The sequence below is a fragment of the Camellia sinensis genome, chromosome 6 (assembly GCF_055761805.1).
Source record: "Camellia sinensis isolate YWXY chromosome 6, ASM5576180v1, whole genome shotgun sequence".
In the NCBI taxonomy this organism is placed as follows: Eukaryota; Viridiplantae; Streptophyta; class Magnoliopsida; order Ericales; family Theaceae; genus Camellia; species Camellia sinensis.
Window position 1 is genome coordinate 18,980,886 of NC_138966.1, and position 130,401 is coordinate 19,111,286.

At 36.0% G+C, this 130,401-nt stretch overlaps 2 protein-coding genes, 3 long non-coding RNA genes and 1 other non-coding gene across 6 annotated transcripts; 2 read left to right on the top strand and 4 right to left on the bottom strand.

Moving 5' to 3' along the window:
• Positions 1-4,071: 4,071 nt before the first annotated feature.
• Positions 4,072-8,253, top strand: LOC114267868 (lysine histidine transporter-like 8). The gene is made up of 5 exons (XM_028208936.2): positions 4,072-4,656; positions 5,356-5,489; positions 6,253-6,692; positions 6,930-7,061; positions 7,551-8,253. The coding sequence occupies exons 1-5, from the start codon at positions 4,280-4,282 to the stop codon at positions 8,031-8,033; spliced, it is 1,566 nt and encodes a 521-aa protein (XP_028064737.2). The 5' UTR covers positions 4,072-4,279; the 3' UTR covers positions 8,034-8,253.
• Positions 8,254-49,378: 41,125 nt separating this feature from the next.
• LOC145792241 (uncharacterized) lies at positions 49,379-50,751 on the top strand. Its single transcript, XR_014331626.1, has 2 exons — positions 49,379-49,617; positions 50,419-50,751. It is a non-coding gene; the product is annotated as an uncharacterized LOC145792241 (long non-coding RNA).
• A 14,399-nt stretch (positions 50,752-65,150) lies between these two features.
• On the bottom strand, positions 65,151-75,958 carry LOC114267869 (uncharacterized). Its single transcript, XR_014331998.1, has 3 exons — positions 75,592-75,958; positions 71,433-71,480; positions 65,151-65,345 (listed from the first exon to the last, which is right to left on the bottom strand). It is a non-coding gene; the product is annotated as an uncharacterized LOC114267869 (transcript).
• A 4,229-nt stretch (positions 75,959-80,187) lies between these two features.
• On the bottom strand, positions 80,188-82,683 carry LOC114267878 (uncharacterized). The gene is made up of 5 exons (XM_082875953.1): positions 82,664-82,683; positions 81,477-81,955; positions 80,918-81,381; positions 80,432-80,836; positions 80,188-80,376 (listed from the first exon to the last, which is right to left on the bottom strand). The coding sequence occupies exons 1-5, from the start codon at positions 82,681-82,683 to the stop codon at positions 80,188-80,190; spliced, it is 1,557 nt and encodes a 518-aa protein (XP_082732079.1).
• Positions 82,684-97,534: 14,851 nt separating this feature from the next.
• LOC145792243 (uncharacterized) lies at positions 97,535-98,949 on the bottom strand. Its single transcript, XR_014331628.1, has 3 exons — positions 98,796-98,949; positions 98,653-98,709; positions 97,535-97,886 (listed from the first exon to the last, which is right to left on the bottom strand). It is a non-coding gene; the product is annotated as an uncharacterized LOC145792243 (long non-coding RNA).
• Positions 98,950-100,168: 1,219 nt separating this feature from the next.
• LOC145792242 (uncharacterized) lies at positions 100,169-101,380 on the bottom strand. Its single transcript, XR_014331627.1, has 3 exons — positions 100,802-101,380; positions 100,577-100,732; positions 100,169-100,302 (listed from the first exon to the last, which is right to left on the bottom strand). It is a non-coding gene; the product is annotated as an uncharacterized LOC145792242 (long non-coding RNA).
• Between the last annotated feature and the right edge of the window lie 29,021 nt (positions 101,381-130,401).

Here is a 130,401-nt window from a genome sequence, read left to right on the forward strand (position 1 = left end):
AGCGAAGGAATCAATAACACAAATCTCGCTCGAGCGCAAGAAAGCTTGCTCGAGTGAAGAATACCAACATTCAGGTCTTACATAGACGCAGACGCATGCTCGAGAGCAAGAGACACACCACACAAAACTTTCTCGAGCGCAAGAAGCCTCGCTCGAGCGAAGAAGCAAATGCCCAAGGCTCGTTCGAGCGCAAAAAGTCTCGCTCGAGCGAAGAAACCAAATCCTGGGAAGCAACCTTTTGTTCCAACTCACAACCAACCTGTTCCAAACTTACCCAACACATCCACAACTCAAATACAAAGAATTAAAGGATGGAAACAAGATATAGACGACAACATACAACCAAGAAACCCGAGTCCGGAATACAATAAATGACGGGGAAAAACCCAGATCGCTATACAAATCACAAGGACTGTTAGTGTAATTCGCCATATATTTTTAAATCAAACCAATCTATGATGCTTTATCTCAATATACATTCAATCATTAGATAATATATATTTTTTAAATCAAACCAAACTAAGACACTTTTTATGAATAAATTAGAGGTGGGAAATGTGCGGGTATGGACAGATTTAGGCAGGTCAAAACTATTGGGATTATGGTTTTTATATGCTTATTTTGAGCCAATTTTAAGCCCAAATTTGAGTGGGGCCTACACATCTTTTGGGGTGGGTCCAAAGAAGTGATGTGTTCCTTGCCGCATGACAAGTCACACAGTGAAAACGGTTCGTCAAAAACCATTTGAGTAAATGGGAAGTTGATATCATTTTCGTATTCGTGGAATGGACAATTAAAGAAGTAAAATGTGGATTTCCTTGAAATGGATTGTCTCACATTGAAACTTGAAAGAGATTTTGTGAGTATATAAGCTCTAGGTGGACAAACTTAGGTTGGGCCCTAAGGGGCATCCCAAGTTTATAGAAGGGAGGAGTTATGGATAAAGTGAGCACTGGCTCAAATCACCACACATACGCGTGCTACTGTCGTCCGTCTGTCCGACCGAGCCATGTCGAGACAGGTCAGGTCAGTCATACTATTAATTTTTTCCAAAAATTCTTAATTTGAATTCAAATTTTTTGCTCTTAACCAATATTTCTTTTCCAAACCAATCCAAGCAAATTCAAACAGGTTTTTCAACTTATTTTGCACCGAACAGATTCAATTCTTCCCAGACAGATTTAAAACTGCCCAGCAATTTCCAACATATTCAAAATTGGTTTCAAACAAATTTGCACCTGTTCAATTTGAATTATATATGTTCAGTAAAGGCACCAATTAGCCTATAAAAGCAGACCCTTTCCAGCAATTGATTGATTTTGAAAATTCGCTGGTTGCTTTCTAATTTTGCTCTCTTGCATTGTTACTCTTTATATTAGTTTTAGGAAAAATTCTGAGAGTATAGAACACAGGTTCTAGTTTGCCGTACAGATTGTTTGGACTACTACTACAATCTGTGAACATCATTGTATCCTAGGAGATAGATACCATTTATCCGTAAGCACCGATGCGAGGCGAATATGTCTTAATGATAAAGTGTTACACACTCGACTTGATCAATTTTGTACTTATTCGTTTCGGTAAATAAATTATCGGGTAAATAAAATTTTATTTAGACAAAAAATATTCTTATCACTAAAAACGATTTTCCTCTAGATCTAATACCTTACACCCTCTTTAAATTGGACTTTTCTCCAATTAACCCAATTCAAAATAAATTTCAGTAATGTCATATATTATTGGGTGCTCGAGCAAAAAGTCCAAAATCCAAACTACCCACGTATATATATATATATATATATATTTGTTTTGCTAAACCAAACCCTAAACACTCTCCTCCATTCTCTCTTCATCGTTTTCTCTCTCTAAAAGTTGATGAATGAGTAGTCTCTCTTTGTGGCTCATTTCGATCTGTCCTCAACTATTCACTGAGCTTTACCGCCCTTTTATCCCCTCCACCAGTAACCCTACCCTATCTCCACCGTTGCAAACCCTAACAATCATCGTCGCCAACCTCACAGCGCCACTCCACTACGGCGTCAATGAGTCCTATACCCTTACCATCTTCGCCACCGTTGTCCTCTATCGTCAGCAAGACCTTCTCCTGGTTTAGATCTAAGTAAGCCACCGTCATCAACCTCCTCCTAGTTAAACCCTAAAAGATGAAGAAGATGGCAGGTCGATCCTTCGACATTGCTGTGTCAGTCCTTCATCAGCAGCTTTTTCACAGATAAAGCGCCATTTTTGGCAGCTCTTCTTCAACTAATTTATTAAAGAGAGAGAGAGAGAGAGAGAGAGAGAAAGAGAGAGAGCGCAAAATCACTCATCTTCTCATATCTGTGATAGATTTGACACATTGAATGCGGAGAATGAGGAAAAAATGAGCTTCGATCTGGTCCGTTCGAGCACTCATGGAAACCTCAACAAGCATATTTCTTAGCTTATACAGTGCAAACCTCTCCCCGAGCAAGAGGCTATTATTATTATTATTATTATTATTATTATTATTATTATTATTATTATTATTATTATTATTATTATTTATTTTTCACTTCTTTTGTCACTTCTCGCTAGCTTTTCTTGTTGAATCTTTGAAATTATACGTTGTTGTATGATTCTTTTTTCTTGTTTGATATATGTTAATATGGATCAGAATTAATTTGTGAAGGTTGAAGTGAACAAGTTTATGAAATTTTGTTGATTTTGGCTCTCTTATCTGAACATTTAGATAATTTTTTACTAGATTTGACTCATAACACATAGGACTCTCCATTTTTTACTAGAACTATTAATAAATCGAGCTCTCTTTCGCTCTCTCTCTCTCTCTCTCTCTCTCTGTATTTGTATATATATATATATATATATGTATGTATAGCGAAGAGTTAGGATTGATGTTCAATGTTTACCTTGTTTAGCAAGTGGTTGATCTGTTTGCATTTGCGTTTGAGTTTGCATTTGTGTTTGTGCTTGTGTTTGCATTTGCGTTTACGTTTGCATTTCAGATAACGAGAGTGTGAAGGCAATCCAAACATAACTCTGTCCCTAAATAACTATTTTGAAACTGATGTGCCTTTTTTTTTTTTTTAGTTGTTGATTGTTGTTATTGATTTGGTGTTGTTGTTGTTATTGTTGATTATGATGATCAAAATCAAACAGATAATTTTTTGTTTTTGCATTGAACAGATAAGGATAAGAGAGAGATATATATTAAAGAGAAAAGAAAGATTTGAATAGATAATAAAATATGTTTAAAATTTGAACAGATAAAAAAATTAAATAGATAAAAAAAATTAAACAAATAGAAAATTGAACAGATAGTTTTAAACAGATAATTGAAAAAATTGAACAAAAATAAAATTTGGACAAATATTTGAACAAATAAGGGAAAAAATTTGAACAGATAGTCAATAAAAGTCAATAGATAAAAAAAGTTAACAGATAAATTAAGGGGTAAAATTGAAAACAAATTGTCCTCTAAAACTAACAAAAGGACTTCTCATAAAACTATTTCACAAAGAGTAGACATTTCACTAATAAAAAATATCAACTAGATCTAATATCTTTTAACCTTCATACTTTAAATTTTTTTAACAATTTTCTCTGTATTTTTTAGAAGAATGATATAAGTCACTAATTTTTTATTACAATAATACTTGAGACTACTAATTAGAGGTACCATTATTGATATCACAGTGAATCCCACCCAATATTACAGTAGTTTTTTTTTTTTTTTTTTTTTTTCGACTCGCTCATAGTAGATTTAGCAACAATGATTCATCCCACTAAAAATATCACCACTAATAGCACTAATACATTAAAAAAGTAAAAAAAAAAAAAAAACACAACTCCAAGACCAAAACATCACATCATTAATGACGGGACCCACTACCACCTAATTAGTGGAAGCACTAATTAGTGCTCTCAAGCATTTTTCGTAGATTTAGAGCTCATTGTTACTGTTTTTATTACTACCGTATGCCACTTTTTACATAGAAACTAGAGATAATTATTATTAAAAAAATTAATGAAATCCAATTACTATAATATATCTACTTTTTTGGTCCTAATTCTATGCATCTACAACTTTTTAACTTTCCCTATTGAGAAAACATCTATATATATCTACTCCTCCATTCGAACCCAAAACCACCTGCAATCAACGAAGGCTTTTTCCAGGTACACAAAATTACAATCAAACACAGTCACAAACCTTGAATCAAAATAAAAAACACGGTCACAAACCTACTCTCTTCTATCAGAGAATTAGGTTTTCACAGTCATGGGTGTGGTGGTAGAAGTGAACTCAATCCCACTGCCGGAGACTAAAACTCCGGTAATCTCAGCGCCGCCGTTCCAGCTGCATTCGCCATCGCTGACTCGATCCCCTCTCCTCGATTCCATCATTCCAAAGACTCCGAAAAGTCCACTGGTTCGGATGATGACTCCGATGGCAAGTCCCATGAAGAAGGCCTTTTCGACGATGCAAGGGTACTTGGAAGAAGTGGGAAATCTGACGAAGCTCAATCCACAGGAGTCATGGCTTCCGATCACAGAGTCGAGGAATGGAAATGCATACTATGCTGCTTTCCACAGCCTCAACTCTGGGATCGGAGTTCAAGCTCTTTTGCTTCCCTTGGCTTTCACTGCACTTGGCTGGTAAGCTTATACATATTATATACATCGACAATGCTTACTACGATTGAGCAGAAAATGAAATGTGTGAATCAAATTCATTTGGAGTATGATTCAAACTATATTAAATTTTCATTTTCATTTGTTGTCAAACTTTTTCTTGTCAATAATGCTACACTGACTATCTTTATATACCAGATATACAACCTGTTAAAAAAAATCATAAAAATTTTGCACCCAAAAAAAAATTGATGTGTAACCAAGAATAAACTTGGACGTCACATTTTTTTTTTCTTCCCTTTTTTGCCTTTTTTTTTGTGTGTGTGTGCGCGCGCGCACGCGCTCGCACGTCATGATTGAGTGAAAATAACATTAAGATTGTGTTTGAAATTAGAATCATAGATTTTGGTAGATTTAGAAAGGGAAAGGAAAAAAATAAGTGAAAAATGAAATATTATTATTATATTTACATTTCACCAACTTCTTACTCTTTTTATTTCAAATTTTTATTTAAATTAATAATTTAAACATGGTCTAAAATTCGTTTGATAAATGGTAGATCTCTTAATCAAAATTTTCAAATAAGTTGTGGCTAATTAACTTTTCTCAAATATGAGTGAACTTGTCCATTTTAATCAATGAATATATGACTGGACTAAAGTAGCTTCAAAGAACACTCCAATTTGAGTTTTGCTTGTTTTAATAGCCAAAATTGAATTGCAGGACTTGGGGGATCATATGCCTATCAGTGGCTTTTGTGTGGCAACTCTATACCCTGTGGTTACTCATCCAACTTCACGAGTCTGTCCCTGGGACTCGCTACAGCAGATACCTCCAGCTTTCTATGGCTGCTTTTGGTAATTATAACACTAATCTCAATCTCATGTGGGTTTAATACATCATCATCATTCTAATGTGCATGAACACATATAGCATTTTTAACTCCTAATTACAAAATGATCAATAATGTGTAGTATCACCAAATTATATTTGATGATATGGAAGTGTTCATGAATCAAGCATGATAATAAATCTGATCCTCACATTTCTTTTCGAGATACTTATATTTAAATATGTAATACTGTTCTAAATTTGGTCCACAAAATTGCATTGAACACTAAACACTAGTACTTTTTATAATCTGTTTAGCATTTGTCGTACAAATATATGTGAAAAAGTAAGCAAAAATACATCCAGCAACATAATTTTGTTATTTTCAATTTTTGTAGGGTTGTATTTAGATATTAATTTATTAAGATATAATGGATAGAAAAAAATATAAAGAGAAAAGAGAAGAAATTTTATTTTTTTTAAAAATCTTGCATCTCTTGTGAAAAAACCACTACTATGTTATTCTAATGTGTAATTTTGTAATTATTATTATTTTTTTTAATAAAAAGAATACAAGCATTTTTGAATATTTCTTAAAAAAAAGCATTTTGTAAGCTTTTTATTTATTTATTTTTATTTTTTTTATTTTATTTTTTTATCAGCAAAAAATTTTTTTATTAACAATATAAAATTAAAGGTATAAAAAGATGACACGTATCGAGAGAGATTCGGATTTTGTAAGCCTTTTATATTGACCAAAAAGTAATTGACATTGGAACTCTTGTGAAGGTGAGAAGATAGGGAAGTTGGTGGTGCTATTTCCGACCATGTATCTATCAGGAGGAACTTGCGTTGCTCTAATCATGATTGGCGGCGGAACCATGAAGATTTTATTCCAGATCGTGTGTGGGTCCACCGGATCATCATGCAACGCTAATTCGCTGACAACTGTCGAGTGGTACATAGTATTCACTACCTCGGCGGTCATTTTAGCACAGCTTCCCAACCTCAATTCCATCGCTGGAGTTTCTCTCATCGGTGCAATTACAGCCGTTGCTTACTGTACACTCATATGGACCCTCTCCGTAGTCAAAGGTAGGCCCATTGGCTTCTCATACGGCCCATCACAGGTGGCAGAATCTGATGGGGCTAAGCTCTACACTACTCTCGATGCACTTGGAATGATTGCCTTCGCTTTCAGAGGCCACAATCTTGTTCTTGAAATTCAGGTTAGTGCCTTGGTGGGTCTCAAGCATTCTAAAAAATTAATAATAATAATAATAATTTAAATTATTTAAAGTTATTATTTTTATTATAAGAAACGCTAATCACAGTGAAGTGGTGGTCATTATCATCTATACTACATTATTATAGTTATTATGTGTTTATCTTCTTAAGTTTGAAATGTTTTGTAAATCTTATTTTGATATTTTTTTTTTTTTTTTTTTGTGAATGTTATATTGTAGGGCACAATGCCATCGAGTCTAAAGCATCCATCACGCCTGCCAATGTGGAAAGGAGTAAAATTCTCATATCTAATAATCGCATTGTGTTTGTTTCCAGTTGCAATTGGAGGATATTGGGCTTATGGAAATTTGGTAATCACCATAATGATTTTTGTGTTCTCTAATCTTCACACTTTGCACAACAACAAAGACAATAAAAATTAGAAAATAATACAAGTTCATAACCATTATCTGTAATGCTGTGTTTGGTTGAGGGATTTGGAAATGAATTTGGAGAGGGAAATAGAAAAGGTAGGTGAAATGTGAATAAAATATGTATATATTTCATATAGTTTCACACACCTTTTCCCTTTCCCTTTCCAAATCCCTCCCCAAATCCCCCAATCAAACACACCATAAAAGTTCAGAATTATTGTGCTAACAACACTATACTGATGGATTTTAAATGGGAATCACGCTTTATCAAAATGAATGCAGTATTACCGCACTATATTCTGAACATTTTAATTGATGTAAATTAATTGATCAGACCTTGATCATAAATTTAATAATTATAATTATTCAGATGAAGATGGGGTAGTTGTTGATCAAGCTAACACGATTGTGGTTTTGTGATGCCAGATATCAAATGGAGGGATGTTAAAGGCATTGTACAAATACCATGGGCACGACACATCGAAGATTATTCTTGGGTTCGCAAGCGTACTAGTTGTGGTTAACAGCCTGACCTCATTCCAGATATATGCAATGCCGGTTTTCGACAACTTAGAGTTTAGATATACTAGCAACATGAATAGACCATGTCCATGGTGGTTGCGAAGAGGGTTTAGAGTCTTCTTTGGATGCCTAGCATTCTTCATAGCTGTGGCACTCCCATTCTTGCCAAGCTTGGCAGGGTTGATAGGAGGGATTGCGTTACCAGTCACCGCCGCCTACCCTTGTTTCATGTGGATAATAATCAAGAAACCCCAAAAATATGGGACTATGTGGTGTCTCAACTGCGCACTAGGTTGTTTGGGGGTGATACTCAGCATTTTGTTGGTTTTTGGAGCAATATGGACTATAGTGGCCTTAGGGATTGAAGTGCACTTCTTCAAACCCTAGTGATTGTAGATGCAAAATGGAGCAAAACACTCTTTGAGCTCTAATCTTAATTGAAATGGGTGAGATTGTACAAAAGCAAGGGTGTGAAGATTCCAACCCATCAACTATCTCAGCACTGGCTTAATCTTAAAGAGATTTCACCCATCATGTATTTGATATCACTATATCTTTGTTCTTATAAAATAGCAAATCATAAAATAATTGTAGCATTGCTAGTAAATTTCTGGTTTGGGGAAGATCAACAAGTGCCAATCAACAGATAACCAAAAACTTACACAAACTACATAAAAGATCAGACAATGTGGTTAAGCCCTATACCTTAATAAAATTCGATGACTTCTTTAGAGGTGATTGATAGAAGCAACAAACACAAATTAAACTGGAATTGAGAATTAAAATTGAACTTTGTCACAGAATTACATAAATCATAAACAAGAATAAGATTACAAACTATTGAATCACAAGATGAACTACTCTTTTTTTCTTTTTCTTTTTCTTTTTTTATCAACAAAAATAAAACTTTATTGATGAAAAAAGCAAGATACATGCAAGACTTACATTAACAAAGTAAGAAAGTGCACTGAGCATCATAACTAACATCAACAATCCCAACAAGGTTGACACCGCAAAAGAAGCGCAATCATGTCTTAGCACTTGATCCAATCCAAGATTGGTGAGAGACCAATCAAGAGCAACCAAGGAAAGAAAAAAAACAACAACAATACATCAGCAAGGCAACATTACAGCAGCAGGTAAAAAGAACAAACAGAATCACACCCAAAGCCAAGACATAACTCTGCATCTGAAACCAACTCCCCTGTGTCACTCCTTGATTTTTGCATAGCCTTTTTTCGACTATGCTTAGCCCCAGTCCTCAGATCAGCTCCTTTCTTTTTGCTTCTGTTCATCTCTGTTTTAGTAATCTTCCCCTTTCTTGATGGGTTGCCCTTTACTAGCACTCTTTCTTGGACTGGATGTAGATCAAGTGGCCTTAACTGAGTTTGGGCTACACAGCCACTTAGGTTTGAAGGCTCATCGATGGGCCCATTTGCCAAGGCCCCAGCCTGAGGTCCATTCAAAACCATCTCTAAATTAAAAAAAAAAAAATTATACATAATTTTCATACATAATTCTATGGCTTATTGAAACCATTCACTTCAAAATAAAATATCATTATTAACTACTACAAATACTGTTAATTTCACAAGTATTGTGAATGAGTTTGATGATGTTGTTTACATTAGCCATGAAAGATATTTATAAAGAAGAATTATATTCATACATAAAATTTATATAAAAATATCATAAGAATAATGTGGTAATATTATTATTATTATAAATAAATGCATCTTTAATGATGTTATATTTTGAATTGAATGGTTTATAATGAGCCACATAATTATGTATGAATTATTTATTTATTTATTCAACATTACTCATTTATAAATTGTGTAGGAAATAGCCACCATTAAACACCTACAACTTCCAAAAACCTTCATCTTCATTTTTGGACTGCCATTTGTCTTGTGATACATCCCTCAAGTTGCACAACTTCCATACCTTCTACTTAAATAAAAGAGTGGCACATGTCCTATAATAAAAATAAAATAAAAATAACTAGTAAATGTGACCATAATTACTCTTTACAGATGATTCATTTCATGATATGAATCGACAAATCCACAATTAATAATATATCATGTAAACAAGTATTCTCTCATTATGACCTTTTAATGACGACTAGAATTGATGTCCCAATTTTTCTAATTCTATTTTTATTTTTGAAAATAAAAAAGTTCAATTCTCAAAAATTTTATATACTGTAGTGCAACTAAAATTGAACATTTAAACTATTTATTTTAAAAATAGGAAATAGAAAAGAATAGAAAAGTTAATTCGTAAAATAACATCCACAAAGGAAACCAATATGCGAAAATGGATTCTCTTTAATACTACTTCACACATATATTTACATATATGAAAAGGAGCCCTCTTTTTCATGGAAGAAGATTGCCTCGTTTGATTTATTTTTGAGAGAGTTGAATTTGAAAAAAAAAAAATTCAAAATTTTATTTGATTTATGATTTTTCTCAAAAAAAATTTAAAATTACTTCCTCTCTCTTACACATCAATCAATCATTTTTTCTCTCTTTTACACATCAATCAATTACTTTTTCTCTCACACACATCTACTCAATTATAACAAAATATCAAATCATCTCAAACTCTCAAACTCTAAAATTATTTTCAAAATATACAACCAAACAAACTAAAAAAAAAAATTAAACTCTTCCCCTCAAATTTTTTTTTGAAAATTACTCCCTCAAAAAAGCAAACCAAACACACTTGTATTTGTCGTTTTTGCGTTTTTTTTTTTTTTTTTTTTGTGGACCATCTATTCTCTCCCTCGAGTGGTCAGTTTCATTGTATGGTAACATATCGCATCCATGCAGGCAACACTTTTTTGAAATATATGTAAGCACAAAACAACAAAGTTGGTGGCCCTTATCACTAATGTTAGCAATAATGCTAACAACATATAACGTAAAAGACAGAATATGAACTAATTTTTGTACATGGATAGGATGTATATTATGTGATATTTTTTATTATTATAATTAATTTTAATAGTAAAGTCTATTATATTTATGTTAGATGTTTAAAGAATAATGTAAAATATATATATTTGTGATTAGTGAAAGGTAGTGGTTCGTAATATTCTATTGACATATAAAAATTTCTCGAGAATATAAGACACAGAAATACATTATTAATAGGTAAAATTTTGCAATTTTGGTGAAGCCCTCTTCTCAACAATTATATTCATCTATAAATTTTTTATGTTTAATTTTGTGTTTAATTTTACTGTTTTTAAGATTATTATAATTATGTTAGGCACCTCAAAAAATATTTTGAAAATAAAATGTATGGACTAATTTTATTTTTTGTGTAACTCACGTCAAATTAAATTTAAGTTTACACCATATGTTGATGGCGGATTTGCCTCGTATTGATTGAGAGCAAGATGAATTTGTGGTTTTCTTGAGATCTACAAAAATAAGAGACCGTTAAAGACTTCCCAACTGTGGTATCGGTGTGGAGAATGCTCTGACATCCATGTTGGGGGAAAAAAAATTTTATGATAATTTTAAAGTAAAATTAAAATGGGTCTTCTTAGGTTTTTGTAATTAGTAATTTCGTTTGATATAACTTTTTTCAGTTATAATTTTATTCGATCTTTTATTTTAATGAGACTATGAGTATTTAGATGTGAATCCAATCTGAATTATGCCTATATAGAGGAGTTTGTGATCTTTATCCTTTCATGTTTGCCACTTCGCAGACTATGTTTGCAAAAAACAAAATTGCAGTCGAAGTTGTTTGACCGCTCAAGCGGTCGATTGTGCACTTGAGCACGGCTTTGTTTAGTTTGATTTTGGGAGATAAGTTTTCAAAACATATTTTGGAGAGAGAGTTTAGAAATTTTTGTAGTTTATTTGGTGGTGTATTTTGAAAATAGTTTTGGAGTTTAGGAGTTTGGGATGATTTGATATTTTGTTGTAATTGAGTAGATGTATGTGAGAGAAAAAGTGATTGAAAAGGAGACAGGAGAGAGAAAAAGTGATTAATTGATGTGTAAGAGAGAGAAAGTGATTTTGAAAATTTTTTGAGAAAAATTACAAACCAAACAAAATTTCCAAAAATTTTCTCCAAAATCTTTTTCCCAAAGCCAAATCAAACAAGGCCGTAATCGTTTAAGAAGTTTCACTCGCCTACAAAAGTATTAGGAGTTGTATTTTTATGCTCGAGCGGCCTTTCCTGTACTCAAGCGTAAATCCTTGTTTTGAAGCACGCGTTTTAGTCAGACCGCTCGAGCGTTCATTCCTGCGCTCAAGCAGAGATCGCAATTTTGTTTTCTATAAATCTGCGATTAATTCAGTTTCTAGGATACGGCTTCCAAATCTTCTTTTTGGGTATTAGGGTTTTCATCTAGAGCTTCATTGCTTATTTCCTTTGATATCTGTGAGAGTTTATATCATGAATTGTGTAGATTATATGATGCCCTGAATCTACACTATTGGTTGCAGTCAAGGGAAAGTCACTAATAAGTCCTATGGTCAATAACCAAGTAAGATCCCAGATCGCCGGAGGAGTCAAATTAGCCTCCCTTCTAAGTCTAGCTTTCTTAGGCACCCTTTTGACAGATCTTAAAAGGTATTGACACAAGGTCTCATAAGCAACGATATGATTTATATATATGTATATATTAGAATATAAGCACATAACAACCACGAATATTCTTAATTTCAAAAGCTTGTTCCATTACATTACATCCCAGAAGAAAAATTAAATCTTCATACGAGCCTTACAAAATATCAAAAGGGAAATTTCTAACTTTTCTAAGATAGCCAAAAGTCTTCGAAGGTTTCGGGCTTGTCGTCTCCAGCTATAAGCTCCTCTTCGGCACCTGGCATGATACGTCGTGAGCTTTGAATGCCCAGTAAATGCACGCACACCCCGTCTCTTTTTCCCAGTCCAATACACAATCACAAATATGACAGCAAGTAATAAAGCATGATACTCAACTAAATAAATAAAGGGTTACAAGGTTAGATGTTAGTAAACTAGAAATCCCCCAAAGAGATTTCGTTCTCCCAATCACAAGAATCGGACACGGATTATTCGGTATGCCCCCTCTTTTGCTACTTTGTTGCAGAACTAACTTCGGATGCCTACCAACGGTTATATATCACGTAGCGCCAACCGCAAGGCCTCAAAAGAGACGGTAATAATGGGCTTTGCCCAAATCTCTCCTCACACCAAATACCTAGGGTCCGAATACAACCGCTCCGTTCAAGGGTTCTGAAAATCACTTGCGCAAGATTTTAACTTCCAAATAGGGAACGCAACCCAACAATCCTTACATCACATATTATTATCTTTTCATTACTCAAGTGATCGAAAACCCAATATCATCCCAATTAAGTTTTCCGTGGAGTTAAATGTTTTAAATCAATGTTAGACCAACTTAACAAAATAATAATATCCACATAAGCATGAATCATTAAAATGAAGAAGATAAGGAATATAGCCATAACACATGCAATATCATGCCAAGACATGATCATAAGCTAATAAGCATATTCATGAACACAAGAGCATAAAACACCTATGCACAACAGAATTTTCAAATTCAATATCATTTAAAGATTAAAATAAAAAGGGCTATTTTAGATTTTTACCAGACTCGGCCTCCCTATGGTTCGTAGAGAATTTAATCTAGTTTCCAGAACATATTTCAGAAATGGGATAGCTTTTCTAGATTTTTAGTTATTTAAGAAACACTCCAGCGCTGTCCAGATTCGTCGCCCGTTACAAAAATTTGATTTTCTTACAAACCGCTCACTGTTTTTCAATGTAACCAATTTTAGTTGAAAGCTAACTCCTTAAGGAAGATTTTGACATAAAATGGAGGTCCAGAATAATTTTCTAAATTTTTCTAAAAATTTTGAAAGTTGGCTGCGAAAACAGATTCTTAAGGCACAATACCCAAAACAAGAAGATTTGTGAGGAAATAGATCCACTGAGGGAAAATTTTCATTTCTTTTGTGATAAAAACATGCTAAATAACATATATTAAACTCAGAAAATTTTCTTGAAGGTGTGCCTTTGGAAAGTTTGAGAGATTGGTATGAAAAAGATAGTTTGTACCGAAATGAGGAAAACTACAAGAGAGGTAGAATCATGGCTCAACTCTTATCATTTTTAACATGGGAATACTATCAAAACAAATTTCAAATGAATGTTTAAAACTTCTAAAAGCATGTATTTGAAAAAGGAAAATAAAAGAGAGAGTTGTGTTGTGGCTTACTTTCTAGGCTTGAACAAGATTGTTCTCTTCTTCCTTCCTCTGCCTCTCAAGACTTCTCTCTTGCTCTCCTTTCTCTCCTCTAGGCCGAATGTATGTGAGTGTGTGTTGTTTGTGCATGCCATGCTAGGGGGTGGTTGTATTTATAGGCAATTTTGGTGTAAAAAGACATAAAAGGCCCACTAGTTGGAATTGGATTGAAAAGTTTGGGTTTACTTGGAGTCTAATGGAATAGGAAGTGATTAGGGAACTTAATCATGTGATTAGAAAATATCTAGTTGGCCTTTAGTTGGAACGAAACTAGTGTTGGGAACACAACCCTAGATTTAGGGGTACTAGGTGCTAGGGTTTCTAAAATATCATAATTACAATTCTTGAAAATAGGTCCCTCGCATTCTCCTAGGTTGGCCAGCCATGGGGAAGGGAAATGGGAAATTTTTTTATTCAATTTAGGTACTATGGACACATTTCCCAATGTGTATATATATATATATATAGATCTCAACTTGATTTGATGGTACCTATAGTATAAAAGTACATGTACTAGTTTTGGGGCAATTCTTAAAATTAATAAAAGAAGTGAGGGCTTGGAATTAAACTTATGTATTAGAACCTTACTTATGTAGAATTAAATTAAATTAGGCTAAGGAACCTAATTCGGCTAGGATATTCCTATTTCGATTAAAAAAAAAAAAAGGCTAACCGACAAGATTCGAAATAATTCAAGAAACTGAGGGGCTTTAAGAAAATAATTCAAACATAAGGGTTTTTAAAGAGAATACATTTTTCAGGAGCTTCACAGATTATATTAAAGGGTTTGTTTATTTTGTTTTATTCACAAAAGAGAGAGTTGTTCTTCGGTGGATTCCATAGAATTTGCTAGAGTAGCTCATTGTCGTGGATTCAACATCGGCGTTATGGATTCAACATTAGACAAGACAATTCCAAAGTGAAGACAGTGGTAGAAGAGGCACATTGGGGTCGGTTCAATTTGGGCGTGGATTCACTAGGTAATTGAGAGTACACTTGTGTAATTCTTTTTTGTGTTCTTAGTGGATTGTTTTGTGGCTTTGGCCCATGTTTTTTTTATCACAATTGAAGGTGCTCCAATTGCGATTTTTCCACGTTAAAATTGTTGTGTCGATTTGTCTTTGATTGTTTGATTGGGATTGCTATTTACTGCTTAAAATTGATACACAATCACAAATCAATATCTCGGGGACTTTAGACCTTTCAAGTTCCAATCACTGGTTAAGGTGAGATCAAATAGGTTTAGATTCATTGTAACAAGATCTCTACACCACAAAAAGAATGATAAAAAATTATTGAGAATTGAATGAGAAATTGTCTCATAAAGTTGGCCTCACGTATGAGGTATTGAAAATAGTGTATAACCACTGATCCCACATTGATTGTAGAGGAAAATATTGATGCATATTTAAATCCCAAGTTTTTGATAAAGGCATGGGCCTTTTGGGGCATCCAAATTTTTCGAAGGAAGGAAGTTATCGATGCTTCAAGGATAGGTTTAAGCCAAAACTATGGTTCAAATTGGTTATGCAAAAATTATCATGCGTGCCGCCCGCTCTAACCAAGCTGAGTCTGTGGGCTTGGCTTGGGCTTGAGGAATGGGTTGCACCGGATTGGTAATCCATTAACCTAACTTGTTTTTTGGACTAGGTCTATTAGGTGGATGTAGATATACACACATGTGTATATAGAGTGTATAATTTACACACTTATTTCCCATCAGTTTTGTTGCATTAGTTGGGCATTTTTGCATAATTGAATTCTATATTTGTTGCTGGAAGGCTCCTTGTCTCTCCCCTTTTGTGTATAAAAAGAGACCCCCCTCTTTGTTTGTCACACATAAAATCTTTGTTCTCAAGTGATAGTCAGTCTGCCATAATATATTCTTCCTGTGTAAGAGAATGCTGCTATTGTCAATTTGTTGGAGCTAACCAGAAGATGCTTCTGACTTAGTGGGTTTTAAATCGTCATATTTTGGGAAACAGACACCGACATTACCTCAAGCACCTACTATAAGGTGGCGAATCTGTTTTAGGGTGAATATGTTATCACACAGGTTTTTGTTTGCTTCCTTTTCTTTTTCTAATGTTTTGTTTTGTTATATATATTTTTGTTCATCAAATTTTTATTTCCAGTATGATATGGTCCTATGATTTTTGTTGTGTAATTTCAATATAGTAACTATGAATCTATTTATTTTTATTTAAATACACAATTTGTACAACAATCTGGAAGCAGATTCGATATTTCTTTTCAAATTAGACTTACAGAGTCATATGCTATTAGTAATAGATTTAGGGTAAATTACACTGACACCCCCTGAGCCTTATGTTTACTACAGTTCCCCCCTCACCTTTTGAAAATTACATCTCCTTTCCTGAGATTTAAAGATTCATTACAGATTCCCCCCTCAGCAATTTAATTTTTTTAAATACCAATTTTGCCCTCACTAGGTAAATTACATTGACACCCCTCACATTTTAAAAATTGCAATCCCCTCCCTAAGGTTTGAAGTAGCATTACAAATTGCCTCATCGATTAGTATTAGTTAAAAAAAAAATTCATTGAAAAAAAAATTTGTTAGTAAAATTTTTAAATTTCTATTTAAAAACTAACGTAAACTCATTTTTTGAATTAACATTTTTTTCTCAAATTTACAAACTGAGACAATAATTTATAAACCAAAAAAAATATTAAACAAGTTTTTATGACAGTTTTTTAAATTTTTATAAATATAAATTGAAAACTAAAAACGAAATGGTTACCAAACATATTTCAAATAGTAAAAATATCGTAAAATTAACAAATAATTAAATGAGTTACCAACGTAAGAAATGACTTATCAAAAGATTCTTAGGCTATGTATGGTTTGATTTTTAAATTTTTTTTTTAAAATTAAAAATTAATTTGGTTAAGAAATAAAAAATAAAAAATAATTATCATGTTTATATAATTTTTATCTTTTGAGTGGTTAGAAATAATTTTTTACAAATTAAATTGAAACAACCATACATATTGTATATAACCTGCCCAAAAGTTAAAATGATAGTTATTTTTTACCCTTAAATGATAATTATTTTTTATTTTTTATTTTTTATTTCTTAACCAAATTAATTTTTCCTTTTTTAAAAAAAATTCTAAACATCAAACCATACATAGTCTAAGAATCTTTTGATAAGTCATGTCTTACGTTGGTAACTTATTTAATTATTTGTTAATTTTACGACATTTTTACAATTTGAGAGCTGTTTGGTAACCATTTCTTTTTCAGTTTATGTTTACAAAAATTTTAAAAACTGTCATAAAAACTTGTTTGATAATTTTTTTGGTTTATAAATTGTTGTCTCGGTTTGTAAATTTGAGGAAAAAACGTAAATTCAAAAAATGAGTTTACGTTGGTTTTTAAACAGAAATTTAAAAATTTTACTAATAAAAAAAAAATTCAATTAATTTTTTTTTCAACCAATTAATTTTTTTTTCAATTAATTTTTTTTTTCAATTAATTTTTTTTCCAACTAATACCAATGTGAGGAGTGTCAATATAATTTACCCAGTGTAGGCAAAATTGGTATTTAAAAAAATTAAATTACTGAGGAGGGAATCTGTAATGAAACTTTAAACCCCAGAAAAAAAGATATAATTTTTAAAAGGTGAGTGAAGAATTATAATACATATAAATTTCAAAGAGTGTGAGTGTAATTTACCCATAAATTTAATAGATTTGTTTCACTATGTCGTTGCTTCTGTTAGAAATCAAAACAAAACTGGAACTTTTTTTTTTTTTATTTGGTGGACCACAGGACTGTTTCAATATTACACTGTGTAGTTCTTTGTTTGTGTTAATAAAATAATTATAAAAAAAAAAAGGGTACTTTTTTTCCTCCGAAAACCAAGATCTTCCCAGAATTTCAACGGACTTTTTGTGCAATTCCTTAGAAGTAATAGTTCCATCTACTTGCTATGCATAATTAGGAATCACATATATTTAAATATATTTGTCATGCTTTTTTTGGTTTTAGTATAATTTTATGAGTATAATTTCTACTACGCTACTGTGTGGGTGATTTTCCGACCACACTGTCCGCTTAGTAACTAGTTAGAGAGCACTGGCAGAATAGATGGCACCTGACTGACTTGCAACTGAAATATCAGAATCCCGCGGTGGTTTCGACCACCCGGGGGCACTCCGACGATCAAGTCAGTATATCTCTCAAAGATAAATCAAGTACTAAACTCACAAGCTTGAGTATCAAAAGCATACCTTAGACCCATGGGATGCTTCTCTTTTATAGCCAACACAATCCTAGTCCCAATAGGAGCCTGGCCCTAATGGACTTAGGATTACTGCTAATCTGAGACTCCCAGTGGGATTAGGATAAATTCTCTAAAAGTCTTATCTTTACCCAAACTGAAGTCTTCTCCCAATCTAGGACTCTTGTCCATATCCAGGTTGAGTTCCCTCTTCATTCTAGGACTCTTGTCCCTTATCCGCTTATCTCGGATTCTGATATCTTCGGAGGCAACCTCGGCCTAGCCGAGATGACCTCGGTACAACGACCAAGACACGTGGCACTTCGGTTGACACATCGGCGTCACCTTGCCACGTGTTGGTACTCAGAAAATATATCCCCACAACTGCCCCCTAAGTTCTATTACCTCGGCATTCTGAGGTGATGGAACCTACATTGTTCGTTCACCTGTGCCCCTCTATCCGAGATCAAACTCGCCGACCTTATAGTTCCCTGGATTTTTCTGTCCACTGGTGTCAATAATCAAGTTTCATGCTTTCCAAGCTATTTGAAATCGCTCCTCCTAGCCGAGGTTCTAGTTCTATTAATTCGTAAACTCCAAGAGCTTTGCAACTGCTCCACTCACACTCTCTGGTGAGTTCCCGATTTCTAGTTATCTATTTGACTCCGGCGATTTTCATATCGGCGTTCATTTCACTTGGTAGATTCATAAACTCTTTACTTGCTATTAAGCTCAATCTTTCATAACTCTTCTGAATCTGTTTACTTGCCATCTGTGCCTTCTATTTTCGTCTGTCTTCAAGTTTTGAATTGTTTGAATGCCTGGAACTGTTCTTTGTCATATCCGCTTTCTGTTGCTAGCATCATGTCTGGTTCATTACTTTCTTATTCTTCACATACTTACTTAGTGCTTGTGTACTTGGCTTTATTCTTTGAACTTTGTCATCTTCTTGACTTCTGTTTTTTCTCTTCTTGTTTTTCTTGTTGAATTTCCAGATTCTTGCCTTTGTTTCTGTTTTTCGCATAGTCTTAGAACCACGTCCCTTCTTGAAATTGTTGTCGAGATAGTAGTAGAGAAGCTTTTCCAGCTAATTGCCAATGCTGAACCACCGTCAACCTTTTGAAGTAGATTAGTCCGATGTTCTTGCCTTACTCCCTAGTTCTTAGGGTCTTCATCTTTGTACTTTTGTTTTCTTTGCATATGTCACCTTTTTTGCTTCTGAAAAATGTCTGTTGTTGGCCGATGTTAACATCTCTTGCTCCTTGATTATCATTCCTTTTTTCACTGTATTTGATAGCCATGTCGAGTAATTGACTCCTCGGATTTCCCTGAGCTCCAGAAGTCTGTCTACTTCTTCCTCTACTGCTTCGGCCTGCATCAACGTTGGCCCTCTTACTCATTGGATTACAGGTTTGGCCGACCTGTCGACGTTCAATTTGTGGCATGTGACCTCGGGGTCAATGCCAGGCATTTCATAAGATGTCCAAGCAAATACCTCAATGTTTGCTCTCAAACAAGCTTCCAATTCTCTTTCTTTTTTTTCGGCTAAGCTTGAGAAGAAAGAAGCGTTCTTCATCCTCTTATTGGACGAGGATTTTATTCAGTGCCTCTTCACTCTTCTCAGCTGGCTCCTTGCCGACATCATCTAGGACCTCTATGTCCTCGTTTTCAATCTCTGCCTTCTCTAGTTCTCGAATGCTGCAGGTGGATTTCATTGCTGCCATGGAGCAATTCTTCGCCTGCAGTTGATCCCCTCTGACTTCTTCAATCCCATGTTCTGTTAGGAACCGCAGTAGTTGATGCAATGTTGAGGGAACTGCCCCCATTGTATGCAACCATGGCCTTCCCAAGATGATATTGTATAGCGAGGGCGTGTCAATCACCATGAATTCTGTCTTGATCTTCTTCTAACTGCTCTTGCATGATTCTATACTTAGAATATTTTGCATGTCTTTCATACTTTGCCTCATTTGTGCGATCTTCTCGGGGTTACATACCTCGGGTATAATAGCTACAAAACTTTTACTTCGGCAAGATACTGACCTGCAAACTTTTCATAAATTCTAACAAGTGTGAAACATATACTACTCAATGTTAACTTTGCAAACTTTTTCTCAAGTTTCAACAAGTGTTTAAACGGTGATCTCGGTCTAGTCTACTTGTAAATTGCTACAAATTTCAACAAGGATTAACATATACTGTAACAGGGATCAACAAGGATTAACATAACAAGTGTTTAAACAACATACTTAGCTTTTTCCTCAACCTGTAAATTGCTGCAAATTTCAACAAATGATCATATGTCGGCTTAACGTTATCTTGTAAATTGCTACAAATTTCAACAAGTGTTAAGCATCTTCTTTGGTTTAACCAACCTGTAGACTGCTACAAGTGTTTAGCAATAACCTCGGCTTTGCTTCAACTCGTAAATTGCTACGAATTTAAACAAGCGAAGAGAAACAGTAATCTTGGCTTAACTTCAACTTGTAAATTGCTCCAAATTTCAACAAGTGAAGATAAGGAACCATCTCAGCTTAATTTCAACTTGTAAATAGCTACAAATTTCAACAAGTGAAGATAAGGAACCATCTCAGCTTAACTTCAACTTGTAAATTGCTACAAATTTCAACAAGTGAAGATAAGGAACCATCTCAGCTTAACTTCAACTTATAAATTGCTACAAATTTCAACAAGTGAAGATAAGGAACCATCTCGGCTTAATTTCAGTTAAGCATCATCTCAGCTTAACTTCGGTTAAGCATCGTCTCGGTTTAACTTCGGTTAAACATCATCTGGGCTTAACTTCGATTAAGCATTATTTCGGCTTAACTTCGGTTAAGTATCATCTTGGCTTAACTTCGGTTAAGCATCATATTGGTTTAACCAACTTGTAAATTGCTACAAATTTCAACAAGTGGTAAACGCATTCTTCTTCTCTCTGCCCTCCCAGTGTGAACTTAAAATCCCCTTGGGTTCTCATCATACATGTAGCTTCGACCTTGTCGCCGAGGTTTAAATCAAGCCGAGGTTGTCGGCCTTGGTTTCTCTATTGATCTTACTTGGCTCCAACCTGAGTTTGATTTTCAGCCTCGTATCGGCGAGCCATTTCTTTTTTCTTGTTCCGACGCCTTTGTTCCCGGCATGTCCTCCTCGGCCTTAGTATACTTCTCATTTCTGGCCAACTTTAGTCTGATGTTGTGTGTTTCCTTTTTATCTTCTGGGATCTGAGATTTGCTCACTGAGCTCTTCTTTTTTCGGACTTAAGTGCCGAGATCTTGTCTGCTAGAATCTTGGATCTGCTCACTCAGGTTGAGTTCTTCTATACTTGAATGTTATCTCCTTGGGAGCGCTCATGCCCCTTGTCTTTGCATCCCTTCTGGAAGGGTCTTCGTTCCTCCGCAGGTATCTATCCTTCCATACCTGGAGGTCATCTTCGTTGTAGTATCCGCTTCGATCTATTGTCTTTGGTGCGTCACCTTCCTAGCCGGCGTCTTTCACTCCGTGACTCTGGTCACGAGTTTCTGTGTTGCGGTCGTCCCCTTCAACGTCGAGATCGATAGGTCTCCCACTCCCAGCAGGAGCGTTGTCTCTAATCTGATCCTTTTGTCCGTCATTGGCCATCTATTCTTCTTTCTTTCCCACAGACGGCGCCAAATTGTGTGGGTGATTTTCCGACCACACTGCCCGCTTAGTAACCAGTTGGAGAGCACTGGCAGAATAGATGGCACCTGACTGACCTGCAACAGAAATATAAGAATCCCGCGGTGGTTTCGACCACCCGGGGGCACTCCGACGATCAAGTCAGTATATCTCTCAAAGATAAATCAAGTACTAAACTCACAAGTTTGAGTATCAAAAGCATACCTTAGACCCATGGGGTGCCTCTCTTTTATAGCCAACACAATCCTAATCCCAATAGGAGCCTGGCCCTAATGGACATAGGATTACTGCTAATCTGGGACTCCCAATGGGATTAGGATAAACTCTCTAAGAGTCTTATCTTTACCCAAACTGAAGTCTTCTCCCAATCTAGGACTCTTGTCCATATCCAGGTTGAGTTCCCTCTTCATTCTAAGACTCTTGTCCCTTATCCGCTTATCTCAGATTCTGATATCTTCGGAGGCAACCTCGGCCTAGCTGAGATGACCTCGGTACAACGACCAAGACACGTGGCACTTCGGCTGACACATCGGCGTCACCTTGCCACGTGTTGGTACTCAGAAAATATATCCCCACAGCTACCATGATTTTCATGTCTTTTTATTTTATAATTTTATAATATAATTTATATGTTTATGAGTGTCTCAATTTTTTAGTTAAAATTGACATGCTAATTATTTTCTAGTCTTCTAGTATAATGAACATGTTTAATATTTTCTACATTCTAATTTAATTCACATATTTATTATTTATTAAATTTTTAGGATAATTTATATGTTTTTTATTTTCTAAATTTTAGTTTATGTTACATGCTTATTAGTTTCTAGAATTGTTTGCATGCTAATTGCTTTCTAATTCCTAGAATTATTTGCATGATTTTATTTCTAGAATTATTTACATATTAATTGATTTAGAATTATTTGCATGCTAATTGTTTTCTAATTTTTAGTTACATGTTATTGTTTCTAGTTTCCTAGATATATTGACATATTTTTATTGTGTAGTAATTTCTTATAACTCTTACTTATTAAATTTTAACTAAATTTTTTGGAGTTATAAGTTTTATTTTTGTAATTTGTCTAGCATTTTATTCTTTAGTTAATTTTGCTATTAAATAGATTGCTAGGAGGTTTACAATAGTTGATTGAATTTACAGTTTCTTTAGATTATTTGTTTTGTATTTTGTTGTATTTTTCTGCTAACTTTCTTTATAGAAATACGTATGCAAAAGATAATAGAAAAATAAGTGCAAAACCAAATGAATAGAATTTGGGCCAAAAAATAAATAAATAATAATAAAAATTAGACTACTAAACTTTTGTTGAACAGAAATACCTAAACATGGAAATGAATTTTTGGACCAAAAGAATCCTAATTTGGATTGGTTGATTTTCTTATATTTGAAGCAATTTTTTGCTTGTGTTCTTGTAGTGGTTCATTACCTAATTTCGATTGAAGCAAGAATGTGTGCTTGTAATTTGGAAGCATTTTTATTTGTTTGTATATTGTTGTAGCAATTTTGATTGCTTGTAATTTGGGTAGTAATTTTTAAATTGCTTGTAAGTTTATTTGAAACTTCGTTTGTTTAAGCTAGTTTTGGAAAACTTAAATCTAAATTTGTTTCCCATGGACAACAACACAACATGCTCTAGAAAGTTTTGTCTAAGGTTAATTTGGTTTTAAGTGGGACCAGTGTGACCCCTCCAGTCTTTCTGGAAACTTTCCTAGCCATGTTCGATTTTAAAGTTTGCGGTGAGATCAGTTTTGAATTAAATTTTAGACTTTGAAATTTTCTAATGTTAAGTTTAGTTTCTGAAAACACAAAATAGTGAAATTATGTTGTATTTTTCAAAAATGGCAATTGTGACTAGTGATGATACTGTTATTGCTGCTACTAATATTGGTGGGGATCAGAACTCCAGGTCAATTGGCTTGCCAACCCTTATTATGACCGCTGTCGTCAATCATGTTGTTGTGACCTTTGTGGTCAATCTTGTTGCTACTTCTGTTGTTCCGAGGGGACCACTCAACCATCATGAGTGCCCGAAGAAGTTCACTGGAGTAAATTTCAAGAGGTGACATCAAAAGATGTTGTTTTACCTGACTACTCTTAGCCTTGCGAGGTTTTCGAGTGAGGATCCACTAGCCATGGAAGAAAATGAACAAGACAAGCAGAAGCTCATGGCTCTAGATATTTGGAAGTAGTCGGACTTTCTTTGCCCGAACTATATTCTGAACCACTTGACAAATACACTGTTCAATGTGTTTTATGCCAATAAGGCCGCAAAAGAGTTGTGGGATGCTTTAGACAATAAGTACAAAACTGAGGATGCTGGGGCAAAAAATTTGTCGTTGGCTGATTTTTGGATTTCAAAATGGTGGACTCTAAAATCGTCATTAGCCAAGTCCAAGATTTCCAAGTAATTCTATACGAGATTTATGCAGAAGAAATGTTGTTGAGTGAATCATTCTAGGCAGCTAATTTGATTGAGAAGTTGCCTAACGGCTGGAAAGACTTCAGAATTATTTGAAGCACAAGTGAAAGGAGGTGACAATCAAAGAGCTCATTGTTAGGCTCCGCATTGAGGAAGACAACAGGAAGAAAGGGGGAAGTACCTCCACTGTGAAAGCAAATATGGTTGAGCATGGCCAATCCTCAGAGGTTAAAAAGAAGCCACCAACCAATAAAAGCTCGAAGTTGGGGGCTAGAGGTGGTATCTCCAAAAGGCCGGTCTGCAAGCCACAAGAACCTACTTATAGGTTCAATGAAAAGTGCTTCAACTATGGAAGCGATGGGCATAGAGTAATTGATTACCACAAGAAAAGGAAGCCTTCCAAGAAGAACCCCCACAGAATAAAAGTAAGGTTCACATAGCTACAATAAAGGATCTGTCACAAGATGTTAATGACATACACTTTTCAGTTATCGTCACTGAAATGAACGTGATAGGGTTCAACCTAAAGGAATAGTGGTGGACACTAGGGCCACTCGCCACATCTGTACTAAAAAGAAAATGTTTACAACTTTCGAACTGGTTTCAAATAGTGAGAAGTTGTTCATAGAAAATTCTGCGACCTCAACTATTGAGGGAAAGGCAAGGTGGTCCTAAAGATGACTTTAGGAAAAGGAGCTGACTCTAAACGATGTCCTATATATGCCAGACATCCGTAAGAACCTTGTCTTGGGGTCTTCCTTAAGCAAGCATGGCTTCTGCATGATGTTTGAGTGTGATAAGGTTGTGCTAACCAAAATGGGAGTCTATGTGGATACGGGGTATATGTCAAGCGGTATGTTTAAGCTCAATGTAATGACTATTATCCCAAAAATGAATGAGAGAACTTCTTCTTCCGCTTATATGCTTGAGTCCACTAAATTGTGGCATGGTAGACTAGGTCATGTGAATTTTGACTATTTACGTAGATTAATCAAGTTAGATCACATACCATTTTTCAAAATTAATCCAAATCATAAGTGTAAAACTTGTGTAGAAACAAAATTGACTAGGACTTCATTTCATTCTGTTGAAAGAAGTATCATGCCTTGAGATTCAGTGCACAGTGATGTGTGTTACTTGAAAGTCGCACAATCACGTGGTGGTAACAAGTACTTAATCACTTTTGTTGATGATTGCACTAAATTTTGTCATGTGTATTTGCTTAAAAGCAAAGATGAAGCGATTGATAAATTTATTCTATTTAAGAATAAAATTAAGAATCAACTAAGCCGAAAGATCAAGACTTTAAGAAGTGATCATGGTGGAGAATATGAATCGCCGTTTATTGAGATTTGTGCTCAATTAGGAATCATCCACCAAACTACAGTGTCTTATTCTTCTTAGTCAAATGGTATTGTTAAGAGAAAAAATAGGATGTTGAAGGAAATGATGAATGCAATCTTAATAAGTTTTAGGTTGCCACAGAACTTGTAGGGGGAAGCAATTCTCTCAGCAAATTACATTATAACTAGAATACCTCGAAAAAAAGTGGACAAGACTCCCTATGAAATATGGAAAGGCCGCAAGTCTTCCTATAATTTCCTACAAATGTGGGGGTATCTAGCGAAAATGGTGGTACCTACACCCAAGCGGGTTAGGATAGGTTCGAAAATCGTGGATTGTATATTCATTTGTTATGCACAAAATAGTAGTGCATATAGGTTTTTTGTGCACAAGTTTGATATTTCAAATATACACAAAAATACCATAATAGAGTCAAGGAATGCGTCCTTCTTTGTTAGCGTGTTTCATTGCCGAACCTGAGGAGAATATTAGAGTTTTGAGAATGAACTTGAAGAAGATCCTAGCGATAATGATCAAGATGAGGAGGTAGACGAGTCAAGAAGGAGTAAAAGGGTAAGGATTTCCAAGTCCTTTGATCCGAACTTCTTGACTTATATGTTAAAGAAAGAACCTCAAACTTTCCATAAAGCTGTGACTTTACCTGAAAGCTTTTTGTGGAAAGAAACAATTAAGGGTGAGATTGACTCCATCTTACAGAACCACACCTGGGAGTTAGTTGATCTACCCCTAAGCAGTAAGGCCTTGGAGAGTAAGTTGATCTCTAGAAGAAAGATAAAAGCTGATAGGTCAATTGATAAGTATAAAGCTCTACTTATCAAAGGATACAAAAAACGAGAAGTCCTTGATTATTTTGATACATATTCACATGTGACAAGGATAACGTCCATTCGTATAGTGATTGCGATAGAAGCTTTATGTGGTCTGGAGATATATCAAATGGATGTAAAGACAACTTTCTTAAATGGAGATTTAAATGAAAAAATTTATATGGAGCAACCTGAGGGGTTTTCTATTCCAGGGCAAAATAAGAAAGTCTATAAGCTTGTCAAATTATTATATGATTTGAAGCAGGCTCCTAAGTAATGGCATGAGAAGTTTGACAACGTTATGTTGTCAAATGGGTTTAGAATCAATAAATATGACAAATGCGTATATGTCAAAGAAACTGACAGATGTTATGTCATTTTGTGTCTATACATTGATGACATACTCATTGTTAATAGTAATAATAAGATAATTAGAACTACTTAAAGATTGTTAAACTCTAAGTTTGACATGAAAGATAGGGGCCTTGCACATGTGATGCTAAGTATTAAGATTACTAGAACATCTGGTGGTATTGTACTTTCTCAATCTCATTATGTTGAGAAGATACTTGAGAAATTTGGTAAACCAAATACAAGTGTGTCAAAGACGCCGGTAGACTTGAGTCTACATTTGACCAAGAATAATGGTGAGAGTGTGTCTCAGCTAGAATATTCTTGGGTTATTAAGAGTTTGATATATTTGATGAGTTGTACAAGGTCAGATATAGCCTACTCTATTAGCAGGCTTAGTAGATACACGAGTAATCTTAATGTTACTCATTGAAAGGGCATTAAGTGGGTGTTGGGTTATCTATGCTACACCCGGGATTATGGGCTACATTATACCAGATACCCAGCAATATTAGAAGGGTGTAGTGACGCTAATTGGATATCTGATATAAAAGACTTCAAATCCACTAGTGGTTATATGTATACCCTCGAAGGGGTAGTCATGTCTTGAAAATCTTCCAAGCAAACGTGTACATCAAGATCAACAAAGGAATCTGAGTTTACTGCTTTGGATAAAGTAACTGAAGAAGCTGAATGGCTTTACCAATTCGTTGAAGATATTCCACGTTGACCGAAACCTATGTCTACTATCTATATTCATTGTGATAGTCAATTGGCGAGTGGACGGGCACAAAGTAATATGTATAATGGAAAGTCTAGACATATCTATCGTAGACATAATTTCATATGACAACTACTCTCTAATAGAGTTGTCTCTCTAGACTATGTAAAGTCTAAGGACAACACTGTGGATCCGCTAACCAAAGAATTAACTCGAGAGTTAGTAGAAACGTCATCAAGAGGAATGGGGTTAAGGCCTTTAGTAAATGTTACCAGAACGGAAAATCGAACCTAACTGACTGGAGATCCTAAGATCTATGTTCAAAGGGACAACCTAATTGCGTGTAACAGGTGAGTCACTGAAGAGGTAAATCATCTTGCCCATTCATTTATACAGTGATACTCTGTGGGGGTGGAACGTTAAACTAATACTTTTAATGACCTAATGTAGACACCCCATTTTGACCAGCCCTAAGACTTGGGTGCTTTCTTTTAAACACCCAATGATGAAAATTATAATGTGCTATTTTATGAATTTCTCAGCAAAAAAATTAGATTTAAGCATCAATCCCTATTTTACACCCGTTTTGGCCAAATTAGTTTAGACCTATTCAAAAATATTTATTTTTATTTTTATTTTATTATTATTATTATTATTATCATTATTATTTTATTTTTTTATTTTATTTATTTATTATTATTATTTTTCTTCTCTCTTGTCCAGGAAATTTAGCAGTTTGAAACAATAGGCCTTTCAAAAAATTAAATGGATTTTGACTATTCACAATTCGTCTTTCAAAAAAAACTAAATGGCTTTTGACAATTCACAATTGGCCTTTCAAAAATCTAAGTGGATTTTGACTATTCACAATTGGCCTTTCAAAAAAACTAAATGGATTTTGACTATTCATAATTGGCCTTTCAAACAAATGGATGGGTTTTGACTATTCACAATTGGCCTTTCAAAACATAAATTGGTTTTGGCTCTTCAGAACATGAAAAGGTCTTGGTTTTTGGCTTATATATAGAAGACCATTAGAACTATGAAAGGTGGTGAAAATTTTTGATGAGAGAGAGGTCTAAACTTTGATCAAAGAAAGAGTTTATTTTATTCCAATTGAGTGAAAATATTTTAGGGAGATGTCTAAACTTTGATCAAATAAAGAGTTTATTTTGTTACCACCCAAAACTTCACCAAAGCTAAAACTTGAACTTTCTTGCTAAGATTTCAACAACATACTCCACAACTTGAGGGTGACCAAGAGGAAGTTTGGAAATCAAGAAGTTCAATCTTTCTTTGGAATGTGAATTTCTAGTCTTTCATTTTCTTATATTTTCTATCTCATAGTTATTTTCTTGCGTCTTATTTCATAGTGTTTTGTTATAATCCAAGTGGTTTGTTTATCTCATATTTATTTTCTTACTTTATATTTCATAGTGTGCTGTTGTAATCTAAGTGGTTTGTTTAGCTCATAATTGTTTATTTATTTATTTGTATTTATTCACTTGCTTTAAGTTCATATTCGTTTTATTGTAATCTTGCATATTCTACCTCATATTTACTTTCTTGTTTTAAGTTCATGTTGTAATCTTGCATGTTCTATCTTATATTTGCTTTCTTGATTTAGTTTCATAGTAATTATGTAGTAATCTTGCATTTCCTAGCTTATATTCTTCTTGTATTAAGTCTCTTGTTAGTTTTGTTGTAATCTTGCATGTTTTCTTAGGTTCATGTTAGTTTTGTTGTAATCTTGGATGTTTTATCTTATATTTGTTTTCTTGTTTTAGTTTCATAGTAATTATGTTGTAATTTTATATTTCCTAGCTTATATTTTTCTTGTATTGGTCTAATATTAGTTTTGTTGTAATCTTACATGTTCTATCTTATATTTGTTTTCTTGTTTTAGTTTCATAGTAATTATGTTGTAGTCTTGCATGTTCTAGCTCATATTTGTTTTCTTCTTTTAAGTTTATGTTAGTTTTGTTGTAAGTTTGCATTTTTTTTTTATATTTGTTTTTTTATTTTTAATCTAACTGGTAGTGGTTAGTTGAGCCACCTACATATTTCTTATTTGTTCATTTTCTTAGTTTCGCAATAAGACAGGTTTTGCTAGGCCTAGTTGGCCGGCTGACCTATTTGGCTGGCCGGTTAGCTTCTTTTGGACAAGACGGCATTGTCTTCCAATATTAACCAACTTCCGGTGATTTACAAGGAACATGAAACCTTTATTTTATTTTATTTTATTTTATTTTATTTTGAGTGTATTGTGAGATTTTTATTTTGTTGTAATATTCTCATCCTCCCCTCTAATTTGGTTTGTAATAATTTATTCAAAATGTTGTAATAATTTCCTACCCCACTTCTTTCTATCCCATTCTTTTACTTGCTTTCCTTATTTGTAAATATGTATCATGTTTTTTTTTTTTTTTTTGTCATTATATCCATGCTTTGCATCTATGTTTCGTGTATCTTGATTCGGCTAAGTTTGCATTTGTGGATATAATCAATTCCTATGTGATTATGTGTGATGTTCTTGAGATGATTCACATGTCATATCTTAGAAACCGAATCTTTAGTTGCATCTCATGAGTGAATCGCATTAGGATTTTGTATATAAGATCATGTATGTTTTACTAACTTTGTTTTGTAGCTGTTCGAGGGACGTCGGTAAATATGTAAGTTTTTATGCTTTAGCATCCCGTTTGTGTGCGTTTTTCTTATTATATTTAAGCATCCTATCATGTGGCTACTTCCTTACTTGATATAACTGTATTAATGTCAGTGGATGGAGGTTGTGTCGCTTAATTTGGAATAGTGTTGATTTTCATATTTGTAAACTCAATTTATTTGGGTTGTATATCTCCAAAACTCTTTCAAAACTATATGAAATCAAATTATTTCAAAATAAATGACATAGTCTATACTTATATGCTTCACATAGTAATTTTTAGGATTTATTAAATAATCGAAATATGAACATATAAAATAAATAAAATTCATATCATGGTTTAGTAAAGACCGATCTTTTGATCGGGTGAGTGGAGGTGCTCAATTAATGACCTTCCCCTCTCATACCTAAGGTCCCGAACCAAGACAACTTTGGTTATGACGAACAGTGGCCTTGGCATGAGTCATGGGTTTCCTGATTTCTCAAAAATATTAGGTGGCGACTCTAAGATCTGATGACGCAATCCATTTTTGACAAAATTGCAATAAAATGGATTTTCAATAAAAGTTTCCAAATTTGAACTCTTATCTATGTTTCACATTGCACTCGTGAGGCTAGATGCAAGACATCTCGGGAGTCTGAACTGTTTAACGCGCGCGGGTACCCCCAAGCATGTTACAGTTTCTGGCGACTCCGCTGGGGATTTTATGAAACATTGACTCGAACTCCACGATATGACTTCTATTTTCAATTATATGTTCATTGCTTTGCATTCATTGGTGCACTTCAAGTCCCTGTGTTGTCCAGATACTGGTGGGAGCACAGGCAAGCTTTTTGTGACATTACACCTATCTTTACGATACTTTAGAGGCCTTGTGTTGTAACCTTTTTAGATTTGTCAAAAAGGTAGCTTTGCTATGTAGCTCTACTATCTAGCTTTTCTATCTAAGGTTCTCAGACTCCGAAGAGAGGCTATTTGACTCTTGTAATTTCCTGGGATCTTTGTTGGTTATGACCCAAATGACTCTTTGGTAACGTCACCTTGACTTCAACCCCTAGAGTACAGCTAACCTTATGCATATAGTGAACTCTAGTACCTTCCAACAATAGGACAGGATGCTCTCCCATTTCTAGGATGTATGATGCCGCTTGTTTGAATAGTGAAACCCTAGATCATTTCAAAGTTAAGACAGGGTAACCCTAGCCCCCATAGGGGTGTTTGTTCTCTTTCCTGCTATGTGTTATGCGCAATGTATGGGAATTCTCAGATTCAGATGAGTGGTTTAGTCATTTCAGTTTGTGGGTTGAGTTCAATTTTTCAACATGAGTTAGCAGTAATCAGTTGAGCTGGGATGCTAATGAAATTCTGATTGGGGGTCCCATTTTGTTTCAGTAAGGTAGTCAAGCACTAAAGCTTCCAAAAGGTCTGATATCCCCCTAGTTCTGTGGACTCGCGTTGGTAGACTTTGCAAAAGTGTAGATTTGGTTCAGGGTCAGCCAGTGTTAGTTTCTTTGCCACCGGTTACACGAAGAAAAGCAAAAGCTTCATCAACTGTCCAGAATACCTCTTCTTCACCAGCTAGATCATCCCCACTCAACTCACCAAAATCAATGATGGCTCACATTCCAGAAAATATAGCAAACATACTATTGGCCCTTCAACAGAGCATGGATACCGTTGCCACTACGGTTGCTGCCCAAGGCACTACTTTTGCCGCTCAAGGCAATACTCTTGCTGAACTGTAACGCTCATCTGGGGCATCCATTACTCAACCACCTCCGGTGACTCATCCAGTTCCATATCCACCTCCACCAGCTGACAAGTTTCCCGAACTTAACTCACCAGAAGATTTAAGGTTCCTGCACAAACTTCAGGAGGATCATTTCCTCTTCCACAACCAATGAGAGGGCTCCATCCCTCTGAAGCACCTGAGTCAAACTCAACTATGTTGAAGCTGGCCATGCTGGAAAAACTTTTCAAAAAGGCACAAGGAGTCAATTCAATCCCGGACATTGAAGACGGGTACACTGAGACAGCTGTGAAGTTGCCAGAACGATTCAAAATGCCACACATTGATAGGTTTGATGGCTCCGATGACCCAATGGTGCACATTTGCCTATTCTCTGATGTCTTAAAGCCTATGGGTTTGACTCGTTCGCAAAAGCTCTCTTTATTCGGACGAACTTTGTCAAGAGTGGCTGTCATCTAGTATGTGAAGTTAGAGGACTCGGTAAAACAAAGTTGGGAAGAGTTGGCCGGGGCTTTTATCACCCAGTATGCTTATAACACCCAGATTAAAATGACTACAGGAGGAAGTAGAGGCCACTCGTCAAGAGCCTAATGAAAGTTTCATGGCCTTTATCACCAGATGGAGGGAAAAAATAGCAATGATGACCAACAGGCCACTTGAAAAAGACCAAATCCGTATGATAGTCAGAAATCTGCATGGAAAGATGTTGCAAAAAATGATAGTCCTCCCGCTCTTCACTTTTAATGACTTAAATGAGATAGGGGTCCAGATAGATGATGCCATCAAACAAGGAATCATTGTGGAGGATAAGGAACCTGTTCGGAAGCCTTTTGGTCGCAGTTCCAATGCTACCACCAGTGGTAGCACAGTTGTGAAGCCCTCTGAAATCAACTTGGTTGCCACCACCACTAAAATAGCCGATCCCTTTGCTCATGCTGGCCAGCAAAACACAACCCGAGCCCCAAGCAAAACATTCACCCTCTCTATATATCACTCTCTAAAGCAATGAACATCTTGACAAAAAGAGGGTATTTGAACCCTTTGGACCCCCGACCTCTTCCCGAGCCTCTCCCAGCCAAACATGACCCTACCAAACACTATGCTTTCCACCAACAACCTGGACATGACACAGACCGTTGCTTTCATCTCCGTTATGAGATCCAAGATCTCATAGACAATAAAGTCATAGCTCCTCCACAACCACCAAAACCCAATGTCACTACTAACCCGTTGCCACCCCATGACAGAGTTCCACCACCTCCTCATCTTAACCTCATCCATACACTTTCATCTACCTTTAACCCCAGTATCTATATCACACCTACCATTTACTAAAACTTAAGGTATATATTCCTGAATGCACTGAGTTATGCATGATGGATGCACCTCTAACCTAGCCAAAACCCAAAAACCCTATGGTGGTAGTACCTATGCTTGAGGCTGGCAAACTATCAGAGAAAAAGTATGATCCTAGCCAGTATATTGTTCCTAGTGGTCAACTAAAGCTTGAGATTGATTTGCCTGACTCATTTTCTATCAATGTTGTTAGAGATAATGTACTTGAACAGAGGTTGGATGATTTGGCTGACCTAGAGGTGGACTTGGCTAATCTCCATTTCTTCGAAGAATTAGATCTTGGGAATGTGCAGATGGAATGGTGGGAACCGAAGAATTACAATCACGGTTGGTTAAGTGGTGACGAAGCTTCTGATGAGAAAATTGAAAGAAAAGGGGATGAACTAAGACTTGATTTCAGAAAACCTGTTGAATGTGGTAAAGGAAAGAGTTCCAGAGGAAAAGAAGAAGAACCAGAAAGCCATTTAGAGCATACTGTTGGAATGATTCAAGCAGCGCTAGCTAATTGCCTTTCAGTCAACGAAGGCGAACAGTGGGATGATAATGACCTATAGCTCACCCACACTGATGATGAATGGGTAAACCATGTGCCGGATGAGACTTGGTATGCAAATGAAATTGATCATTTGACCAAGAGTGGGCGCTACTTCAAGCCTCCACATCTAGACCAAGGAGAGCCCTCTGGCAAAGATAAAAAGGTAAAGAAAGAAAAAAAGAAAGAAAAAGAGAAAGAGGTAGAAGAAGACCTGGTTCTAAAACAACTGATAAAAATCCAAGCAAACATTTCCATTCGGGATCTTCTCATGGCTTCCCGAGAACATCGACAGGCAATGTTGACAATGTTGAGCAACACTAAACTGTCAATTGACACCACTCCCGAGCAATTAGTGTCATTAATCACCCTGAGAGAAACCATCCCAGTAATAACTTTTGCTGACAAAGAGCTGCCACAAGAAGGATCAGGACATAATAAGCCTCTGCACGTATCATTGGAATGTAGAAAGAAATGGATCTCGATTGTTCTGATTGACACCGGATCAGCCATCAATGTTTGCCCTAGACGCACTACTTATGCAATTGGGCTAAAGCCGGCAAATTTCACGCCCACTACTCAATTGATCCGGGCCTATGATAATGCTAGTCGGGAAGTGATAGGGACAATCAAAGTACAAATAACAGTGGGTCCATTTGAGCACGAAACTGAATTTCATGTCATGGATGTTCCCGCAACATTCAACTTGCTATTGGGAAGGCCCTGGCTTAATCAGATGAAAGCTGTATCATCCACATTACATCAATTGGTAAAGTATCCATACGGTGAAGGAATTGCCACTGTCTTCGGAAATTCATCCATTTATCCTCCTCCAGAAGTTACAACACCACTACTAGAAATACAGCATAGGGGAGAGGATGTGTTCCTATCAGGTTTTACATTGGCAGAAGCCCAGCTAGTTCAAACGCTCATGGCAGAAGATGAAGGTGTATACGTCAGTGCCCAATCAATCTATTTCATGAGTAAACTAGGTCACATTCCAGGGATGGGATTGGGGCAAAGTGGCAGGAAAGGTATTACTACAGCCAGTGAAGTACCTCATAACCCACATGCAATCGGACTAGGGTATGCACCCACGGCTGATGACTGGTGTAACAAGTCCGCGGGGGACCTCGCTACAGCTCGGACTCGATTTGTAGTCACAGTTCTAAGTCTGAACCAAAGAGTCCAAATCCGGCAAATCGTTTTGAGAAAAACAGATTTTTTTGAAAGAAGTGCCAAACATGGACTGCTTTGCCAGATACAGAGTCGCCACCTAAATGTTTTTTAATGGGAAATTTAGGAAACCCTGACTCGGTGCCAAAGGCCACGTGTCCGTCATCACCAAAGTTGCCTCGGCTCGGGAACTTGGGTACGATTGGGGAAGGTCACTTCGTGAGCACCCCCGCTCGCCCGATCAAAGATCGGCCTCTACTAACCATGATATCTATTTTTGAAAACATTGTGTGTTCTTATTCCGGTTATTAGCCTAGGTTACTATGTGATGCGCACAGCATACAAGTATAGACTGGGTCGCCTGAATTGGAACAAAACATTTCATGTTTGTTTTTTTGAAAGATGGTTTGCTACTCGCAAGTAGGCTTAAAATGCAGATTTTGCCACCCTCGGGTGGGCTTAGAAAAGATGGTTTTGCCACTATCTAGTGGGCTTAAAACAAATAGTTGATGATTTATTCCAATTCAAGTAACCCAACCTTCACCCACAGGCATTCAGGCAGTTATATCATATAAGCACATAGTCTCATGGTAAGCATGCTATTCATGGCAGCACTCACACGCATGCAAGGATGCTAAAGCATAAAGCTTACCGAGTACTCCAATCCAAAATAGAAACTCATTAGAAATCATGCATGAATCCTAAGTATACAGAAATGTCTAATGCAACACATGCAAAATGCAACTATAGCAGGCTCGGCTATTCTAAGATGGTATATGAAATGCTACAACTATCATGTATTCAATTTAGAATTGAAAAATACAATGCAGTTAGTATGATGCGCCGAGCCCGGTGCATGCAAAACTGATGAATGAATGCAAACATGCTGTCATACTGTATGCTAATTGAAATATGCCCTAATCTAACCATCATAAGCGGATAAATAAAAGGGAAGAAAGACGTGGGGTTGGAAGACATACATCACACTCACGCACACTTATTACAGTTGTGCCCTCGCGCAGAGGGTCCGAATAAATAATACAGTCCAAATATTACAATCCCGAATGAAAGAATATTACAGTCCAAAATATTACAAAATCCTAATTAATTAACAAATTAACTAAGAAAATAAATAAAACTGGTATGCAAGCCAGGGACTGCCTTGCTTCTGATGGATGATGCATGTCCGGGTTGTCTTGCGCGGAAATCCACCGGAATGCCCCAATTAGCCTCTGTTTACACTTGTACTTGAAAAGCGTGCCAAGCCCCAAAAAGTTGTTGATTCTTCGTTTTGTTGCAACAGAGAGCAGAAAAGGGGCATAGCAATGTATTTGCACAGATATATGCATGTCTCGATCCTCGTGCCACCAATCACGCATACCGAGGCATGATGGCCGAGGAGTCGAATTGCACAATTTAATGTAGGATGAATGCACGTATAAACACAACAAAACCTAACTCCATCATGGGTAATCCAGAGTGTCGATGACTGGGAATTGGGACACGTTCCGTCACTCGGAGTACGAAACGCACCTCGTTTCCCGTGCCCGGGCTGACTCCTGTCCCGAACACGATGCAATATGCATGATATGCATGAATGCAACTAAGATACAGCCTAGTATGCGCAATGCTATGAAAATGAGATGCCTCGAAATGCGTGCACATGGGCACACAAACCGAGAAAATGACAGAATGCAATCTAAGATACAACCTAGTATGCACTATGCTGTGAAAATGAGATGCCTCGAAATGCGTGCACACGGGCACGCAAACCGAGAAAATGGTATATGCAATGCAAGTGACTAAAATGGCATGGAAAATGTAACATGGACTTATACTAACATGAGAGAGCCTCAGCCACACTCACATAAGAAGCCGGTAGATGAAAATGAGGCGCCTCGAAATGCGTGCACACGGGCACGCAAACCGAGACAATGGCATACGCAATGCAAATGACAAAAATGGCATATAGAATGCGACATGGACTTATACTAACATGAGAGAGCCTCAGCCACACTCACATAAGAGGCCAGTGGATGAAAATGAAGTGCCTCGAAATGCGTGCACACGGGCACGCAAACCGAGGCAATGGCATATGCAATGCAAATGACATAGAAATGGAAAGCAATCATTCTAATGGAATTTCAGCACTAAAATATGGGGGAAAACAGTCCCGAAATGAGGCGAAATGACACAAAATGCATGGAATAGTCCCGAAATGCGAATTTAGGCACCCGAAATGGCCTATAGCTATGCCAAACATGCACGATATGGACATGCAATGCAAAGACAGAAGCTAGGCAGTCCCAAAAAGGACACTTTCACAGTTATAAACATGGCCAAACAGCAAGCATAGGTAGGGAAAAAATGGCATGCAAGAATAGGGGCCAAATAAGGGATAATGAAGCAAGTGATATAAGCAAAATCCAAACTGAAAAATTTCCTTCTACAACATTGAAGAGGGACCAAAAATATGAATGTTTACAGTATATGGAAAACCTCAAATCAATATACAAACATGCTAAAAAAAAGGCATAAGATTGAGGCTCAAAAGGTGCTATAACATGAAGTATATAAAATAATCACCAAATGGTCAAAGACCCTTAATAAAACATGAAGAATGGGCCAAAATAAGACTATTTTCAGAACTGTAAAATGGCCAAAAACAAAAGCATGATAGGCTAACAAAACATGCAGGAATGGGGACCAAAAGAGAGATACAACATGAAGTGGCATATGGAGGTCCCAAACCATGAAAGGACCTAAATGAAACATGAATAATGGACCAAAATAAGACTATTTTCAGAACTGTAAAATGGCCAAAAACCAAAGCATGGTAGGCTGCCAATTTATGCAAAAATGGGGGCCAAACAAGGGATATAACTACAAGTGGCACATGGAGGCATCAAATGGTGAGGGGCCCTTCAACAATGTTTAAGAAGGGCCCAAAATAAGCACATTCACAGATTATATCATGCTCAAAAACAGATTACTCATGGGCCAAAAATAGCATGCAAGATTATGACATATAGGAGGATCAATGAAGCAAGTGCATCATGGAGGACTCAAACAGGGTTGAGTCCTTAATGAAAAGTGAAAATGAGCTCAAAAGAGGGCCACTTTCAGTTAGGGCCGGAGCTTGAAACAAAAAGAATATAGGGCTTATAAATGGATCAAGAAAAAGGGTCAAAAGAGGAGAAATGTCACTCACCCTTGAAGACTAAAGCTTTTGTTACTTCTTGGACCAATTTGCAGCTCCTTTAGCCTTTGAGAAGCCCTCCTTGTTTCTGGAAATGAAGTGGTGATGGTAGAGCTTGGTGGTGATGAAGAACACAAGGTGTAGGACTTAAGGATTTTTAGGAAAATGAGAAGGATGGAGGGAGATATGGATCTTGAGGCTTGAAGAACAAAATTTCTAACCCCCAAAATAAACAATGGCAGCTGGTTATAAGGACCAAAAGGAGGGTGTAAAGGTGGGGCAAAAAGGAGGTAAGCTTTCCCCCACAAAATATCCCCCGGATTGGGATATTTTCTGGGGGAAACAGCTGCACAGCTGTAAAGTACCAAGTATGAGGAACATGGCCGGCCCCTTACTTTTGCTGCAGGTGGCCGGCCGGCCACCCCCCCTAGCCGGCCAGCTAGGGGTCAAAAAGGTCAACTTGAAATAGTGGCCGGCCACCACATATTGGTGGCCTCCCAGGTCTCCTCTTCACAACCCTGTGGTTCGAATTTGGAAATTCTAAAACAGGAGAGAGAACAAGCCAATTTTAGGAGGGGTTCAAAAGGGTCAAATGGAATTAATGGCCGGCCATAAACTTTTAGGGTCCTCCCATGTGTGTACAACACAAATATGTGGTTCAAAGTTCAAGAAAGTGGCCCAAGGGTGTTCAACATTGGCTCGGAAGGAGGGGTTCAAAAGGGTCAAGAAGTATTAGTGGACGGCCATGAACTTTTAGGGTCCTCCCATGTGTGTACATCACAAATATGTGGTTTGGGTTTGAAGAAAATGGCTCCAAGGTGTTCAACATTGGCCCGGAAGTGCGAAAAACGGGTGTCGGAGGACGCCGGAGGAGTAAAGAACTGGTTGTTGAAACAATTGCTGGCCTCCCACCCTTCCATGACCTTCCTAGTGATGAAACAGAGGTACCTGCCAAAAACGAATGAAAACCGATGCAAAACGAATGTTCGGGGGCCAAAACACGAAGTTCGGGGCCCCGGAAACTGCCCGTTAAACACCGAAAGTGGCGTTCGGCCACGAAGTGGGTCTCTCAGACCTCAGTGTCCCTCAAAAGGGAGCAAATAAGAAGTATGCCAAAAATCGGAGCAGTAGGAGATGGTTAAGCGGTCCCGAACCGAGGCACATGGCCTGACGGCTCCGAAAACCGGGAACCGGACTCCGAAATGGGCAAAATGGCCCGCGGCCACAAAATGTAGCCCACGACCACTAAGAGATGGTCTACAGGACCTCTTCCTCCCCTCAGGAAAAGAAACAGAGAAAACCGAGTCTGGTTCGCAAACCGAGGCAAGGCACAGAAGAGGGTTCGGAAGTCCGGAGGCAGGGCTCGCAGCCAGGACTCTGCAACTTCTGAATGAGCACGATATGCAAAATCACCGAGTGCTCAACTGGTGACGTCTGAGTCTTAAGGTCGGTCAAAAATGGGGTGTCTACAACTGGAAAAGGAAAACTGAAGAGATCAGGAAGAGAATCAAGGCCAAGAGAATCGGGCAACAGTTTGAGTTGGTTCATAAGCCAATTCAAGGGACCTTGAACGGACGCTTTGTCCGCCAAGGAGAAGACTTCCCTTTCTGTGGTTTTCCTGAACCCTGGTTTGATCAAGTGGAGAAGAAGAGATACCCTGGGTTTGAGATCTTCTTTGATCATCAGCTCTCCGATAGTGGCAAAGAGTGGGTAGATCCAAGCATCGACATCGGGCAAGATAGAGAAGTCAGCTCGGAAAGTAGCACAGAGGAAGTCCTGGGTCTAACACTGGCTGATTTACTGACAGAATCGCATACTAGCGCTGAACCAATGAATTTGGGGGATATGACCATTGCCGTGATCGGGGAAGAGGTACCTACTGACTGTTCAAGCTTCATCATGGATGCAATGAATGGCTCACAAATAAATTGGCATTTTGAAAGGAGTCGTATTGGGAATTCTGAATTGGTTGTTGAGTTTGAGTCCGGTAGGCCTGTAGGGTTGGAGGCAGATTTAAGTTTGTCTAAAATGTCTGAGTCTTCTTTTTCTTTCTCTTTTGAGTCTGTTGCAACTTGTGAACATGAGGCTTTGAATGAAGATGTGATTTCTGCTTACTTTTTTATGCCCATAGTTCATAATGTTGACCAAAATTTTCAAGATCTTAATAAAAACGACAAGGAAGAAATTTCTCGAGCTTTGAAAAATTTAATCGACTGGGAGGAAGAAAGGCGTGCTAAGCCATTAGTGGATGAAATTGTTTTTGTAAATGTGGGTACTGAAAAAGATCCTCGCTTGATCTGAATTGGTTCTACATTGTCTTTAGAGGAACATGAACAATTAGTTGCTTTATTAACAGAATTCAAAGATGTCTTTGGATGGTCCTACAAAGACATGCCGGGAATTGACCCTGAGATTGTACAGCATAGGATCCCTCTCGACCCTGAGACCCGACCTGTCAAACAGAAGCTTCGCAGAATTTGTCCAGATTGGGCCTTGAAAATTAAAGAAGAGGTTACCAAGCAAATCAATACTAGACTTTTGCTCGTATCAGAATATCCTACTTGGTTAGCCAATATTGTGCCAGTTCCGAAGAAAGATGGCAGAATCCGAGTTTGTGTTGACTTCCGGGATTTGAATAAGGCCAGTCTGAAGGATGATTTCCCATTGCCACATATTGACGAATTGGTAGACTTCACTGCAGGGCATGCCTTACTATCATTCATGGATGGTTTTTCAGGGTATTACCAGATCCTTATGGCTCCAGAGGACGGAGAAAAGACAGCATTTACCACACCATGGAGGACATATTGCTACAGGGTCCACTTATCAAAGAGCTGCTACTACTCTTTTGCATGATATGATCCACAAGGAAGTTGAGGTGTATATAGATGGCATGATTGTCAAGTCCAAAGATTGGGAAAGCCATTACACTGCAGTGAAGAAATTCTTTGAAGAATTAGGGAATACAGGCTATAGCTGAATCCACAGAAATGTAACTTTGGGATAACTGCGAGCAAGTTGTTGGGATTTCTGATCACACAGCAGGGAATCGAAGTTGATCCATCTAAAATTAAGGCCATCTTAGAAATACTGCCACTAATGACTGAAAATGAGGTGTGGGGCTTTTTGGGAAAGTTGCAATTTATAAAGAGGTTTATTTCAAAATTAACTTTAACTTGTGAACCACTATTTGGTCTGTTGAAGAAAGGGAAGAAGTTTCAATAGGATGATCGGTGTTAGTTCGCCTTCGAGCAAGTTAAACAATATTTGCAGAATCTGCCTATGTTATCGCCACCCAAGCCAGGGAAACCGTTGATTTTGTATTTATCAATGACTGAATCAACCATGGGATGTATGCTTGCACAAGAGTCGGATGAGAAAGTGGAGAAGGCCATCTACTACTTAAGTAAAAAAATGCTTGAATATGAGACCCGCTATACTCCTTTGGAAAAAGCTTGCTTAGCTTTGGTATGGGCCACCAGGAAGTTGAGACACTACATGTTAGCTCACTCGATAATTCTGGTTTCAAGATTAGACCCAATCAAATATCTTTTTGAGAAACCAACACTTACCGGTAGACTAGCTCGTTGGTTGCTGTTGCTTTCCGAATTTAACCTTAAGTATGTCACTCGCAAATCTGTCAAAGGAAGGACCGTAGCAGAATTTTTGGCTGATCACCCAATTGAAGGAGGAGAAGATATGGAGTACTCATTTCCAGATGAAGAGGTCATGCAGATGGAAGAAGACACTTGGAAATTGTATTTTGATGGAGCATCCAATCAATTTGGCTATGGGATAGGCATATTGCACATAGCGCCAGATGATTCCCATACCCCCTTAGCTTTCAAACTCCGATTCAGGGTATCTAACAACCAAGCAAAGTATAAGGCGTGCATTGCCGGATTGGAAGCGGCCCTGGAACTAGGGGCAATAAGGTTGGATGTGATCGGGGACTCAAACTTAGTTGTCTCTCAAGCCAACGGAGATTGGAAAGTTAAAGAGAAAAAAATGAAAGTCTACCATCAGACCTTGGACATATTGGTCCCGAGGTTTGAAAAACTTAACTTTTACACACCTGGTAAGAGAGAACAACCGATTTGCTGAAGCATTGGCAACCCTGGCATCAATGATAGATATACCGATCGGGGTCAAGATGCGCCCGATCCTTATAGAACAAAGGTACACCCACGCGTATGAAATGATAGCCACAACGGAAGAAGTTCAAGATGAAAACCCTTGGTACTTTGATATTTGCAATTTTCTGGAAAGTGGTACATACCCACAAGGAGAAAACACCAAAGACAAAAGGGGGATACGGCGTCTGGCCACTCAGTTCGTCATTTGTGGAGATAAGTTATACAAGAGAGGGCATTTGGGAATGCACAAGCTATGTGTAGAGGAAGAAGAGACAAAGTATATCATGGAAGCCATCCATGGAGGAGAGTGCGGAGCCCATATGAACGGTGTAATGCTAGCCAGAAAAATCCTTAGACAAGGATACTACTGGTTAACCATGGAGAGTGATTGTATCAACTTTGTTAGGCAATGCCACAAATGTCAAATCCATGCCAATTGCATGAACATCCCGCCATCAAAACTCTACAACATGAGTTCGCCTGGGCCTTTCTCAGTCTGGGGCATAGATGTCATCGGGGCAATCACACCGAAAGGTTCAAATGGGCATCAGTTCATCTTGGTTGCCATTGACTATTTTACCAAGTGGGTTGAAGGACAGTCGTATACAGTGTTGAAAACATCACATGTGGCTAAATTTATCAGGAACAACATTATCTGTAGATACGGGGTGCCAAATGAATTAATTTCAGACAATGGCTCACATTTCAAAGGAGAAGTGGCAGTTCTACTTAAGAAGTATAACGTGGCTTTTCACAAGTCATCAACCTACAAGCCACAAACCAATGGAGCCATTGAAGCTGCAAATAAGAACATCAAGAACATCATGTGTAAGACGGTAGAAACTTATAGAGATTGGCCAGATAAGTTACCTTTTGCACTTTGGGGATACAAGACATCAATCCGAACGTCTACAGGGGCAACCCCTTACTCTTTGGTATATGGAACGGAGGCTGTTTTGCCGATTGAGTTGGAAGTGCCTTCATTGAGGATCATGGCTGAATGTCAGATAACAGAAGCTGATTGGCAACAGAACCGATTTGAGGAACTGATGCTATTTGATAAGCGACGATTGAAGGCGTTATACCACATTCAGGGATATCAACGCAGGATTTCCAGAGCATTCAACAAAAATGTTAGATGTAGGAATTTGAGGGAAGGAGACTTAGTGTTGAAAGACAACCAAGCTCCTATTCACGACCCTAGGGACAAGTTTAGACCCAATTGGATGGGCCCCTACATCATTAAATCAATTTGGTTAGGAGAAGCAATCATTCTCATGGATTTGCATGGTATGGAGTTCTCACAACCAATCAACATGGACAAGCTGAAGAAGTACTACCCTTGAGAGGCTCGATGAGCCGAAAACCTGAAAGGGCGACCCAAGCAAAAGTTAGAGCAGCAAAAAAAAAAAAACAAAAACAAAAACAAAAAAATAGAAAAATGAAAAGCTTGCAGGCTGAAAACCCGAAAAGACGGCTTTGGAAAAAGTTAAAGCACAAAAGGAGAGTGTCAATACCCGAGTGAACCTTAACTAGAACTACGTATGGCCTGATTCCTATCTTTGGGATACGTAGGCAGCTTCATCTTGAAGTTCAGCCTTAATCATTTTTCAACTCACTCATCTCGTCCATGTTTGATTAGTGTATCTTTATTCAACTCAGCTATCCATATTTGATTGGCTCGTCCCCATTTGATTCAGTTGTCTTATTTCTCCTTTATGATGAGTTCAGTCGCAAGACGAATTCAAGTGTACATCTCAAGGGTTGATTTCATGTTGATCGAGTAGTGGTCATTTGCAAAAATAGATTTTGAGGACTTTTAATGAAGTTGACTGATTTTCTCAAAAATTATTCCATTTTTTCAAAACTCAAACCATTCTTTGGACCAAAAAGAGAAAATTTTCAGTGCTTATAATTTGACTCATATGATTCCAAGATAGAAAATGGAACAAGTATGCTAATTTACCTCTCATGTTGATCAAAATCGCTTTAGCAGAAAACAAAAACAAAAAAAGCGCAAAGTGATCACTAGGGGCACAGTTGAGTCAAGTTTTCTATCTTGTATCCACACTATCAAGTTCTCGTCACCTTAATCAAGCAATCGTCAGAAAATGCACAGTAGTTGTCGCCGACGATGCTTTTTCGTCGGGCGATCGACCGGTGTTACTCTGTTTTGCGTTCATTTTGCTCCGACAAGCACAAAAGGGTGTGTTTTGGGATGGTTTTTGCTTCACTTTCATTTCATTAAGTTATGTTTTGTGTTTTGGTCAATGATAGGCTCAATATTTAGTTCAGAATTCACTAAAATGCAGCCATTTCCAAGTTCAAAACAAAATAATTTTTATGTTCAGTGTTGTGCCATTCATGCCATCCAGATATGCAGAACAAAACTCGTTTTATTAAATGCCAGGGATCAACCTCGATCAAAGTTGTACAAAAAGATTTGAAGCTATAGGTGCCCACTCAAAACAAAACAACAAACAACAAACAACAACAAAAAAAAAAAAAAGGAAGAGAGAGAGAGAGAGAGTAGCATTTTCTCAGTTTTCCGGTAGCAGTCCGGCGGTGGAGATTACAACCGGTTTCATTTGCACACGTCTTCGTTGCCTGACTTTGCCATCAGCAGCCTCGCTTCATCTTTACTCCTTTGAAGCTCTTGAAGACTCTGCCTTGGCCTTGGCAGAGTTTCCGAAGGAGATTATTCCTTGCCGGCCATCAAATTAGTTGGGCGAAGAAACTTTGAATCGAGCCATGGAGGTGGCCTGTCGTTTCAATTCTTTGTTCTGCTTTTTCAGTGCACTAATTTCTACTCGAGCGTCTTTGTACATACGTTGGAGTAGGGAGATTTGTGCATTTAACTAATGTACCTCACACGTCATGTTCTGCAGTCGACGGGACAAGTTAGAGACCGCAGTCACGGTCTCCACACATGACCTCAGCGTATACGAGTTTGCTTCGATGTCAGACTGTGCCGCCATGATTTGTTCAACTGATATTGTTGGAAAGTTAAAAACAAGGGAAGGAGGAGGAGCCCGTGGTTGAGGTTCAAGGGAGTCGAAATCGGTTATCTCTATCGTGGAGTAGTTCAAGTCTGGAAAAAGAGTGAGAGAACCGTGTGAAGAGGCCATGGCAGAGGAGAGTAATGCAAAAGAAAGAGGTTGATGATAGAGACAGTTTGCAGGCTTTTGCTCTACCTCTCTCTCACAGGCCTCAATTTAAGAAGAGAGCAAAGAAGAAGAAGAAGACAAAGAGGGGAAACATTGGGATAAGGCATTGAAGAATTGGGGCAGCCTGTCGGTCAGGCGCCACGATTGTTGAAATCGCGCGCCAAACACGACCCTCGAAGAAGATGAAGGAAGAGAGAGTGAGTGAGACAAAAATAGAGAAAGAGGCAGGAGAGTTGTATATGCATATATATGTGTATATGTATTGTACATCTATGTATTATATACATTTGTTTGAATATTTGGTCACAAGATATTTGGTCACAAGAGTGGCTTGGGCTCAGTGGTTCGACTCAGTGGTTAAGGATTGAGGGACTAAGCTTAAGGTCAGAGGTTCGAGCCCCCATAGCAATGAGTGTTTCTTTTGTTTTGTTTTGGTTTTATGTATATATATCTCGTATACCTATGTGTACATATTTGTTTGAATATTTTGTCACAAGAGTGGTTCGGTTCAGTGGTTCGGCTCAGTGGTTGAGGACTGGGAAACTAAGCTTGAGATCAAAGGGTCGAACCCCCGTATCCATGCATTTTGTTTTTTTCCTTTCTATTTGTGTATTTTGCATACACGCACTGACGTCAGCAAATGGGATATGCCTTCTCAGTAACAGCATCTTCCCGCTGACGGCCGCAAACGGAATATTTCCCGAATCTATATATGTATACAGTATGTACATATTTGTGTGTATTTTGTCTGTATATGTATATATGTATACCATATGTCCGTATCTGTGTGTATTTTGTCTGTATATGTATATATGTATACCGTATGTGCATGTATGTGTCTATGTCCGTATATGTATGTATTTTGTCTGTATATGGTATATGTATACGGCATTTGGTTTGAACTTACAGTTCCTTCTTTCATTTTGTGCATCTATCGCACAATAATCTCACTTCGAGCATCCACCACACAATTTCAATTCAATCGCGCTATCTTGCACATCGCACTATCTTGTGCACTCCCGGGGTCTAGGAGACCTTAAATCCTCTAGAGGTGCAATTCCTTTGGTGTTTTTCGTGCCCGAACGACTTCAGGCGGTCTGGTATAGCCACCTGCCTGTGTTTGCAATGAGTTCCTAGGAGACCAACTGCGACGGTGGAAACTAGAGTTCGAATGGCGATGCCTAGAACGCAAAGATTTAGAATTTCCGAGACTAAAGTCTGGTTTAAATACCCAGGAGTGTATCCCCGGCTTGAAATCTGTATGGCAGCCCCATTGGTTGAGGTAGCGTGTATGTGCCTCAATTCTGGATACTGAACTAACCTAGTCTGTCACCCCATTGGAGAACAGGAAAAGTTGTGAATATAATCAAAAAGAAAAGCGGCATTCGTGGCTTCTACATGTAGAGATTACCCCTTGTCAGCAAGAAATCATTCTACCATTCTTCCACTTGCATGAGACACGTTTGGAATTCGAATTTACCTTTGCTCCTTTCATGTGAAACATGTTAGGATGTGACGTTCACCCGGTTAAAACCTTCCTCCTCTCTGTATGAGATATGGTTAGGTATGCCTGTTGGTTGCACCATTGTTTTTCTTCTCGGTTAAAACATTCCATCTCTCCGTACGAAATACATTGAGATACGTATGTTGGTTACACCATTGTTTTTTTCCTTGGTTAAAACCTTCCCCCTCTCCATATGAGATACGGTTAGGTACGCCTGTTGGTTACACCATTGTTTTTCTTCTCAGTTAAAACCTTCCCTCTCTCCGTATGAAATATATTGAGATACGTCTGTTGGTTACACCATTGTTTTTCTCCTTGGTTAAAACCTTCCCTCTCTCCGTATGAAATACATTGAGATACGCCTATTGGTTACACCATTGTTTTTCTTCTTAGTTAAAACCTTCCCTCTCTCCGTATGAAATATATTGAGATACGTCTGTTGGTTACACCATTGTTTTTCTCCTTGGTTAAAACCTTCCCTCTCTCCGTATGAAATACGTTGAGATACGCCTATTGGTTACACCATTGTTTTTCTTCTTAGTTAAAACCTTCCCTCTCTCCGTATGAAATGCGTTGAGATACGCCTGTTGGTTACACCATTGTTTTTCTTCTCGGTTAAAACCTTCCCTCTCTGCGTATGAAATACGTTGAGATACACCTGTTGGTTATACCATTATTTTTCCTCGATTAAAACCTTCCCTCTCTCCGTATGAAATACGTTGAGATACGTCTGTTGGTTACACTATTGTTTTTCTTCTTTTCTTCTCGGTTAAAACCTTCCCTCTCTGCGTATGAAATACGTTGAGATACGCCTGCTGGTTACACCATTGTTATTCTCCCCAGTTAAAACCTTCCCTCTCTCCGTATGAAATACGTTGAGATACGCATATTGGTTACACCACCTTTGTTCCTTTCACGTGAAACGTATTAGGATTTGATGCTTACCCGGTTTAAACCTTCCCCCTCTCCATATGAGATACAGTTAGGTACGCTGTTGGTTTTACCACCTTTGTTCCTTTCACATGGAACATGCTAGGATTTGATGTTTACCTTCCTCCTCTCCGTATGAAATACGGCTAGGAACATCTGTTGGTTACAGCACTATACCTCATCCCCCGTGAAATGTGTTTGGATTTCGAGTTCATTACTTTCTCTTCTTGCATAAGACATGTTTGGATTTTGAGTCCACCTATCATTTGTGTTGTGGCACATTTGTATGTGATGTTGTGGCACATTTAATGCGATGCACCCCCTATTATGTTTCATATCATTTGCACGAAGCTTGCCTCTCATGTTGTCATCTTCATATCTTTATCATCACTCCATGACATTGTATTGCATTGCATAATCATGAATTTTCAAACAACTGGCTTTTCGAAGCGTGTAAGTCCAACTTTCAAACTGCATTTTGAGCATGTCATTTTGCATGTTGCCCCTGAACTACGCAGGTTTGATTCCTTGCAAAGGGATACATAGGCAACCTTCTGGTTCAACCACTTGCATTGCATCTTATTTGTTTGCCCAAGTCTTACGGCCTTGTCAAAAGGGTCGTCTTTGACATTCACTCACGTCATGAAATGACTTCGAACACTGTCAAAGAGAGGCAACTGTAGACACCCCATTTTGACCAGCCCTAAGACTTGGGCGCTTTCTTTTGAACATCCAATGATGAAAATTATAATGTGCTATTTTATGAATTTCTTAGCAAAAAAATCAGATTTAAGCTTCAATCCCAATTTTACACCCGTTTTGGCCAAATTAGTTGAGACCTATTCAAAAATCTTTATTTTTATTTTTGTTTTTATTTTTATTTTTATTTTTATTTTTATTTTTATTTTTATTTTTATTTTTATTTTTATTTTTATTTTTATTTTTATTTTTATTTTTATTTTTATTTTTATTTTTTATTATTATTGTTATTTTTTTATTATTATTTATTTATTTATTTATTTAGTATTATTATTTTTCTTCTCTCTTGCCCAGGAAATTTAGCAGTTTGAAACAATAGGGCTTTCAAAAAACTAAATGGATTTTGACTATTCACAATTCGCCTTTCAAAAAAAACTAAATGACTTTTGACTATTCACAATTAGCCTTTCAAAAAACTAAATGGATTTTGACTATTCACAATTGGCTTTTCAAAAAAAACTAAATGGATTTTGACTATTCACAATTGGCCTTTCAAACAAATGGATGGATTTTGACTATTCACAATTGGCCTTTCAAAACATAAATAGGATTTGGCTCTTCAAAATCGGCCCTTCAAAATTAGCCTTTCAAAATTGGCTCTTCAGAACATGAAAGGGTCTTGGTTTTTGGCCTATATATAGAAGACCATTAAAACTATGAGAGGTTATGAAAAATTTTTGATGAGAGAGGGGTCTAAACTTTGATCAAAGAAAGAGTTTATTTTATTCCAATTGAGTGAAAATATTTTAGAGAGAGGTCTAAACTTTGATCAAATAAAGAGTTTATTTTGTTACCACCCAAAACTTCACCAAAGCTAAAACTTGAACTTTCTTGCTAAGATTTCAACAACATACTCCACAACTTGAGGGTGATCAAGAGGAAGTTTGGAAATCAAGAAGTTCAATCTTTCTTTGAAAGGTGAATTTCTAGTCTTTCATTTTCTATATTTTCTATCTTATATTTATTTTCTTGTGTCTTATTTCATAGTGTTTTGTTATAATCCAAGTAGTTTGTTTATCTCATATTTATTTTCTTACTTTATATTTCATAGTATGTTATTGTAATCTAAGTGATTTGTTTAGCTCATAATTGTTTATTTATTTATTTGTATTTATTCACTTGCTTTAATTTCATATTAGTTTTGTTGTAATCTTGTATGTTCTACCTCATATTTGCTTTCTTGTTTTAAGTTCATATTGTAATCTTGCATGTTCTATCTTATATTTGCTTTCTTGATTTAGTTTCATAGTAATTATGTTGTGATCTTGCATTTCCTAGCTTATATTCTTCTTATATTAAGTCTCTTATTAGTTTTGTAATAATTTTGCATGTTCTTTTAGGTTCATGTTAGTTTTGTTGTAATCTTGCATGTTCTATCTTATATTTGTTTTCTTGTTTTAGTTTCATAGTAATTATGGTGTAATCTTACATTTCCTAGCTTATATTTTTCTTGTATTTGTCTCATATTAGTTTTGTTGTAATCTTGCATGTTCTATCTTATATTTGTTTCTTGTTTTAGTTTCATAGTAATTATGTTGTAGTCTTGCATGTTCTATCTCATATTTGTTTTCTTGTTTTAAGTTCATGTTAGTTTTGTTGTAAGTTTGCATTTTTTTAATTTTATAATTGTTTTCTTATTTTAAATCTAACCGATAGTGGTTAGTTGAGCCACCTACATATTTCTTGTTTGTTCCTTTTCTTGGTTTCGCAATAAGACAGGTTTTGGTAGGCTTAGTTGGTCAGCTGGCCGGTTAGCTTCTTTTGGACAAGACAGCATTGCCTTCCGCTATTAACCAACTTCTGGTGATTTCCAAGGAACATGAAACCTTTTTTTTATTTTATTTTTATTTTATTTTGAGTGTATTGTGAGATTTTTATTTTGTTGTAATATTCTCTCCCTCCCCTCTAATTTGGTTTGTAACAATTTATTCAAAGTGTTGTAATAATTTCCCGCCCACTTCTTTCTATCCCGTTCTTTTACTTGCTTTCCTTATTTGTAAATATGCATCATGTTTTTTTTATTTTTATTTTTATTTTTTGTCGTTATATCCATGCTTTGCATCTATGTTTTATGTATCTTGATTCGGCTAAGTTTGCATTTGTGGATTTAATCAATTCCTATGTGATTATGTGTGCTACCTCATGTTCTTGAGATGATTCACATGTCATATCTTAGAAGCCAAATCTTTAGTTGCATCTCATGAGTGAATCGCATTAGGATTTTGTATATAAGATTATGCATGTTTTACTAACTTTGTTTTGTAGCTGTTCGAGGGACGTCGGTAAATATGTAAGTTTTTATGCTTTAGCATCCCGTTTGTGTGCATTTTTCTTATTATATTTAAGCATCCTACCATGTGGCTACTTCCTTACTTGATATAACTGTATGAATGCCAGTGGATGGAGGATGTGTCGCTTAATTTGGAATAGTGTTGATTTTCATATTTGTAAACTCAATTTATTTGGGTTGTACATCTCCAAAACTCTTTCAAAACTACATGAAATCAAATTATTCCAAAATAAATGACATAGTCTATACTTATATGCTTCACATAGTAATTTTTAAGATTTATTAAATAATCGAAATATGAACATATAAAATAAATAAAATTCATATCATGGTTTAGTCAAGGCCGATCTTTTGATCGGATGAGTGGGGGTGCTCAATTAATGACCTTCCTCTCTCATACCTAAGGTTCTGAACCGAGACAACTTTGGTTATGACGAACAATGGCCTTGGCACGAGTCATGGGTTTCCTAATTTCCCAAAAATATTAGGTGGCGACTCTGAGATCTAATGACGCAATCTATTTTTGACAAAATTACAATAAAATGGATTTTCAATAAAAGTTTCCAAATCTAGACTCTCATCTATGTTTCACATTGCACTCGTGAGGCTAGATCAAAGAGATCTCGGGAGTCTGAACTATTTAACGCGCCCGGGTACCCCCGGGCATGTAACACCTAAGTGATATAAATAGTCAACCGTGGTATAGTAAGATACCTTATGTAGATCACCTATGTGAATGCGAAGTGGCACCGCTTCTTTAAGAATTGACAAGGCCGAATTCTTTAAAAACACTCACTGAACCAGGCTAGTGTTCCAGGGCCAAACCGAACACACCAATAAGAACAAGAACAATGGTTAGACTAACTCCTGTGTAAGGTCTACTATCTCGATTTACACAAACGACAGACTAGTTTAAGATATCACGTTCTTTTGTCGGCTAGTAAATCTGATAAGCTTTCACTACGAAAAGTTTAAGGCCACCAACTATCTTTTCTGATGCAAGGTTAGTCTGTGTGCTCTCTCTCCGAGTCTTTGTTGTTAAATGTTGTCCATTTTTCTTTATTCGGTTAACTTTTATTCATGTGGGGATTGTTTGAAAAAATGGTTTTATGGTGACTTTAATGTAAAATTAAAATAGGTCCCAACCACCTGTTGAGGTGGGATCAAATGAGTTTAGATTCTTTGTAACAAGATCTTTACATCACAAAAAGAATGACCAAAAATCATTGAGAATTGAATGAGAAATTGTCTTATAAAGTTGGTCTCATAAATGAGGTATTGGGAATAGTGTATAGCCACTTATCACACATTGATTGTAAAGGAAAGCATTGATGGGTATTTAAATCCCAAGTTTTTGATAAGGGCATGAGCCCTTTGGGGCATCCAAATTTTTCGAAGGAAAGGAGGTGTGGATGCTTCAAGGATGGGCTTGAGCCAAAACTATGATCCAAGTTAGTTATACAAAAATTGCCACACGCGCGTGCGCACGAGCTGCCAGCCTGCCCCGAGCCAAGTCCGGGTTAGTGGGCCGTCAGTCGTGGATCGTAGGACTTGGGACTTGAGACTTGAGGCTTGAGGCTTGTGGGAATGGGTTAGGTTTGAGCTGGGCCGGATTGGTGACCCATCAACCTAATCTTTTTTTTGGATTAGGTCTATTTGGTGGCTGCATAAGTCTGTTTAGTCTGCAAATATACACACATGTGTATATAAAGTGTGTAACTTACACACTTATTTTCGATCAGTTTTGCTTCGTTAGTTGGGCAGTTTTACAGAATTGAATTCTGCATTTACTGCTGGAAGGCTCCTCTTGTCTTTCCTTTGTGTATAAAAAGAGACCTCCCTCTTTGTTTGTCACATAGAAAATCTTTGCTCTCAAGTGATAGTTAGTCTACCATAATATATTCTTCCTGTGTGAGAGAGTGCCGTAACACCCCAAAAATCGAGAAAATTTCAGAGAATATATTACAAATAAATAGAGGGTATATCTAAGGTTACAAGAGTAGGAAACATCACTAATGAGTCATTTGGTAAATAACCAAGTAAAATTCCAGGAAGATTGGAGGAGTCAATATAGCCTAAATTCAAAGTCCAACCACCTTGGATAACAAAGCTACCCTTTTGACAGATCTTTACAAGATATTAACATAAGGTTTGCATGAGTCAATGAGAAAATAAGAAATAAGTAATACAAAAGATATGCTTAGATATATAATAATTATAAAATCTTCAACAATTTACTAAATTGTATAACGATTTGATATAATAAGCAATTTACCAAATTATACGAACAGATCAACTCAACATATGATAATTTATCCAGAACCAAATATCCAGTCTTACTCAGTACATGACCAGTGACCGGCCTCACCCACCTCACCCAAATACAACCGCTTATCCAGGCTATTGATACAAGATTATTGGTAGGGTCCACTTGATCCATATATGGGAGCATTTTCACGTAATTCAATCAGACAAATCACCATTTTTAACACATAATATCTTCATGGAATTTTACCAAATGACTAGAATAATCAACGAATCAACAACAAATAATTTCACAGGATCTATCAATGATCACAATAATCAAGAGGATTATAAGTTGGGAATTATTAAAATAGAACTCTTTGTAAAGAGATTTAAATGAAGCATATTGTATACAACCCGAATTACCTCAAAATAATTATCTCCATCACCATCACCGTTACTTTAATCATCCGAAATTACTCCATAAATCTCCAAAAATGGTGGATTAAAATTTGACAAATTCTACAACTCTCCTCTTCAAAGCAACAAAATAAGGGGATATTTATAGAATTTCAAACCACCTAAAACACATGGCTAGCCATGTGGTATTTTCAAAAAAATATGTGGTTTGCCATGTGGTATCTCAAAACCATGTAGCTTGTCATGTGGTATGTGATTTGAGGGAATTTTTTATTTTCTTTGTGTACAAATTTATCTTTAAATAGTGTAGATATAATATATATATATATATATATATAAACATAACTACAAATAAATGATTTAAATTAGATTACCATCTAAAAATCTCACCACTAAACTATTATAATAAACCACCAATATCACTCACTAAAATATTAATATCTAAAAAATACGGGGTTTCACAATCTATCCCCCTTAAATTAATTTTGTCCCTGAAATTTTAATTCTTAGTACTCCAAAATTTAATAATGACTAAATCCTTATATAACACAATTCCACTGCGCACTCTGATATAGACAACGATTTTTTTTTTTTTAACCTCGAATATTAACTACCCGACAAACTTCATTTAAAATCTAATCCCCATTTTGATACCATTCTGTAACGCCCCAAAAATCGAGAACGTCAGAGAATATATTAACAAATAAATACAGGGTTTATCTAAGATTATAATAGTAGGAAACGCCACTAATGAGTCATTTAGTTAATAACCAACTAAGATCTCAAGAAGGTCAAAAGAGTCAATATAGCCTCTCTTCAAAGTCTAACCACCTTAGATAGTAAAGCTACCTTTTTGACAAATCTTAATAAGATATTAACACAAGGTCTACATGAATCAACAAGAAAATAAGAAATAAGTAATACAAAATATATGCTTAGATATATAATAATTATAAGACCATGTCTTAAATACAACAAGGGATTCAACAATTTACCACATTGTACAACGATTTGATATAACAAGTAATTTACCAAATTGTATAAATAGATCAACTCAACATATGATAATTTATTCAGGACCAAATACCTAGTCCTATTTAATGCATGACCAGTGATCGGCCTCACCCACCTCACCCAACCACAACCGCTTATCCGGGTTATTGATACAAGATTATTGACAGGGTCCACTCGATTCATGTACGGGAGCATTTTCAAGTAATTCAATCAGACAAATCACCATTTTTAACACATAATATCTTCATGGAATTTTACCAAATGACTAGAATAATCAACAAATCAACAACAAATAATTTCACTGGATTTATCAATGACAATGATCATAATAGTCAAGAGTGAAAAATCTAGAAATCCCCTAGATATTGATTTGTGATTATGTAACAATTTTAAGCAGTATATAACAATCCCAATCAAACAATCAAGACAAATCAACACAACGATTTTAACGTGGAAAAACCACAATTGGATACCTCCAACTGTGATTAAAAAACCACGGGCAACTGCCACAAAACAATCCACTAAGAAGATTTAAAGGAATTACACAGGTATACTCTCAATTACCTAGTGAATCCACGCCTAATTGAACCAACCTCTATGTGCCTCTTCCAACCCCGTCTTCACCTCAGAATTGTCTTTACGATGAGCCACTCCAGAATCCACTGAAGTTTCAGGCTCGAATTCTTCAGAATCCACCGAAGAACAACTCTCTCTCTCTTGTGTATAACAAACAAAACCTTTGATGTACTCTCTTTAAACCATGAGTTGAATACTCAATAAAACATCAAAGAAAACTAGCAAAATATCCCCAGATATAAACCTTAAGAACCAAAAAGAATATCTGGAGGAATTAAATAGTTTTGGGAGAAAACCAACTATTTATAGAAAATCTAAAAGTAATCCTAGTTTTGGAAGAAATCCAATTTCTTAAAGAAATCCTTGTCAAACGGGATTGCCAATAATAAAACCTAACAATCTCCCCCTTTGGCAATGCCGTGACAAAACACACCTGACAAATAAAATCCTAATCACCCCAACCCATTACAGCCAACAAAAACAAACTTCTTTCTCAAGGTCATGATCTACAAAACAGCTATTAGTGCCACAATCTCCAAAACAACTATTAGTCCCACAAGAGTATAAGAAAAAGTAATAGACATATGACACGATTAACTTGAAACATGAGATGGACAACATGAATCGATGAAAACTAAGACTCATGAAAAACAACTCTCAAACAACAAAAGCAAGATCATAAACCAACAACAAAAGTAAGATCATAAACTAACCCAAGTCAAGATGAACCAAACTCCCCCTCACTAAAAGCAACCACAAACACTGAAAACAATGAACAAGAAGAAAACGACAAAAATAACATGGTGGAGCAATCCAAAAATTTCAGATTAGTACCTTAAAACATACAAGACTATCCAAGAAGCACCATTACAAGAAAACACAATGTGCACAATCTATAGAAGATTCCACATGAAAGAAAGTGATGCATTATGTGAACAGCATAGATTCCATGAGAAAAGTGTGTGTGTGACTCTTGGAGTTCGACAAACACTAGATTCAATCCTAATAGTGATATGAAAGCTGGACCTCCGACAAGAGAATCTAAGCACAACTAAGGAAAGTCAAACCACTAGGAATCAAGGGGTATTTAGTGAGTAAAGGCGGAGGCTCCCCCTCAATCAATGAATCTTTTTTTTTTTCACACACTTTTTCTTACTTTTGCACATTTTTTTCTTTCTTTTGCATATTTTTTTCTTTTTCTTTTTCTTTTTCTTTTGCACAATCATTGGCGGCTGACACGCTCAAGAGTATGGAAACCGAACCAGAGAAGCATGGATATAATAAAGATGACCTGGTTGGTGACTCTGAGGTAGCCTTTTCCTCATGGCTAGACTGCAAAGAATTAAGGGGAAAGCCATGGAGATGCAAAAAGATGGTAGGTGGTTAAGAGACTCAACATCACCCAAGATATGCTAGTATAGGTCAATTCCTCTAGAAAAGCAAAAGATACAATGCCAGAAGTTCAAAAAAAAATAATCACTAAGGCGAAAGACTCCAAAATTTGCTAATCCAATAGTGTGTACAGAATGAGACATACTAATCAAAGAACACACACTCCAACATGAGTAATGACCACAGATTGCACAAACATATTCACATGTAATAGATATTCTCATCAATTCCAATATGCACCAAGGACCACTCAAAAATTTCAAGCTTGCAAAACCATACTAAGAAAATCTTTTTAGGATTTTTTTTTCCTTAAATAAAGCAAGACAAAAACCGAACATGCACACATTTTTTTTTTTCTCAAAAAAAACACACATAAACCCAAAAACTAAACCAAATAAAAAAAAATTAACACAAGTCAAGTTTTCTCACCCAAATCTTTTTGATCTTAACAAAATTAGGTCTAGCGGTCTTGGTAAATGTCGTGGCATTGTGAACACCCTCATGAATCTTGGAATTCTGCCTGGGCATGTAAGGTTGTTTCCTAACCCAAAAAGTATTCGAATTTCTACCCTTTTGAGACACTCTCCCATGCAACTTATAACAGTAAGGGTGAATATGACCATACATACCACAATGATGACAAATAAAAACAGGGTGTCCAGGGTATACCTTCTTTTCTTTTACCTTACCAACTCTAGGAAGTTTGAGAAGTCCATCCTTATGTTGAAATTTTTGTTCCCCCTTTCCTTGAGTTCTTGTATCATGAGATGTGGAAGCACTCTGTTTTTGCTCTTTCTTACCACAAAAGCCAATGCCACTCTTGTCAGAATAGATTTGTTGAGACCCAATGATATTGTCCAAAGTCTTTGATCCTTTGTTCCAAAGACCAACGGTAACCATGGCACACTTGAGTTCTTCCTCTTTCTTGATCATTAGTTCTTCCAAAGCAACTTGTGACATCTCGAGAGATTCAATCTTTTCTTCATACATGGCATGGATTTGCAGTAGCTCATTCCTCTCTGTCTCACAAGTCAACAGTTTTGCACAAAGAACTTGTCGATCATTAGCTACCTTGATAGCATTAATCCTGGCCTCGGAAATCTCCTCCTTAAGTTTAACATACTCACTTTCACATGCTTTGAGTTTCTTTGTGAGTTTGTCATTCATTTTGAATAAGTTAAGAGACTCCTTATACAACTTTTCATAAGCTTGCTCAAGCTCTTCATGATCACTCTCCGAGGATTCATCAAGTAGGGGTGGTCGAACCATAGAATTTCTCTCACGAAGTGAATCCATTATCACAAATCAAACAAGATCTCGCTCTAAAAGAATTTTTTTTAAAAAAAATAGAACGACATGCTCTGATACCAATTGAAAAATCTAGAAATCTCCTAGATATTGATTTGTGATTATGTAACAATTTTAAGCAGTATATAACAATCCCAATCAAACAATCAAGACAAATCAACACAACGATTTTAACGTGGAAAAACCACAATTGGATACCTCCAACTGTGATTAAAAAACCACGGGCAACTGCCACAAAATAATCCACTAAGAAGATTTAAAGGAATTACACAGGTATACTCTCAATTACCTAGCGAATCCACGCCTAATTGAACCAACCTCTATGTGCCTCTTCCAACCCCGTCTTCACCTCGGAATTGTCTTTACGATGAGCCACTCCAGAATCCACTGAAGTTTCAGGCTCGAATTCTTCAGAATCCACCGAAGAACAACTCTCTCTCTCTCTTGTGTATAACAAGCAAAACCTTTGATGTACTCTCTTTAAACCATGAGTTGAATACTCAATAAAACATCAAAGAAAACTAGCAAAATATCTCCAGATATAAACCTTAAGAACCAAAAAGAAGATCTAGAGGAATTAAATAGTTTTGGGAGAAAACCAACTATTTATAGAAAATCTAAAAGTAATCCTAGTTTTGGAAGAAATCCAATTTCTTAAAGAAATCCTTGTCAAACGGGATTGCCAATAATAAAACCTAACAAAGAGGATTACAAGTTAGGAATTATTAAAGTAGAACTCTTCGTAAAGAGATTTAAATTAAGCATATTATATATTATATGCTACATGAATTACCTCAAAATAATTATCTCCGTCACCTTCACTTTAATCATCCGAAATTGCTCCATAAATCTCCAAAAATGGCAAATTAAAATTTGACAAAATGTACAACTCTCCTCTTCAAAACAACAAAATGAGGGGATATTTATAGAATTCCAAACCACCTAAAACACATGGCTAGCCATGTGGTAGCTCAAAACCATGTAGCTTGCCATGTGGTATGTGATTTGAGAGAATTTGTTATTTTTTTCGTGTACAAATTCATCTTTAAATAGTGTAGATATAAAAGAGATAAAATAAATACAAATAAATGATTAAATTAGATTACCATCTAAAAATCTCACCACTAAACTATTATAATAAACCATCAATACCACTCACTAAAATATTAATGTTTCAAAACTACGGGGGTTCACAAGTACTGTCATTGTCAGTTCAGCGGAGTTTACCATAAGGTGCGTCTGACTTAGCAGGTTCTAAACCGTCATATCTTGGGAGATAGACGGCGACATACCTCCAGCACCCACGGTGAGGCGGCAAATCTGTTTTAAAAAGATTGTGGCATCACACAGGTTTCAGTTTGTTTCTTTTTCTTTTTCTAGTACACCCTTCATCCCAAAATAATAGCCCCTTTTAGGAAATTCAACTTTTTTTAATAGTACAATTATTACATTTTAAAAATATTAATTTTCAAAATTACCCTTTGATAGTACATTTTTTTGAAAATATAAATTGTCATAATTGTACTTTTTGTGTTATCAATGAATTTGAAAGAATGGCAAAATAGAAAATTCATACTTATTTCTTGATTTTTGAAAAGGGACTAATATTTTGAGATAACAAAAAATGGAATAAGGGACTAATATTTTGGGACGGAGGGAGTATTTTGTTTTGTTAAATATATCTTGGGTAAATTACACTGACACCCCATGAGGTTTCTGTTTAATACGAATTTCTCTCTCACGTTTGAAAAATTACACTGTCCCCTGTCAGATTAAAATGACATATTTGTCCTTTAGTCTTTGTACATATAAAATAATAAAATAATATTGATATTTTGTTTATGCTATTTCAAGAAAAATAACAAAAAAAAAAAACGATTCTTTTAAATTTTTCTATTCTTTTATTTTTATTGAATTTTTTTTATATTTAAATAATTTTTTTATTTTTAAGAAGCACTTGTTGTTTGGGGTGTCCTAAATAAGTGTACTTTTTGTCTTTTTGGACTAAAAAGTTGAGGAAAAAAATATAGATGTTTGGTTAACTTTTTGACTTTTTATGAAAAAATATGTATTAAAGAAGTGTATAGGAGAAGATTGGAGAGGTGTGGGCCACAGCTGTACAATCTGCACAAGTGAAATGGGAGTAAGAAATTATTGGCTACTTTTTGGGCATTGCACTGGACGGTTTTGTTCTGCCCGTGGGGTCATCACTAGTCCCATTTTAATAATCTGAACCGTTCAATGTGTAGAACTCGTCGAGTACTATATGTTTATAGAAAATCACGTTGATTGGATATCGATAGCTATCAAATCAGATTTTTTTTTTTTCAATCGTTAATTATAACACCATCCATTTATTGTACATAAATGATTTGATCATGCAGTTATCGATATCCAATCAATGTAATTTTTTACAAACATATAGTACTCAACGAGTTCTACACATTGAACGGTTCAGATTATTAAAACGGGACCCGTGATGGTCCCCACGGGCCGAACAACAACCATCTAAAATTACACCCAATTATTTCATTTTTGTCAGCACAGCAGCTGCACATAGATGATATCAAAGTTGTATTTTTGTTTAGAAATTAATTTTTTAATTTTTTTTAAATAGTGATAACTTTTTAACTTTTTGAGTAACTTTTTGACTTTTTGTCTTTTTTAAGCTATGCCAAACCAGCCCTTAATCTAGATCTACTTAAGAAGTATAATATTTTGTGATTTTTTTTTTAATTCACCAAATACCAAAAAAAAAATACAAAAAATCAATAATATTGTAATAAATGTGAATGACGGTATTTGGTAATAGTAATAAATGTAGGTGAATAGACAAGAAGGAAAAATAATGGTGGAAATAAAAATGAAAAAATTCTTTTCATATATAAAAATTTATACAAAAAATATCTTAAAATGTTGTGATATTGATGCTGTAAATATAAATCATGTTTTTAAGTGTTTTGTTTTAAAGTACAAGTTTACCATTAAATTATATCATTGTGTTTGAAAATTTTATATAAAATTTATATTTATATATCATCACTCAATAAGAATATGTTCAGGTAGAATTTAATGATAGAAATTTGTAAAATTTAATCATCATGATAGGAAGAAAAAATGATAGGAAAAATGGCAAAATAGTCATTTAGAAAATTTTAGGACATGAAATCAGTAATTCATGAGGCAATTTGTAATGAGATTACAAACCTCAGGAAGAGGAATGTAATTTTTCAAACGTGAAGAGGGATTTGTTTTAAACAGAAATCTCTGAAAGTGCCAGTGTAATATATCCATATATTTTTGTTCATCAAATTATTATTTCTAGTATGATATAGTCCCATGATTTTGTTCTGTAATTTTAATTAAGGCCGGCCAAGTTTGGCATCCTTAAAATAATCTATTTTTTATCTTTTTATCTTTTTTCCATCACATCACCTCTCTACTTTTCTGCACATCTTTTTGTAAAAGGCAAAAAAGTGTACTTATTTAGCTCATTCCAAACAACCCCTAAATATGAATCTATTGATTTTTATTTAAATATACAATTTATACAACAGTCAAGTCAAGTCTTGATTGAAAATTGAGAAATAGTGTATTTCTGTGAATCTCCATGCGTACCTTGTTGAAAAAAAATTTAAAAAAATTAAAAAGTAAAAAGAAAAATATGTATAAAATTAAATAAAATTTAAATATATTTTATTTATATTTCATTTTTTTTTTTCTTTTTTTTCTTTTTTAAAACTCTTTCCAAATCCCTCAATTAATACCGTATGGCCCCGTTTGTTTGGGGTTATAGGGAGGGGATTAAGATTATTAATCCCTTAGTATTATTAATGGGGTGTTTGTTTTGAGAGATGGGGAGGGGACTATTAATCCCTTACTATTAATCCCTTGGTATTAGTAGTCCTCTTGGAAGGGGGATTGGTAAGGAGGAGATAGAGATGGTATTAGAAAAATAGTGAGGGGATTAGAAATTTTTTTATTTTTATATATTGGGAATTTTTTTAAAATATTAATGTTTAATTTTTTATATTTTTTTATTTGTTTTATTATTTTATATAAAAATAATTTAACCATTCCTCACTATCAATCCTTTCACTATGAATCACTTCCATTCAATCTCTGAAAACAAACGGGCCTATGTGTTAAAATCTACGTAAAGCATACTTCTCCCCTTTATCTTTAGTTTTTTTAATTTCACATCATTGAGAGTGAAAATAAAAAAACTAAATTAAGAGATGAATTATTTTTCTTTTTATTTCACCCACATCATATATTTTGTTTTTCGAATACTTTTCAAAATATATTTTTAGAGTACTTTAGTTTTTATGATTCTTGTCACTAAGTACCTAACAAATAAAAAATCATAACATAAATTATATCGTAAATCATTTTAATCTCGTAATTACTTAACAATGATATGTAAATATTATCTTACTTACAAAATTTTCGTTATATCATTAAATTAGGGTATCACATTATTTCATATGATAGTTCCCAAATAATTACCTCCTGATGGTAGGTGACATCATGTTTGGTAGCCGGTGTGAGTTGCCTCAAAAAATGAATTTATTTACATATTTCTTTTAGGTGTTTGAGTAATAGATATATGAAATATGATTATTTTAAATATGTGTCTCGATTTGGGTCAATATTAGTTATAGTTTTTCATGCAGTGAGCGTTTGATCTTACAATAGAAAATTTATGTTTAAAATTTATAATAACTCTATTTGAATTAGTAAATTCCATTATGTTATACGAATCAAAATATGTGCATTGTTGGGACTCACCTAAAAGGAAACTTTAGTTTGCTGATGTGAGATCACTACAAACATGAACCAGGCAAAGCACATTCATTATTAAATACTTTAAAATTGTTGCCGACGCCATACATTTTGTTTCTTAATTATTAGACCACTACCAATCAGTCCTCGGCCCACATTTGAGATAACCTTGGTCAAAAGATTTCATGAATCACTCTAAAGGTACAAGCATTATGCATATTGAAAACTATTCTAAAGCCCATACGACAAATGCTGCAAAGAAACTTTTGTAAAGAACTTAAAAGACATAATATTAATACGACAATGCTACGTAGCTCAAATTTTGTTACTCAAAAGTGGCTCAAATAGCCAAAACGACGTCGTTTTGAGTACAAAACAACATAAAAATGGTTAAAACGACGTCGTTTTGGCCATTTGAGCCACTTTTGAGCCACAAAATTTGAGTTATGAGACATTTTCCATATTAATAATAGCATTGGATTTCTCGCAAATTTTATAAACAAGTAAATTTTTTTAAATAGACTATCTATTATTATTATTATTTTTATTTTTATTTTTTTGTGAAGACTAACATAATAAAATGAAATTTTACATTGATCTAATTTTTTTCATAAATGATGTATAAAATAAATAATTAAAATTATCCAAACGATACATGTGGTCAATAACAGCCCACGATTTTTAAAAGTCTTGTACTAAACATTATAACGAAGCCTTATCTAACTAGTCTAACTAAGTTTTTGAAAAGTTGAGGATCTAGATAATAAAAGAATTATAAAATTTACTAGTGGGCCTTAGGTGACCGTCTAAGTGGCCTAATGGTTGAATTACTACCTTCTGTGATAAGACCCACAAATACTTCAAGTTCAAATTTAAAATTGAGATAAATCCAACTCATAATAATAATAATAATCATTAAGTTTTAGGAGTGTTGTGTTGCATATCAAATCACATTACATGAACATTCTTCGTATGAAAATATAGTTGTATATTGTATATATATAATTGATGGCGGAGCTAAGATTGACTACAACATATAAGAGTTTTAGGAATTAATTTTTTTTATTTTTTAAAGTAAAAAATTTGTTGCAAAAAATATTAGAAGAAACTCCTATTGTCATAGGAGTTGCCACTACAAAATTGTCCCAAAATGTCAAAAAAACAAATTACCTTTAGTGACAACTTTAAAAAATCACTAATGAGTGTATTTTAGAGACCAAACAACTTCATGCCAAAGGATTTACTTTTTTAGACAAAATTTTTGCTCCAAAAAAATAGTAATTTATTACTAAATGTCCAATTTCATAATTGAAAATATAATCACTTTTGACAACTAAAATATTTCATCCCTAAAATATGATTTTGTCCCTAAACTTTTGTATATAAACTTTAATTTGCTGTAGTCATTTTGGCTCAAGAATGCAACATTGAGTTGAAATCTTAACTAGATTTATTACAATCCAATTTAATCCTATTTTCATTTCATGATAGTACAACTAAAGACCAATGTGATTTCAAAGTTATATGTTATTATGTTTTAGTTAATTAACAATCAACTAAAATATCATTAGCCTCCGCTCCAACCACCAGACACTATTACAATCACCGCCCACCAATGACAATTTTTCGGCAACCACCCTCAGAAATCAACAACCGCTGCCAACCATTTACCAACAAGAATTCCAATGACTCTAGAAACTAAATGGAGCAAAATAGATGAGCTCTAACCAAGTGATGAAATATACTTGAACCTGACCTCAGGGCCTTCACCATGGTAGAACTGCAGCCTAGAAGAGGGTGTGATTGCACAAAAGCAAGGGTGTGATGATTCCAACCCATCAACTAACCATATCTGCATTGACCCAATCTTCAAGAGAGATCGTACCCCCATGTATCTAATATCATTATAGCTGTGTTCTGAAGTAGCAAACCACAAAATGACTGCACTCACTCACTCCCCCATTGATATTGAAAGAATTCAGCATTCCTAGAACCATGTAGACCGACACAAGCAGCATTTCCAGTGCAAGTGCCAAGGATGAAAGATTGCTCATTCACTTTAATCTGAAATCTGAAATGAGAACATACTAAAAAGGAAACCAACCCAAAAACTTGCTAGCTTCATTCAAGCCAAAACATCACAATATGTTTCAATGATGAGGAACGCATCTTACAAAAGTAGAAAAATGAAGTAACACTAGTTGGATCATTTTGTATTGAAGTAACCAAATCAATTATATTCTTCAGTCAGCTTGCTTTTACATATATCCAAAAAAGAAAAGAGAGAGAGAGAGGAAGAGAAAAAAAGATGAACCATGAGCAATGGTCCAGATCAAGAATTCATACAATCTAAAGAACAAAGCTGGTATCACTTGGGAATAAAAAAATGTATTCAACTTCGTTAGCACATTACATTGACAATGGAAGAAGCATCCTTCGTTTCTTTTTCCGGGCCAGTCTTACTTGTTTCACAACTTTCATGCATAAAAGCAAAAGCAATGTGACACAAACTAAGATAAATGCAAGTTTCATATGTCCGAAATACAATGAAACAGCTGAGAAAACCAGGAAGGCTAAAATGACAAGTTCCCATATTACAAAGATCACAACGTCCACCCTGCCATAGAAAGCAAAACACAGGACAAACAGATATCAGAGGTGATGTTCTTCCTTGTAAAATACATGCACGAAATAAAGAATCCCTAAAATCCTGAACAAATAATTATGCATGGACACCAGACTCCAGATGAATTACCCTCGTATAAGTACAAAAAACAGCAACAGCAACAACAATAAAAAAGGAATCGCAAAAACAACAATTTCAAATGAGTTATTTGATAAAGTACATTGCCAGAAAGAAATGACCAATGTCTAAAAACATTTAAAGTTCTTTCATGCCTAAGTGATAAATCTAGTTATCAGAAAATGCTAATACCAAAGCAAATTGCGAACATGTACACTTTCGTTCCAAAATTATAAATCTAGCAATCCAAAGCAATCCCAAAAGTTTTTTCTAATATATTTCCTTTCATCAAATATAATGAACTACAATATAAGATAAGTGAAGTTTTTTGACATGATGAAACATCAAAAAAAGGTCATAATACTCATAGAAACGGGTTTCTATATGATTAATTTGAAATAAATAAAAGCCTATATTTTATTGGATGCCTGATTGTTAAAAACAATTACCCTAGAAGAACCTTAAATTTTAATCTAAACTACACAAGTCTACCCCTATCGTACCACAATTTAAAGCATGTGGCATATAATGTTCGCATTCCACGTACCGAATCAATCCACTTAACATAGAGCAAATCCATTTAATCCTCCAAAATGCAGGTAATTGACATGCTCTTATTTCTAAGGGAAGTCTACTATTGTAGTCAACACACAAATGCCTTACACATCTCACATATCATGTTGTGTTGGGTTGTATTTGTCTCATTTCGGTTTCGTGTTCGTATTAAAATTACCTCAACACCAACCCAACCCATTTATTATTGTCTTATCTTGTCATATTATTTTTTATCTATATCCGGTTTGAGTCGTGTTAACATGTTATGTGAAAAAAATTCACCTTTAGTTAAAAATAACAAGTTCATGAAAAATTAAATTTTTTAATCTCTACTCGATAAAATTATTCATAACAATATTTGATTTCACCTCAATTCTATTTCCCTAATTCATAAGAACTATATCCTTTTCTTTTCTTTTTTTTTTTTTTTTTTTTTTTTTTTTGGGGAGGGGGGGGATTACAAAAAAAAAAAAAAAAAATCAAGGTTTCGCATGTTTTTCAATTAAATCCCAAGATTTCAATTTTGACAAATTAAACCCTGGATTTCTTCCGTATTTCAATGTGAACCTTCCGTCCATATCTATTTGATTGAACTATATGTTCAAACACTTATATCTCCCTCGTCGTAACTCCGTTTCACCTCATTTTTGCGTCATTGGATTTACCTCATTGCCTAGTTTTCATTCCACCCCTCATACGCCTTGTTCCACCACTTTTTGCGTGCCGTTGAAATTCTAAAAGTTGGCCAAAAATAAAATTTTTCTCTCTTTGAGCAAAATGTTCATATTCAAACGCACATATTCAAGCACTTATATCTCCTTCGTCGTAACTCCATTTCACCTCATTTTTGCGTCATTGGATTCACCTCATAACCTCATTCCACCTCTTATACGCCTTGTTCCACCACTTTTTGCGTGTTGTCGGAGCTCCGAAAATTGGCCAAAAATAAGATTTTTCTCTCTTCTTTCTTTTTTTTTTTCATTCTTTCTTTCTTCGTCTATCTTATATCTCCATACTTCTTCCTTCCTCCTTCATTTTCACAATTAGTCTCTATTTTCCTCTTCCTTCATGGCCCTTCCCTCACTCTTATGTTTCTTTCCGTTCTTGTAAGTCATATACATTCTTACTCGACGACACCGCCACCATCGGAGGTTCGATGGTCACAATGAGCTTGGTGGAAGGGCCATGAAGAAAAAGGAAAAAAGAGAATAATAGTGGAAAGAAAGTAGAAAGGAAGAAGCATGGAGATAAAAGATAGGCGGCGGGGGGGGGAAGGGGGGAAGAAGAAAAAAAAAAAGAGAGAATTATTTTATTTTTGACCAACTTTTGAAGCTTTGGCATCATGCAAAAAGAGGTGGAATAAGACACATGAGGGGTGAAATGAAAACTAAGCCATGAGATGAATCCAACAATGCAAAAATGAGGTGAAACGGAATTACAATGAGGGAGATACAAATGCTTGAACATGTGAATTTGAATATGAAAATTTTGCCCAAAGAAAGAAAAATCTTATTTTTGGCCAAATTTTGGTGCTCCAACCGTATGCAAAAAGATGTGGAACAAGGCTTATGAGGAGTAGAACAAAAACTAAACCATGACAGAGGTGAATCCAACGACGCACAAATGAGGCAAAATGGAATTACAACGAAGGAGATACAAGTACGTGAACATGTGTATTTGAATCAAAAAATTTGCCCAAAGAGAGAAATCTTATTTTTGACCAACTTTTGGAGTTCCAACGGCACACAAATGAGGTTGAACAAGGCATATTAGGGATAGAATGAAAACTAGGCAATGAAGTGAATCCAATGATGCAAAAACGAAACGAAACGAAACGGAATTACGACGAGGAAGATACAAGTATTTGAACATGTGTATTTGAATCTGAGAATTTTGTCCAGATTCCGTTAGTTCAATCAAACGGATATGAATGGAGGGTTCACGTTGAAACATGGAAGAAACTCTAGGGTTTAATTTGTCAAAATGGAAACCCTAAGGTTTAATTTAAAAAACATGCGAAACCTGAGGTTTTTTTTGTAATTTGCCCTTCTTTTTTTTTTTTACTAGATTGACTCTAAAATAGTAGATAAAAAATATATTATCTTCGATTGAAAAAACAAGCAAACTATATTAGCCTCAAAATTCTATTTTACCTACTTTTTTAATTAGCTTGACAAAGTTAGATATTGGATTCAAAATTTCATGGAACCCTTCAGTGGAAATAACATTAATTAATTCTTCATTAAACAAAGTTATTTGTGTCAATTTCGTGTTATGCAAGTTCAATATTAATTTGGCCCGTTTAATATTCACGTTGTCCTGTCCTGTCATATTCGTGTTCATGTCGGAAATGGCTAACCATAATGAGCTTACTTCGTGCACAATTCAAGTTGTGTTATCATGTCATATTAAAAATTAAGACTTACGTGTAGATCCTAATAAGTAAATTTATAGTCCAATAGGTTCTATGATCATTAATGGTATTTTTCATCAAACACTATTAAAAAACCGTCACTAATTATTAATTTTCAGGGACAGTTGAAAATTTTGTCATAAAAAATGTCATTAATTATAAATTTTAGCGACAGTTTAAAAAAATTGCCACAAAAAAAAAAGTCACTAATTTTCAACATCCAACGATTGTTCGAAAAATTTGTCACAGAAAAATATCAGTAATTGTAAATTTTAGCGACAATTTATAAAAATCATAACAAAAAAATTACTAATTGTCAATTTTTAGCGACATGCAAAAAATGTCACAAATTTATTTTGAACGACGATTTTATTAGGACTTATTTTCAATAGAACTTAATAGAAATTAAGTCCAACTATTAGAAGATATTGATAGTTTACCCTAAAAATTATCACCCATATATATCATGCATTTATCCGTTAGTTATAGCATACGGAATTTGAAAAACACGCGTCATCTAAGAGCATTGTTATAACTGTACAATTTTCCTTTATTTCACCTTCCGCCAAATGATAGTCTTGAATAGGCTCAGCACAAATACAAAAACCTTTGTACATACGCACATGCGATAGAACCACATCGTTTATTTACAAGAGGTGCAATGATACAAGCAAACACCTAAAAAAGGTGCAACCCTATACACAAGTATACAAAACAAATATATCGGGTATGTTTGGTTTGGTTTTGGGAGAGTAGTTTTTAAAAATGTTTTTGGGAGAGAGTTCAGAAAATTTTTTGATTTGTTTGGTTGTGTATTTTGAAAGTAGTTTTGGAGTTTTGGAGTTTGGAATGATTTGTTATTTTGTTATAATTGAGTAGATGTGTGTGAAAGAAAAAGTAATTGAGAATGAGAGAGGAGAGAGAAAAAATGATTGATTGATAGGTACGAGAGAGAGTGATTTTGAAAATTGTTTTGAAAAATTTACAAACCAAACAATTTTTAAGAAAATTTTTTCCAAAATCACTCTAGAAATCCAAACCAAACATACCCATCAACTTCCTACAAATCTACACTCACCCAAAAAGTCAGCGGAACCATATAAAGAAAAGGGGAGAGCCCCCTTAAAATATATATATATATAATAAAAAGAAAAATAAAAATAAAAATGACAGACAAGCTCCGTTCCTCTCAAGGCATTTTTCAAACCAATAAACTCCACAGCTAGAGTAACAAAACAATTTTTTAAAAAAAATTACAAACTTCTTATCCTGATCCCCATAACATAAACCAAGCCAAATATTTCTTTGATAGAATGCATTATTCTAAGACCAATTAACACTTGTGTTAGGGTTTGGAAGTCTCAATTTCTTATGCCTTCATTTCATGCTTGCACACTTCAAAGACCTATAATCAAAAACTGCAATTATAAATTCCGCCTAGGGGTGTCTAAAAATATGGTGGTACCAAAACACCAATCTAGACTAGTCCAAACCATATGGTTTGGTCTCTGCAATTTTCAAAACACTGTTATGTTCCAATTCCAATTGATTAGAATCGTTGATTACGGTTTGCTTCCCACATTAAGGCTCAAAAGAACCAAACAAAATCATTCCCTGTTTATAAAGACTGTTACACTTTCTTATATTATGGAAATGACAAATTACATATACAACTCTCAAGGTTTGCTTAAAATATAGATTCTCTTGTGATCCTAGAAATTACATCCCGCCCCTTGAGATTTCCAATTGCATAACAAATAGCCATTTTTGTAAGGCTTCGTTTGGGAACATGATTTTTTTTTAAAATTTTTTGGCTTTTTGGCTAAAATATGATGTAAAAAAAAAACTAGCATGTTTGGGATAATTTTTTTATTTTTTACAAATAGATGTGTAAAAAGTAGAGAGAAAAGAAAATTTTTGACTTTTTGGTATAGGTTATTGTCTTTTTGATTTTTTTAGTGACTTTTTGACTTTTAGGCTAAAAAAGTGATGTTACCAAACGAGACCTTAGTCAACCATTTAGTCAACTAACAGTTTTTGAAGATAACATTTATAACCATAAGATCAAACCCACCACCACCATTCTCAGCCAGTGACCATTAAATCAAAACAACAAACCCAAAATACCAAGTGCAATACCAAGCAACAAAGCAATACTAAGCACAAAGGGGTCCATTCCAAGATTAGAACGAACTCAAATTTTTAGAACAAGAATTATGCCTTTGAGAAACCAGAGACGTTATTGGCATAGCCAAAAACAGACCATATTCTGTGAAACAATGTATCAAACATATGGAGAGTATTCTTCAAAGAACTGGTTTTTACTAGTTTCCCTCTCTATAATATAAGTATATATACATATAGGGAAAATTAAAAGAACAAAAGGTTTGAGCTTTGTAACAAAATAAACATGAATGTTTAATTGGGTCTTGCTAACAAGTGCTCCTTGGGCACAAGTAAAAGACAAAATATTTGTAAAACAAAATACACTTTACACCAACTTCAATGCACTTTTATTGAAATCAATATACTTTCTAATATATTTTTACATATTTTCAAGGCACTTTTTACACACTTTCCAATACTAAACAATGCCTAAGGGGCACTTGTTAGCATTTGCCTTTTTAGTTTTGTCAATTTAAACTTTAAACTTTTGATTTGTTTTCAATCTAAACCATTTGCATATTTTTGTTAAGTAAAATCAATAGAAAAATGGGTATTTTAGTCGTTAAACTCAATGAAAAGGGTATTTTAGACATTTTCCGTACACCTACATTGAGTTTAAGGACTAAAATACTCTTTTCTCGTCAGTTTTACTTGAGGAAAGAGGCGAATGGTTTAAATTGAAGACAAATCAAACAATTAGAGTTGAAATTGACAAAATTAAAAACTCAAGATTTATTGTTACAAGACTCAAATCTTGTGTTTGTTTGTAATTGTCCCATAGCTAAATTTATATATACTAGAGTCTATATATAAAGTGAACAACTCACTTGGTTGTGTCCTGAAGCTCCTCTCTTTTTGCCAAGTGGATTTTTTCTCTATTGAAGATAAAAAATTAAATAATTAAATTAAATTAAATATCAAGGTTACAGACTCGAATCTAAGACCATTGGTCTGATAAATAACACCTTTACCACTTGAGCAATAGACACTAAATGTTTTTAATTCAAAATTAAGATTTATATTTTACAAATTTAACAGCACACCCATCGGGTGGACACACCCACTAGTGTATATATATGCACAAAGAGACCCAATGAAATGTGCATATACAACAGTGAAACCGACCCGTATCCACCATCACTCTCCCAACTTCCATTGTGACACCACTACGAAACCCATTCAAATTGCAATACCCATGTTCAAGTGGCATAACTCTCTTTTTCTTTGATTTTAAGCTTCCATGGCAAATCCAATTTGTGGAGAAGGGGTGGCTGATTTTAGGGTTCCATGGAAGAGTTGATTTTGTGTGGTAGGGGTGGGGAAAGGAGAGCTAGGAGAATGGGTATGGTATGGGTGTGGGTGTGGGTGTGGGTGTGGGTGTGGGTGTGGGCGGCTGAGTTAGGAGAAGGGGTAGGCTAAGTGTGACGACCCCAACCTCCGAACTAGTGTATAATGATATTTTACTAAGTCTAATTGCATGATTGTGTGTTTATTTATGCGAATACATGCTTAATTTTGTGATTATCTGTCATTTCATGGAATATCTGTTCGAATTGACAACTTAGATACAGAAATTGAGAACTTAGATGACTTCAGAAACTGAAATTGACTAGCCCAATAGACTAATTAGAATATTTAGAATTTTATAGTAACTTTAATCGAAATTTTATTTGGATCAAAATAATTGGAATAAACTGATTGAATTAACTAGAATTAAGCCTAACTAGTTAACCTTAATCATATGTGATTAGGCTAACTTAATCACACCATATAAATAGCTCTAAATAAGCTTATGAGCTCATGTATACACACACTTGGCTGAGAATTGAGAGAGAAGGAAGGAGAGTTCAACATTTAGAGAGAGAAAGAGGAGATTGAAGTGAATTGCTAGAGTTTTGGTGAATGGAGCTAGTCCAACACTTGAACTCACACATTAGGTATGAAACTCAAGCCAATTCTTGGAATCAAGTCACGTAGAAACTAAGTTCATGGAGTTAGGGGATCATTTGTTTGAATTTGAGTAGATTGAGCATGAATTACCATGGATATGGTGAATTTGAGTTGAATTATGCACATGCATGCGTAATCTTTCATTTTTGAGCTAAGATTTCTTGAAATTCATATATGCATGAAGCTTAGGAGGCATGAGCTTGAAGATCATCCATGAATTCATGCATTTCATATCACTTAGTGGTGTTTTAATATGAAGGAGGCTCAATTCATAACATGCATGGCTTCAACTTGAAAATTTAAGCTTGAACTTGGACAATTGAAAGCATGATTTCGATCAAACGGTTTCAAATTGGAAGTATTTTCATGTTACATAATGATTTTCCAAGTTTTTGTACCAAAAACACAAGTTTTGAGGCTTTGAATATCAACCTTAAAGCACAAGCACTGTTCTGGAAATTCCAGAATTCATGCTGTCCGCTCGAGCGTGAAAATTGAACTCCCAAAAGATTTATAAAATTTTAAAGGCCGCTCGAGTGACCAAAGTGGCGCTCAAGCGAAAACCCTATTTCTCGGTCTTCCGCTCGAGCGACCGTCGAGCGGGAATTTCATATAACCAGTACTTTTGCAGACCGCTCGAGCGACAGGAGTTACGCTCGAGCGACCACCCCACTCGAGCGAAGGAAGTTGCGCTCAAACGGAGACCCTGTTTTCAGCAAAATTTCACCAACTCTTTTAAGTGCATATTTGCATCCTCATGCCACTCCAAGTATTCTTAGGCACCATTTGGACTCATATAATCATAGAATGAGTTAGAAACACGAGTAGAATTGAATTAAAATGAATTGGTGTTTCAACTGTGCTTCTGTTAGTAGAATTGAATTAAAATGAATTGGTGTTTCAACTGTGCTTCTGTTATGTGTTTTGTTTAGGTGGACGTCCGAGACTTAGTGACAACTCAAACCACTGTGAGTAGTAACTTTATAAAGATATGTTCAAGTAATATTATTTTCAAAATTGTTATTGCTTTGGAATCAATATGTGACTGATTGAATGGTTTATCGAAAAGTTATTTTGTAATGATGAATGAAGTTCATTTTCGAAATGTATTTGTGGCATCCATATAACATAGGCCCATGCCTGGGGGTAACAATACCACGGCTATTGGTTGTAGGCCCTTGCTTGGGGGTAACAATACCACGGCCATTGAATGTAGGCCCTTGCTTGGGGATAACAATACCAAGGCTATTGGATTACACAGAGATCTCTAGAGTTGGCCCTTCGTGGTCCATTTTGACCCTTCATGGTCCATTGGTTTGGCCCTTCGTGGTCCATTAGCTTGACCCTTCGTGGTCTATTGGTTTTGCTTCACTATTATTAGAATGTTATTGTTCATGGGTGTACCACATATTTGATATTGAATGACATCGATTATGAAATTTATTGGATATAAAGATTTGAAATAAGAATTTTGACGAGCATGTCATCAAATTTCATTCACATAATCTCTTTATTCTGTTATTACTCACTAGGCTCTAACTCACTATTTATTTATATATATATGTAGGTGGGCAAGCTGAATATGTAGGTGGGCAAGCTGAACATCAAAATTAGAAAGCCTCGAGTCTATCCGGGTCAGCCATTTTGAGGAGCTTCTAAGTGAAGTGATTAGGCTCAGGAGGAGCCATGCTAGTTGAACCCCTTTGTGTATTTCAATGGTTTTGTATTTGTTTATAGTTGGGGTTGTATATTTGCAAGACGTGAATTTTGTACAATTGTGACAAATGTACTTTTAAATCAAAACTTTGCTTATTATATTAGTTCTCCTCATACATGCACAGCTCAATGGATAATTTCTACGTTGTTTCAAATTTCCGCTAAGCCCTGTACTTTATATTAAGAGGTTCATTTGTACAAGAGGCCGTAAGTAATCTATGATTACTGGCCGGTCATGACGCTAAACCTACACACGAAATTCGTTTAAACAAAACAACTTAGAATACAATGATAAACGAAAAATAATATCAATTTATAAAAATTAGTATTATATTACATTTATTTATAGTTTTAGAATAATATATTCATATATATGATATATAATAAATATAAAAAATTATATATTTTATGTGTATCCCCTACGTGTCGTGTCCTGCATTTTTAAAAAATTGCCGTGTTGATATATCCATATTGTATTCGTGTCGTGTCACGTATCTATATTTGTATTTTATAGAAGGTAGAGGCTAGCAACTGAGGTGGGAAAGGGGTGGGGGTAACAGAGAGGACAGGAGAAGGAGGTGGTTTGAGTGATTGGAAGGGTGGAAAGGGCCTTGAGCAGGGGATGAAGTATTTAAGGGTAAGTAGGTAATTCATTGTGGTATAGGAGGGTAATTAGGGTATTTTTGTTTTCTTTTATTAACAAAGTTAAATGACAAATTCTAACAAGGGTATTTGTAATTTTCAAAAACAATCAAAAAAAAAAAATTGTATTGCTCAATCTCAAGAGGGTATTGGTAATTTATGCTAATTAAAATTTGAATTTATGTAGTATTTAATATCTAATATGAAGAATTTGATATGTCTTCGTACATTTTATAAAAGTTGGTTTGAAGAACGATATGAAAATTTGAAGTACGCTTGTGAATTTTTTAGAATGGTTTTATATGTAGAATCAATTTTTTGTTTAACTCTATAGTATGAATAAATTGATGCATTTTAAAGTCTAGAATCGTATAATCAAACTGGAACCCAACTGATTTTTATGGTTTCGTTCTGGTTCTGGTTCAGTTCCAAATGTTCTTCCTAAATTTCAGGAATTGATACTTGGTTCACCTTTAACCACAACAAACCAGTGCACAAACACCCCTAATTCTATCAATGTACACAAGAAACCTAACTGAACCAATTGAATCCAGAAATTTTCATAAAAATAAAACCCTAAACAAACAAACCTAACATATAGAATTCAACAAAAATTGAGGGAAAATAATTACAAACAATCGGGAGATGAAATTAAAGGGTGGTGATTAGAGTTGGTACCTTGAAAAAGTCAGATTAGAAGTAGAAGCGAAGAAAGAGACGGAAGCCCAATCGTGTTTCGATCGAATCTGATACTCCCTCAGCTGTTCCGCCAGATTCGATCGTGTTATCATCTCTCTCTCTCTCTAGATCTCGAGATCAGTTGTCATTGACGATTGAAAACTTCGGAGAGAGAGAGAGAGAGAAGACGAATTTGAATTCCGAAAGAGAAAAAGGAAGGGAGAGGGAGAGAGAGAGAGAGAGACGAAAAGGATCAACAACGTTCGTTCTCTTTGGTTGTTTGGTTGTTGGGTTGGGGGTGTACATAGTAGTAATAAGCTGTTGCCTCTGATAATCCAGCTTTTACTTTGACCCACCCTAAAATTCTAATTTTACTAATGTTTTGCGTTTTGGGCCAAAGTAGTACAAGAAATACGGTTCGCCGAACCCAGGAAAAAAAAAATTTGAACCGGCCTTCCTCCATCTGTTGACAGTTAGGAGTTCACAATTCAAAAATTCATACATAATAAAAGAATTTTTTTTAGCTAGAGGACGCACTAAAATATTTTGGCAAATTATATATACCTCCCTTGAAGTTTAGCTAAATTACAGATACCTTCTTGAGGTTTCAAAAATTACAAATACCCCTGAGGTTTATATTTTCATAAGAATTTGCCTCCTAATTTGTTATGCAAATAGTACCTTCAGGGGGATATCTGTTATTTCTCAAACCTCAAGGGGTATCTGTAATTTTGCTAAACCTCGAGGGGTATATGTAATTTGCCCAAAATATTTTGTTCATAAGGATAAAGTCATGCAAAGTAACCAAAATACCCAGACAGCTACACGTTTATTGATAGAGAAATAGTAGAACCGTTACAAAACTCTTCTCTCTCTATCTGTGTGTTTCTCTTACTTCTCATCTCTCTCTCTCTCTCTCCCTAGCTATCAACTGAGAGGGAGTCGCTGAATCTGATGCTGTAACCATCATCGAAGAAGGATCTCTCTCTCTACGTCACTTCTCCTTCCATCGCGATGATTTGCTGCTCATATTTGCCAAGATTCAGATCCATGCCATCGTATTTTCCCAAAGCAACCTCTGTAGCCACCACCACTGCGGCGGTAGAAACACCACCAACGCTACCAGATCGGCCTCCTGTAAGGTGGAGTTAGGGTTTAGGGTTTGTGTGGTGATTTTGTACTTGTTTTCGTTCTCGGTTATGGTCACTGATAAGACTCAAGAATGGAGTGGATATCCTTTGATCAATACAAGGAATACAGATTCCTTTAATTGTTCTCTCTCTTTTTCATAAATTACTCTAAATCTAACAAAACCCTTCGTATTCCCTTCATTGGAGTAAAATTAGTTCGATGATTGACCAGAGAAATCCTAGGCGAAGCAGAGAGCCTTAGTGAACCAAGAATGATAGAATGTTGGTAAACCAAGACCGAAACAATTTGGAGAAGTACAACTTTCATGGTTTTGAAATCAGACAAGTTTAATCTGAGTACTTCATTAAGGTACTTCATTGAGTCATGATATATATAGGAGTGTGAGATACCATTAGATTTGGGAGAAGTTATTGGTTGGTCTTAGTGATCCAGATCTTCACTCAAGATCTCTCTCTTATCCTCTATACTTTGCAATTTCTGTGTGTGTGTGTTTTGAAATTGGTTGATTATGAAGTCATTATTAGTGATCCAGATTGTTCTTGTTGTAAATTGTTTGAACAAATAAAAATATTTTAACAAATCAATCTCTATTTCCTCTCTATGTATATCACAATTTAAACAGATAAAAATAAAAATAAAAATTAAACAGATAGAAAACAAATAGGCTTGTGAAATTCAACAGATAAGGAAGTAGCTAGGGAAAAATTTTGAATAGAAAAGGGAAAAAATTGAACAGATAGTCAAAACATTTGAACATATAGATATAAATTTGAACAAATAGAAAATAATTTGAACAGATAGATGTAAATTTAAATAGATAGAGAAAAAAATTTGAACAGATTAATTAAGAAATAAAATTGAAAACAAAATGTCCTCCAAAATCAATAAAATGATTTCTCACCAAACTATTTTCCAAATGGTGGACCTCTCATCAATAAATAAAAAAACCGATGCACTTAATGTATTGTATCCTCATTGGCTTGGATTTTTGAACAATTTTCTGTAAATAAAATTACAAAAACAAATTTAGAAATTTCAAATAATAAAATTACAAAAAAAAATTAGGAATTTCAAATATTTTTTCCTTTTAAGCAAATCAATTTGTAACACTCTGTCTAGTTTTAACTTTTTTTTGTTGTTATTGTTGTTTTTTTTTTTTTTGTTAATTAAGCCCTAAAAAAAAAGTTGGTCAGTTTAAGAAAAATAGAAATAAAAATCTAGTAAACTTTTTTATTAACAAATAAATAAACATTTACCAATAGTTTTTCTTGCGACAATTTCATCTTAAGAAATTACTAAAAACAACCATTATCAAATTTGACCACATTAATTTGTTTTTCTTTTTAAACTTGATTCAAACATGTATGTCATTGAGAGGGTAATTTATGTGAATAGTTTTTACCAAACTAAGACCATTCGTCTTAGACATTGGGCAAAGCTACGGGCCGAAGTAATTGTTTATGTAGCATGGTCCTAGTTCATCTAAGCATCAAGGCGGTCAGAGGTAGGCTACCAATGGCCTGACCTAGCTATCATGGATTGAGGTATCAGTGGAAGGAGGACTGAGCTAAAGGATATCTTTGCAGGGCGTCATCTCAAAGTCAAGACTAACAGTGTTGCCTAAAGCAGTACCGAGCTGTGTGAGCACAGTGAAGTCTGGTGCCAGCCTAGGTAAGAGTTGCAATCATTTCACTTGATTAGTAGTGAGTAGAGTGTTATCAGAATAGGCATCATCCTTGGGAATGTGATTCTTATGAGGACTCTTATAAAGAGAGTTAGAGTCTTACTAGGATTGTGCCAGGTGGAATTTATAAAAGCTCATGACAGGACCTATGTACAGGTATCACAATTCTTGCTCGGGAATACACAGAACTTTTGTGTCTATTGTCTATTTACTAACTTAGGCATCGAAAAGGTTTCCAGCACACACCCACTGGCTAGCTCACGTTTGTGTTTTCAGGTGGCAAAGCGACGACGTTTGAAGGAGTGTAAACTTGATTAACAGGATTATACGAGAAAATTATTTATGTGCTCATACAGTCGTAATATATATATATATATATAATAAAGCAGCTAGCAATGTGATTTCTTTTTCAGTTTGAAGTTTTGTATATTTTTTTCTAAAAAAAATGTCCTTTTTCTTATTAAGTTTCAACCATTTAAATAGAGAAGTTATTTAGTAGATTAGACCTACTAGGTCAGTTTACTTAAAATATAGGAGATAAAGTATGAGAAACTAGCCTCTCCCTAAATCTTAAATCCCTCTTGCTTTTCTCTTTAAAGAGGGAGACGGCGATGGTTCCCTCACCTCTCCGATCTTCTTCTCCTCTCCCACCTTTCGATTCTCCTCTTAACCTAAATCTAATGTTTTGCTCATCAGTCTGGACATCACTGTCTTACATTCTCCACCTTCAAGTCCAAAACTTTAATATATAGTTTCAGATCTTCTCGCAATCCGAAGGTCAATGTTGGATGATGTGTTTGTTTTATGCTAAATGATTACCTCAACCTTAATGTTCTATCTTGGCTAGTGGAGGTGGAGTCTTCAGATTTCAAGTTGAAGGATGCAAAGCAATGGAGTTTTAGATCAGTTCGATGACGACTTGAATTTAGTTTTTTTGTTTGGTTTTCTTAATTTTTAGATTGGTCATTTAATAATCATTCCTATGTAGAGGTTTGTTTTCCTTCCTTGTGAGGGCCTTTTCTCCACTTCTATGAAGGCTTGGATCCTTCCTTCTATAGAAGTTTTTATTTCTTTTTGAGATCTTGTGATATCGCTATACTAGATTGATCCGATCTTTTATCAGTTTTGCAACGAAGATTTTCTTTATGATCAAAAAAAAGAAAGTAGGAGAAAGTAATTACATGGCCCAATACTAGACAGACGACATAGGATATATGCCTAATGTATTAGATAATTTCTCATTTAAATAGCTTTGATGTATGGGCAAATTTTGAAATCCACTTTCAATAAAAATTATGCTCTTTTTTTTATATATAAAAAAAAAAAAAAGATTGCCACGACTCCCCGATTACAAAACAATTAGGCTCCGTTTGAGAAGAAAAAAGTTGGGCTTTTTTTTTTGCTAAAATAGCCACAAAAAAACAAAATAGGCTTTTTAGACCAATAAGATAAAACATCACATCCAACCCATAATCATTACATTCTTTCTCTCACAAAAAAGCCAAAAAAAACCAAAAGGTAGTAAATACGACTTAAGTAATCCCTAGGTTCAATGGCGGAGCCAGAAATTTTATGTAAGAGGGACACCTATTAATTACATTCTCAAAATTTTTCTTTCCTAATCAATAACAATAAAATTATCATAATATTTTGAGCTAATATTAATCATAAAAACTTAAATATTCATTACAAAAATATCACTAAACTTTCACAATTGCCTTTGACGAGTTTTCATTCATTACAAAAATATCACTAAACTTTCACAATTGACCCCGACGAGTTTTCATCTTTTGAAAGTTTTCCATGATAGTATCATTATCAACGCCATCAAAAATGTCTCTTTCTATGTAAACAACCAGGCTAGCATTCATCCATTCATCACCCATTCGATTCCACAACCGATTCTTCACAATATTCATAGCTGAAAAATACCCTCTCAACAATAACAGCTGCAAGAGGAAAGATCAATGCTAAAGTCAAGAGCAAATAAACCAATGGATATACTTTATCTCTTCCAGTCTCCACCATTTTCTTAGCAAGATTGGCAATTCCATTCAACCATGATAACTCACTACTAGAGAGTATGTCGACAATATATGTATCAAATTGATCATTAAGCACCATGAGCTCTACTATAGAAAATTCATTTGGATAAAATTCAACAAGATGAATTAAACTTTTCTTGTCAAAACTAGAGAATGAGTTGGATGGATTAAAACATGCCACACAAAGTAGCAACATAGTGTTTGACTTAGTGAAATGAGCATTTAGTTCTCGAATTTGCATATCCAAAATAGTGTAGAATAACTCGGTGCGATAGTGATGTAAATTTGTAATTTCTTGAGCTTTATGCCTTCTTCTCCCTTGAGCTACAAACATATCATCCATTTGGGGAACATCAATTTCATGCTTTTTACAAAAAGATGAAACATTATTAAGTAAAGAGGTCCACCCACTCTCCCTCATCATTTGGAGTCACCTTTTAGAAACTTGAACCAAATTCATAACATTAACAATATCTTGATCTTTCCTTTGTAATGCTTGTGATAACTCACTTGTAATAGCCAATATCGTTCTCATCAAATGAATATTGAATACAAATTCAAAAGATTGAATTGAGTCCAACAACACATTTATTTCTACTCGTTGTTCTGAATTTGAACCATCCTCTAAAATCATTTCAAGCACACTGATCACTGTTAAAAACATACCAGCCAAGCTGACTAAAGTACCATAGTGTGAATCCCAACGTGTATCAATAGCATGTTTGAGATTGGTTTCCTGATTTAAGCCTTGCCCACTTGATAGCTCTCCCATATTAAGTGCCTCAACAACTTTTGCTGATTGTTTATCCTTAAGAATATCTCGACGTTTACATGATGCTCCAACAACATTCACCACATTAGTAACCAAAGTGAAGAGTAAGGCAATTTGATTATGATTCTTTGCCATGGCTATAAGAGCCAATTTCAATTGATGGCAAAATAATGAACATAATATGCACAAGGATTCTCCCTTAATATAAGTGTTTTAAAACCATTTAACTCACCTTGCATATTACTAGCCTTATCAGATCCTTGACCCCGCAATCTAGAAATACTCAATCCAAGTCTAGAAAATAAATTTTCCATAACTTGCTTGAGTGAAAGCGCAGTAGCATTGGCAACATGCTCGATACCAATAAAACGCTCGATCAGTTGGCTTCTTTTGTCTACATATCGTATTACAATTACCGTTTGCTCTTTGATTGATATGTCACGGACTTCATTAATCAAAATAGAAAAAATTGCATCACCAAGCTCTTTACAAATTACATTGATAGTTTCAAACGCAGCCACACTAACAATATCTTTTTGAATATCAGGAGCTGTTAACTTAAGATTTTGTAGTGCATTGCTTAATGCAACTGCTTTGACATCTTCATTGTGAATAGCAAGAAACTTCAAAAGTTCAAGAAAATTTCCTTGGCTACTTGACTTTTCAAATTCATCATGACCATGAAATGCAAGCTCTTGTCTTAGAAGAAACCTAACACAATCAACCGATGCATTCAAGCGAGTTTGATACTCAATTCGAGCATGGTCAGATGTAGACACCCCATTTTTGACTGTCCTCAAGACTTGGACGTCACTATTTGAACACTCAGTGATCATCCATGTTTGTGTTCGTCTTGAGTTCCCGGAGGTCTCGGCCACACGCCTTGCCTCAGGATCTCTCGACTCGACTGTTTTGTGTTTGGTTTTGCACCAAACACTTTTGTTTTGCTTTTGAGGGGAAGAGAGTGGCTTGTGGGCCACCCCTACACCTCACCGGCCATGGCTTGAGGCCACCGGCCATTGTTTTGTTGCCATCGGCCATATGTTTGGTCGGTCGGCACTCTTTGTGGTCGGTCGACCATGTATTTTGCCATTTTGTCATTTTTGACTGGCCGACCACTGTGCATATGCTTTTGTAGATATTTTTGTGCCAGCTGTGCTAGCTGGCACCCACTTTGCCCCCCCTCCATACATGGAGGGCTTTCACTCTTACTTAGCTTGTTTTGTAAGCTTTGCAAGAGTGATCCTCTATAAAGGGAGGCCTTCTCCTCCCTCCTTAAGGGTTAGAGGGTTGAGTTCCAGAGGTTTGGATTAGGGTTAGCCATAGTGTATCTATTCTATCTCTATATCTCCCTATCTTTGTGTATAAGTGTGTGTTTGTCCTTACTTTTGTGCACAAACACCTAGTTTAACACCTTACCTTAGTTGTTGAGGAGCCATTAGGTTGTTCTTGAAGTTTTGAGCTGGTTTTGAGCTAAGGAAAGCAGCTGGAGTGCTGTTCTTGAAGGGGTCTGCAAGGGTAAGAACTTTACCTTTAAATATCCCATTTTTGCATAGTCTTTTTGCCTACCTTACATCTATTTTTGAGCTTAGTGTATAACATATAAAAGTCTTGTTTTTACTTTCTTAAAATAGTTGTTTAAGGTTGCTTTGAGCTTTGGGGTTGTTTGACCCCTCTTAGGCCTTGTTTGAACCCCCATTTTGTGTTATTTTGGTGAGCTCCGGGACCATCTTGTTTGGGCCTCCTCACCACTGAAATCTTGAGGGATTTCAGTGGTGGGGATGGTGCTTTAAGGTTCTAAGAAGGAGAAGGCCATCCCCTCTCCTTGTTGCCTTCAAAAAGTGCCATTTTAGCCTCATGTGTGAGCACCATTTTTAAGTTCATATTGGCCATGTCTTAAGTGTTATTTGTGCTTATTTTGTTATGATATAGCACTGTTTTTAGTTGGTTTAGACACACCATGCATGCTTAGTATACTTGTCTTGTAATGCCATGAATTTGCCTTAACATGCTTTGTGCTTTGAGCCTTGTTATAGCATGATTTTGGCCAAGCTTTGTGAAGCTTTTATGCATGATTTAGTACGCTTTAGCTCTGTTTTTAATTGCTTCGGCCATGCTTGACATGCTTTGTATAGCCACCTTGCATTTTGGCTTGCTAGCCTCGGGTGTGTGAGTGTTTAGCATGCATTGCTTAGCTTGTTTCAGTGGTTTGGCACCACTTATAGCATCATTTCAGTCCCCATGGTATGCTTGTATGCTTGCATTTGATGCTCCCTTAATGCTTTAAAAGGTTGTAGTCTTGTGCTCCATGTTTGGCCTCTTTTGTATGCTTCCATGTGTAGGCCACCTAGATGCTATCTAGGTGTGTCCTTAGCTTTGTTTAGGTCTGCCTTGGGACTATTCTAAGTCCTCTTAGCCTTGTGAGGCTTGGTTGGCATGGCCATGGCTTAAGCCCCTTGGCTTACCTTGAGTTTTGGACATCGTTGAATGCTTAGCTTGTCTTGTTTGCTTGGTTTGAAACCTTTTATAACATGGTTTCAGAACTTAGTATGCATGACATTAGTCCATAATTGTCCTCTTTTAAGTGTGCTTAAAAGTCGCTCTTTAATGCCTAAGTGTTGAACCATGTGTGCATGCATGTTTGTATGTCATTTTGCCTCCATTTCCTTGGCATTTGGCCACTGTTTTGGGCTTATTTGAGAGCTGCCCAAATTGGTATAAGACCATCCATCGCATGTTATGGCATGCTCACCTTGTGTGTTGATTGCATACTTGGCTTATCATGTGTTGTTGCATGTTTAAGTGACATTACATTTGGCATGCATCTTATGTTAAGTTGCCTTGCATACTTGCATGTGTTATGCCTCACATGTTGTCACATGATTGAATCAAGTCATACACTTGTTTGCATGCTTGTCCTTGCATCTTGTAATATGCTAGTTGCCTTGGTAGCATCATTGCTTGTTTACATGTTCATATGGCATGCTAGGCTTGCATGCTTAGGTTGCATCTTGCATGCATTCCTCGCCTCTTGATTGACCATGACAGAGGTTAGGATTCATTGGGTGTTTGGTGTGCATTACATTTGATATCAAATGCACAACTTGGTTCCTTAGGCCATCACGCATTGAAATGCGCGATTGGTGGTCCGAGAATCGAGTACTATCCCCCTTTGAGTCATAAACATGATGAGGGGTGTATTGGTGCACACATTTGCTTGAAATGCATTGCCATGCCTTGTTTTGCCCTCTGCTGCTGTCAAAACAGGTTCTGCAGGAAGCTTTGGCCGGTCGACTACATCAAGTGCCGATCGACCAATTATTGATGGCCGATAACTCCATAGATGGTCGATGACCACTTCTATTTGGCCGGTGACCATTCCTCATGGCCGGTGGCATTTCCCAATGTTCATAAGGTATACCTTGGGAATTGTGCCATTTTTCAGAGGAGCAGAGCAGGGTAAACAGAGGCAGCTTGTGCATGGCATTGGATTTCCGGGCGAAGCCAATCCGAGCACGTGTGCATCCCTCTTCTCGAGGCCTTTTAATGCTTTCCTTAGCCTAATTGATTTGTTAATTAATTAGGTGGTCTGTGAATTATTTAATTAGCTTGTAGGTTAATTAAAGTGTATTATTCTTTTAGTCCCTCCGAGCGAGGGCGAATTTGTAATAAGTGTGGGTGCGTGTATGCATGTCTTCCAACCCTCACTTCTTTCTTCCTTTTACTTACCTGCTTTGATGGTTAGTATTAGGGCATGTTTAATTTAGCATCCTTATGCTATGCCTACGTGCATTCATTCATTTGTATTGCATGCATCAGGCTTGGCGCATCATACTAACTGCATAGTATTTCAAATCTAACTTGAATACGTGTTACTTGTTACATTCCACATGCCACTCTTAGATTAGCCGAGCCTATTCTAGATTGTATTTTGTATGCGATGCATTAGCCATTTAACATGGACTTGGATTATACATTTGATTACTAACATGTTCATTGTTTTGGCTTGGAGTACACTGTAAGTGTTTTATGCTTTAGCATCTCGCATGAGTGTGAATGTTAACATGACAGCATGCTTACCATGTGGCTATATGCTTATGTGATATATCTGCCTGAATGCCTATGGGTGAAGGTTGGATTGTTTGAGTTGGAACAACTCCTTGAAATTCGTGTTTTAGCCTACTTGCGAGTAGCAAATTTCAAACCGATTTTCAAACAAACGGATATGCGATGCTTTGTTCCAAATTAGGCGATCTAGTCTATACTTTTGTGCTATGCGCATCACATAGTAAATCTAGGCTAATAACCGGAATAAGAATGCATAATGTTTTCAAAACAAGATATCATGGTTAGTAGAGACCGATCTTCGGATCGAGCGAGAGGGGGTGCTCATAGCTGACCTTCCCCAATCGTTACCAAGTTCCCAAGCCGAGACAACTTTGGTGATGACGGACATGTGGCTTTAGGCAAACGAGTCAGGGTTTCCTAAATTCTCCTAAAATAAAATATTTAGGTAGCGACTCTGTATCTGGCAAAGCAGTCCATGTTTGGCACTTCTTTACAAAAATCTGTTTTCCAAAATGATTTGCCGGATTCGGACTCTTTGGTTCAGATTAAGAACCGTGACAATTTGAGTCCGAACTGTAGTAAGCCCCAAATGAACAAATCGGGATTTCCCTCCCGGGACGTTCGGGGACGTCTACATCAGATTGTTTGGAAAAAAAAATGTTTGAATATATTGTTTTTGGTTTAACAAGTCTTGACATTTACCCCAAGCTTGATTATAAGTACTATTGGGGCCTCCCATATGAGTTTGAATTTTTTTTCTTTTTTCTTCTAATTCAAGAAACACACGTGTTAACACCCCATTTTTTACCACCCTTATGACTTGGACATCATCGCTTGTACACCCAATGATGAGTGTATATACTTGTCAAGTGCTCGAAGTCCTCAACGAAATACCACAACTTCGAGCCTTTCAAACCCTACACCCCTGTTGCCTTGTTTTTTGAACCAACCCTAGAGATCTTCAAGCCTGCAACCTTTTGTGGCCTGCCAGCCCCTTCTATTGGCTGCCGACCATTGCTTCTGGTTGCCGGCCACCAATGTGTTTTGTAGATATTTTTCTGCCAACTGTGTCAGTTGTTGGCACAGATGCATGCACCTTCCTACACATGTATGTCTTGATATTTCTGAGAGAGTTGCATGGTTTTCTATATATAAGAGGCCTCCCCTTCCATTTTTAAGGTTGAAAGTTTTAGAGCAAAAATTCTCTTTCTCTCTCTCTCTCTATAACTTTCTCTCTCTCTTGAAATTTTTTAGCTTTTTGCAAGCTTTTGCCTATACATTCTTGACCAAACCTCTCCATCTTTGAGCTAAGGTACCTTTGAAACTTGTTTGAGCTCTTGAGGGTGTGTTTGCCTTGATTTGTTGCCTAGAATTGGTTCTCCTCTTCAAGAGGTATAAAGCTTTGCCTCTCTTCTTGCTTTATTTACTCTTTTTCCTACTGTTTTCCAACTGTTTTGGGGCTTTATAAACTCTATATTTTTGGGCTAAAACTTGGGTTTTAAGGCCAATAAAGGTTGAGGGGTGGTTCACCTTTCTTTACACCTTGTTTTCAAAGCCTTTACCCTTGTGTTTCCCTCCTTTACACTATCTTTTTTTGAGATTTTAAACACTGATTTTCAGAGTTATTTCAGTAGCTAAAATGTTGTTTTGAAGTCTAAAATTAGAGGGGTTAGCCTCCCCTCCTTGTGTGTTACTTACTAGCTTAGCATGATCTATGTTTTAGCTTATTATTCTAGCTATTTTTGTCTTAATTCCAGCATGCTTTAGGGCTTATTTAGCACTGTTTTAGGATTTTTTTAAAGTGTTAATTTCATTTGAGTCTTGTATTACATGCTTGTAATGCAATTGTCCTCATAAGTTCGGTGGTTTAGGCCTTAGCCACTATCCTATTTGAGTTGATAACATTTATTTATGACTTTCCATACTTGTGCTCACCTATAATCACCTCTGCAACATCTCTCCTTTCTTGACTTTTGTTTTGCTTCGAAAGTTGTTTCAAACCTATTGTTCTTTTAAGCTTGAGATTGAGGTTGTCATGCTTAATGATTTAATCCCTTTTAATGGTTCATTATCAACGGCATGACATCTCTCTCATGCCTTAAACCAACTCTTGGTTTGACACTTATTTCCATTAGAGGACTTGAACTCATTTTTGGACTTCATTGATTAAAGAATTGAAAGGTAACTAAAATGAAGTAATAAAATTGGTGATTAAAAATGATGCAAGATAATAATTTGGTTTGGGTTCAATCAGACGTTAATTGAACCCTTGAGTCTCAAGTCATTTCATACTCATTAGTGATGAAAACGGTTCAAGATTTCATTGTCAATTACTTCCCTTGATCATTTATGATAGGGAGGTTGTTTTGAGAGTCTTGTTTTGTTGCATTTATTAAACTTGTACCTTTTGGTTCATAGGCCATCATGCAATGAAATTGCATCGATTGATGGTTTGTGAATCAAATTTTACCACTCCTTTGAGCTGCTTAATGATAAGGAGGAGTGAGTTGTGCAAACAAACTCTTGAGAATACCATGTTCCTGCTCTATTTTCTCTCTGTTACAGCAGGAAAATCTAGTCATCAGTGGCCGGCAGGCCACCATCAGTGAACGGCAGGCCATCACTTTTAGCCTGTCAGCCACCTGTGCAAAATCCAACAGTATACTTTTGAAGCAGAATAGAATTGGTCTTGAGGTGGAAATTAGTGTAGGTGTTCTACTGTGCAACAGAGGCATCCAACAGCAGAAACAGTGACTTTTTTGGGTGGAAAGTCTATGCATGCATAAGCATTCCTCGTTTCCCGAGGTGGAGTAATTAGAATAGCTAGCTTAGCACTCTTTTCATGTTGTATTCATGTAAATAATTAGTTCTTTTTGTGTTGTAATTAGTTAGCTAGAATAGTTAATTAATGTGTTGTAATAATTAGTTAAGTAATTTAGCTAATTTATTCATTTCGTTTTGTAATAGCTAGTTAATTAGTTTAGCTAGTTAGTTTATTTGGACTCTCCTTCGTGAGGGCGCAATATTGTAATAATGTATATGTCTTCCAACCCCACATCTTTCTTTCTTTTATTTACTAGCTTGTGATGGTTAGTTTAGAGCATCATGTTTTGTTTAGCATTCTCCGTGTTTGCATCCACTTGTTTGCATACATCGAGGCTCAATTCATCATTCTAACTCGCATTGTTAGTTAAACATTCTTTGAATACGTGCTTAGACTGCATGTTATTTAATTGCTTCATATGCCATATTAGTAACCGAGCCTAGTAATTGCATATCACATGTGTTGCATTAGTCATATTGCATAAGTTAGGATCATGCATTGTTCTAACTTTTTCATCTTTTTTGGCTTGGAGTACTAGATGAGCCTTTACTCGCTTTAGCATATTGCCTGAATGTGATTGTTACCATATCTAGCATGCTTTCCATGAGGCTAAATGTTTAAATGATAAACTGTTTTGAATGCCTGTGGATGAAGGCTAGTTGCTTGAATTGGGATAGTTTGATTAAATGTACATTTAAGCCCACTTTTGCTAGTGGCACATTCACAAACTCTTTTTCAAAACCAAACATGAAATCAAGTATTCCAATTCTTGCAAGTTAGTCTATACTTGTGTGTGTGCACATCACATAGCAATGCTAACCTAATAAATTGGAACAAAAGCATATAATGTAGATAAGATTCATATCATGATTAATAGATGTCGATCTTTGATCGGCTGAGCGGGGGTGCTCAATTCATGACATTCCCCTCTCGTACCTAAGTTCTTGAGCCAAGACAATCTTGGTGATGACGGACACGTGGCGTTTGGCACAAGTCATGGGTTTTCTAAATTTTCCAAAATATTTATGTGGCAACTCTATATCTGGCAAAGCAGTCCATTTTTGGTATTTTGATTCACAATTGATTTTCTAAAAAATTTGTCGGATTTGGACTCTTTGGTGTTTATCTATTTCATATTGCACTTGTGGAATCAAATTCAGAACGGCGGGAGTCAGATACTGTAGGGCTTATTCGTCTTCCGAAAGGGGGCACGAAAAGTCAAGCTACACATCACCAACAAAAGCTTCACCACCCGCTTGATCTCCAATATCAGGCTTGAAAAGATAACAACATAAGCAAAATGTCGCATCTTTCGCTACATTATACTCTAACCAATTAGGAAATTCACTGAACCAAGCTTGATTAAATCGTCGAAGTTTTTGTCCAAATGCTTTTTGTAGGAAATTATGACCACGAGGTTGACAAGGACCCTTTTGTAGATATGCTCTACAAATTTGGTCTTGATCATAAGGGTTATAGTCCATAATCCAAGGTCATAATCCTGGATCTACAAGAAGGTCTGCCAAGTTGATTTCTATACGACTTCATTTTGTGGAAGAAGAATTATAATCTTCTTTTTGAGGAATTGATGACTCCAATTTTGATTTTCTTTTGAAGTATTTCTCCATGACTGTTTTAAAATAAAAATAAATCCCTAATCTCCAATTTTAACACAAAGCAAAATCCCTAAATTTAACACAAATAACAATAAATCAAAATCCCTAATTTTAGTACAAATCACAACAAATCAAAATCCCTAATTTTAATATAAATCACCACTAATCAAATCACTAATTTTAGTAAAAATTAAATTTGTAATTTTAGTACAAATCACCACAAATCAAATCCCTATTTTTAGTACAAATCACAACAAATCAAAACCCTAAATTGCATATAACTCACCACAAATCAAGATTTCTAATTTTGTTGTTAATTTTAAATCCCTAACAAATCACAACAAATCAAAAATCCTAATTTTAATATAAACCACCACAAATCAAGATTCTTAATTTTAGCATATCAAAATCTCTAATTTTAACATAAATAATCACAAATAAATCTTTTTCTAAATTTAACAAATCAAAACATATCATTTTAACCACAAATAACCATAAATCAATACATTTATTTTTCATTTAAGAGAAAAAGATTAGAGAAAGAGATTACTTGTAAACAATGGAGAGAAAAGGCTGAGAGTTGTAGTGCGATCCTCTATGTGGTGTGATCCCGATTCGCCGTAAGTCAAAGCAGCAATGAGTCGAAGAGTTGAAAGCAAAATGTTGTGATATGAATAAAGAAATGAGGGACAAGATGTATGTATATACATCTTAGAGTTAGAGATTGAGTGGATGGCAGGGCCCATCGCACGTGTTTAATAAACACTTTTCTTTTTACATTTTTTTTTTAAAGATAGGGCCACACATGTTTTGTGTTTTAAAAAAAAAAAATTCTAAAAGTTAGGGGGGGCACGTGACCCCCCTAGTCCCTTCTTAAGTCCACATCTGCCTAGGTTGGTGTCTGCAAGTAGACATATTAAGCACTACCAATCACCACATTACTGGTCACTAACCAGAAGGCATGTGGTACCGCGCTCCCCCTTTCGGAAGGTTTGAAAGAAAGGCCTCACAGTTCAAACTCCCACGGTTTTGAATCTAGTTTCACTTTGCAATGTGAAACTGATAAACACAAAAGAGTCCAAATCCAACAAATCGTTTTGGAAAATCGATTTTAAATCAAATAATGTCAAAATTAGACTACTTTGCCAGATATAGAGTCGCCACCTAAATATATTTTATTTTGGAAAAATTTAGGAAACCCTAACTCGTGCCAAAGGCCACGTGTCCGTCATCACCAAAGTTGCCTCGCCTCGAGAACTTGGGTACGAAGGGGGAAAGTCATGAATTAAGCACCCCCGCTCGCCTGATCAAAATTGCCTCTACTAATCATGATATGAGTTTTTGTAAACATTATGTGTTCTTATTCCGGTTATTAAGCTAACCTTACTATGTGATGCACACTAGCAAGTATAGACTAGCTTACAAGACTTGGAACAATTCAACTCAAGTTTGTTTTCGAAAATGGTTTGAATTTGCCACTTCAAGTGGGCTTTAAAGATTGCGGATTTGCCACCAAACGTAGTGGGCTTTAAACATGATTTGCCACTTAACAAAGTGGGTCTAAAACATACATTTGTTGAATCATTCCAATTCAAACAACAAGCCTTCATCCACAGGCATTCAAGCAGTTAAGCATTTAAGCATTTAAGCACATAATGTCATGACCCAAACCCGTCCCTATGGGTTTAGCACCGTAACCGGCCAGTAATCCGTGATTACCGAAGGCCTGCTTGACAGTAAAGACAGTAATACAGAGTACAGGGGCTGGCGGAAGCCAAAACAGTAATAAAAGATGTCCAATGAGCTGTGACAGTCTGTATGCAAAAAGACTTTTTCGAACATATTCACATTCATAAGAAAAACGTATATACACCATATGTACAAACATTCAGAGTACAGTACAAGTCTTATACAGTATTACAAAACAGAAACGGAAGGGTGAAACTGAGACACCCTAAAACAGCCTTAGCTTGGTTAGACTTGGAACCTCGAGGTGAGGCACAATGGTTGGCTTGGCAAAAAGGGAGTTAACCCGACTCTCCTAGCATCGATCCGGTGCCTGAACACCTACATATAAATATAAACAGTGAGCTAAAGCCCAGTGAATAACAACTGTGTAAAGAGGTTAAGAATGAATGTCCTTTCAGTCATTAAACAGTCATATCAGTCATTTAGAAACCATAGCAGTTATATGTGGTACATCCAATAGCAAAATAGTACAGTAGGTCTTAACAGACCGAACAGTCAGTTGATGGCCATCATAAAAGTATACAGTATTGGTCCTAAGTATTGGAATCGACAGAGATCTCTGTAACAGTAGCAGTAATAGTACAGTAACAGTAGATTACTAAGGATGCCACGAACTCAGTGCACAAATAGGACAAACATTCATTCAGTAAGAAATATCATTTCAGAAAGCAGTACAGTAGATCATTCAGAAAATATTCATGATTGAACACATCTTTACAACATTGTTACTCACAGAGCACTGGGATATAGGCAGCTAATGAGCGTCCTCAGGTGCCGACCCTACACAGTTACAGAACAAACACACACTAAGTTACACACTTGGGAATCAACAACTTAGTCCCTATCTTGACTTGGTGTGGTTCTACATCAATAACCTCATTAAGATGCCTTACACTAGGCCTAGGAATGCCTAGAATGAAATGAGAATGCAAAGACGTACTTTAAAACACTTTTCAAAATTTTCAGAAAATAGGGTTCTCGCTCGAGCGTGGCTTTCTTCGCTCGAGCGAGCTTGTCAAAACAGTGGGGTCGCTTGAGCGTGGACTTCCTCGCTCAAGCGGTCTGTAAAAATGCAAAAAGTGCTGGATGTTGAAAATCCCCGCTCGATGCTCGCTCGATACTTGCTCAAGCATAAGACACAGTCCTCGCTCGAGCGTAGGTTCCCTCGCTCGAGCGTGCGTCTGCGTGCACCAAAAACTTGAGAGCTTGCAATCTACGCTCGAGCCAGCATTCCTTCACTCGAGCGAAGCTCTGAACAAAAGACGATTGCTCGAGCATGGAATCCTTTGCTCGAGCGTGGAAGCCAAAATCTGGAATTTCCAAATTTGCCTCCCAAGATCAAACCAAGCATTCAACACATCAAAACTCACCCTTTTGGGCCCATTTTCTGGAAAACACTTGAAAACTCATACTACAACATGTTTTGAAGATCAATTTTGTAAAATCAAGCCTAAAGGTAAGTCAATTGAACGCAATTTCAAAGAAACTCTCATGATCTATGTAGAAACATAACATGCAAGAACTCTTATGAATTAAGTGCTCTAAAACTTGGCCAAATGCAAGATTAAGCTTAAGAACATGGTGAATTCATGGACTACATTCAAAATATACACATGCATGGAAGGAATTCATGCAAAACAACATCAAAATGCAAGAATATGAACATGCATGCATGAATTAGCTCATAATTCAACTCTTCAAATTAATCCTTGACTTTAAACTCTAAATTACCATGAACCTTGCAAGATACAACTCAAATTCACAATGAGGAAGGTGAAATCTCTACCTTAGGTCTTCAATTTTAGGTATAGAAGCTCAATTATGCAATCAACCTTCAAATCTTCTAAGTTTCCAAGCAAAACTCTTGATGAAACCAATTTTCCTCTACTCTCCCTCTCTCTCACGGTTTGGCCTAAGGAAGTGGCTGAAAAATGATGTATGAAGGTGCCAAATAAAGTTTGTAGGAAATGGCCGCTCAATGGCAATTTGGTAAAAAGTGCAAACTAATGTGATACAACTTTATTTAATCTAATTTAATCATTCCCAATCAAATTTAAATTAAACCTACCATAAAATCACATAAATTCTAACTAACATATAATACAAATCAATTTCAGATTCGATCGCTGATAAGACCTTCAATTTGCAGTTCGAACTTAAAACATGAACAGATCAATTAACAGTCAAACAGATAGAAAATACGATCAAGCAACATACTCATGCGTTCAGTTCAGGATTTCAGTCTGTTCAATTACTTATCATGCTTAATCATAGATTAGCAATAAACAGAGGTGAGGGTTGTCACACATAGCCTCATGGCAAGCATGCTAAATATGGCAACATTCATAGTTATGCAAGTATGCTAAAGCGTAAAAACTTACCTAGTACTCCAAACTAAAACAGAAACTATTTAGAAAGATGCATGATCCTAACTATACAAGATGCCTAATGCAACACATGCAATAATATAATTAATAGGCTCAGCTACTAATATGACTATGGATTGATTTGAACAACATGCAATTAAACACATATTCAAAGAGGATATTGAAATGACAATGCAGCTAGAATAATGCACTGAGCCTCGGTGCATGCAATACAAGATGAATGGATGCAAGCATACTATATGCTAATTAAAACATATCCCTAATCTAACCATCAAAAGTGATTAAATAAAAAGGAGAAAGACGTGGGGTTGGAAAACATACACACACGCATGCACACTTATTACAACATTACGCACTCGAGAAAGAGGGTCCGAATGAATAAGCTAACCAACTAGCTACGCTAATTAAGCTAACTAATTATTACAAAACTCGAATTAATTACTATCTAGTTAACTAATTATTGTAAACTGAAAACAAATAACTAGTTAAGCTAACTAATCATTTACAACACTTCATTAGCTACAACTAATTAATTACAACTTGTATTTAAGCTAGATATTTAAGCAATAAATAAACTTGGAATGCAAGGGAGGCTCATGCACGTGCTCGGTTTTCACCCGAAAATGAACTGTATTACTGCTGCATGTCTCTATTTACACACTTGAACACCAAAAAGGCTGTCCACTTCTAGAACACCTCAGCTTCACCTCAGGAACACACTGTGCAAATTTCATTGGTGGCCGAGAGGGGGCCTGTCGGCTACCATTGGTGGCTGATCGGCCACTGATGATGGCTGTCGGCCACTGATGGTCTGAGCTTCCTTGCTGCAACAGAGAGCAAAACAGAACATTTATCAAGGGTTGTTTGCACACTTTGCCTCCCCTTTTTATGGAAAAATCAAAGGAGAGAAAAGCTTTGGTACACAAACCATCAATTAAGCAATTTTATTGCATAATGGCTTGTAAAACCAATTTTGCAAGATCAATGAATGCACAACAAGACCAAAATGTCCATCACCTTATCATGCATAATCAAGGGCAATGGAGACCAAGGAAAGTGGCACATTTCATCACTTTTGAGTATGAAATGTTCCATTTTCCTTATGTTCAAATTAACGTCCGATTTGAACACATGCAATGTAACACAAAGAATGTTTTTCTTGCCTCTTTTACTTGTCAATTTTTGTTTACTTATTTTAATTACCAAATTATCCTTTAATCCATTAAGTCCATTGGTGAGTGTCCTCTAATGGAAAGATGGCTCAAACCACAAGTTGCTTTGGGCATGAAAGAGGCATTACACTGTTGGTAATGAACCCCCTAAAGGATTAAACCATTAGGTATAGCACCTCCATTTCATACTTAAGCAAGCAAGTGGTTCGAAACCACTTTCAAAGAAAATCAAAAGAGAATAATTGAGGGGGGTTGCAGACGTGATTAGGTGTTGAAAATGAGTACTAAAAGCACTAAAATATACAACCAACTCAAACCAATGATAGTTAAAGCCTTAAAGCACTAAGCTAGTGTAGGAATTAACAATACAACTATGCAATACAAGACTCAAATGAAACAACTAACCAAAAATAGAGGCAAAACAACCCAAAATATGGTCTAAAACATGCTGGACTTAAGTCATGAAAGGCCAAAACATTAAGCTAATACATGGGGTTATACTACAACCATGCAAAACAAGACTCAAACAAACTAATCAGCCCAAAACCAAGCTAAAATAGGTTATTTCAGAGGCTAAGACATGCTGGACTTGAGCTAAGTTAAGCTAGAAAAACATGCTAACATGTGAAGCTAACTAGGCATGTAAACAAGACACAATAAGGGGAAGCTACCCCTTCTGAATTTGGACTTCAAAATAAGTTTTTTGCCACTGAAAAACCTCCAAAATTTAATAGTTAAAAGGCCCAAAAAAATTGATTTGAAAGTGATGAATAAAAGAACAAAATCTTTACAAACTAATAAGCAAGAAGGATGAACCACTCCCTAATTAAAAGGAGGCCCAAACCAGCACTTTTAGGCCACAAAAACATAGTTTTTTTAGTTCAAAATCAGCCCCAAAATAGTAAGAAAGGATAGTAAAACTAGCTTGCAAAACAAAGTAAACAAGGCAAGTAAACTACCTCTTGAAGCAAAGGGCAATTCTAGGCACAAAACCAAGCTAAAACCACCTTCAAGATCTCCAAGAAGACCCCAAGTAACCTCAGCTCAAAGGTAAAAGGATTTGATTTAGGATGTGTATGCAAAAGTGTAGAGAAAACAAGAACTTAGGCACAAAATTGTAAGAGAGCGAGAGAGAGAGAGAGAGAGAGAGAGAAATCTAGAGAGAGAAAGAGAGATTTTTGCTCTGAATTTTCTAACCCCCAAAAATGGGGGAGGAACCCCTCTATATATAGAAAAACATGTATTGAGCTTAGAAACATCCTACCATACATATGTAGGAAGATGCAGCTCAATGTGTTAACAACTGGCACAGCTGGCAACAAATATCAAGAAATATCTGAAAAAAGAGACTGGTGGCCGTCGGCCACCACTAATAGCCGACTGGCCACATTAGTGGCCGACAAGGACAAGACATGGCCGACAACCTCTAGTGGTGGCCGACAGGTCACCATAAGGTTCCAAGCACCAAGTTTTGATCCAAAACAAGGCACAGAAAGAGCAAGGTCTAAAGGCTCAAAGACAGAGTGTTCCGCCGAGGACTTCGAGCACTCAAAACAAATACAAACAAACATAATCATCATATGCACAAGTGATGACGTCCCAATCTTGAGGACGGTCAAAAATGTGGTGTCTACACATAGCTCATACTCTCAAAAGCCTTAGGAAAAATAGAGAAAATTCACTTCTAATATCATCTAGGGTTCATCAACCCAAAATCATGATCCAAACATGTAAGAAATACTCCAAACAAGCATAGACTTGCAAAAACATATATATAATTCTAAGAATATCCACTACAAAAAAATTGACTTTTTGCAACGGTAAAATACCGTCGCTAATACTCCTAATGCCGTCGCAAAAACTTTTTGCGATGGCAAAATGACTTTTTGCGACGGTTAGAGGGGGTCGCAAATGGAGGGGTTGCAAAAGAGTTTTTGCGACGGCATTTTTGCCTTTTGCGACGGCACTGTACAATCGCTAATAATGTTTGAAATTTCTTGATTTTTTTGCGACGGCACTATTTTACCGTCGCTAAAAATGTTATTTGAGACGGCAAAAAATACCGTCGCTAATAGTCTTTTTTTGCAACGGCAAAAACACCGTTTTTGCGACGGTGTGGTGCCGTTGCAAAAAGTATTAAAAAATAATAAAATTTCTATTTTTTGCGACAGTTTAGTATCGTCGCAAAAAGTAAAACCTGTAACAAAATCAATAAAAATAATAAAATTTTCTGTTTTTTGCGACAGTATAGTGCCGTCACAAAAAAGAAAAAAAAAATCCTCCGATAAAATTATTAAAAATGTGAAATTTGTTAGCCAACTACTAACTACTAGGTACTTGCCAAGTATCAAAACTAACAGGGTAAAATGTGAAATTTGTTAGCATAAATGGAAATATCTTGAATGAGAAAAAAATAACAAAGATAAAACCTAAATTGTCTTCCATCTATTGAAAACAAACTGAGCAACAAAAATTTCAAGTCATAAATTAAATTTTCATGTGTCCCAAACTTTCAAAACATAAAAAAAGACCATAGTAGTATGGGGGGAGGAAGCTACATGGGAACAACACACGAAGAAACACTTGAAATTTACATTTAAGGCATTAAAGACTTTTTTTGGTTTTTTGATACAGAGAACTCCATTATTCTTCTAGTCAAACAAGGACAGTAGAGATTGATGGAAGAGGGCATGATGTAATAATCTCACTTGGCACCTCCTCCACCATAACCTCCTCTCGAATCACGTCCACGCCCACCCCTACCACGGGTGCCAGAACTGTAGTACCTATCTCCAGCGGGCTTTAAGAACTTGTAATGCTGACAGACTGCAACAAGTGAATCAAGAATCAGTTAACCCAAAATTTGAAAACACCATGCATTTTACGTCCACCAAAAGGATAAGTATCTGAGCAATACATGAGTATTGACGACAAATTTCAGGGGAAGGAAAGCAATATGCATGAAATCATAAAATCATCGGCTATATCCTATATAAAATGTGTTGAAATAGGTGAAAAGTGTAAATAAACGTGTATAGGAATATGTGAAATGTGTATATGATTTTTATTGTTTGTTGACATTATTTGGTCCTTAACAAACATCCATCGGATATCATTAGTAGGACCATTATTTAATTATCTTTCAACAATTCAGGAATTTGGACTGCATTTAGGCAAACTTTAAAAACCCCAAGAAAAGGGCAACAGTAGTTCACTAAATATCTTGCAATGGATGAAAGAAATCTTTCCATAAGCCATGTCCAGATAACTCGATCAGCCATATAATAATTGGCCAAGTACTGTCCAGTTAAGACTCTTAATGTGAGCCCTTGAACTATATACACCAATATATAAAACATCTTTGTTATGTGGAGCAGATACACCAGACGTTTTGAGTCTGCCAGTTCACAGTGATCCAAAATCCAAATCAACAACGCAAACTAAAAGAAAGACAAAACAATGTGCAGATTAACAGAAAAGAAACAAAAAAAAAAAAAAAAAAAAGTGCCAATAGTAAGTAGGAGTGCAGGGCTCGCAAATTTGACCACGAGGTTTAACTATGTCTCTGAAAAGTTCAGGCAAACCATCGTACCTTTTTGGATTTCTCTTCATTTTCAGCCAATTCTTTTCACTTATCCTTGTCAAAACCCTATATAAAACATCATATGTAACTCATAATTAATATAGTTGTGAGTTTATGAAAAGAAAAATTCAAGTAGTGTCAACGGATTTCACCAATTTAACAAAGATGTCGTTATTGTCCTTCTTGCTTGAGAGTTGTTGCATGGATGCCAGTTCTTCGTCAACAGCCACCTTCCTTTCCTCAATTTTAAGGGCCAACAGTGCCTTCCTCTTCTCTTCCAACACCTTCTCATACTCTTCAAGTGCCATCTCCTGTATTGTTTTCAGGACAATTACCATAAGAATATTTTAGAGATGCATAAAAAATACCATTATCATGCTTAATTACACAGATGAACTGCGTCCTGACTTTTGAATTCCTCAAAGTTTTTTGTTATCATAATAGAGTAATCATTATCAATCAATCCTTCAAATTCCTACACAGACATTTAGGATAGCACTATTGAAAAGGTTCTGCTACAACCAAGATGATAAGAAACTTAAAAAAATAAAATTTTGATTGATATATTTTAGGAAATGATATTCACACTCCCCCTCATGAGAGGAAAGACGATGAAAAATTGGAGGCAAAGACCAAAAGAGTGTGATGTGAGTTAATATCATTTTCCTAAGTATTATTATCACGAGTATCTCAAAAAAAATTGTTTTTTTCTTCATTTTAGTAGGGCTTTTAGAGGCTTAAGTGACAAAATTTTGGTTGCAAGATTATTGTGTTAGGTAGGCTTTGTTTTAGTGGGTAATTGTGTTCCTAGCATTTTATGAAGCCCACATAGCCACTCATTGGCGTAAAACAAAATTAGTTTCAAATTAAGTTGAGAATTACAGGAGTAACGCTCTCTCCTCATCCTTTCCTCTTCTCCGATTTTTTTGCTACTCCATTCCCTTCTATGATTTACTTCTCCACTCATCTTCTCTATTCTATTCTTTCCATCTCTATTTCTCCTCTTTCCTTTTTGTATCATTTTCATCAAAACATAACAAGAATTAATCAGAATGAGTATATAATATCGTGCCCATCCTTTATTTGAAGAAATACTCAAGAAGTCCAAGTTGCAAGAGTTTATAAGGTTTAAACATGAAGAATTTGAAGAGCATAATCATGTTATTATACTAGAAAACATGCTATCAATTAGTTAAAAATAAAATAAAATTCTACCAAAAGGGGAAGGAAAAACCAAAGAAGTCAAAACAAAAAAGACCCATATATGGACAATTCTGAAGAAAATAAATTCCAAAATGATGAATGCAATATATTTTGCATTGTATTTGCTTAGAAAACCAAACTGTTGGTAGATCAAAAGTGATCTGAAAAGGCATTTTCTTATCAACACGTAACCTCAGTCTAACTTGCCATCAACTTGCTTAATGTCCATTTTTCTTTGTTGAAACTTCAGAACTTAACCATAAGAAGGTGAATTTTGGGATTATCAATATATCTAAAATATAAAAATAGAAGATATTCACCTTCTCCTCGGGTTCTTTTTCTTCAGCAGCCTCATTTGCAGAATTCTCCTTGTTAACATCTGTTGCTTCTTCCTCTCTAGCCGGCTTCTCAGAAGCCACATTTTTTTCACCTTCATTCACAACTTCCTCAGTCACTCTGAATAAAGTAAACATGGTCAGAAGAAATGTTAATTTAGACACCCTTAAAGCATTTTCAAAAATACAAAACGTCCCTAATATCAAAAATACAAAATGCCCCTAATATCAAAAAAATCATTCATACTTGTATTTGGTACTGCCCAATTTCAGAAAGAAACCAATAATAAGAAAAGAATCCAAACTGATAGGTTGATTAACAAGAAACCCAAGAAAGAAATAAATTAATCATAGAATAGAAAATTATACATGAAGGTTTTGAGATTAGAATGGACCTCGAGAAGGAAAGTATTGAGATCAGAGAGTAGATTCTCTTAGGGCTTGGTCTTGAAGTTCGATGATGACTTGAGGAATTGCCATAGCTCTCTTCGACATCTAGCGCACTTTGTGCTTCTTTCGTCCACTTTTTTGAACTTTAGCAATTGAAAAATCTGTGATAATCAAAGAACACGTCACGGTAATGAATCAATAAGAATTGAGAGAGAGAGAGAGAGAGAGACCTTGATCGATCTTGGAGTTGTAAAGGAGGTGAAGAGTTCGTTCTTCCCATGGCTCGTCTTGAAGGCCGTCGTGAATGTCTTCACTCAACTCATCCGAGTCACTATCACCGACTGATTCCGATTTCCTACTTCTACGCCTAAAACTCCTGCTCTTCCTCTTCCTCCTCGACTGTGAATCATCCGAATCAGCATCTAAAACAAATTGAGATGGAGAGAGAGAGAGAGAGAGAAAGAGAGACATAAGAAGAGATTAGGGATTTTGAGATTGGGGATTTTGGTTCAAGAGATTGGGGATTTTGGGTTTGGGTTTGGGGTGGGGGGAAACCTAAGCGGGAATGGAAAGGGGGGGAGATCGGGGATTTTGGGTTTGGAGTGGGGGGAACCCGAGCGGGAATGGAAAAGGAAGGGGGAAGAATGGAAATTTTTTTGAATTTTTTTTTTTCTAATTTTCATTACAAATGAATATTTAAATAATAAAACGACTCTTTTTTTTTCGCAACAGAGGATGTCATTGTTAAAAAAAATTATTTTTTATTAAAATAATTTGTTTATAGTTAATGAATTTTTATTTTTATTTTTCATTTAGTAAGGTTGAAAATTTATTTGTTTCATATTTATTTTAATGAATACAAAATTATTATTATTTTATTTGGTAAAAGTAGGGATAATATTTTCCATTAAAATAAAGTTAATTTTTTGTGGCTAATGAAAAATATTTTTTTGCGACTCTTTTTTTTTTGTTAAGTGATGGTGAAAGAGATAAGTGGTGAAGTTGTAGTAGTGGTAGAGGAGATAGAATAGCGGTGGTAGAAGAGTGGTAATGGTAGTAGTAGAGAGAGAGAGAAGAGCGAGAGATAGACAAACAGACAGAGAGAGAGAAAGAGAGAGAGAAGAGTGATAAGTGAGAGAGAGACAAAGAGAGAAAGAGATATATAGAGAGAGAGACAGGGAGACAGAGAGAGAAAGAGACAGAGAGAGAGAGACATATAGAAAAATAGAGAGAAACAGGAGATGAGCGAGAGATAGACAAAGAGAAAGAGAAATAGAGCGAAAAGAGATGATCGAAAGAAAGACATAGAAAAAGAGAGAGACGAAGAGAGAAGAAAGATGAGCGAGAGAGACAGAGAGAGAGAGATAGAGAGAAGATAAATGAGCGAGAGAGAAGAGAGATAGAGAGATGAGAGAGATAGAGAGAAAAGAGATGAGCGAGAGACAAAGAGAGAAAGAGAAAGAGACAGAGACAAAAACTGACAGATAGAGAAGAGTGATAAGTGAGAGAGAGAAGAGAGGTAATATTTTGTGGTAGAGGAGATGAAGCGGCAGTAGTGGTGAAGGTGGTGGATAAGAGACGATGGTGGTGGTGGTGATGGCGAAGGAGATTAGTGGTGAAGTTGTGGTAGTGGTAGAGTAGATGGAGTAGCAGGGGTGAAAGAGAGGTAATGGTAGTAGTAGAAGTGACAATAGTGGTAGTGGTGGTAGTGGAGTGGTGGCGATGGTAGTTGTAATGGTAGTCGTAGAGGTGAAATGGAGACCGTGGTAGTAGTGGTGGTAGTGAAATGGCGTTTGCAGTAGTGGTGAAGGTGGTAGAGGAGATGAGTGGTGAGAGAAAGAGATGAGAGAGAGAGAGATAGAGAGAAGAGAGATGGACGAGAGACACAGAGAAAAAGAGAGAGACAAACAAACAGACAAACAGACAGAGAAGAGTGATGAGTGAGAGAGAAAGAGAAGAGAGACAGAGACACAGAGAGAAAGAGAGAGACGGACAGACAGAGGAGAGTGATGAGTGAGAGAGAGACAGAGACAGAGAAGAGAGAGAGAGACAGAGACACATAGAGAAAGGAAGAGACAAACAGACAGAGAAGAGTGATGAGTAAGAGAGGGAAAGAGAAGAGAGACAGAGACAGAAAGATAAAAAGATGAAAAAATGGGTGAAAAGAGAAATGTTCAAAAGAGTAAGGCGACGTCGTTTATAGTGGATCGATAAATTGAAAAGGAGCTCGATAAATAGAGAAGATGTGAGTAAGAGAGTGAGCAATGAGAACATAGTGACGGAGAAATAGACAAATAGACAAGTAAACAGAGAGAGAGAAGAGTGATGCGTGAGAGAGAGACAGGGAGAGAGAGAGAGATAGACATAAAAAAAGATAAAGAGAGAAAGAGAGAGAGAGAGATAGATGGAGAGATAGAAAAAGAGAGAGAAACAAGAGATGAACGAGAGATAGACAAAAAGAGAGAGAAATAGAACGAAAAGAGATGAGCAAGAGAGAGACACAGAAAAAGATAGAGACAGAGAGAGAAGAGAAATGAGCGAGAGAGATAGAAAGATAAGAGAGAGAGAGAGAGAAAAGAAATGAGAGAGATAGAGAGAAGAGAGATGAGCGAGAGAGATAGAGAGAGAAAATAGATGTGAGAGATAGAGAGAAGAGAGATAAGCAAGAGACACAGAGAGAAAATGAGAGAGAGAAATAGACAGATAGAGAAAGAAGAGTGATGAGTGAAAGAGATAAAGAGAAGAGAGAGAGATAGAGACAGAGAGACAGGAAGATGAAAAAATGAATGAAAAGAGAAATGTTATATCAAAAGAGTAAGACAACATTATTTTTTTAAATTTTTTTTGTGACAGAAAAAAGTACTAGAATTTATTCAAACTATTTTGTGACTGTATATATATGAAGCTGTCTCAAAACCACAATCACTATGCTAGGTTAGAGTTTTCCAAAAACTCTTTTGAGAAAATTATACTTTCTTATTTTCCACGTTATATTGTTTTTACTGAATTTTTTTAATATTTTAAGTATTTTTTTTTAATTTTTAGACACACCTATCATAAATACACCTAAAAATTGAAAAAAATGTAAAAAAAATCTTTTAAAAATTCACTAAATACCAAAAATACAATAATTCAATACATTTTTTTTTGTATTTTTATATATTTATTAATTTTTTAAAATATTTTTCATAATTTTTTTTAGATACATCTAAGTAAGGTGCATCTAAAAAAAATATTTAAAATTTTAAAAATATTCACTAAAAAAAAAACACGAAAGTCATTTTTTGCGACGGTAGAAAATGCCGTCTCAAAAAATGAGAGCATTTGCGACGGCAAATTGTGCCGTCGCAAAAAAAGCAAAGCATTTGCGACAGCACAATTTGCCGTCGCAAATGCTCTCATTTTTTGAGACGGCAAATTGTGTCGTCGCAAATGCTTTGCTTTTTTGAGACGGCAAATGGTGTCGTCGCAAATACTCTGCTTTTTTGAGACGACATTTTTTGCCGTCCCAAAAAGTGACTTTTTGAGACGGCATTTGTGCCGTCGCAAATAGTTCCGTCTTAAAACCCCACTTTTCTTGTAGTGATCCCTACCTCAAGCTTGAGAGAGGAAGGAGATGATAACCCTAAAGCTCAACGTTGATGAAAACTCGATTCAATCAGTGTAAACGTAGCCCTCGTCGCCCTTTTCAATTTGGTGTAAAACTCTTTCATATTCTTGGATATTTTGGCTAGATCTTAGAGAGAAGTTTGGATTTGGGTGTGTTTGTAGGGAGAAGGAAGAGAAAAGATGAGTATAAAGAGATAGAGAAATAAAAAAGTGTATCCAACACATTTTTGGGATCTGTTTTGAAGAAAAGAGCACAAAATTTGAGACAGCGCCGAAATCCGCACAAGAGGTTCAAATTCCGCACGAGCGGATTCTAATGCTACATGGGTGGTTTGCTCCAAAGAAAAACCCAAAATTTTTCACAAAATCCGCTCAAGCGGAATCTAGAATTCGCATGAGCGATTTCTACCCAGAAATCCCTGTGTGAATCCGCTCGAGCAGTTACCAAATCTACACGAGCGATTTGGCCCAGAAAACTCGGAAACTGATTTTGTACTCCGAAACAAGTTCCAATGCCCAAAACTCAAAATTTTTAATCCAAAAATGTTAAGAAAAGTTAAGTAAGAGCAAAAAATAATTCTCAATGACCCAATACGATAAACAAAACGCCAAAAGTAAAGCACACCATCCTATTACACAATACTATTCAAGTCCAAGACCAGGGACATCACAATCTTCCCCTCTTAAGAAATTTCGCCCCCGAAATTTGGTCACACCTATAACGCCTGAAATCAAAGGCAATAAACCATCCATAATATTAATAAATGACAACGATGTACAAATATAGTTTTTCTGAAATAAGTATCCTTCCATTTCATATGATTCCATGATACAAAAGGTAGCACGTGTAGTTATACATTCACAAGTCCTAACCCTGAATCGATAGCATGCATTACAAGTTAAAGATATGAAATAAGAGTTAAAACAAATAAACAATGCCGTAAAGTCTTACAACTTTCCAAGACAATGCTTGGTTACAACAAAAATGAGTTTTTAAACTCAATACTGGTAAAGCCCTAAGCTTGTACAAAAATAATTACAACAAGTAAACAAAATGAAGCTCTTGTCTCCAGTCCTCCCAAGCTATGGTCTTGGCGGAGACATATCATCAGTACCTGAAAATAGTTTTTCACATAGGGTGAGCCAAAACCCAATAGAGATACTACAACACAGTTTATGAATCTTAACAAAGGTATAAGGTGAATGCATATACAATGCTTATGCCAAAATATTTTCATTTCTCTTTCCAAAATCGTGCAATGCCAAGCTTATATCTCAAATCATGATATCATTTACTTTACAATAGAAAATAGGGCAATAAATACAATACTGTGAATCTCTAGAACGTGTTTGCAAGTAGGCTACAAGCACTACCAAATTGTCATTTTTTACCAGTATTAATCGGAAGGCTCAACACCTAACCGTGTGGGTTTTTAGACTTTCACCAAGGACACACAGGCCAACTTAATACCACAACTACACTCCTACCTAAATTCACCAAGTTATTCACTCATTTTTCTCAAAACAACAACATTTTCAAATGTGTTAAACATACAATAATGCTCAATGCCATGGATGAGAAAATAGTTTCAATTCTCCTAATTCTCATGCAATTTCTACAATCATAGTTATCATTCACCGATAACCCAAAACAAATATCTCTCAACAGATAATTAATTTCCATAAAGATAAACTTTTCAAATTCCAAGATTGAGTGGTAATACATACCCAACTCCACCATCCTTATCAATATCAATCTAATTTCACATTTCTAACGTCAATTCCAATTATTTATACAAAATCAACATTTGATATATTTAGGGCAAAACCCCTTTTTCTCCAAAATCAAATCCACTTATCAAAACCAACCATTTTAGTACAACTTAACCTCATTTCTAATCCCACAATCATTTTCAAGAATCTATTTGAAAACCCCTCTTTTCAGTTTTAATCTAAAAACCTAGATTGTTCAAAAATTCTCAAATCGCAATATTGTTTTAGAAATAACAAATAACTAAGTTAAAAATCATAAGAAAGTGCGAAGGATCCCTACCTCAAGCTTAGAAGACGAGAGAGAGAATAAAGAAACTTCAAAAATACCGAAACCCAATTTTGTTCCAATTAGAATGAAGCTCTAAATGAGCTCTACCTTTTTAACAAATGAACTAGGGTTGATAAATCAATAGATTTAAGTGTATTTGTGGAGAGAATGTGAGTTTTAAAGAGAGAGGCTCTTGATTTAGGGTTTTTAGAAAGTTTAGAGAGAGATATATGAAAAAGTGAGCCAAAAAGGTGATTTTACGGACGGATATACACGCAGACCACTCGAGCGCAAGAAATGTTGCTCGAGCGACCAGACATAATAAGTGAGACGCTTGAGCGAAGAAGTTTACCGCTCGAGCGAAGAATACAAATTCCTAGAAGTTTTATAGACATTAGACCATCGCTCAAGCTCAAGAAGGACCACTCGAGCCAACACCACTTGAGTGCAAGAAATACCGCTTGAGCGAAGAATACCATCTCTTATTATCTCTGCAGACCTGCAAAAGTATTGAAAGTTCACAAAGACCTCTCGAGCACAAGAATCACCGCTCGAGCGAAGAGACAAAATTCTAGGCAACAACAGTTTTGAAAAACAAGCTACCCACTTGTTCCAAATGCAACTAAGACGCTCCAATAACCAAAATCAATGAGGAATAAGGAGAAACAAAGCATGAACAACCATATAAGACGATAAGACCCGAATCCAGAACATCAAATGGGTCGGGTTTAAACCAAAATCGCTAAAACACCTCTCCCCAACCACCTCTAATAAATAAAGACAATTCAACAATAAAAGGGCTCCGAGTGATAAACAACCACACAATGACAACAATGAAACCATAATAACAACTATTCAATTATAGCATAGAGATCTCAATCTCACAACCTTTCACTACCATCATCGAAATTTTCCATGGGCCAAGGCCACAATACCAACAGCCACTAATACAACAATCATAAGCATGAGTTCAACAAGAATTGTAACAATCCAACCATGGTTCTCATGCTTAAAAAAAACAACAACAATCATAACAACAAATGGTTTACAATTTCAATTATTTATTCTCAAACACAAGAGAAAATTACAATCTAGAACAAACTAAGCATTCTCAAATAAATCCGGATACTGGAAGTAGACTTCTGCCTCCCGTTTCTAAGTTGCTTCATTTGCCCCATTGTGCCTCCACAACACCTTCATTAACGGTATAGTCTTGCCCCTCAACACGTGTTCTTGGACATCTATAATTTGAAGGCATCCCCATCTAGTTCCAAGCCAACCCAATCAAGTACATATGAAGGGTCAGGTTCGTACTTCCTAAGCATAGATACATGGAACACGTTGTGAACCCCAGAAAGCTGTAGTAGTATGGCCAAATAGTATGCCACTTCTCCAATCTGTTCTAAAATCTCAATAGGTCCAATAAACCTTGGAAACAACTTCTCACTGTTACAAAATCTCATCAAACCCCGTCTCGACAAGATCTTAAGAAACACATGGTCACTAACCTCGAAGGATAGAGGTCCCCTTCTCTTATCAGCATAACCCTTCTGTCAACTTTGAGCCATAGCTAACCTCTTTCGAATGAGAGCAACCTTCTCGGTTGTTTCTCTAACAATCTCCGAGCCCAACATTGGTGCATCACCCATTTCGGCCCAACAAACTGGTGATCCTCAAAGTTGGCCATACAAGGCCTCGAACGGTGCTATCCCGATACTTGCCTGATAACTATTGTTATAGGCAAACTTAATCAATGGTAGGTGTCTCTCCCAAAACCCCTTGAAATCAAGGACGCAAGCTCTAAGCATGTACTCCAAAAATCTTAATAGTACGCTCTAACTGCCCATCGATTTGAGGATGATAAGCGATGTTAAGGCTCAACTTAGTTCCCAACGCCTCTTGAAGTCTCTGCCACAACCGGACAGTGAAACGAGGGTTTCTATCTGAGACAATGATCACAGGGACCCTATGAAGTCGAACTATCTCTCTAATGTACAACTCTGCCAAATAATCAACTGAGTTGTCGGTGCGCATCGGAATGAAGTGCGTAGACTTAGTCAACCCATCAACAATTACCCAAACGACATCATTACCCCATTGTGCTCTAGGAAGCCCAACAACAAAATCCATGGTAACATGCTCCCATTTTCACTCGGCTGTAGGTAAGGGTTATAGCAAACCCGCTAGCTTTTGATGCTTGGCCTTCACTTATTGACAAGTAAGACATTTTGAAACAAATAAGGCGATGTTTCGTTTCATACCCCGCCACCAAAGCTAACGACTAAGGTTATGATACATTTTAGTGCCTTTGGAATACACCGTAAGGGGTGAGTGATGAAATTCTTGGAATACCTCATCTCTACAAGATTTCGATACAAACAAACGATCTAGATACCTCACACTCATATCCGAGTAGATATTCAAACCATTCTCTTCCTTCACGTTTCAATAAAGATATCAAATCTATATCAATGAAGGAATCAAATCTATATAAACGAAGTCGTTGTTTATAGAGTTTGATTTTTGTATATCAAATTTTGAGAGTTTTATCAAGATTGAGAGTTTGAGTTCTCCAAATCTGTATCAATGAAGTAGTTCTCCATATCTGTATCACTGAAGTCCTTTTTTAGTTCAATCAGGTATGTTCAAGTTCGTGTTTGGATTTGAATTTGTTTGAGTTTGATTATTGTTTTTGTTTTTGATTTATTTTTATTGCATGTGATTCGTAAATATGTGCACTGTTTTTGTTTTCGTTCGATCATGTATGTGCTCTGTTTTTGTTTTTGTTCTTGTTCGATCACAGTAAAATATTACTCTGATTTTTGTGTGTATCTATGATTTGTTTTTGTGCTTAGTTTTTGTTCTTATTCAATCATAGTAAAATTTTCCTCTGGTTTTGTATGCTTCTGTGATTTGTTTTTGTGCTTTGTTTTTATTTTTGTTCATGTTCGACCACAGTAAAATTTTATTCTGATTTTGTGTGCTTTTGTGATTTATTTTTGAACTCGTAGTGACAGTAACATTTTGCTTTAATTTACAGTAATAATTTTTACTTTGATTGACAATAACATTTTATTTTGATTGATAGTAACATTTTATTTTGTTTTTGCATAAAAATGATAGTAAATTTTACTATTTTGTGATTTTCAAGATATGTTGTCTATTGTTTATCCCCTTGTTGTTGACCGGGTTGATGTGACTGCTCTTAAAATGAGCAATTCAAATGAAAATCTTGTATTTGTTATTGATGAAGTTACAAAATCGGGTGTTACTAGTGGATCCGGCCTTATTGATAATCAAATGGATTTACTCCCAATGTTTTGTCGCTATGATAAAAGGCCTTTATTATATGCTGGATGGATAAATGGAATTAGACATGTAGGTCAAATAATGGTCCATTTTATACTTTGTTGTTGAATTGTTTGGTGCAAGATTGAGTTGTAAAGTAGTTTAAGTTAGCCATTACAATTTCTTTGGAATTACTATGTAATACAGTAACATTTTAATGTTTAGTATTTATGGGTCGCTGTGAATGTTACGACCAAACATATCCACCCAACTTGCACCAAACTCCACAAAATCACAAGGAATGAAATGTATAATTATTTAGCATAACTATAATCACATCTACTGATAACACAGATACATATTGCCAAAATGACAAGTAATCAATCACATTCCTTTTTACATATATGTATCGTCCTTTAACATCATTTTCAAAATATCGTTTACAAAAAAAAAAAAAAGAAGAAGAAGAAGTCAAACCCCACTTATATTTCTCAAAAAAGCCGAACTTGTTTATATCTTTTACACCATTTACAACATTCAAGATATTTCTAAAAAAGTTATATTGCATTTTCCTAAATTCTATTTGTTGTTTAATTGACATCCTCCTTTACGATGTTATGCTTTCACTTTCATATTCTTGCTTTTGTACTCATTTTCAGTCCACGATCTCGAATGATCATTTACGAACGCATGCACTAATGTTGTTCGAAAATCAGTGTGAAATTTTACTAATTAAAGACATTTACTACAAGAAAAATTAATTATTAAGGCATTTTTATAACAGCGTTTATTGAAACACGGTTATTGGCAGACCTACAATAGCGTTTTCAAAGCGTTATCTTAGGGTTTCAATTAAAACACGTTGGGTCAAGATGTCAATTAACTCTTCATCTCTCTCAAAGCACTTTGTTAGTTCTCAGATTTCAAAACACTATCTCAAAACACCTGTTTGGTTTTACGATTCTAGGAATTTTATGTAACAATAAATATGATATGTATTTTATGTTAGAAAACAAATTAACAATAATTAGTTTGGTTAACTTGGTTAAAGTTTATTGATTTTACAATAATAACTAGTGTTTAAATCTTATAAGAAACATTTTATGTTTTAATTTTTATATGTAAAATATAAAAAATAATAAACAAATATGCCACGGTCCGGTTCGGACAGTTCCACCATTTTCAGAACCAGAACCAAAACCCAAACTAAAAAAATTAGACTAAATAGACAGATTAGATCGGTTTATCATTCCATTGATTTTTTTGAATACCTTTACATATAACTCACTCATATCTCAAATTGGCAAATTACCTCAAATTGGCAAATTAAAAAAACGGTAATACACATCTTCATCTTAAAATATGAATTTATTTTTTATGATTTTAGAAACTATAAATACCATTTTATTAAAAATTATATTTAACAAAATTAAAAAAAAAATCTTAACTATTCTCTTTTACAACAATAAAAATAATTATAATTATTACTTAGAATATATTTCTAATATCATTAAAATTTGTTAATTAATTTAACAATTTATTAATAAAATGAATAAATTGTTATGCAATTAAAAATTTAAAAGGCCGAAATATAATTTTTTAAAATTATAAAGATAAAATCATTTTCTCAATTTTTTCAAGGTTACCTTTTAATGTCTTTTTTTTTCCCCTCTTTCAAAATTGATCTTTTATTTTTAATTTTTTAAGGGGCTTTCTAGTTTAGAAACTGATGTAGGCCGAAAGGTACCACATTAAGGTCGCTTAAGTTACATTTATAGTCTTTCAATCCTGTTTATTTGGTGGAAATGATGTGTTTGTGCACTTGTACAGATTTGGCAGGAAATACGCAAATTCAATAAAAAAAGGATGCGAAAGCAGATTCTCCGTGCGAGAAGCAAAAAATTTGAGCCAGCCACCTCACTGCACGTGCAACCTGTGATGACCGAGTGCGCTACTCATTTTGTTTTCCCTCATTTAACTTTGGGTTGGTCATGTTGGGGTGTCGGTTTGACTCAGAATCTTGTTAATCATTAGGGTTTGTTGTGTTCAGTAGTTTTTCTCAAAACTTTGTTCTTGTTTATTCCGGTGTTGAATTCCACTTGTTTTGGAGGGTAAGGGTTTGGTCCAGAGTGCCAGGGATTGAACTGAGGAAATTTTGGGCTAGAGGACCAGAGCTGCACGTGCAGAGAGGGGGTCACACGTGCTGGAGGTGAGGCCGTACGTACGGGAATCTGAGGAATTCTGGCTAGCACACTACATGGGGGGGCCGCACGTGCGGGAAGCATGCTCCGCACGTGCGGGAGTAAGTGCCACACGTGCGGGAGTCACTGTGTCCGAAAATTTTCTTTTTCTTCCTTCTTTGGGCTGAATGTATAAAATTTTATACACATCTCTCTCTCTCTCTAAAAACCCTTTTCTTCTCCTTCTCTTTAGATTTCCTACATCAACAGCCACTAAATCCTTGATTTCTCCAAATCCTCAAACATTTCGACCTTGGTTCCTTGATTAAAGTTGGAGAGCTAAGCTAGAGCTTAATTGTGGGCAGTGAAGATTGGGTTTCATCACCGTTGATCCTGGGGTTTCATCTCTTTCTCTCCAAGGACTTGAGGTAGGGATTTTCTTAGAGTCATATATATGTTTTGCAAGTTTTTGGTTGATTTTGAGAGTTCTTTCTTGATTATTTTGAAAATTGGTTTTTGGCTCAAGAAATTAGTGGCTTTGTAAAAGGAATTCATGTTTTGTTTCTTTTTAAAGATTTTCTTGAATAGCTGAATTACATTGGCTTAAGAATGATGTTTTTAGTGAGGTTTCACTAAGAGATGAAGAAATGTCTAGTTTTTGTGAAAAACCTAGATATTGGGGGTTTTAGAAAAATGTTGGGGATTTATGGATTTTCTTGGGTTAAATGAAGGAGTGAGTGGAAATTTCATATTGTTGTTTGCAAATATAGCAACTTCTTGATGTATGAGGATTTGGAGACCTTACATGAATTTATTGTTAAATGCATATACATATGTAGTTATGAAATGGCACATTGTTAAGTTCCATGATATATGAGAATTGTGATTTTAGAAGTTGATGTTCAAGACATTGCATATAGTCTTGAAATGACTAAGATGTTGAGAATTGTACAAGATGAGGAAATATTGCTACGTGTTGATAGATTTAATTGAACATGCGGTTATTATCGTATTATTGTTGAGATACTTAAAAATGGAGAGAATGTTAGGAGGCATTTATCGTTATTGCTTTACATACTCATTCAATTGATTGTTATACATTTTGAATCGAGTTTGGAAATGTTTACGTTGAGAAAAGAATATTTCGAAATGAGAATTATTGAAATGTTTTGGGGTAAATACGTTGGTAAGTCCGAATAGAAGGTGTAGATGAAATGGATTAAGTTGGCCTGAGTATCCGGGGTGAAAGACCAAAAGCACGCGCGGAGGAGGTACGACTTCCCTTCTGGCTAGCAACCGGTAAAGTGGGGTTTTGGTAGTGCTAGTTATGCTTACTTGCAGACACCAACCTAGGGATTACCTGAGTCGTATTTACCGCCCCTCTGAAATAAATTGTAAATTTCTAAATTGTTGAGATCTCAAATTATCATTGGGCATGGTGGTTTTCACAAGATGAAAAACGTAATCTTCTTTTAAATGGCATAGCATGACATTTGCATTTCATATTGGGAATCTTGCATAAATGTATATACTTTGTCAAGGATTCTCTATTGGGCTTTATGCTCACCTCTATGGGATTTTGGTACAGGAAAAGACGTGGTGAACCCGCCAATCTAGAGCGTGGATATATGTATATAGAGCACAAGGCTTTGTTTTGTTGTGATTGTATTTTGTAAGCCTATGTCTATAACTGTTTGAGTCCGAGAGACTATTTTTGTATAACCGGGCTTAAGCCTTGGAATTTGTAAGCCCTCGAGGGCATTTTATTTACTTTTGAATTTGACGTTTCACGTGTTATAGATTCATGTATGTAATATCATTGAATGTATAATTCGCATGTGGGATTATTTTGTACAAACTTTAATGATCAATGTTATGATGATTTCAGAATCACTATTATTCTATAATGAATGCTAGTCGATGCACCTAGATTATGTTGGAGAAAATTTGGGACGTTACATGACCAAGCTCCACTGCACGTGCGGCCCACCACCGCTTGAGCGGCTTACCTAGGGATGCGTGCACAAAATTTTGGGTTTGTTTTACTGAGAATAAAAGGAAGAAAAATAAGCTAACGTAGGGTTCGAAAATATTCTAAGGAAAAGAGAGACTAGGGTTTGAAGAGGGGATTTCTAAAACTTCAAAGGTAACTTTCATGGGAGCTTCTTCTTCTTCCACTTCCTCCACCTCTTCCCACTCCTCCATGAGTGGCTAGACTCTTCTTTTCTAAGGTTTTGATGAAACCCTAGCCATGTAAATAGGTTTCTTTTTGGTTTTCTTTTATGTAATGGTTAGAACAATTGTGTGGTTCTCAAGAAGTTTTCTAATATAATTTTCCATTATTTCTTCAAGTATGCTACTTTCTGTGATTGTTGAATGCTTTCTATACAATAGTTTTCTACTCTTTCATATTCAAGGTATGAGACGAGCCATACTATGAGAGACAAGTCGTGTTGCTATCCTAGTTTAAAGCGAACGACTCATACTACTTGAGATGGTTCGTGCCTATACATTGAACGTGTTAATTTTCTTGATAAATGCGTTAAGCTTGTAGTTGCGAAGTATTATTTAGCTCGAACCGTAACATAATTGAATCTCAAATTGAAGCCTTGTTTATGTAATTAGTGGTGGACTCATTATCCTGGGTTTGTTCCAAAAATCAATCATTCCAATTTTATTTATAATTGCTAGTTTAATCACTTTGTTTAATTTAATTATTATTAGTTTATGAATCCCTTAATCTTTTTATCAAAATTAATTTAGGAATTTAACAATTAAATTAGTTTAATTTCTCGTTTTTCCCTATAGATTGATACCTGGACTTACCATTATTTTAAAAGAATTTGGTATAGTTTAGTATTTATTTTTGGTGTATGAAACGACCCATCAAATTTTGGCCCCGTTGTTGGGGACTTCTGGCGAAATTGAGTAATTTAAAATTACATTCCTATTTTAATTTTAGTTTCGGATTTTATATTTTAGTGTTGCTAAGTTTGCAGAGTGTTTGCAAGTAGAGCTATCACCGAAGTGCGAGAAAAGTGCAACTGAGCTTTAAAAACAAACTGCAGCACCAAAGTGCTTTAAAAAAAAAAAAAAAAGCAAATACTCCCAAGCAAAGCACCAAAGTGCTAAAACTAGAGGGCTCAAGTAGAAATTGGGGATAATGTCTACACATCAAGCACCCACAAGACGAGTAAAGAGTTTTCATTAAATCGCTATAAGTATTTCTCCCTTTGGTATTTTGCTTTCATAACTTAGTGTACAGAGTCAAAACTTAGTGTGTGTATGTGTGTGTGTGTATGTGTGTGTGTGTGTGTGTGAGTAGTATATGCACAGACGCCTTTCTTGTCATCCTGAATTATGGAGTTTGGACCTTGAACTAGAAAGAACTCTTAGGAAACTTAGAGCCTCTTCCCGTGTTCCTAGGTTTGAATACCCTTATCCATACTTTGAACCAATAGAGATGGCGAATTTGAATGGCCTAAATGGGCCCAACCGGACCCTTAAGGATTACTTCACACCCACTACATATGCATCACCATCATGCATCCAGTTACCCCAACACCACTGTTGCTCATTATGAGATTAAGTCCAGCACCATCCAAATGCTCCCATCATTCTATAGACTAGCTCATGATGACCCTTATAAACATTTGCATGAATTTCTAGAAATTTGCTCTACAGTAAGGATCCAAAATTTCACTAATGAAGCCCTAATGTTGCGATTGTTCCCATTTTCATTAAAGGACAAAACCAAACACTAGCTGAACTCCTTACCTGCTAATTCTATCATAACTTGGGACCAACTACAGTAGAAGTTTCTGGAGTAGTACTTTTCCATTGGTAAGACCAACCAACTTAGGCGAGTTATTACCAATTTTGCTCAAATTGATGGCGAGCAATTTCATGAGACATGGGAAAGACTTCGTGACCTTCTCCAATAGTGTCCCCACCACCAAGTGCATGATTGACAACTTGTTTAGACCTTTTACTATGGCTTAACTAAGCCTCACCGCCAAATGGTGGATTCTTCTTGTGGTGGGACATTCATGTCCAAAAATGATGCCGAGGCATGGCAACTATTTTAGAACTTAAGTGATAATTTCCTTCACCATGCCTCCACAACCTGGCAAGTCCTACAGCCAATAGTTTGAGCCTCGAAAAGAGAGGGCATTTATGAGGTAGGGCAAAACCTAGAGTTAGCCCAACAAGTAGAGGCATTGTCCCACAAAATAGACCAATTATTAGCTGTGAGAAATGCCACTACATAGCAAGATTAGCCTTAATTTCACGAGGCATATGTTATTTGTGCGAACCGGGCTCATGACTTGAGTGAGTGCCCTTCGGCATCACAATTTCTGGAATTAGTCCAAGAGCATGTGAATGCTGCTCAAGGATTTTCCAACCTAGGTAATGACCCATATTCCAACACATACAATCTATGATAGAGAAATCACCCTAATTTTTCATGGAGACCTCCTTCACGAGGCACTTCTTACAGTCCTCCACTACCAAGGCAGAATTTTAATAATTTGCCAACCAATCTTCCTATTGACCACCACAACCTTACCGACCCCCATAACCTTACCAGTAACCACAACCCCCATCTATTTCTCAAGGCAACTCTGCCTTTGAGACTCAGGTGTTGGAAATTCTCTCAGAACTTAAGGGGTTAGCACCAGTAGTTCACTCCCATACTCACTTTATTGCCAAGCTAGAAGCCTAATTAGGTCAAATGGCTAATAACATGAATAGGAGAGAGGAGGAAAAATTATCGAGTCAGACTGTGGCCAACCCTAAGGGTCAATATGGTGCAGAGGGGTTGGGTGGAAATGGAAAGCACCATGAGCAGGTGCAAGCGGTGATTACCTTGACAAGTCCAGTTGCATCTGATGCAACTAAGGCTAAGAAGGGTGATCACGATGATCAACCCAAAGAGAGCAAGGGTGAGAAAGAAACACACAAGGGGGATGACTTAGTCCCTAGTACTTCACATGAGTCTAAGGCACCATATATGCCCAAGGCACCCTTTCCCCAATGTCTTGAGACATCATCCCCTTTTAATAAGAAGGCGGCATCCATGGAAGCGATGATGGAGGTTTTTTAACTAGTTAAAATCAACCTCCCCCTGTTGAAGGCGATTAAGCAAATACCCTCTTATACTAAATTTTTTAAGGACCTTTGTACGCAAAAGCGTAAATCTAGGACACACGTGTCCCAAAAGGTCATACTCACGGAGCAAGTAAGCTCCATTTTATTGAATGACACACCCCCTAAACTTAAAGACTCGGGTGCCCCAACCATTGCATGCATTATAGGGGATCATTTCATTGATAAGCTCTTATTAGATTTAGGGGCTAGTGTCAATTTGTTTTTGTACCTTATGTACAAGGAATTCGAGCTTGGCGAGTTGAAACCCACTACTGTTACTCTTCAGTTGGCTAACCGGTCCCTCAAAGTGCCACATGGCATGATTGAGGATGAGCTAGTAAAGGTTGATAGGTTTTATTTTCCTGTTAATTTTTTGGTTTTAGATATGGAACTGGTAGCCAGCTCTAGGAAACAAATCCCAGTGATCTTAGGTCGACCTTTCTTGGCTACAACTAATGCATGTATTAATTGTCGTACTGGGGTTATGGAAGTTTCATTTGGGAATATGTAAGTGAAACTCAATGTTTTCCAAGCATCTCAACAACCCTATGAAAGAGATGAGTGTTTATTTGTGGATGGGATTGTGGAGGAGGCTTTACCCTCCATTCTTGTAAAGGACTCTCTAGAGGCTTGTCTAGCTCAGTTTGTTTTCAAGGATTTTGATATTGATGGATCAGTTGAGGAGGTGAATGCCTTACTTAATTCTTCATCTACATCGGATTTTTCTCCATGAAAACCCCGGTTTGAGTCCCTTCCTCCTCTGTCTAGAGAGCCTACCATACCATCCCTAGTCACACCATCTACACTTGAGTTGAAGCCACTCTCGGCCACACTCAAGTATGCATTTTTAGGGCCAAAAGATACTTTGCTTGTCATTATTGCATCTGACTTAACTGCAAAGCAGGAAAGTCAATTAATGAGTGTTCTTGTGGCACATCGGAGTGCTATAGGGTGGTCAATGGCTGATTTGAAAGGGATAGATCCCTCCATGTGCATGCATTATATACATCTAGAGGAGGACACCAAACCTTCTCGTGAAATGCAACGGAGACTTAATCCCAATATGAAAGAGGTGGTAAAAAAAGAGGTGTTAAAATTGTCAGATGCAGATATTATATACCCCATCTTGGATAGCAAGTGGATGACTCCTACACAAGTGGTGCCTAAGAAATCGGGCATCGCTGTTGTTAAGAATGAGAGAGGCGAGTTAGTCCCCACACGAACCACTACTGGGTGGTGAGTCTACATTGATTATAGGAGACTGAATTCCAGAAGGATCATTTTCCCTTACCTTTTATTGATCAAATCCTAGAGCGGTTAGCAGGGCAGAGCTACTATTGTTTCCTTGATGGCTATTCTGGGTACAATATAGTTCTTGTGTATTTGGATGACCAGGAAAAGACCACATTCATATGTCCTTTTGGCACTTTTGCCTATCGCCGAATGCTCTTTGGGCTTTGCAATGCACCAACAACCTTTCAACGGTGTATGATGGCTATCTTCTCTGACATGGTGAAGAAATTCTTAGAGGTCTTCATGGATGACTTCTCCGTGTTTGGGCCGTCTTTTGAGGAATGTCTCTAGAATTTAACTAAAGTCCTTATTCGTTATATGGAGACAAATGTGATTTTGAGTTGGAAGAAGAGCCATTTTATGGTTCGTGAGGGTATAGTGTTGGGACACATTGTGTCCCCTCGAGGTATAAAGGTTGACAAAGCTAAGGTTGACCTCATTGCAGACCTCAATCCACCCACTTTTGTGCGTCAAGTTAGGTCTTTCTTAGGGCATGCTGGTTTTTACCGTCAATTCATCAAAGACTTCAGCAAAATATCCCATCCTTTGTGTAGTTTACTTGCTAAGGATGTACCCTTTTTCTTTGATAATGCATGCTTGAAAACATTTGAAACACTTCGAGTGGCCCTTTCTACTGCCCCTATCATGCAATCTCCTAAGTGGTCCTTTTCTTTTGAGATTATGTGCGATGTATCTGATTATGCCCTTGGCGCCGTCTTGGGTCAAAGGGTGAATAAAGTGCCCCATGTTATATCCTATGCTAGTCATACTCTTTCTGATGCTCAATTAAACTACACTACCACTAAGAAAGAGTTACTAGCTGTTGTCTTTGCACTTGATAAGTTCCAGTCTTACCTCCTAGGGTCTAAAGTCATTGTGTTCACTGACCATGTCTCTTTGCGGTACTTATTGTCCAAAAAAGAGACCAAACCTAGGTTGATTAGGTACATTCTACTCCTTTAGAAGTTTGACCTAGAAAATCAGGACAAGAAAGGATCTAAGAATGTAATTGCGGATCATCTCTCCCGAATTTTTATTGAGCACACGATTGATCCCTTAGCCTTGCATGACTCATTTCCTGACGAGCAACTTCTTGCGGTATCACACGTGACCCTCTCGTGGTTTGCTCACATAGTGAATTACTTGGCGGTTGGTCAAATTCTGAAAATTTGATCTAAGCAAGACAAACACCGATTTTTCTCACAAGTTAAGCACTATTTCTAGGAAGACCCAGAATTGTTCAAGTATTGTCCGGATCAAGTGATTCGACGTTGTGTGCCTGAGAGTGAAACCCATAGCATTCTTACCTTTTGTCACTCTCATGCATGTGATGGCCATTTCAGTGGGCAGAAAATAGCCGCCAAGATTTTACAATATGGGTTCTACTGACCCTCTATTTTCAAAGATACCCGTAACTTCTGTAGAGCTTGTGAGCGTTGTCAAAGCATAGGCTCTATGTCACAGTGAGATATGATGCCAATGACCCCTATTTTGATTGTTGAGATATTTGATGTTTGGGGCATCAACTTCATGGGTCCCTCTCCACCATCTTTTGGATTTGAATACATTTTGGTGGTTGTGGACTATGTCCCTAAGTGGGTTGAGACTGTGGCCACCAGAACGAATGACCACAAAGTTATGGTTAAATTCCTACGCGAGACAATTTTTTGTCATTTTGGGCTCCCACGTACCATAATTAGTGACGGTGGTAAACATTTTTGCAACTGATTCTTCGGGGCATTAGTGCGCAAATACATGATCACTTACAAAGTTGGCACTCTCTATCATCCCCAGACTAGTGGTTAGGTAGAGGTTTCTAATAGGGAGGTTAAACACATCCTCAAGAAAATTGTAAGGCCCGATAGGAAAGATTGGTCCACTAGGTTGGTTGATGCACTTTGGGCATATCGCACTGCATATAAGACATTCATCGAGATGTCTCCATATAGGATTGTGATGGGGAAACCATGCCATCTCCCTGTTAAGTTAGAACACCGGGCTTTATGAGCTATTAAGAAGTTTAATTTTGATATGACCAAAGCTAGTGACCATCGAAAACTCTAACTCAATGAGTTAGAGGAGTTCTGCAATGATGTATATGAGAGCTCCAAAATTTACAAGGCTAGGACTAAGGCATTCCATGATAAACACATTTCTCATAAGTCCTTCAAGCCTCATCAAAAAGTGTGGTTGTTCAATGCTAAATTGTGGTTGTTCCTGGGTAAACTCCAATCTCAATGGGATGGCCCATATAAGGTTATTGAAGTCTTTCCGCATGGGGCGATTGAGATAAAAATCCACAAGATGGTACGACCTTCAAGGTCAATGGCTAACGATTGAAACATTATGTGGATGGTATTGAGAGAGGGGAGATGATTGAGGTCGTCCACTTGATGGACCCAATATATCTTTCATAGTACTTGCTTTGAGTTTATGAGACTTTAAATCCTCTAAAGGTGTAATTCCTTTGGTGTTGTCGTGCCCGAACGGCATCTGACGGTCTAATAGAGCCACCTAACTATGTTTGTAGTGAGTTCCTAGGAGACCAACTTAGACGGTGAAAACTAGAGTTCGAATGGAAAAGCCTATAACGCAAAGGTTTGGAATTTCCGAGACTAAAGTCTGGTTTAAATACCCAGGGGTGCGGAGATTGCTTCAAAATCACCTTGGCTTGAACTCTGTATGGCAGTTCCATAAGTCGATTTAGCATTATGTGTCTCGATTTTAGATACCGAATCAACCTAGTCTGTCACCCTGTTGGAGAATAGGGAAAGTTGCAAACATTGTTAGGGAGAAAAGTAGTATCTGTGGTTTTCGCGTGAAGATTATACATTTGTTGAGCATTTAGATGTTTTCAAAGTGCTATGCACTTTATTTTTTTTTTATTTCAGATGTGCATTGAAGGTAGAAATGGTTTAAATTTTTCTTTAGGTTGTAATTGGGTTTATTCATTTAACCAAAAAAATGCAACAGACCGCACGTGCCGCCCACACGAGCGCACAAGCGGAGATACCAAACATTGGGCATTCGAGCGAAGGACCAGGGCATACGAATGGCCCAAGCCCAAGAGCACACTGCACGCACGTCGCTGAAGCGGCTCATTTCCACCGCACATATGGCCCAAAATTCAACACTCGTGCACGAGCGGTCCATTCCCCAAAAAAAAAAAAAAAAAAAAAAAAGTGGGAGCTCGAGCGGATGGCCAGGCCGCACGAGTGGCCCAGACCCAAAAGTATTCCACGCAAGCACCGCTGGAGCAGCCCATAATTCATTGCACGTGCGACCCCCTTGGGTGCACGAGCAGTCTGGTAAAAAAAAAAAAAAAATTTGTTCAGATTTTATTCTGTTATTTATTTATTTATTTATTTATTTTTCATCAAAAAAAAATTGTGCAGTTTTATTTATTTATTTATTTTTATGTACTTATTTTATATATATAAATAAATAATAATAATAAATATAAAAAAAAATTCGTGCAATTTTTATTTGCTTATTTATTTATTTATATTTACTTATTTTATTTTATTATTTAAAAAAAGAAAGTGCTTTTCTTGAAGTCAAACCCTACACCCACTCTTATCTCTTCCCAACACACTCTCTCTACCTCTCATCATCTACTCCTTCTCTCTCTCTCAAAACCCCACAAACCTACAAACTCCATCAAACCCCACCATCACCAACTTCTTCTTCCTTCTTCCTTCAACTTTTCCTTACCACCACTTTCCACCAGAGCATCACTGTCTTTTCTGACCAGCGACCTTTTAGCGGGCATTTTTTCCAACGGATCTACATCTTCTTCTTTCTTTCTTTTCTTCATATTTTTTTTTAAGGTAATCATCCTCTTTTTGTTTAAATTTCTTAGTTTTCACTTGTAATATTAGTACATTGGTAGTTTAATGGTGATTTTGAGCTTTGTTCATCATCCTTGTACCTATCATCATCATCCTCATAAAAAAATAAAAAATTTGTGCTGGTACCAGAAACTGACCACCGCACGTGCGGCCATCTTCGGCGCACGTGCAGCCCACACTATTTCAAAAAAAAAAACAAAACAAAATTTCACCAATAATAATCCTAATAATAATAATTTAGCTTGTTGTAGCCTATTTTTATATAATGTAGTTGTGTAGGGTTAGTGGTTCTTGTTAGTTTAATTGATTAATGGATTGTTTTTATTTTTGTTTTAATTATTTAGTTAGTGATTTAGTTTTATTTTTATTTAGTGATTTAATTGTTTAGTAGTTTAGTTTTTATTTTTATTTTCTGTATTTTTATTTTTATTTTTTTTTATTTTGCTTCTCTTTTCCTCTACTAACTAATTTATTTATTTATTCCTTATATTTCATATTTGCATTTGTCCATTTTCTTCATGCTAACTTAGTGTAAGTTAATTTAGGGTAGTATAAAAAAAAAAAATTGAAATAAAAGAAATTTGGTGGTGTGATGGCAATGAGGTTTTAAGTGATTTGTGCATGCATGCACTATTTGATGAGTGTTGATATAATAGTTCCACATTTTCGGTTGTGTTGGTTGTATTACTTTGTGCAGATATGTCTATATCATCCTACTGCGCACCCAAACGGCCTCGCAATGCTAACATCACCGCTAGGGATGTACCAACCGACACCTGGGCCAACAAATCAATTGCCTGTGACACACCTTTTGATGTGGACTTCTTCCACAGCCATTAACTCACTGTGTGGAGTGTCCGACAACTTGAAGACCGAGGCCTCCTAGGCGTCTGCATCGTCATTGAACCGGTGTATCCTCGCATTGTGCGAGTCTTTTATCAGAACATGTACACTAGTGACGAGGCCCTAAGAGCTCTTTTGTCCATTGTTGACGGGGTGGAGTTAGTGGTCACACCAACTTCCATTGCTGAGGTTCTCCACTGTTCTATGGACACTATCAATGAAGAGCAGTTATTGGTGTTCACTTGGGAACTCTCAGTCCCGGCACTAGTGACTGAATTTTATGAGAGGCGACAAGATGATGACAATCGAACTAGCCTCATCTTTCTTGATATGGTCTAAAAAAGATTGTCATCTCTCTAGGCCACAAGAAAAAGCGGCGAAGGGACTTCCTCCGTGCCTTGCACCGATTTGACTTCGGGTTTTGGGTTGACATCCCTATTTTGATCTTCAACCAGATGTTCCGTATCCTTAATGAAGTCAAGTTGCACAACACCCGAGGCGATTCTACATGGGCCCTTCCTTTCACCAACCTCATCACTATATTCATAAAAGGCCAAGGGACATACCCACTCGAACCCAATGAGATTAAGCTTCCGCCGCCACCGCTTTATGGTAAAATCCAATGGTGCCAAACCATTGCTCGCCTACTGCTCCACTACTCCTTCCCGATGCCTCGGCCAATCCTAATGATGTTCCGGTAGAGCCTACCACCGCACCAACCCCAGCATTACTGTCATTCCGTATGATGCAGGCGCAATATCAGGCTCTTTTGGATAATCAAGTCGTTATTTAGCAATATGTGGTTGATCTCCAAACAGACTATCAAGCATATCAGGATCACTCGCAGATGGCCAGTGATAGGTATCAACAGTCAGTTGCATCTCTGCAAACTGACTTCTACGCATACCGGGAGTTAAGCCAGCAGCGATTTGATTAACTTGGCACTAGGGTTCATGATGAGGCATTCGAGACTCGAACGCTGATACATGCCTTATTTGAGCAGCATTTTCTACCACCGCCGGATCCAAATTAGTGATATCCGTTCTATTTTCTTTGTTTTATTTCTTTATTTATTTTTGTTTTATTTTATTTTATTTTTCTTTTCCTTTAATACTGTACAGTTCAAAAAAAAAAACAAAAAAAAAAAATGTGTGTGTGTTTGGTGTGTCCCTGCCTTGCTGGATGTGCGCCTACACTGTCTGATAAGATCCTCTCTTTCTCATTTTACTATCTACTTTCCACTTGCTTACATTGAGGGCAATGTTGCATTCCAGTTAGGGGTGAGGGTATTTGTAAAAACAATTCATATTTGTACTTGCTAAACTTGATTGCACCACTTTACTTGATGTTCACTTTGTGCCAGTATGGTAGTGATATGAGCATATGTTAATTGGGGAATATAGTGGACTTGTATGAAAAGGGTTTATTGAGTAGATACTCGCATGTGATGTTTGCACTGGGAGAGTTGTTTGTATTTGTAGTATTAGTACACTTGTCATGAGTATACATTGATTCATATAAACACACCTTCATAGCGGTGACCTCTTTATTCTAATCCCTGGTATACATCATTGATAATTGCTAGTATTGTAGAAAAAAATAAATGAGTAGCCTTGATTCTCAAAACAAAAAAAAAAAAAAAAAAAAACCTTGACTTGTTTGGGTTCGTAGCCTCTTTAACTCAAGTTATTAAGCCTGTAGAGGTGTCTCTACACCTAGTGCCCTAAAACCGTCTGGTTTGTGAGTCATTGGCCCAATACTTGCTGCATGGGTTAATTAGAAAGTTTAAGGAACCTAGACACTGTACAGTTAAAAAAAAAACAAAAAAATCAAAAAAATAAAAAATAAAAAATAAAGACTTCTTCGGGTTCGTAGCATTTTCAGCTCGAGTTATTAAGCTCGCAGGGGTGTCTTCACACCTAATGCCCTAAAACTGTCTGGTTTGGGAGTCATTGGCCCAATGCTTGTTAAATGGATTGATTAGAAAGCTTAATGGATCAGGATATTACACAGTCTTTCAAAAAAAAAAAAAAAATTGAGAATTCTGGTTGCAAAAGTTTAGTTTTTTTTGTATATGTTGGGTGTTATTATGAGTTACACTGGGCTATTATAGTGAACAGTTAACTAGTATGGAGATTGCACTTTACACTGAGGGTACTGATGATGTATCTACTAGCATTCACAAATACATGGAACATAGAACTTAATTTTTGTAATACTAAATTGCAGTCTTGCTGAATAGATTCCTTTATGCTTGTCCACTGTGCCTTCAATGACTTATCATGTCTTAATATCACATTGTAGTGGCACATAAGTTAATTGTTAAGTAGAGTAGTGTGGTGAATTGTTGTTGAGCAGATATAAATATGTTAATGTTTGTGGGTATCATTTTTGGAAGCCCTCACAAGACTATACTCGTCCACTTAGGGTAACCTTGTGGTTGAAAGGCTTGTTGCATACGCTAAATGCAATCGTGATTCCTATGAAAGTGGCTTAGAGTATTTTTCTTTTTCTTATTTCTATTGTTTTGCTCGAGGACTAGCAAAATGTAAGTTGGGAGATGTGATATAGGCCGAAAGGTACCACATTAAGGTCGCTTAAGCTACATTTATAGTTTTTCAATTTTGTTTATTTGATGAAGATGATGTGTTTTGTGCACTTGTACAGATTTAGCAGGAAATACACAAATTCAATAAAAAAGGGTATGAAAAAAGATTCTCCGTACGAGAAGCAAAAAATTCGAGCCAACTACCTCACTGCACATGCAGCCCACTACCGTTCGAGCGGCCCACTTAGGCGCTCAAGCGGCCTACCTAGGGATGCGTGCATAGCATTTTGGGTTTGTTCTATTGAGAATAAAAAGAAGAAAAATAGGCTAACCTAGGGTTCAAAAATATTCTAAGGAAAAGAGGGACTAGGGTTTGAAGAGGGAATTTCTAAAACTTCAAAGGTAACTTTCATGGGAATTTCTTCCTCCACCTCTTCCCACTCCTCCATAAGTGGCTAGGCGCTCCGTTTGATGAAACCCTAGCCATGTAAATAGGTTTCTTTTTGATTTTCTTTTATGTAATAGTTTGAACAATTGTGTGGTTCTCAAGAAGTTTTCTAATATAATTTTCTATTATTTCTTCAAGTATTCTACTTTCTGTGATTGTTGAATACTTTCCATACAATAGTTTTCTACTTTTTCATGTTCAAGGTATGAGACGAGTCGTGTTGCTGCCCTAGTTTAGAGCAAACGACTCGTACTACTTGAGATGGTTCGTGCTTATACATTGAACGTGCTAATTTTCTTGATAAATGCTTCAAGCTTGTAGTTGTGAAGTAGTATTTAGTTTGATCCGTAACATAATTGAATCTCAAATTGAAGCCTTATTTATGTAACTAGTGGTGGACCCATTACCCTAGGTTTTTCCCAAAAATCAATAATTCCAATTTTATTTATAATTGCTAGTTTAATCACTTTGTTTAATTTAATTATTATTAGTTTATGAATCTGTAACAACCCCGACCTGTGATTAGTTGATTAACCATGATTAATTATGCCTAATAAGTAATTAAGATGAAATCCTGAGTTAATTACATGTGTATTGCATTATTTGTGTTTATATCTTTCCGCGGTAAGAATATCTGTTTCTGTTTCTGATTTGTTCTGCAAATTGAAGGCCTTATCGGCATCCAATCACGAAATTGACTTGGTATATGTGTTAGTTGGATTTTTTAGAACATTGCGGTAGGTTCAATTGAAATTCGATTTGAAGCGAAATAATTAGAATAATTAGTGCTCAATTAAACCTAATTAATGAATTCCTTAATCCAAGCCTATATAAGGCCAAAATAGCCTCTAGAAGTCATTTTTTTGATCATCTTTATACTCACCAAATGTGGGAGAGAGAGAGAGAAGAGGAGTTTGAGCTCAAATTGAGAAGATTGCTAGAGAACTTAGAGATTTTGGCTTGGAACTTCCAACAATTGATCATCTAGAGCATCATTGAGAAGCCTAGGTAAGAATTCAACCTTTAGATTGTACAATTATGATGTATAGGACATGAACTCTAGAGAATTGGGTTGGATGATACAAGAATTGAGTTAGAAATGAAGAGAATTGAACCATATAATGGATGCATGCTCATTTCATCACAATTTGAGGTTGTTTTCAAAGAATTTCCCTCTTGCACGTCCTTCTTTTAATCTTCTTCTATGGATTCCTCATATCCTTGAGTTGAACATCTTATTTGATCTTGTTTTGAAGACCTTGAAGTCAAGAATTACTTGCATGTTAAGTTCATGTGATGTTTTAACATTCCAAGTTTGATTTCATACAATTGACATGCCTTTGGGCCTTAATTTTTGCGCAATGGTTTTGAATTCATGATGTTTTCCACATTGGTTTTGAATTCATGATGTTTTCCACATGTACTTATATTCCCTTAAGTTTTGAGGTCAAAAGGATGTAAATTGTAGCCTTGAAGTTGAGTTTTGAACTTAGGGGTGCAATCCGAAAATTCCAGAATTCGACCTCTCCGCTCGAGCGACAGATCCTGTGCTCGAGCGACCACCTATATTTTTACACTTTCGCTCGAGCGACCAAAAGTTGGCTCGAGTGTAAAATGTATGCTCCCAGAAGTTCACATGTTTTGCAGACCGCTCGAGCGGCTATTGAGCATCCGTCGAGCGTGAAAATCACATAACCAGTACTTTTTCAGACTGCTCAAGTAAAAGAAGCTGCGCTCGAGTGACCATTCACATTTTGCATGTCCGCTCGAGCGAAAGAAGTTGCGCTCGAGCGGAACCCCTGTTTTTAGCAAGTTTTGTTAAATGTGTTCAAGTGCATTTCAACATCCTTATTGCATCCTAGGCATTCCTAGGTCAAGATTAAGACAAAATAATAAAGACAAAAGTTAGAAACACACCAAGATAAGAAAGAACTAAGTTAATGATTTCGGGTGTGTAATTCAATATGTATCCGTTCTATGTTTGTGTAGGTTACGCGCCATAGACGGTCTGGTTTATTTGCTTAATCTGTTCTACAAGTGGAGCCATCTGTGACTAATAACTTAGTAAAGCTATGTTCAACTTTATTTATTTTCTATATGATGGAATATGATCTGTTTTATGAAATGTTATATTTGGTACAATGAATGATTGTCTAATTTCTGACAAGTATTCGTGGCATCCTTGCCCGAGGGTAACAATACCGTGGTTTATAAGCAAGGCCCTTGCTCGGGGGTAATATTATCGTGGTCTCATGGCCCTTGCCCGGGCGTAATAATACCGTGGTTTTAAGGCCCTTTCTCGAGGGTAATAATACCACGACTCAAGTATGTTACAAGTTTTCCGGTACCGAAGGTTCCTTAATAGAACTAACAAGCATGATAACGCTAATGGATGTACCATGTATGATTAAACATGAACTCTGATTTCTGTATATGATTTGAATAAGAATATGAATATGAACCTGTTTCTGATTGAAATATGAATATGCATATGACTCTGTTTCTGATATAAACTCTGATTTCTAACTCTATGATGGACATAATTCATTAAAACCCTTTACTTTGTTATTATTCACTAGGCTTCCGCTCACTATTTATATTTATGTATGTAGGTGAGTAGGCGCGTGACCAGGCCTAAATTACTGCCTCGAGTGTTTTTTGGTCAGCCAACCAATATGCCTCCCGGAGAGGTTCCTTTTGAGAAGTCAAGTTTTGTGGTCTTGTTGAAGATGTTCTTTTGTTTTTGTTTGATTTGTCTACCTGTAAATTAGGCGAAGTCCCTTATGATACTATGAATATGGAAGTTTGACATCATATAAGTATAAAATATTATTTGTTTCATGTATGTCTACACAGCTCTATGGACCTTGTATTTTGTATAATTGCTTCCGCAACCCCTTATATTTTGTTATTCTCTTAAGAGGCCTTTGGTAATCCTAGGATTACTGGCCAGTTACGTTGCCAAAACTTAAGGGACGGGATTGGGTCGTGATAGAATCCCTCAATCTTTTTATCAAAATTAATTTAAAAATTTAACAATTAAATTAGTTGAATTTCCCATTTCTCCCTGTGGATCGATACCAGGACTTGCCATTATTCTAAAAGAATTTGGTATAGTTTAGTGTTTTATTTCTGGTATGTGAAATGACCCATCAGAAATAATTAAAAAGTAAAAAAAATGATAAAAAAAATAAATTAGGGACACATCCCTCTACAAGTAACAACACATGCACTTTGTTGGCACTAAAGAAAAGGTTATTCAATCTACTAGTGCAACTGAAGGAATTTACTCTTTTGAACCGGAACAAGAAAGACCTCATAACCACTTCTTGTGAACAACTCTCCTCAACGGAAGGCGCACTTACTATTACTAGAAGTCTAGTCTTTCTTAGGTTTAGTTTTGATCTCGAACTAACTTACTTAGGTTTCGTTTGGAAACAAACCATTTTAGTAACTTTTTGATTTTTTACGAAAAAATGTGCAGAAAAATAGAAAGAATGATATGACAATTTATAATGACTTTTTGATTTTTTGGCTAAAACTAAAGGTTGCCAAATGAGACCTTAATAGGACAGGCCAGAAGAGAGATATATTCGAAAAACCCGATTCCCTATCCTGTCTTAATAACCCGACTCAAAAGAGAAAAGAAGACCAGACTAAAAGAGATATCACTTTCGACGATTGAACTTCACTTTTATATCTAGCTTGAACATCTTTGGATCCTACTTAGGGCCGACTTTTGCTCTACTTTCACTTTCATATCAAGAACGTTGACTTGCACTTACAATATTGAATTCTAGCCTACTAAAAGCTTCCTTATTGGTTAAAGTCCTTAGAATTTCAAAATTTAATAGCACAAAGAATTTGTTTGACATAATTGGTCCGAAATTACCTTAGAATCCTAAAACCCCTACAATACATTTTCTTTATGACTTTTTTTATTTTTGCCATCTCTATCTCTATGTTCTTTGTCATTTCTGTCTTTCTGATTTATCTATCGTTTCTCTTTCTTTCTTTATATCTTTCGTTCTCTATCACAAGATATTGGTATTCACTGGCATTGCTATAACCGCAATCCACTACCGTTTTCCCATCATTGTTTACATCTTCTTGATTCAAATTTGAAGCAGTGCTTCGACTGACATCTATCGTCGTTTCATTACCGTTGTTTGCATATTGTCAATCTAAATTTTAAGCATTGTTCAACATTCAAAATCGTTATGTCTTCATCACTATTGTTTATACTTTGTTGATCTAAATCTCAACCGTCATTCGACATTCGCTAATACTTCCACCACCTTTATCTTTAATTTCTTCTACCACCACTCCGTTTCTATCATCTAGTCTAGTTTTTTTCCTCTTTCTCTCTCTCTCTCTCTCTCTCTCTCTCATTTTTTTTTTGTATTTCTATTTATTCTCTCTTTGTAAACTTTGAAAATATTGTTATTTCATTGTGATGTAAAGAAATTTAAATTTTATTAAGCTTTAATTGAATTAGTCAATGAAATTCCATAATTGCGAATTTCACCATGGTATAAAAACATTTAAATTTTGTTAAGCTTTAATTGAATTAGTTAG

What these genes read in the sequence shown, in the direction of transcription:
- LOC114267868 (XM_028208936.2), top strand. Translation starts at nt 4,280, where the DNA reads ATGGGTGTGGTGGTAGAAGTGAACTCAATCCCACTGCCGGAGACTAAA. An exon ending in ATCTTGTTCTTGAAATTCAG is followed by an intron (nt 6,693 to 6,929) that starts GTTAGTGCCTTG and finishes GTTATATTGTAG; the next exon opens with GGCACAATGCCATCGAGTCT. An exon ending in ATTGGGCTTATGGAAATTTG is followed by an intron (nt 7,062 to 7,550) that starts GTAATCACCATA and finishes TTGTGATGCCAG; the next exon opens with ATATCAAATGGAGGGATGTT.
- LOC114267878 (XM_082875953.1), bottom strand. Translation starts at nt 82,683, where the DNA reads ATGGCTCCTCAACAACTAAG. An exon ending in ATGGCTCCTCAACAACTAAG is followed by an intron (nt 81,956 to 82,663) that starts GTAAGGTGTTAA and finishes TGATTGTGTTAG; the next exon opens with GTTTCTTCTAAGACAAGAGC. An exon ending in TGGAGACTGGAAGAGATAAA is followed by an intron (nt 80,377 to 80,431) that starts GTATATCCATTG and finishes TTCCTCTTGCAG; the next exon opens with CTGTTATTGTTGAGAGGGTA.